This window comes from Uloborus diversus, chromosome 2 (genome assembly GCF_026930045.1).
Source record: "Uloborus diversus isolate 005 chromosome 2, Udiv.v.3.1, whole genome shotgun sequence".
NCBI classification, from domain to species: Eukaryota; Metazoa; Arthropoda; class Arachnida; order Araneae; family Uloboridae; genus Uloborus; species Uloborus diversus.
In genome coordinates, this window is record NC_072732.1 from 148894136 (window position 1) to 149038314 (window position 144179).

The 144179-nt window shown below is 33.2% G+C and overlaps 2 protein-coding genes across 2 annotated transcripts in view; one reads left to right on the forward strand and one right to left on the reverse strand.

Moving 5' to 3' along the window:
- Nucleotides 1–6661, forward strand: part of LOC129217401 (beta-1,4-glucuronyltransferase 1-like) — a 6947-nt gene extending 286 nt beyond the window's left edge. Inside the window, exons 1-2 of the mRNA XM_054851698.1 lie at nt 1–830; nt 5141–6661. The exon at nt 1–830 is cut by the window's left edge and continues 286 nt beyond it. Coding sequence (XP_054707673.1) covers nt 1–830; nt 5141–5335 — 1025 coding nt within the window. The 3' untranslated portion in view covers nt 5336–6661. The remainder of the gene's footprint in view (nt 831–5140) is intronic.
- An 18736-nt stretch (nt 6662–25397) lies between these two features.
- LOC129216070 (cGMP-dependent 3',5'-cyclic phosphodiesterase-like) lies at nt 25398–111994 on the reverse strand. The gene is made up of 26 exons (XM_054850214.1): nt 111726–111994; nt 70582–70646; nt 70446–70498; nt 62063–62137; nt 61936–61977; nt 60176–60241; nt 56029–56150; nt 53409–53520; nt 50781–50820; nt 50633–50696; nt 48150–48228; nt 47976–48036; nt 45226–45307; nt 44585–44619; nt 44384–44496; nt 41746–41820; nt 41372–41485; nt 37937–38007; nt 37729–37854; nt 36506–36593; nt 35463–35510; nt 33000–33074; nt 32787–32886; nt 30699–30811; nt 28978–29123; nt 25398–25788 (listed from the first exon to the last, which is right to left on the reverse strand). The coding sequence occupies exons 1-26, from the start codon at nt 111800–111802 to the stop codon at nt 25614–25616; spliced, it is 2217 nt and encodes a 738-aa protein (XP_054706189.1). The 5' UTR covers nt 111803–111994; the 3' UTR covers nt 25398–25613.
- Nucleotides 111995–144179: the final 32185 nt, after the last annotated feature.

A 144179-nucleotide genomic window follows, 5' to 3' on the forward strand; every position in this document is an offset into this window, starting at 1 on the left:
TGGTGGTCGGCAATGCCTACCACAGTCACGTCGGTCACGTGACCCTCGCGACGCAATGCTCGGTTGATCGACTTCATCTACTTCTTGAAGTTGCCCATGCCTGGAAGGCCCCGATGTCCGTAGCAGTTTTCGTGCCAGGTATAGACTTTTACATTGCGAAAGTGTACATAGCATACTTGAGGCTCTGTTCTCAGGTCATCCGTACCAATGCCACTTTCCATTTCCTGTACCATCGGGACATGCCACCACCGGACATTGAAACCCAAGATCACAACCGTCAAGCAGTTCCAGCTTGCTCGCGGAGTGGAGAAGCTTTGCCGCTGCTTTTGCGCTATCGTACTGGCAGCTTCAGACGGTGGTGGCAACAAGCTCTACATCCTCAAAACCACTTGCGAAACGTGGCCCGACGAGGCGCAAGGACTCCTTATCATTTCTTGACAGACATCGACATCATGCCGGTTCCAGGGCTGCCGCGGCAGTTGGACGTTTTTCTGGCAACTTCCGAGCATGCGCATTCGTGTCCTAAGTGCGTTTATGTGGTGCCAACGTACGAGATGCCCGAAAGACTTCCAGTGCCCAAAAGCAAAACTGAGCTAGTAGAGAGAGTGAGGAGAAAACAGAGTCGGCCTTTCCACGCCAAAGTGTTCATTCACAATCAATATGCTACGAATCATACTCTGTGGGAAAAAATCCCAGATTCACACAGGCTTGAAGCAGCATATAAAATAACCAATTATGAGTTTTTTTATGAACCTTTTTATGTCGCCAAAGCAAATGTACCTCTTCATGATGAAAGGTTCATTGGATATGGATTCACAAGGAATACTCAGGTGAAATGACTTTTTTCTCTAATGTTCAATTTTATGCATTTTTAATAAATGCCTATGTTTCAGAAAGATATTTTTTAGACATTCAATTGGCAGGGACACTAGGTTTTGATAAATCTGCTCAAAACTATTGATGTATCCTTTGAAAAGGTTAATTGACGTATCTGTTTACTGTGAGTTAAATGGTTTATTTATTCTTGAAACTATTGAAAATGTTCACACTGTTAAGTCCAGGATTCTTAGTAAAATGGATGCGATGAAAAAACAACGCCGAACATGTAGCAAGGAATGTTTTTTAATTTTCAGCACTGTTGCTAAGGTGAGACCATCCCCACTAGAGCAAGGGTGCACTATGTCGTGACTGCTAGTAAATAAGTAGCAAGTTTAGTGAGCATTTATGAAAAAACATTGTTGTTGCAAAAGATTTTTCCGAATTTGTTATTGAAAAACAGATTATTAATCATCTGTACTTAAAGAAAACTATCTTTAACAATAAAGCACAGATGATAATAGCAATGCTGCTGGCCACAAATGTTGTAAAATTTGTAATGGAAATGATTATTCTAAGTATAACCAAGAAAACAACAAGTTGCTCAAAATGGATTTTCAAATTCTATTGAACGAACTTTATTATAAGGTAAACACATCAGTAAGGCCAGTGCTTCAGTAGTGGCCACTTCAAGGTTTATATTTAAACAAATAGGATTCCAGGTTTCCCAATGGATTACAACGTGCTAGAGGTAATACCTCCTGCACTTTTGAATTCATTGGGAGACTTGGAATCTTTTTTTTTTATTATTATTATTTATTAATTTTTACTATTAAGCACTGACCACTACTAGTGTGTTTACCTTACTTGTGTGCAATATTTCTTTGATACAGTCAGACCCCGATTTAACGCATTCATGGGGAACGAAACTTTTATGCGTTAAATCGGGGTTATTCGTAATATCGGGGTATTAAAAAAATATTAAAAAAATTGTACTTACATTACCTAAAGGTCGTAAAAATCAACTACTCAAAAATATCCATAATTAGAAAGTTTATTTTACTTTTAAATTTAACTTTGTGAATTACTTTTTATTCAGCATTCCGCGACCACACTAGTTAATATGAAATTTACCGAGCAATAGATGCTTGACAATTTCCTTGATACTTGACTCGAAATATTATCTTTTGACATTATGGAGAACAGAAAATATTGTAATTTACAGCCTGCTGCATGAGATATGTTTTTAGTTTCCAGGCCATGTAAAACATTTGAAAAAGTAAGATTTAATGGGAGTGTCATCGCTTTCTGCATCAGAATTGCTATTGATTGGTTGCCCCTTCGGCATTCAAAAATTGCAGACTCCAAGAAAAGTCTTTTTCTGCTTCGGACACTATGGATAGATCAATTGGAAAACAATCCAAAAAAAAAATCAGCTGTTAAAACAATTCGTTAATTCGAGGTCTATAATTCGGTAAATAGGAGTTTTTGCCTTCATTGTAGTCGGTGAAAAAGAAAAATTCAATAAATCGTGAAATTCGTTAAATAGCGGTTCGTTAAATCGGGCTCTGACTGTATTTTCGGAGATTATATTTGTATTCAATTCTTTCCTATATCGTTGTTTTCAAACTCGATTGAAAAATGTTGAAAACAGTGAAATAGGAAAGAATTGACTACAAATACATTCCTCAAAAATATCAAAGAAATATTGCACAAGTATGAAAAAGTTCGTCTGTTTGAAAAATAACTCCAAAAAGTTTTTAAATTAAAATGAATTCAAAAAATTAATGTTTAAAAACAGCATGTAATATGTATGATGATCAATAAGCTGAATGGATTTCCCGTTCCATCAAAGAGATGCACTAAAGTTCAACATTACTTCCGCAATTACTCCTTTTCGTCATTCAACTATTTCGGTAAATATTTTGTACTTGATGTCAAAAGTTTCTAATAATATTTGCTTAAACTCTCTGCAAAAATAAAGTCATGACGATTTCTCTTTCCTATCGCGTGCTTCCACAAGGGCAGGGGAAAACAATACGTCGGGAGATGGTTTCATTTTACTCTAAAATCAATATTCAATTCCCTCATGCAATGCCACGTGGTGCACATTAAGTCGTGACGTCAGAGATCATTTAAGGGAGAGAACTACGTTTGCACACCAAAAGTTTAGTGAGAGGACGGATAAAAATATCCATTCTTTTATAGCTATTTTCGAGAGCAGTAATCATACATCATTTTTATCGATAATAAGGGTTTCCGCAATGTGTTATCAACGCTATCATTTATAACTTTTAAAGATGTTGCTGAAAAATAAACTCCTTCTTTTAGAAAGGTTGAAAGAGTTACATATATCTAAATAAAAACCCGTATTTGCAAATACAGGCCGGGCCACATTTATGCATGGGGGAAAAAGGGCCCGAGACAAGGAGGGTAAGTTATGGGGGCACTTAATTTGCTGCTAGGAGTTAAAAAAAATAGGATCAATTTCAAATGATCAAAATGTCGATCTCATTTCCAAATACTAAACAAAAACTAACTAATTATGCTAAAATTAAACAAATGTCTTATTTATTTAATCGACAATTTGGTTTGATAAGCATTGATTCCTGTGTCTGCACAAAAAAAAACCTCTATTTTAAAAGCCTTAAATTACTCAGCTTGCAAGAAAAAGTGGAGCATAATTTCTTGAATAAAAAATAAACTATTTCTGTTTCACATTTTAGGTTTTTTTGAACACTGAAAATTTTAAAAAATACGTTAAGATATCTTTTCCAGAAAAAAAAATTAATATCGTCAACAATTAAACTCGTTTTATGGATTTGTCTTAGAAAAAACAGCGATGAGCGTTACTAAGTTTCGAATATCTATGTTAGTTCGAAACTTTTTGGACAAACTGATACGATTTTGAAAAATGATGTACACGAATTAGTATTTCTTCTGAACAGAAACAATTCGAATATGTCACCATACATTTTGTTTGCATGAAAATTAAGAAACATTTACACAAACCCAATTGTTGTTTTACGAAAGATTTTTGCAAACTAAAAAAGACAGTAAAGTTTCAGCACAGATTCAGATGATAGTTGCCATAAATAATTTCATTAGCTTCATTTCTCACAAAGCACCGAAATAGTACACCAAAAGCTAAATTTGTACTTGAGCCAAAAGTTGAACCTTTTCAAAATTCCCAAATCCCTCATGCGTTCTCAATTATAGAAGACAGAATGTTGGACATTATTAGCTTAATAGAAAACGTGTGAATACTCTTAATACAATGCCAGGGATTGAGTTTCATTGATTTCGTTCTGGTCACGGGAGGTAATTATAAAGTAATTTTCTACTTGAAGTATCACACGCGTGAATAAGTACAATAAACAGTAAAATGAATTAAATGAATTAAAATATAACCACAATAATGAATTGTAATTTTAATCGCTTTTGAATCATTCTGATTAAATAATAGTTTAACATGGCTATGGCGTTTGAAATAAAATAAAGAAATAATTTCGCGTGCTTGTAAAATAGAATAGCACAGCTATATCTTTGGAGGAAAGTTCACTTTCAGAACTTAATTTTAAATAGATGGTACATCATCAGGTTGGGTAAACTGTTCCTCCCAACATTCATTAAATCATTCATTTAATATCTCCGCTTATACACCTTGGGAATCTCAGTTCACAGCCAAAACTTGTGTTTTTTTCCTCCCAAAAGATGTCTAAACAAGCAATGAGTTCATAAAAGCGTATCATCCCCCTTCTCTCCCCCTAAATTTTGAGCATAATCAACATATATTTATTTTTCATCAAAAATTTCTGTTACAACACAGTTTGATTCGTTAACAGTTTCTGTTAACAATGTAGTTCGACCTGGAGTTTGTGCTAAAATAATGTACATATATCGACGTGTTGACAATAAAATTCGACCTTTTAATAATTTCTATTGACAATGTTCTTCCTGTTAACAACCTCTGTTAATAATGTTCTTCGACATGTTAACAGTTTCTGTAAACAATGTAATTCGACTTGTTAAAGATTTCAGTTAACAATGTAGTTCGACCATTTAATAATGTATTTCCACCTGTTAACACCTTTTATTGACAATATAATTCGACTTGCTAACAATTTCAGTTAACAATGTAGTTCAAACTGTTAACAAATTCTACAATATAATTCAATCTATTAAAAAAAATCACATAACAATGTAATTCAAGTTGTTAACAATTTCCTGGTAACAATTTCTGATAAGAATGAAAGTCGACACGTTAAAAATATCATTTAACAACTTGTGTCGACTCTTTCTGACCACGCAAGTTTTCTTCCAGGTGTTTGAAATGCATTTGGCTGGCTTTGAATTTTGGGTCCTAAATCCTGCCTTTGCTGTCCACAGAGGAGTCCAAAATAAAAGAGGAAGAGGAGCTTGGAGAGAGCGGCAGAATATCATTAACAGGAAACAATTTATACGTTTCAAACACGAAATGGCTCTGAAATACAGATCGCACGGCAAGAACAGGTCTTGAAAGCTTTAAATAAGTACTTGGGGAAACTGAATGCTTAAACCAATGTTATTTTAATACGTAATTTGATACTTTGCTCGAACCATTGGCAACATATCCAGAATTTAAGAGCGTGAATCATTTTATTTTACTTGTTTGAAAGATGTTTATGTATGTTTTACTTCGAATCAACTCCGCTATCCTCGTATACTTTGATTTTATAAGCACTTCCTTATAAAGAAAATTTGTTTATTCGTAATTACTTCATACTAAGAAAAAAAAATTAAACCAGAGTTTATTAAGCTATTAATGGTAACATGAACTAGTCAATAACATTAAAACAGCATTATGTGCATTTTTCCTTTCAGAACATAATCTTTTTTTAACCAGAAATGTTTATTTAGTTTGCGTCCCAAATTTTAATAATTGATAGTAAGGCCCCTATATATACGAGCCGACTCATCAACTTAAGATCAGCCATTTTGGATCGGAGCGCGCGTTTGAGTGGTTGTCTTTTCTGGCCAGTTATCGCGTTTGGTGATTGTTCACTGTGAGCAATTATTAGCGGCACATGAATTGTTTATAAAATAAAATAATTTTTTCGGCAAATTTGGCGAAATCTGAAACTTTGCTGTGGTAACCTTAGCAGTGCAACAATGAAAAATCCGATCCAAAATGGCTAAACTTAAGCTGATGCGTCAGCCTATCTATATAGCGGCTCTAATTGATAGTGCAAGGTAAACCTTATATCTGCTTAAACGTCTGACTTCTATTGCAAAGGTATCGAAACAAAATTCGAAGTGATCTTATTAATCTAAAATTATGAGTGCTATAAGTATGTAAATAAAATATTTTGCAAATAATATTTTCTAGTCATAAAATGTATTTTCTGATTGAGAGTTTTTTTTTTATAAAAACAGAAACAGCTATTTCATAATTGAAAGTTAAATTCTTTATTTTAATCAATAATTCTAAGGTTCTAACTGATGGCTAAAATTCTCCACTGTTTAAATTTTGTTATAAAGAATAGTAAATCCTATAGTCAGTCAAATAAAGATATAAACTGTCAAGTAAATATTTTCATTTATTATATGTTTTCTGCAATTATATTATAATCGCTGCATGTCATATGCATTGAGTTCCCTATAAATAGTGTACACTGATGAAAAAAATTTGAGATAGTAGGCATATTACCTTATTTGAACATAATTAATCAGTTTTCAATTCACTGTAACCTGTGAGTGAATTTCAAGTTTATTCTTAATCATTTTGGAAAATTGGTGATAAAAACTTTTGTGCCAATAATGCAATTTTTATATAAAAATTTTAATTACTATGGACAGTGGTTAAATTTTGTCTTTCATTCTCAACATCGTTCTAAAATTTAAAAAAATATATATATTTATGAATGTTACATAGATTTTTGTTTGAAATTTCAAATCCATTCCATTCATCTAGAATTTGCTAAAATATATAATTTTATTTTCCGGTGATTTCTTTTTTCATTTGTTTTTGTTTTGCTTTTGCTATTTAAAGCTGGTATTTAAAATTAAAAGTATTATCAGCTTTGAAAATTGGGCTGCAATCCACTTAATGCTACTATTTTAAGCAATTAAAATCATATCATTTTCTAAACAAGTTATTGAAAATTGGTTTTATTCATTTAAAAGTATTCAACTGAGTCTCGAATTACTATTGAAGTACACAATGTACTTTTTACGTATTGCATTGACAAAACAAAACAAAGTTGTCCCATACAATGCTGGAGTGTATTTATCGGACTCTTTTATTTTCTTTTTTATTTATTTATTTATTTATTTTTATTTATTTATTTATTTATATTTTTTTATTCATTTATTTTTATTTTTATTTTTTTTATTTTTTTTTTAATTTATTTATTTTTTTTTTTTTTGTATGCAGTAAAAGGTTTTTCACTTGGAAATTTAAAGCTATGTTAACAATATATGCAACAAGCAAAACCTACGATTGTTTCTAGTCTGACATTGAAAATTGATGTGTTTCTACAAATCTTGTGGCAATAAATAAATTATGAACTAAAATTAGTATTTTTTATTTCACAAAACCCTTCGGCGTGATTATTTAATGTGACCTTTTGCATGATTTTCTAAATAAAGAACGGGGCCCTTTTAGAGCATGCTGCTAAAAAAAGAACATTAAAGTGATTCTGATGAGTTTGTTTAGATCAGAAGTTCTCAGGCACTGGTCTTGCGGACCTGCCCTAGTCCGTGGAAAATGTTACCCGTTCCTTAAAGTTTTTTTATCGATTCGCATAAGAATTTTGCACAAACTAAAAAAACAATAATAATAACATTTTGCACGATATTTTTACGTTAATTTTGCGATTGCTTTTTGCAAGTTTCAGTGGTTTTAATCAGAGGTTAGTAGTTTTTCCCAGAGAGGACATCCTCATATATATATAATAGCCAATGATCGAGCACCCCGCGAGTTTCAACAATGAAACTTGCGCCACGGCATGATAATTTGATAATATGTTTTGGCAAGGTTTAACATACAGGGAAAGGCTTTATTATGACTAGGCTGAACTCGATCCGGTAACTTAACTGTTTTGCTAGTAAGACTGTGACATTTCAGGGGAATGAAGAAACGAAAGAATGGTCAACTTTGAACGCTACCTACTGGAGTTTAGGGTTAATCCACTGGAGTAAGGGTTACAATTTCAAGTATCAAAATATCACCAAACAGGCAATGGCTTCGTTAAAATGTAGAAGCAACTTTACCCGTCATACCTTGACGGGGGATTTTCTAGTGTATAATAATTACAAGTTAACTTTCCTAATGTTAAAATATTACTAAAAGTAAATAAAATAAAAAATCCTACAATTAACATACGTGACGTGACAGCTCATTAATACGTAGTTTTTCTTTTTCTCTTTTCTTATAAAAAAGAAACAAATAACATTAAAAAAAACTCACCGCTCGATGGAATCGAAGTCTAAAATTTTTACCTAGTTCCCGGGTCAAAAAAGGTTGATAAATGATGGTTTAGAATTTATCTGTTACTGACCAATTCCCAAGCAGCACTAGCCTAGTGGAAAACCAGGGTAGATTTTTCTTTCCATTTTGATCTATTTTTCTAAGACAAAACTCTTCGACAGAGAACTCATACTAAACAAGAGAAATGCAGGAGCCCTATTCTTCAGAACTTATTTTTAGACAAAATGGTCTTATTTCCGTGTGTTTAATGCTTAAAAACTCACATAAAATTGAAAAGTACATAAACTGAGTCACCTGAGATATCATATTAATACCTGGCCAAACCAGTTTATTCCAATTTTTGTCAAAAAAAAAAATACATATGTCATAGTTGAGTATTAATGAAATTTTCACAGCTATAAAAGTGCAATTTCTAAGTTCTTCACACCGTGAGAAAAAGTTATTTCCATGAACTAGAAATGCAACATTATTGTTCAACAGAAATTTAAATTTAAAAATAATCTCAGCCATGCCCATAACTAGTCATTTACCCAATCACTGCGCATGAAATCGTAATTGAGCTATCAAGAAGCATAAGAACTATGTATCATATAACTCACAAGAAACTTGGTATAAGCAAAATCTGTCTTAAGTAATTCCACACGCATCTGTCACAGGATCAGAAAACATTGAGAATTTTACCTGGACCATAGATACTGTTTAAGTGGGCCGAGCAAGGAACGGATTTCGTTACGAAGAATGTGGCATGTGATGAAACTTGATGCCACATTTCCAACTAAAGCCCTGAATCGTAAAATAAATAGTGACGCGTTCGCCATCTTGGGGATGAACGATGCTTTCTTCCTACATGTTTGCTATGGTGAAATAGCTTGTTTTGCTTTTTAATAGTAGTTTCTAATTAACTCCAAGTTAAGTCCAAAGTCTAACACAATCAAGAAGCTCCACAATCAAGATGCAAAACACTCTTCTTCTTTATAGCAGACATAGGAAGAAAGAGGCATTTGGCCCAAAATGGTGGACGTGTCGCTGCCTAAACTATGACCTAGGGATATTTACTTCCAACATGCCTACACGCTTTATAAGCATACAATTGGAGCATCCCTTATTCCCTTTTCAAAAGTATCCTTTACCCAGAAAAAGGCCGGAAATGTGATGTTCAATATCTTTTTTGAAAAAGAAAGAACTATTTTTGCTGATTGGACACGACAGAGAGCCAAGGGCTAACGGTGATAAGCAATAGAACATGTTGCTGAAGCTTAAAAGCACAAGCGTGGAGCGAGCTCTTGAATGCAAAATTGCTTCTCCAGGATGACGCTAGGCTGATACAGACTACCATTGCAGGGGGTGGTCATGACACCTATGATCCTCTCCTTGTACGATCTCCTGAAGTCAAAAGAAGCCAAGAAGACCCTAGAGCTGAAAAGACTTGATGGGAGGTAATGCAACCTGTCTCAATATTGGCTTTTTTAAAAACGTTCTGACCGAACAGAAATTTTTCTACTTATTTCTATCGACATAAATTTCTCTATATTAATGAATTCAAGCGAACAAATTTATCTTTTCAAGATTGCTTTTTATTAATTTTTTAACCTCTGTTTTAAAAAAGCTCTTTGTGTCATCTGTGCACAATTTAGAGTAGACAATATTAATGGAATATGTAAAACAACCTATTTGCTGTTTACTACTGCTTATTTGTGAGTCGCTGCTGGATTATTTTTGCTAAGATTTGAAGCACTGATTCTCATTACTGTTTTATGACTTGCTTGTGTAGATGGAAATTTCAATTTTCCGTCTTCATCCTTGTAGCTTTTGCTTCTTCTACATCTTCCAGCATGTCTGTAAACTTCCTCTTTGCGAACTCGTTTTTGTGTGGAAATGTCCGAGCATGTTTTACAGGTATTCTGCTTTAAATCAATGCAGGAAAAAGAATTTTCTTTCACAGTTCCGTTTGAGTTCTCAAGTGCTATTCGAAGTTTTCTGCCTTTTACAAATTTTGGGGGCTTGTTGATTTTTGTACTAGGACGCTGGTTATATTTTTTCTTTTCAAAAGGGTTATAAAATTGATGGAATTCAAATCTCTTAGTAAACTTTTTGTAACTGGACTCTTTTTCGAGAAAATTTATTTCATTACAACTCTTCATGTTAAAATTTTCAAACGATATTTTTGCAGCCAGCTCATTTAAATGTCTTTTTTTGAAATCACTGCTGATAACTTTAACTTTATAATTTGGAATATTTTCGGCCGAGTGAGTTTTATTCATTGTTTTACATCTAAAACCCGCACTAGTTCCATCACTTGCAAGTGACATTTTGTCAATCTTAGCTACACTGCATGCACTTTTTCCCTTTGCTCTATTAACTTTGGTATTGTTTCCGATAGAATACGTAGGGTTCACAACAGCCATTTGATTGGGAGCTTTATTTAGTGAATCTTGCTTTTCGGAACCAACTGCGGCAAAGTTTTTGACGAGACCATTTTGTTTATATGCAACTTCGGTATCGATTTTCTTAACTGAAGAGATTGGTCGTTTTGCTCGATTCTTTTTCGATGTGAACGCTTTAGTTGTATCTTTTCTATGTTCTTGGACAGCCGAAAACTTTTTACCTAATACGGGTTTCTGTTTCGGTGGATTGCAAGATTTTGTCTCGTTCAAAGTAGTAACTGTCTTCCAAATCGGATACTTAACTTTAGGCGGAACGAGGAAACCTGTACGCTCATCTATCGTTGGCATGTATATTTCGAGTATTCTTTGTTTCTTAGTGTGATCTGCAGTTTTTTCTGAAATAGGGTACTTACTCAAGCTGAGATTCGATGGTTTATTTTTATGTTTTTGCTTCTTACTAAAAAACACTGAACTTTGCCTTTCACTTCTTGATGGCGAGGCAGTTGTTATAGGCTTATCATACCCTCTTAAATCACAATTTATTCTACTAACTTTAAGACAGCTATCCATGCCATCAAGCCTTGTGGAAACTTTATCGTTCTGTTCAATTTTCGAATGTGTTTTAAGAGAACCGTTTGAAGAGGAAACTTCTTTATTTGGAAGCAAATTATTTCGCAAAGAAGAGTTTATTTCTGAAAGGGAGGAGATGTATAATCAATGTTTGTGGAGTGTTATACAAAATGAATGTAAGATATATTTCCTATCCCACCAGACACAGAGACTTCTGCCTAAAGACAAACTCTCTTGGATAACACCCGATTATTGGTGTATGGTCCATTCCGTTTTCGTATATGGTATCTCCTCATTGCGTTTAAAGAGCCAGTGGCAAACGCAACGGCAATTCATTCAGTATTTTCCCCATAAATCGTCAAGAACATATCCATCGAAACGGTTTATTTAGCCAAGCTTTACCAAAAGCTCTAAATTATGGATTTCCACAAAATTAACATTTCTGATAATTTACGCGTCGCAAATTAGCGTATCATCTAGCATTATTATCGAACAATGTTTTAGCCTGATCTTCATTCATGGAAGAGGGCCATGAATGGTTAGTAAAATTAGTTGTCCTCGATTAATAAAATCTAGGTATTCTTGATTTTCAATTTTTAAACAAAAGGGTTTAAACCTGGCAAACCGCTTCCTCAGTTCTTTTAGATACAGCACCTACACTATAAACAGCGCTTAATCTTGTTGGCCACTTTGTGCTGCATTTTTGTTTTTCCGTACAGGAACAGCATTCTGCCAAAAAGACACTTTGTTTCTTCCTTATTCATTAAAGGAGTGTATAACAGACAAAAATTAGAGTGTCGTAAAAAGGGCTGCGGAGTCGGGGTCAGGATGATTTTGGGGTAAAAGAGTCGGAGTCGGGATGACTTGGGGCTAAAAGAGTCGGAGACAAGAGGCAAAGGTGTAAAATTTCAAATGTTGAGGTCAACCATTTTCCCTCTACGCCCGCTACTCTCTCTCTCTCTCTGCCAGTGCTTGCGGAGTCAGAGTTAGACTTATTTTGAAGTAAAGCAGTAGAAATCGAATGCTCTAAAATTCTTGGAGTCAGAGCCGGAGTCGGTCATTTTCCCTCCAACTCCGCAGTCCTGGTCGTATTTTTATTTTTTATTTTTTTTTTCAAATATGCCTGAAGCATCAGCATAATATATTACTCAAGATGTTTGCGCTCGACCTTGGACAAGTTCACTTCAAAATCGGTTGAAAACAAGATAAGCATAGGTTGCTTTAATCAAGCGTTGGCGAAAAAAGGTTCTTTTTCGTGAAGTGCCGTTGTTTGCTTACCAGTGGCGGCAATTCGGGGGGGGGGGGGCGACTGCCCCCGCACTTTTTTCATCATCAAAGATTGCCTCATCGCTAAGATTTCAATTTCAAAACATTCTGGGTGAGATTACCCGAACATTAACATCACCAAATATTGTTCAAAATTTCAGTTTTAAAGCCCTAATTTTAAAAAAATTCCGGGAGAAAATCCCCGAGCGCATTCCTATTTCTTTTAAATTCAAAGATTACCTAAATTTGGGTTATAAAGATTCCTGTTTGAGGGGAAAAATTCAGGAAGAGAATCCCCCTAGATAGCGTAAAACTGCGTTTTCAAGACTCCTATTTGAAAAAAAAAATCCGGAGACATTTTTTCTGAAGTCCCCAAAAGAAGTTCAAGATTGAGTTCATAAGATTTCATCAGTTCAAGAGAAAAAAATACTGGGCGAACCTCCAAGCCTTTTCGTTCTTCCTTAAGTCAATAAAAGAGAAGTCTGAAATAAAGTTTTAAAAGACGTTTAAAAAATATTTTAAACCTCTTGCAAAATTTCTGTGAGAGAACCCCAAACCCCTTGCTCTAAGTTTACTAAAGGACACATTAGTTTGCGTCTTTACGACATCATTTAAAGATTTTTTTCCTTTAAGAGCCTTCCTCACCCTTACATTACCAAAGACAGTTCAAACTACTTCATTTTTATTATTATTATTCTTAATTAGACTTTATTTTAAAAAATATTACGGGGACAACCCTGGAAACTCCTCTCTATTCCCCAAACGTTGCCAAAACTCTACTAAAACGGCGTTTTCAAAACTTCAATTATTAAACATTTACGCGAGAACATCAGGAGACCCCCCCCCCCCCCCCCCGCCCGCCAATCACTCAAGATAGGCTAAATAGTCTTCAACTTCCTAAAAAAACATTTGCCCCCGCACTTAGAAGCCCCACTCGTCGCTTCTATTGCTTGCAATAAGAAATTAACTTCAACTGAACTACATGCATAACTGCCAGCAAAGGTGCAGATTGTGGAAGTCCGGATCTCCTTGCTTATGTCGTTTACTGCCTTCCCGATTTCATACGGATTCGAAGTTTATGGTTTTTTTACCAAGCGCCATCAGTGCTGAGCCACACAATATTGTCTTTTATTATATGTATGCATGTCGCTTGTTCACAACCGTCCTAATATTTTCCAATCTCTCTTTACTCCACCTACCGAAAATTAACATAAACTTTCTAGCACACTTCGCAGTTTCCCGTTGGTTTGTCATAATCTACTTATAAAAACAACTGCAGACGGCTCTAAGAGTCTTTAAGCCCACAGACAAGATATCAGAACAGCTCAACAATTACCTGTTTTCAGATTGTGCATAGAAGTTTCGGAAAGAGAGTCAGCAAAACTGTAGACTGAAGACTCATCTTCACGCAAGAAACGTAAGGGAACTTGCATCTTTTTTATTGAAACCTGAATATATGATAGAGATATGACTTTCAAATTGAAGTCGTCACAGTAATATTTCCTATACATTAAATATATATGTGATTATATTTACTACATGGAATTGTACTACACATAAATACATATACAATATACATGTTGTGTATATTTTTACTTCTATATAGTATATATAAATATATAAACATGGATAGCAAGAAATGCATGTGGGATAGCAAGCTCACTTCCGAGTGCTCTAGAATGCATTCTATTGCTCCAAATGAGAAGAAACTTGAACAACAGATAATTCAAAGGATGCGTTTTAAAATTATTGAATAAAACATTTTAGTTTAAAATGTCATCGATATGCTTTGCACATAAAAATATATATGTGCTATAATGTTGTATAATCAAAAAACATCAACAAAACTGCTCAGTATGACTCACCATCCCGTTAAACAATGTACAATGATGGGAGAATTAAACCATCGCAGACCGGAGTGCGTCGGTTTTGGAATTAGCAAAACATGGCTGTCTTCAATTCGTCTTCCAAACGGTTACTAAATCACATGTGTGGAACAGTAAGCCCTCATTAATCTGGACCCCATTAAGCCGGAGTTCGCTTTATCCGAGAAGTCATTTAGATGTACTTACTGTATAAATAAAAGGCAGGACTGCGCAAGAATGTATTATTGTAGGTCCAGTACAAACTAAGTCAACCTCAGGCATATAGCTAAAAGGTGAGGTGGAGAAATGTACATACTACATGTGTGCATACTATACTTTTTTTTTTCTTAATGCAGTTTTATATTTCATTCCCTTGAATTAAAAATAGTTTTTTTTTTTTTTTGGTGTAGCGTAGTTTGTTTATGTATCTTGGCTCAAATTTTAAGCTACAGTCGGACCTCGATTTAAAGATCTTCTATTTTAGCGAATTCCCCCCCCCCCCACACACACACAATAAAGGCAAAATCTCCTATTTATCAAATAATAAACCTCGAACTAACAAATAATTTTAACAGCCGAAGTTTTTTTTTTTTTTTTTTTCGTCAATTTGAGTTAGGAAACATTAAACTGTTTTCCAAATGATACATCCATCTTGTCCGAAGCTGAAAAAGACTTTTCTTGGAATCAGCGATTTTTGACGGGCGGACAGTGACTCTTTCCCAAATGCTCATTCGATTCTATAGGAATTTTCATGGCACGGAATTTTCCGAAATGGCGGGAAATTTTCCCGTTATTGAAATAGCTGTTGCTATTTTTGCTTCAATTTTAAATTCTAATGGATCTTTTCACGTTGTTTAATGATTAGCTTTAATTTTCATAAAACTTTTAACCTAGTTTAACTGCGACTTGTTTCATTTAAAATGTATACATTACTTTTTAAATTTCAGTGACGCTGAGTTTGATAACGTCAGTGCTTTGTTTTAATTACATGAAATACACTGCCAGCTCAGTCATTTCCAGCCGAGGACTACAGTTTCGTGCTTATTAGCACTCATCAGCCCAGCGTAGGAAAGTGACTGAGCTGGAGATGGAAAAACTCTTAAGGAATCCAAGAGTGCCAAACAAACTGGTAGCAAATGTAGAATTAGTGCAGACCAGACGAGTGACCGAAGCAATGGTTCGGTTCAACTCGGGGATTGAAGCAAGGCATGGTATATTCAGTAAATTACCGGGGCCCAATAGCCAGGACTAAAGAAGAAATACATGAAATACACCGCCAGCTCAGTCATTTCCAGCCGAGGATTGCAGTTTCGTGCTTATTAGCACTCATCAGCCCGGCATAGGAAAGTGATTGAGCTGGAGATAGAAAACCTCTTAAGGAAGCCATTATTGTATTTCATGTATTTCTGCTTTAACCCTGGCTATTGGGTTTGGTAATTTACTGAATATACCATGCCTTGCCTTCAATCCTCGAGTTGAACCGAAACATTGCTTCGGTCACTCGTCTGGTCTGCGCTAATTCTACATTATGCTACCAGTTTGTTTGGCGCTCTTGGCTTCCTTAAGAGGTTTTCCATCTCGAGCTCAGTCACTTTCCTATGCCGGGCTGATGAGTGCTAATAAGCACGAAACTGCAGTCCTCGACTGGAAATGACTAAGCTGGCGGTGTATTTCATGTATTTCTGCTTTAACCCTGGCTATTGGGCGGTAATTTACTGAATATTTGTTTTAATTAGTTTGGCAAAAGTTTTTCGGATATTATTATAATTTACATATTTATCGAAATTGCCTGACGCTCCATGGCTTATTCTTCTTCTCTCTTAACTGTTGACTATATATTTAAACTAAAAACACTGCAACTAAACATTTTCACAGCAATGTTTTTCACTTACTTTTCGTTTAATTGTATGGGTATCATTTACTTTCAGGAAAATTTTAATTTTGTAGTATGTTATGTGGAAGAAAATGTCCTATTGCATAGCTAGTTAAGAGAAATATAATGAATGTGAACTTCAAAGCATAATTTAAGCTATCCTACTCTGCATTAGGATTGCCACACGAACTTTTAATTCTGATAAATTCCGGAATAGTCTAGTAAATGAAGGCCAAAAAAAGGTGAAAGGAAGAAAAAAAATATGTACCTATGAAAATGGCCGCGCTTGTACAAAAAGGGCTCCTGATGAAGATACTAAACGTTCCCGTTGGTAGTGCGTTTTTAGCTGCGTTTTTTCAGTTTTTCAGTCTTTTTTTTTTTCACACCTCCAAAACTATTTACCCGAGGACAAAATGATTAACTGGTAAATTGAGGAGCACAAAAATGTTTTAAAATATTGTTGCTTTTTTTTAAATTGTAGCTGAAATACTGTCTAACCATGGATTGTATGGAATGGCCAAACGTCCAGTTAAGACAAGTCTATCTGAATGAGGGCGGAAAGTAAAAGTTTGATGCGCCTGTTCCGCTTATTTAAATGAGACTCCGCTTAATTTAGAGGCTAGCATACATCTGGAAAAGCTGACATCCCTGAAAATTAATAGCTGCGTCTAGAGCCGCTATATAGATAGGCCGACGCGTCAGCTTAAATTTAATTTTGGATCGGATTTTTCATTGTTGCGCTACTAGGGTTACCACGGCAATGATTCTGGTTTCACCAAATTTGCAGAAATAATATTTTATTTAATAAATAATTCACGTGCCGCTAAAAGTCGCTTGCAGTGAACAATCACCAAACGCGATAATTCGCCAGAAAAGACAACCACTCAAACATGTGCTCCGATCCAAAATGCCTAATCTTAAGCTGATGCGTCGGCTCGTACATTTAGGGGCCTTAGCTGCGTCCATTTCGGTCTGTAAACCGCATGTTTGCTTTTCCATACAATTCGCAACTCCAAAAAACTATACGGGGCACTGCGACCACAGTCTAATGGCGGATGAAAAGGTAAAACAAACAAATTCCGTGACTTATTGAAGCTTAGTGAATGACAGTAATTTTTCACCGTGTTTCTGGGAAGCTTTCTTTTTTATTCCTCTGAAATTACATTACACCATAAACTGTCTGAATCCTGTAATTTACCCGAAAGAAAACACGTGGAACGAAATGCTTTACCATTTTCGGTAGCATTGTTAATCACCGCAAGGTAGCGTATCCAAACTCCGGAATTGCGAATACATAGTCAGACAGCAGGCACCAAGACATTTAATTTCGAAATTTGTGAATTTTTGAAAAAGTAAACAACTCTTATCTATTTTTGATGATTCCTCAAAGATTGATTGAATATCATTCTTTCTTCTTTTTCGTCGGAAGCAGAGCAGGTCATTAGAATGGTTTATTAAGTTCTTGAAACTGGAGTGCAGGTGGGGGAGGAAGGAGCAGAAATGAAGATGAAACAAAACAAAAAAAATGTGTAGATGTCTTTTTCTTCTTTTTTCCTCCATCATAGTCCAGCAAACGAGGGTCCAAAATGAGGGTTAAAAAAAAGTTGCGAAAATTAGCACGCAACGCACGTACAAAAAGGGCTTCTATACATAATGAACATACTATAAGAACCACCGGTGGAAGGGGGGGGGGATGCATGTTATCTGATTTTATCCAACAAAATGCATTGAATATGTACCCTTTGCCTTCCGGAAAATTTTGAAATGGCGAGCCTGCCTAAACCTCAAAAACTATCTGCGTGCGAGCGAAATCAAATGTGTTTTTGTTATAGCTGTGATAGGAGCGGAGATATTACATTTCAAGGTTTGTCAATTAAAAAAAAAAAAAAAAAAAAAAACATTTTTTCCCTCTTTTATATTTTTTGGCTCCTCAAAGGCTGCTGTTATGATTCTTTCTTTCGCCCTCTCTCTCTTTTTTTTTTCCGTGTGAAGTAATCCGAGTTATTAGAGTGATTTGATTAGTTGAAAGAAAGAATCTAGGGGAGGGGGCACGGCCCCCTCCGCACTTATAAAGCAAGTAAGAGAGGAATAGCCAACTCTCGATAGCTCGCAGTTCCAAGGGACCGGCTAAAACGTTCGAGTTACGGGAAGTTTCCACAACAGTCTCAAGAGTTTGAGACCCGATAAAAACTTCTAGATAAAGGAATATTCGAGAAATAAACTTCGAGTTATCAAGATTCGACTTATTTGAATTCCCTCTTTTTTCCAAACCAGTGACAATCCATTTTCTTCGCTGCTTGATCCGTGAGTCATTCTATTTTAAACCAACAAATAGACCGTGCCGCACTATTTTAGATTTTGATGAAATTTGGTAGGTAATTTGATACTAATATTCAGTGCTCAAAACCCGCTAGATTTTTCTTGAAAATTTTTATTCCCGAGATATAGCTATTTTTTTACTCTGCAGATGAGTAAAATTTAGGAATCTATATCTTGTTTCTAAGAGCTCTAAGAGATTTATAAAAAATATTAGGAAGATCAAACACGGCTTATGTTAAAGCTAAAAGTATGAACTTTTATTTGTGCATAAAAAGAAACGATTTAAGTTAAGCTTAATTAGAAATTTTCCGGAGTCGAATCGCAGTTCAAAAACTGCCGTTCTCGTCATTTAGAGCATAAAAACGTCGATGAGGGACTTAGGAGGCTACTTACTTTTCCCTGTTGCAGTTAGTTATGCATACTAAAAGCACAATAAAAATAAGCTGATACTGGTAGTCCTTCATTATGAAAACATTGCATAAACTTAAGAAAAAATGGGTTTTTTCAACCTCCAAAAACGGCCTGTTGGTTAGGTGATAAAAATTTAAAAGCATTAGCGTAACAAATCTAAAGAAGTTCTTCTGCCCTTATATAGAAGTTTGGTAAGACCTCATTTGGAGTATGCTGTTCAGTTTTGGTCTCGTTATCTTAAGAAAGATATTGATGTATTGGATAGGGTTCAAAGGCCTTGCTACTAGGCTAATAAATAGACTTTCTCATTTAGACTACGATTCCAGGCTTAGAAGGCTAAAAATGCACAATCTTGAGCAAAGAAGAGACCAAGGGGACATGATTCAGTTGTTTAAATTTATTAAAATGAAAGATGTTATGGGGCTGAAGTTTAGCACTGAAAACAGGACAAGAGGTCATTGTTTTAAGTTATTTAAATCTCAGGCTAACATGGATATTAGGAAGAATTATTATTTTAGCAGGGTAGTGGAACCTTGGAACAGCTTACCGGAAGAGGTGGTAATGAGCAAGGGAGTAGATAGTTTTAAGAGGGCCATTGATTTTCATTGGGGATTGTAAATTGACTAGGACCAGCCTAGATGGGCCCAGAGCCTGTTGCTGGTCGTCACTTTCGTATTTTGTAAGATGCTGTTATGTTGCCCTTTAAAACGAAACAAAAGCTATCTTGTTATTCCAAGGCGTAGAAGAGATATAAGCCACCAAAGTTGTAGAAAAATAACTTGTTTAACCCTCCCCCAGAATGTTTTTGACATTGATGTCGAAAAACAAAATTTTAGACGATCTTTAAATGTGCTGAAAGGTTGCGGGTGCGAAATGAATTTTTTGCCATTTAGAGGAAAATCGAATTTTTTTTCTTCCTAGGTTTAAAAAGAGGCTTTATTTTTTTTTTCAAAAGTATTATTTATTTTTGGACTAACGCTTCGGGGGAGGCGAAGGGGCTTTGCTCCCCCCCCTCCTCCCTTTACCCTAGCTACAACACTGTGAATATATGTTTATTCAATAAAGCTTTAAGGACTTGTGCAGTGCAAAATAGTGAAGGTTGAAATAATTCAAATTCGGATTAATTATTTCACGGCATAAATCAATTATAAAATATCCACTCCATCCCCCACCCAGTAAGGTAACCCCAAAGACTCTTTCATACAAAGTGGTTAGTTGACTCAACTTATCAATCTAGCTGACTTTCAACAAGTTGATCAGTGAGCAACAGCTTAGTTGCTTCCACTACTTGCCTCGTTGGAAAGTTTCTTTTTTTTTTGCAATTATATACAAGGTGTCTAAGATCTTGCAATTATTTTTAAAAAAAAAGAAAAAGAAGAAAAACTATAACATTTACACACCTTTTTAAAAAAAAATCTTATCTCATCAATTTTTCCGACCTATTGGCACAATATGAGCTAAAGGCATGTAGGTGACGCTAACATCTAAAGCTGAAAATGCGTAAGAAAGAAATAACTCCCAGTTGTGACACAAGAGGAGTGTTGAGAGTCAACCCCCTGAATCCTTAGGTTTTAACACATATTCATAATCTCACAATTCATAAACATATAACGACTGTTATGACTGAATCCCCCTCCTCCACACACACAAGAATAGAAGTGTTTTAAGGTTGTGAAAAAACTTTTCTGAGAAAAGGATAAAAATTAAAAAAAAAGAGAATCATGTTTAACTCTGTATTTTTTTTTTTTTTTTCTTTTTCAGTGACTTTATAAACACCCTGTATATTAGTGTTAAATATTCGTATGCAATCTCAATCAGTTCTACGCATTCCTCGAATAAACATATAATGGGAATGAAAATAATTTCCAGTAAGTAAGGATTTTTCAAAACCAATGTTTATTATGGCAAATAATTCATTGATAAAATAACATGAAACTTAACACTATTCCAATTTAGCCTATATCGTTATTGAACTATCACTTCGTTTTGAAAATAAAATACATTAAGCATTTTCTTGCAATGATCAAAACCTACTATTGGAAACAAATGAGAGAAAAAAGCTAAAGCTAAAAAGCTATTGCTATTTTTTTTTACGATACATTAATAGAATAGCTTCAATAGCACCATCACTTATCAATAAAAAAGAGAGCACTTCTGAGTTTTAAAATATGCCAAAATTTGAAACATATGAGGGTTATTGTTCTTATCTTAATAATCAACGTCTTAAAACTCGAAACTTTTCATTTTAATTCATTGCCACAAGATATTTTTTTAGATACGTAGTTGGCTCTCTGTTTAATGATGCTCTATTTAAGGACGGCTTTTCATGGTCCCAGATGGTCCACTGTAGTGTTAAAAGATTCTATTTAAGGACATTTTCTACTTAAGGACGATTTTTTGCGGTCCCTTGAAAGTCGTTAAACAGAGAGCCAACTGGACATGATTGTTTTCAATAATACAAAGCAACAAAAATATAAATGAAAGATTCCAAGAAAGTATTTCTCTCTTTAAACTCCTAAACTTTATTTTGCTGAATTTTTTACAGTTCACAAAAATTAAATTAAATAATGCTTTCACATGAGATACAATAAATAAAAACATTAAGTTTGATTTTTGTTCAGTAGAAAAGGTAATGATAAAGTAGATGAAAATACATAAAATTAACACTAAAAAGGTAGCAGACTGGATGAAGCAAAGTAGAATACAGTAATAAACACAAGCAGAAAGGTTTTTAAGTACGGTATATTGTAACGTATCAATAGTCTACAGTCAATTCGCGATAACTCGAATGATACTATAATTCGAAGTTTTTATCAAGTCCTGATCTCTTTGTCTTTAATTCCATGCTAAATATTCTCAGTATCTCGAAGTTAACTTCCTTTAACTCGAAGTTTTTTCAAAGATGACTCGAAATTTATTTTGGAAGAATAGGAAAAAAAGAAAGAAAGAAGCAAACTATGAGAGAAAAATTCATTCACCTTCACTTGCAATTCCTGCACATTAGATCTCTAAAAGAAGGAGAACACCTGTTGAACCAATGCGCGATAAAGGAGTTACAAGTGTGGAAATGAATATAGTTTGTTTTCTTTTGTACTGTACTGTTTACACTTAGACATGTTGCTGAACTGCGAATCTTCTTTTAAGCTGAAAAGTTGTCAAATCAATTGTTTGCACCTTTATTCAAAGCTGTTGCTTTCCTCTTTATTCTTTAGTTTGATCATTTGCTGATAAGGTCCCAAGAGAGAGGGAGAGAGAAAGAAAGATTTTTCTTTACTATTAAAGGTGCATAAGCAAAAGCTAAAAACTTTAGATTTAGAAAGTGATAGATATGACTGTTAGATATGAATCCATGAATCCGAATTTGAAATGAATGAAGATGTGCACCTTTCCTGAAGTAGAATCTGCTCTACTCAAGTGGTTCCAGCAGTATCGAAATCAAGACCATATGCCATTCGTATAAAAGTGGGTCTTTGCTGCGTGAGAAAGCAACAAATTTTGCCATATTACTGAACAGAGAAAATTTCCACACCAGTGATGGGTGGCTGGAGAGTTTCAAGATCAGACACAACTTTGTCTTTAGAACTCTTCACAAAGAAACTAAACATTGTGCGAAAAAACTTTTCAGTTCTGTAATTTTTTCTGCTATATGTACATATTAATTAAAATATTTGATGGTTTTAATATTAAAATGTCGAGAATCGAAACTAGCAGTAAGTCGAACTTCTAATAAGTCGAAGTTTTTCATCAGTCCCTTTAGATTTGAGTAATCGCAAATTGACTGTAGTAATACATTTAGCAATTAGTGTAAATAAATTTTATCTTTTTTTACATTAAAAAAAAGCTCTTCAACATGTAAGGAAAGAAAGGATAAAATGTTGGCTCAAAAAATTAAGATTGTTTTAAAGAAACAGACTAAGCTGTACCACTTCAACAACAGAAGAATTGAATAAATGGATAACCATAACAAATTAAATAACACAGTAAACAATTTACTGAACAAGCAAACAAATATAAATTCTTTGAAATATACATGAAGCACCTAAAAGTCAACTCCTGAAGCCAAGGGGTGAAAGTGCCAAAATTAAAAATTTGGAGTCAACTAGTACAAATAGTAGGACGAACTCTCATGTTTTATATGGCAAGAATAAATAATGGGCAGATTATACAGCATGATTCAGAAAAAAAATTCAATGAGAGTCTACAGTCTGCACTTGGATTACATAGAATTGGAAAACGTCCAGTTTCGGCGAGTCTACCTGAATGAGGGGGGAAGTAAAAATTTGATGTGCATTTTCCACTCATTTGAATATGACTCTGTTTACTTTTGAGGATAACCTATATCTACAAAAGCAGGCACACTTAAAAATTAGAATCCCCCCTCCCCCCGCCTCATTACATGCGTCCATTTCCGCCTTTAAACAGGATTTTACCTTACCATTTAATTGGTGGTTGCTTCTAACCGCCTCACATGAGATAGAAAACACATTTTACTTTTCATATAACTTATTTTTTACTACTATTTCATTTGCTCATTTTTGAATATTATAATATAATTCAAAAAAGAAACAAGAAGCGTTTGAACACAAAATAAAACTTCATAAAATATTTTAAAACAAAACGTAAAGGTCATTCTTAGATAAATAACAAAAATTTGTTCATTTTTAAAAAGTAACAAACATCACAACCAAAAATGTATACATTTACATATAATGCATATATTTTAGTAAATTTAATGCAAAACAATGTGATATTAACGACACACAATAGTTATTTGACACAGTGATCATCTTAACCTATGTCCATGAAAATGATGATCTCATAATATGACATGTTTCATTGTAACCATAAGACATGATGTAATCAAAGCAAAAGGTATTGCAAGAACTTGAAGACATTTGAAGGAAAAATGGGTTTTTTTTCAATGCAGAAAAGCATGATCTTTGGGATTTACAGTCAGACTTTTCATCACAAAGTTCACACTGTTTTCTGCATTGAAAAACAGACTCCTTGAAACCTTGAAGAATGTATCAGAAACTTTTTACACTGATTATGTCGTTTCTGATAAATACTTTGCTGTGCAAAGGTACTTATTAATTTTTATGATTCATTGTGTCTAAGTGAAGATCAAGATAATAGCTCTTAACATGATTTGATGGTTTAACTGACGGTGAATTTTTGTTTTTACCCATGTAAAACTATGACACTTAAGTATACCATAGGCAGATACAGTAAAAATTCATTTAAAGAATACCATGTATATGGCACTGCACCTAAATTTCTTTTCAGTAATATTCAGTCAGACCTCGATACATTGAAGTAGAAAATTTCTCGCAAAAAATTTGTTTTTTGATATTTCTATATAAAGAGGCGATTTTAGATTTCTCATAAATACTCATAAAACATTAAAATTAAAGCTAATTTTCAGAAAGGAAACTCTATTTTTAATTTATATGTCAATCGCATTACATGAAAGCTAAAAATTAAACAATGAAATAATATGAAACATTTGCTGAGTACTATATATATATATATATATATATATATATATACATATCAAGAGCGCCCATATAGGGGGGCAGGGGGCAAGGGGGTCTCAACCCCCCCCCCTTTGAAATGAGAACTTCCTTGCTTTTAGTGCTTTTTTCTTTGCAATTATGTATAAAAATTTCTTTTCCAGCCATTAATGAATAAGTAATTAAAAATGTCAAATTTTAATATCTCTAATCTGTACTGAAATCGGTTTCCATGGGGAAAATTCTGCTAAACCTTGGGGAAAATTTTTGAGCCCCCCCCCCCCTTAAAATTTTGGGTAGGGCGCCCTTGAAACATAACGTCTATAAAAATCACTGTATCATAATTTTTTAGTTTTGAACTTTTTCTGCAAGGTTCAATACTACCATGACCACAGTCAATATTTTATAATAGTAGACATTATGTTTGATGGAAGACAAAATTAATCAGAAATGTTTTGCAACACTATGTCTTTGAGGTTCTATGTTATTCTCAAACCATAAAAATACCTCAACAACTTTAAAAAAAAGAGTAAAACTAAAAATAACAGAAGTCAGTGGCGTACCCAGCATAAGTGTCACATGAAACATTAATCGTCTCCTCCCCCCCCCCCAAAAAAAAAAACGTTTAGCATTGTTCATACAATTTTCAGAAATAAATCATTTTTACTCATATGTACAACAAAAGTTTAAATTAAAAACAAGAATAAATTATGAAAACATTTTACATAAAATTTGCCTCACACCCGTAATTAACAGTGCCTTCCCAGTAATATCGTGCTCAATTTAAGGTTGAAATTTTATAGTATAAAGAATAAATAATTTAAGACATATAATTTAAGAAAAAATAAGAAAATTTTTCAAAATTGAAGAATTTATGTTTTTTATAAACTTTTAAAACCATTTGGGGGGTATGTCTCCCGGACCGCAGCCCCTCCCTCCCCCACACACACATAGTGACGCTACTGCAAAAGGGTTTAGTTTTTCAGCCCATACTTACAGTTTAAAAAATCATTTTAACAAAATTATCATAGAAATTAATTTTTAAACGTCATAAACTCATTTTTTTCTTAAATATTTGTAAAATGGAAACAATAAATGCAATGTGAAACAGACAAATATGAAAGTTTAAACGCTCAACGCCGCTGCATCAACATTCGCATCATCAAGAAAATCGATTGGAGCTACATTACTGTTACAGCACATATTTGAGAAAATTGTCTCAACTTTTTCCCACTGCTTTTTATGTTTTTCAATTGTGTGTACTATATGCTTCAGCTGAGGGAAGAATCCTGAAAGTAACCTAGAGAAAAAAAAAGTGACAGTACTTCAGTTAAATTCAAAAATAAAAGGAAACAAAAGTATGTTCACGAAATACACCGCTAGTTCAGTCATTTCGAACCAAGGACTGCAGTTTTGTGCTTATTAGCACTCATCAGGCCGGCATGGGAAAGTGACTGAGCTGGAGATGGAAAACCTCTTAAGAAAGCCAAGAGTGCTTTAGCCCTGGCTAATTGGGCGGTAATTTACTGAAAAGTATGTTGTTCGAAAAAGCAAAATGTTTCTCAATTTAAAATGAAATAATGCATTATTTTAGAACAATAGTCAAATTTTAAACTTGAAGAAATGAAGTTTTAAATACTAAGTCTTGTACAAAATTAAAACAAGAAATTTAACAAGGGACAAAATATTAAAGAAGGGTTGACCAGGGCTCGTTTAAACAGATTTTTTTTTAAAATGAATTTTCTAAATTTTATGTTTTAACTTAGGAAATTTTAGACATTGCGGTTTTATTAAGCAGCTAATGGAGTCAAAATTAGTATATTCAGTTACTGCTGTTTGTGCTTTTAACCTCTAAAAAATTTATTTTTGAGTCCAAGTCGGTTGCGTAAACTTGCCCCGGACATGGGGCATGCTTATGCATATTTATTTTGACATCCAACGTGGTTCTGTTGATGTTTTGAACATAATATCTTACCATTGTTAAAATTAAGAAAATTTATTGCAGACTGAATAGTGTATAAAAAAAAGCTGAAGGGCATGAAGTTATGCTATAAGATATGTATGCTAAAAGATACAAATTCGTAACTCAATTAAAAATTAAATGGCGATTTTGAAAACTAAATAGCCTAAAAATACTAAAAAGGTTTTGAAACACTTTGGAGCGAAAAAAGCGTTATTGCACGTTTAGAAGTAAGACACAGCAAGGACGTGCGTAAAAGTACTCAGACATCAACACATAAACTTGCTCCGTCGCCAAGTTTGGATTCATTTCTAACATGCAAAAAAATATAGTAACATTTTAGTTCATACAAGTACAATTCTCAAAAAATAAATAAATTTCTGCTAATTTTTATATATTTATTCTTTTTTAACTAAGTATTATTTATTCACAATAAGCTTCATAACATTCAACTCAAAATAATTTACTCGACGTTGTCGAAAACAGATTATTCTTTCTGCACACTAGACCGAAGCTTGGCTAGTGCTGAAAAACTTGTCAGGATATTTGCTAGGGAGCAGCATCAATATGTTATGACTGTTGGCTCCTCAGTTTTAACTCGTTTTGAAAAAAGCACTGCGTAAATGTGCCCCAGTCTACCCTACTGTTCTTAAAAATTAATTGGGAAAGCAATAATGTTACTCCCCAAATTGCTAAGACAACATTACATACATATGCTTCGAAAAATGCAAAAAAGGGTTGAGGCCCAGATGCTCAACTTTTCTTTAATTGAAAAAGATGCTATTCCTAATCACATGTATACAATATTTTTTGCAATTTGTGTCATGACAACATAGGTTTGTCGTAACATATTAAATCAGAGAAAACTATTATTTCAAACCATATGATATTAAACACAAGCAAGTGCACAATTTATTATAAATTGTTAATATGAAACAGAAAAAAAAAGCAGCTTCAGTATGACTAAAAAGATGTTATACATCAAAAAGAGAAAAAGTAGAACTTGTCTGAGAAGATAAAAACATTATACCATTGGCAGATAAAATGTTGAGCAAAACTTGAAACAGCAGCTAGGTCTGCAATCTCAAAATTTTCCAGGGGGGAGGGGGTCAAAGTGCATAAACTTGGTGCATATTGTATCGCAAAACAACAAAAACCACACCCATATGTATGAATATACATTGATTTCTTAAAAACAGGAGGGGAAGAGCAATTGCCCCCTCCAAACTCCTATAAAAAGATGAACCTTGAAGGAGCTACCTTTCATTAGAAACGTTGTTTAAACTTGTATGCACATTTATTTTCACAGAGCAAAATGCATTCAACATTAGTGGAAAAAATGTTTCCCTACATACTCATAAGAACTAAAGCTATCTCTTGAGCTCATTAATAATTGTTACCTTGATAATCATACATAGATTGCATTAATTATACATAATTTGTGTAAAAAATTGCTGGTTTGATTTTTGTTGATTTACATTCACAAGACTAGATTCAATATAGACTGCTGTAGCCTTTTTAGCTTTTATTTATTTATTAGCAGTACCCCATGGCTTTGCCTGTTTTAGAAAATTAAAAGGTCATTTGGTTTGCCTGCATATAAACAAATAATGGATGATGAATTTCTCGCCAATTTGCTATGTTCATTTGCTTGCCCATGTTACGGTTCCACGTTATGATAATTTGCTCAGTAAAATGTTCTCAAAAAATTGGAATAGAAAAAGAACAAAATCAAATTTTCGAAAAATCGCTTTGAGGTGCACACCCCTATGCTACAAGTTAATTCTGTGCCTAATTTCATGAAAATCGGCCGAACGGTTTAGACGCTATGTGCATCACAGAGAGACATCCCGACTGAGATCCGGACAGATTTCCCAACAAACTTCATTATTTGTAAAGTTTATTTTTACTTTTGTGAGCAATATTTAGTGTTTTTTTAAAGGCTATAAACAGTGAATGTTGGTGGAGCAAGATAAGAATAAAAAAGAAAAAGAAAGAAATGGAAACTGTCGCAAAAGTACATCAAAATGTGAAGTCATGATGGAAATTTCAAGAAGCATTAACTTTTGAAGATATCTGCTCAAAGAAATACCAAGATCGGTTATCTTTACTAATAATAAAGCTACAAGTCTGGATCTCTGTCTGGATGTCCCGATGTCTGTAATGTGCATAGCACTTAGACCGTTCAACTGATTTTCATGAAATTTGGCAAAGAATTAGTTTATAGCATAGGGGGTGCACCTCAAAGCGATTTTTTGAAAATTCGATTTTGTTCTTTTTCTATTCCAATTTTAAGAGAATTTTACCAAGCGAATTATCATAACGTGGACGAGTAAAGTACCAAATTATCGTAACCTGGGACAGTAACATGGACGAGCAAATGAACATAGCCAATTGGTGAGAAATTCATCATCCATTATTTGTTAATATGCTGGCGAACCAAATAACTTTTAATTTTCTACTATGGGCAAAGCCGTGCAGGTACCGTTAGTAACTTTTAATTACATTTTTTCATACATAATTACTCACTGATATACTGGTATAACAACTTGTTCCAAAAAATTAATTTGCAGTCGTGGTATACGAGCTTTTTCTCTATCCATCATTTCAGTTGGATTTACACCCATTGCCTTTTCTAAATCACCTTGAGTGAAAAACTCCTTATAAATCATTTTCTGAAAATAATACAAAGCAAAAACCTTTCAGTCAACTAGTTAAGGAATCTTAAAAGAAAATCGAAATACAATTGTTCTTTATAAATTATAGAGTAAAGTTATTCAATCAGTACAATTTTGTTACACTGGCAGCGTTAAGAGCAATATTGTATTTTGTCAGTAATGATTTTCCTGCACATAAGTTAACAATAAGAGAGCTATCCAAGTTTTTACATAACTCCATGAAGTTTTTCAGTTCATTTGCAACTGAAGTATACATACACAATACACATATGCAACAGATTTCACTTCACAAACAGGCCCATCATTTCAAAAAAAAATTCTGGGGGGGGGGGGGGTAATACTTGATATAAATTTTCCCAAAAAACAACAAAAACCATACCCACTTACATGTGGTTTTGCAAAGCCAAGCGGGCAATTGACTCCAGTCCCCCCCCCCCCCAAATAATGGGCCTGATTAAAAAGAATTCCTTAAACCAAGCACCTAGAAGCAAAGAGGTGTATTGTAAGTTCCAAAATTATAAGCTTGAAAATAGCAGTCCCAGCCAGGGCTGACCAGAGATCATGTCAGCCTAGTCGAAAACTAAGGACCCAGCTTGACATTGAGTCCTATAGGATTCATTAGGAGTGCGAGGCCTGATGACCAAACTGAAAAGGAGCCTGCCTTGGCTCTTGGCGGCCCTAGCCCTAGCAGGTGTTGCTATTCAGCATGACTTAAGCGTAATTCAAAGTGTTCCCTCACATCACGTTCACCACGTAAAGAGGACAGACTTAGTTTTCGGAAAGGGAGAAGCATTTATACATTGCGAATGCCAGAAAAGCACATGTCAATTCTCTCACCCAATAGAGAGCGCGCCCTCATCTTGTGGAGACCAATGAAATGTGACTCCCAACTCGACGGACGTCCGAGACGTAGATATCTGCAGGGCCAGATTTGGAAGTGTGGAGGCCCCTAATCAGGGTTCAAAAAGATCATCACATTTTCGAAAATATCCGATACTTTGATATATATCCGAATATTTTGATATATATATGTATATATCAGATATTTTCGATTTTTCGACCCGTGAAAGTTAGGATATTTTGTAAAAATTTTATTGTGGGGGGCCCCTTTGTTGTGGAAGCCCAGGGGCAGTATCCCCGCCTGCTCTCCCCTAAATCCGGCCCTGGATATCTGGCTTCTTGTCCCGTCGACGGGTCCGGTACAATATAGCTTGCAGTCATGGCAACGCAGGCCGAAAAGTTTTAGGGAGAAAGGAACTGGTTTTAGGGAGGTGACGGGATGTGCGGACGCAGTGTGAATGTTGCAATAGAAAAACTTTTCAATGAAAACCTATCAGAAGTCTGAACATTTGACATGTTTTACTCACACCTCTAAAACATCCACTTGCATCCTTTTGCTTCTCACTGCATATGTGTACATGAGTGAATAATTTCATTCTTTGCCAAATAGTAAAGCTGATAATACACAAGCTAATATAAAGTATACAAAAGAAAAAAAGCAAGATGCTTTGCATCCCATAAATAAATCAATTTTCACACAGTTGAAGGAAAAAAAAGAAAGAAAAAACTTACTGCTATTTCTTTAGTATTTTTCCAGTCTTTGGTTTGATCAGATAAGTCACAAGAAGTTACCATTAGACATAACAGAATTGAATGATGGTCAGGGTTGGATTTATCATATCCAGCTAGAAAATGCAGGGAAATAATTCGATTAAAAAAAATCCATGCGTGTATTTGTCTATCAAAATGAATATTTCACTATCTAAATATTTGTTTGCACATCATTCTCATAACCAAATATTTTTTAAAGTTTTCAAAGAGTGCTCAATCATGTTTTAAGCATTTTCTTTTCAAATTTAATTCTATGTGTAGGATCAGTTAGCATAATTTATTGTTGACTAAAATGAACTGTATTTTTACTTGCATCATCTCAACACGTTTCCATACAGTTCTGCCAGCATTGAGCACTTTATTCATGTCTTTATTCAAAGTCTTGTAAAAAGGGATGTTTTTATAAATGATGTAGACCAATGATTTTCAACTGGTGTGTCGGCGGACCAGCACCGAACTGCAGAAAATTTGACCGGTCCCCAGATATTTTTGCTCGTCCACGTTAAAAAATGTTCCATACTAAAAAAACAATAATAATAATATTCTATACGACACCATTCTTACAGATTTTTTGAACAATTTTACTGCTTTCCTTTATTTTTTAGCAATGTTTGTTATTAGAATAATTACTCTCTTATCTTAATCTTAACAATATAACTTTTTTTTAAAACAGTTCTTTAACACCAAGTAAAGCTTTATTAAAATGTTTACTTATTCATTTATTATTCTTATCATTATAGTTTGTAAAAAAGGAAAAAAATCTGTCATTCACAAAAAAGTTTCCCAAGTATGTCATGGTTCTCAAGTCAGAAAACTTTTTTTTTTTGCAAAGAGAAAAAAGAATTAAGAGCGAGAAGAAAAAAGTGAAAAGACCTCACTGGTCTGAAAACTGAATTCACATGTTTTTAACTACCCGCAAATGCAAGTCCCTCCCCTCCCCCCTTTCACGAAAAAAAAGGAAGAAAAAAAAGAAGAAGTTTAAAAAAAAACACCACTGGCTCACAGTTTTCTTTTTTATTTAAAAAAAGCTCTTGACAGTCTGCAGGTCAAAAAAGGTTGAAAAACATTGATGTAAATTGTATTATAAGCATATAAAACAATTATCATTTGTATTCTGCTGATAGTTTGTAATAAAAGTCACTAAAATACAATTTCATACTACAGAATCAGTTACAAATTTTAGTTCTGATGCTAATACTGCTAGTTAATGCCTTAACTGTTTATTATCGTAAAATTTGGAATAAAAATAACAGTAATAATATCCAAAATATAATTATAATACAGTCAAACCTCGTTATCGCGACACCCGGATTTCACGACACTCCGGATGTCACGTCACTTTTTCAAAGTCCCGAACCTATGCCACATAATTTTAACGTTTAGTAGCACCGGATTTTACGACAGTCTTTTTGGTGCACCTCCGGTTACGACGACACTTCGAACAGCGCCGACTGGATCAAATATTTCTTTGCAATTGTTAAATTTTCTGTAAAATAATGAAAACATCAGGAAATGTTTGTTGTAGGAACTTCGGACTCTGCAAGAGGTTTGACCAGGCATGACACCTCAAGAATGGTGGGGGGCGATTAGATAAGTTCTGAAAGGTACAGGTTTCATACTTTGACAAGAGGGACAATAGAAAGGAATTCAAAGCAGGTGGAGAGTCTTGAATTAGTTTCTTTCTTGCTGATACTTTCGTGGAAAAGAGGAGTGTTAAAAATGCTATTGAAAAGTTATTTAGTTAGAAAAGTTTTTAGTTACACAAAAAATAATAATAATAAGTGAAGATTTTTTTAAGAAAAAAATATTTTTGTTATATCTACCAATAATTCAAATTTACATTAGTTAAATCTGATTTAAAATGTATATATAGATACTACTATTTTCTTCATTAAATCTAATTTTAATGTTAACTAATGTTTAATTGTGAATTTTTAAATATTCCGGTTATGACGTCGCTCCGGCTATGACGACACTTTGTTGACAGTCCCAAAGGTGTCGTGATAACGAGGTTCGACTGTATTAAATAAAATGTATTAAGTTACTTACTGGCTATAAGTTGCTTGATGTCTTTAATTATTCTAAAATGATGAGCTAAATCAGTTGCTAAAATAATGTGTCTTATGTAATCTAAACATTTCTTATACTCCTAAAAAAAATCATGTGAATGAGCTGATAATTAAAATACAGTTAATGATTTTGTAATGAAAAATAACATGTTTATGAAATGAATATTACATCAATGAATTATAGATTACGTACCTGTTCTGTGAGACTTTCAAACATATTGCATCCTTCAGTGTGTAGTATGGCCATTGTTTGAGCAAAATGATGCCTCTAAAATTAAAAAAATATATAATGAAAATAAAAGGTACATATGTAGAGGTTTACAAATACTGATGCTGAAAAGGAGTAAAACAAAAGATGGATTGTTTGTTTTTAAATGCATTTCAAGTACAATAGATCTTCGTATGCGCTTAATCACTGAAATAATTGTAATTTTATAACAGCAGATTAACCAATGAGATTGAAACATTTACCACAGGAATAAGACAGTGGTGCAGCCACGGGAGGGGTTTTGGGGTTAAAACCCCTCCCAGAACACAAGCACATTCATTTCCTCCATTAAGATCAAGGGAAAAAGCAGAGTATTTGAGCTTTTCCAAGCGGAATAGGTTTCAACAAAATATTTTACTGTTTTCAGCAATCAGGAAGCAGTCAGAAATTACTTTTCAATTCTTAAATATAAAAGTTGTATTTCATGATAAGCACCCCACGTCCCCCCTGGTATAAGATAGCTAAAATGGTGTCAATAAAGCTCTACAGGGTACCATGGTCCCTCAGCACTTCCATCTCTGCACAACTCCTTTTTAGGGACATCTAGTGAGAGGAAGCCTACCGCACCCGATTTTCTGAGGCTCTCAATCAATTCTCATCGAAAGATCGAAACCGTTATTAGCTAGCATTTGACATTCAAAAATACATGAATGTATTTTAGGAGGAGCTTTTAAGTGATCTCGCGAAAAACACGCAAAAAATGAATACAAGATTAAAGTAAAACTAATAATAAATATTCTGTGCTTTTCCCACTTTCTTCGTTTCATAGTGACATCAATACGAATTATTAATTGTTTTTAAGAAGTTACTTAGAATGAATAATTACTAATCTGTAGAAATTCTTTGATATTGAATAATCATGCACAAGGGCACCCATATGCAAAATTTTAAGGGGAGGCTCAAAAATTTTCCCCATGGTTTAGCAGAATATTTTTTCCATGGAAACCGATTTTAGTACAGATTAAAGATGTTAAAATTTGACATTTTTTTATAACTTTTTCATTATTGGCTCATATTAGTCATTAATGGCTGGAAAAGAAATTTTTATACATTTTTGCAAAGAAAAAAGCACTAAAAGCAAGGAAGTTCTCATTTCTAAGGGGGGGGGCTTGAGCCCCCCCCCCCCCCCTACTTCCCTATATGGGCGCCCTTGATTACGCATTGTAAATGAATGGGAAAGAAAGCAACAATTTTTGATTTTGAAAACCCCTCCCAGAAAAATTTTCTGGCTGGGCCACTGGAATAAGAATTTTCTGGCTGCGCCACTGGAATAAGATCACACAAATATATAAATTTGTACTACATTACTGAAATAGTAGACTCCTAGACATGAATAATCTTCAAAATCTTTTTTGAACTTAGTATAAAACATGAAAATTCTAACTAAGCTGCAAGAAAAATAAGTTTTTTTTTACAGCATCAAAGAATCCCAAGACATTTGGCAAGTCTATTCTTTTCAAGAACATAAAAATATAATAGGAACAGCACATAGTTGTTGCAGTAGAACCCTAGTAGAGCGAACCTGAGATATTATGCTCCTCCAGGTTGTAGCGAACCTCCTAAATGGTCTGAACTGAAACCCCATGTCATCGATGCCTTTCTAACACTTGTAACCATCCACAAACACTAGATAAACAGCTACAGGGATACAAAAAACCTCGAAAATTTTAAGTTTATCTTAGCATTTGTCCCAGTGAGATTCTTTTATCAATTGTTTCTCTACAACACCATCCACTACAATTCTCACCCCTTTTTCTCCAAAATACCCACAACCTCCTCAAACCACATTCCTTTGTGTTTTTGATAAAGCAGCTGTTCGTACAAAAGAGAAACAGAACTATTTTCAAGCTCCCTCATTCTTCAACTGGTTTTGGTAAAACAATGAAGTCATTCATTTGTTTTCTGGTGATTTTTAATTTTATTCATGATAATTCAGCGAGGATAAACAAAAACCATTTTCGGTAGAGGAAAAAGTTCAAGAAAAAATTCAATTTATTCTGAAATCAGAAAGTGACGAAAGACTGTTCAATTTGCTATGAATTTTTACTTTCTATTGACTTTCTATTGAAAAAACCTTAATTCTATCATCTCTGCATACAAAAGAAACAAATATTTTATAGTTTGCTTACATTTTATAGTTTGCTTATTATTGAGTGCAATGTAGTTAGTACTAATATTTCTCTTTATAGCTTTAACTACTAATCTGTGTTCATTATAGAAATATCTTACAAAAGTTAAACTTTTTTTTTTAAAATCAGATGTAAATGATCTCACAAGTTAGTCTGTTGATGGTTCCTAAAAGCAGTATTAGACTACATTATCAAAATTTGAGTCTTAAAATTTCTTGAGAGTAGAATTAATAGATGAATAAATTCGGACAACACTTACTTCTAAAACTGATCCTTCAGAACTATACAAAGCAGCAAGCACAGATTTCTAAAATATGAAAACAAAAATACATTTTGAATTGCACTAAACAATTTTAAAGCATAAAGAAAGTATTATACATATTTTTCTTTTCTAATTTTATTACAAAACATACAAAAAATCAAAAGCAGTGAATTAAGGCAAATTCATGGAGGTAAGTGATTTATGAGCTCCAGAGTAACAGTATAGTTAAAATGCCAGTTGGATACAAACTATGAAGTAACAATAGAACCATTTAAATTTTCAAACACTTTCCATAACTTACATATTGTTGCACTTACATGGCAGATATCAATAGACACAACAAAGACAACTTTTTTTTTTTTTTTTTTTTTTGAATATAAACCTAATATTTTGGTCAGATCCACTCATGGGTACAGAAAAAAAGTTTCCTTTGCATTTTTTTTCAATGGAGAATGTGCATTTATGAATTATTATAGCATCAGATCTAGAGATTATACACTAAATTTTTCGACTATCCTGCAGTATGGTGAAGCACTGGTATCTTCAGTACTAGTATCTTACAGAAGAGGTTGTGCCACTTGCTCTTTTATGCAACAAAGTTCAGGCACAAAAGCAAAAAGCCATTGTTAATGCACTACTAGTTACAACACTGAATTCTAACAATATTGCTTTTAAATTGAAGGTAGATAAAGCATGTGTTTTGGGATAACCAAACTTTCAAAAACGATTACTATAAATGCAAGTCTTTTTCTTTAATTCAAGCAAATGTTTAGTTTTAGTTTCATTGCTGCAGTTAGACTACGGTTTTAGCAGAAGATGTTTCAGCTTGGCTAAGTTATGTATCATACAAAACATTTACAAGCACTAAATGTTGTCACTGATAGCAGAGTGAGGTCATGCACCAAACAAGATACACCAAAAGAATTGTGTTAAATGTTCTTTTACCACAATTCTTTTTCCTTGAGAAATGGAAGGATTTAACGAAATAGCATCCTTTCACACAAAACTACTGTAACAGTGGAAGTTAAAGTAATACCTACAGAAGTTACTTGAAATGCACTAGTAGTTCCCCTATGGTCTAAATCATGACATAAGCAAGCAACATAAAATGATAAGCCTTCTAAAAAACTGAAAAAAGAAAATAAATCAATATAAATTCAATAATAAAAAAGCTGAAAAAAGAAAACAAATAAAGAAAAAGGAAAATATAAAGAAAACTAGTAAGAATACTAAATATCTGTTAGAACTTAACTTAAACAATAATTGCCAAAAGATTTTTATTTGCGGAAAAATATACTTTCACCGACAGATCGTTTCCCCTTTCAATTTGATGATTCAAAACAGATGTAACTGTACATCCAATATCCTTTATTTTTCAAGCAAATCAATGATTTAAAAAAAACACCAACACAACTTGAATTTCAAAAAGAAATGTTCTACAACAAGAACCACAAAACAACCCAGAGAATTTCATAAACTTCGTTTTATAACTGCCCACTGGACATTTGATAGAAATAACTCACATTTGATCAGGGGTATAGTGGAGCTGAATGCGCCAGTACGCCATTCCAGTACTTTTCTGCTAGGCAGAACCCCATTCCAAAATTTAAATTCAAGTGAAACTTCGCTTCACTTAATTTGAAAATCCTGCTTTCTCTCAAAAACAAACTAATTCAACTTATTTTTCAAATTTGACACAAGAATAAAATGAACAATTTAAAAAAATTTTAAAGCTATATAATAAATTACATAACTTCAAAACAGGGGTCGGAGTGAGTACTTCAAAAAAGTTAAGGCACTGTTTTGATAAAATTTTAGGACATCATAAGGACAACAAATGTCAAGAGCTTATAAAAAAAATATTATTTTGAGCATTTGTTTTGTTTTTGTTAACTTTGCAATGAACAAAACAATTCAGCGCTATTACACTGCTTTTGATTCTAACTGTTCCTTATTTGTGCTTAAATTATTCAATTTATTTTGGAAATAAAATAAAATAAATGTAATTTAACTGACTGTTAAACCATAAATAACATTACTTTTTGAGAACAATGACTTCAACAAATTTTCTTCAAAATTTCTCCATGCATCAAATTTTTATTCCATTATAGAGTCGAAGAAAAAACTTCACTCTTTTTTGCATACTTTTGCATCTGAATACACTTTTTTACACAGAAATCTTAATTTTTTTCAAATAAAGAAATCAAAGTGGAGCTATAATATAATCCTTCAGTTTAAAACAGAGATATGACACAAAATATACCTTATTTCATTGCCCATCAACTTGAGATTTTTTAGTAGCAGATAAGCGAAATGGGCAACCGAAAAGCCATGTTTCCAATTATGGTATGGGGGGTCCCGGTATCCTTGTTTCACATGAACCACAAATCTTTAAAACAATGCCAATTATTAAATAATGATGACAAAGTCTATAAAAACTTCATAAAATGCAAAATAAACATAAAGATTACCGAATTAAGGTATTCTTTTTGAATTTCCATAACTGGTGAAATCCCAAATCCTCAAACATAGCAAGGGTTGCCTGAGATTAAACAAAACAGTTGACATTTCATTGATTTTCAATCCAAATTGCTGCATATAAAATAATTTCAGTTAAAGTTTAGCCACTGAAATTTCAAAATCAACCTATCATGTTCAAAAATTTATTATTTTGGGAGATAATTTTGTTTAACTAGGTTGAAGAAATGTAGCACACTTGCTCGAGTAGCTTGTTTACTTCAGTTTACGACAAACGCAAAAATGAACACTAGTACGATTGGAGAGGAAATTAATGCATGCCTCTATGTATATCTGCACAGGAAAAACTGGGAGTGGGATTTGAAAAATTCCAAGGATGCCATTTCTCTCATTTCAGCTCTGTGAATCGCTAATTAGCGAAGATATTAATTAAAAACTGCAAAAAAAACCTGTTTTGCTATTAAGTTTTATCAATTAAATTATGAATGAAAACTTTCCTAAAGGTAAGCAGAAATTTAAAAAAAAATCATGACAAATTGAATTTATGGAGTCAAATTTTGGAGCTTTTTTTCCTCACACTGATGATACAAGTAGTCTTCTTTTTTTTTTCACTTCAAAATTCGGTATTTTATTATTCTTTCTTTCGTCTCATTGGGTGCGTTTGAGGGCCTCGACTGGTCGACCAGTGACTAACCGCAGCATTCTATGAGAGCTATAGGTTAACTGGTTGCTACCAATGTCTTTTATGAGCCTCACCAGTTGATCTATCGGTCGACCACAAGTTAAGCTGGTTGATTGAACCACTTGTCATTTTTGACCAATTATAAGTATTTTTCACCTGCGTGTTATTCCTCTGCACAAGTAACCGGTGATCAACCGAAAGTGTTCGATGAAGCATTGGTTGGTGAGCAACCGGTTAGTAACCGCTGATGTCATTAGTTGTCATGTGATCAATCGACCGGTAGGCACCGGTCGAGGTTGTCGAACATAAGCTTTCTTTTTCCCTCTTCCCTTTCTGATGACATAATTAGTCACTGGCAGACAGTAAATACAGCCACTTAATTATTTTGACTTTATGTTCATTTAATCATCTTATAATAGGGGATTTTCAAGGATTGTCAATGTTATTTGCTGTTGCCTGAGATGTTTTTAGCACAGTTCACCTCATTTGCCTAATATTCCACTAGACTTATTAAGAGGCTATAGGTGGCATAAATTGCAGCTATGCCACAGAGAATTAGCATTGTGCTTCTATTATTTCTACACCATTAGAAACAGAGAGTACATGGTGTCAATAACTACACAAATGAATTGCAGAAAAACCTGTGTATAACGATACTAAGTATAACGATAAACCTGCCTACAACGATATTTTTTTCTCTCTGTCTCTAGTAAGCTCATTGACGAACCTGATTTTTTTTCTTCTGTCTCAAAAAACGACTCCATAGTGTCTGGAATGTGAGATAAGAAAAGAACGGAGTAGTTCTTATGTTAGTCTACCATTTTGTAGCTCAGGGGTCAAAGGAGGAGGGAAGAAGCTGCGATTGAAATGTGTACTGCTGTTTATATCTTTTGGAAATGGTGCCTAACTAGAAAGGAGGAAGTTTTCTTTCTCCATTTCATTTGCAGAGAATAGATTCCAAGTGTATCATGTATTGAGCAAAATTTGTTTTTGGTGTGATTTACATAAAAAAGTATTTAAAAAAAATTTTTCAACACCTTTTATCGAAAAAAAATCAGTACATTTCTTTCGAAATAAATTGATGTTCATAATATCGTTGATACACAGTTTTATACCTTTTACTTTGCAAAACTTTCATTTTAAATTCTATCTAAGGCTGTAAAACGATATTTTTTTGAATTTGAAGTTTTTTATTCAAACTGTCTACAACAATATTCTGTTTATAACGATATTTTGTTTTGGACAATAGAAAATCGTTTTAGACAGGTTTGACTGTATATGCATTTGCATTAAAGCACTTCCCTGAACAAATATAAATCTACAATTTCATTATATATTTATAGGCGGATTTAGGACTGAGTTTCTTGAGAGGCAGGGGGTTTTTTTTAGCAATCACTATTGCTTATTGCTTTCATTTGACTGTTTTTGGCGTCCTATCATTTTATTTTCCCACCGCCACACTCCGCACCATCACCGTCGACCGGCTCCTCACGATGCTGCTCTATAGCGAAAGCCGTCTCCAGGTTGCATCCATGTCCTACACACATGCGCACACATACACAATTACACACACACACAAACACATACACACACATACACCTACAAACACATACACCTACACACACATACACAAACACATACACACACACAAACACACATGCATACAGAAACCTACACATATACACACACGAAAAAACATACACACACACATACACACAACTACCCACACATTCATGCCTGCACACAGACACAAACACACATGCCTACACACACATACACATACCCCCTACACACACACATTCATACACACAACTACCCACACACTTATGCCAGCACACAGACGCAAACACACACACACACATACCCCCTACACACAACCCAGCCGTAGGTGGGGTCTGGTCTTTGGGGGACCAGGCCCGTCCCTATGCCGGTCCCAAGCCCGGGTAAATGGGGAGGGTTTTACGATGGTGTAGCATCCACGTATGTAAAACGACCACTCTTTACTTGCGTGTGAGCAGATTTGTATCTGCCCAATGGCTATCGAGTGGGACAGTGAGTAGGCAATGGGCACCACCGGAGTCAGGTCCGTACCTGGGTCCACGGTGTCTAGAGTCGTAAGTGGTTTAGATCTCGTTCCCTTACGGGTAAGGGGGCCCCGGCCGAAAGGTCAGTTCTCTGGAAGCCCCAGATGGCATAGCAGAGCGGGGTTCCCTGTTTCGTACCCCCTACACACAAACACACATATCCCCTGTACACAAACAAACACATCTACGTACCCACACTCGTGATTGCGGAAAACATAATTTGAATTCAAGATGTCAAAATTCAAATTTTTTTTTTTTTTTTGAGCAACTTTAATTGTAATCAAAGCTGGATAGAGACTTAACATGGCCCAAAACTATTTCAGGTTTTGAATCTCTTTTGTAGTTTGGACAACTTTTCTGTCGGTGGCGAAAACGACCATTTTATAAAGCCTGGGGGGGGGGGACATTGCCCTCCTTCACACACACCCTTAAATCTGCCCATGTACATATTAGACATAATTACATAGTGGATAATGTTAAATTTTTAACCACTGTAGCATCAAAAAAAAACACACATAAAAGAACATTTTACACATGATAAATTTTAAAATCATTACAGTAAAAGACAGCTTACAATGACAGAATAATTATTTTTTTTAATGTAAATTTATAATTCACAGTTTACAAAAGAAAAGTAAAAAAGGATCAAACACAAATCTTACATGAGCAGCTTCCACATCAGATAACAGTCTAGGTATAAAATTGAAACTCTGAAAATGTTCATCAATAAAGTCTATGCATTTGTTCGATATGCGTAAAATCTCTTCCTCTGATACCTATGAAGAGAAATATAATAATAATAATTTCATTATTAATGTGAGATCTAAGAATCAAAGAATATGCATTGCACAGAACATATTGATTAAATATTTGACAAATTGTACAAATGCAACAACAAAACATTCCTAATGTTTAAAGTAATGTTAAATCTGATAAATGTTTTTCTATAAGGTAACATGTAAGTGAATAAACTATCATGTAAGTGAATAAAAGTAATAATAATGTTTAATAGTAAGTTCTATAAATTTCAACTTACTTTGGATTGCATGATTAAACCATTTGATAATCTACTTCTCGACTGAGCATCACGAACCTTTTTCCACATTAAAGACTGCAAATAACAAAAAATAGTAGTATTTGAAAAAGTTTCTTTAATTTGTAAAATGTCAATGATTAAACTTCAGAACTACAAATGAGAATTTAGAATAACAGCATTTAAAGCCGAATTAATAGATCAACTCTTATTTTATTCTTTAAAGTTCAGCAAAAATTAAATTATGTGAGAAAATCAAAAGATAAAAACTAATGAAGGTTTAAACTTTTCAAGAATATCTAGTTGGTAAGCCATCAGGAATTTTATGAACATCACCTTAAAAATCAGTTAGTATCCAAGAAAATTATTAATATAATTTAGATACCATGACATCAAAATCAATCTGAAAATGTTATTTCTTAATTTATGCACTTATAAAAAGTAATCATCATACTCATAGATAGGAAACCTTTGTAGATCACTGTTAAGAAAAGCAACGCAGATATTTCAAAACATGGGTACAAAATGTATGATATAGTCAAATGTGCTTCTAAAGCTTTTTCCCCTTTTCTTATTCTTTTCTTTATTTTATTTATTTATTAGTTGCATCCCCCAGCTTGTCTACCTTGAGTTATGTCAAGTGACGCATGTTCAACAATCAGACTTCATTATTCACTGTATCACTGTACAATTTCAAGTCGAAATAATCATTCTTAAAGAAAGAAAACAGTAAATTAAAAATTCCCGAATAAATTAAATGTAACCTTAATGATTGTCTTCTGCTCGCAGAACAAAAAAAAAGAAAAAAGATAAATTGCGATTTAAAAATAAATTTTTATGTTAAAAAAAAAAAAAACAAATTTTATTTAGTCATAGCCGAGAAAAAAATGTGGCAACCTTCTGAACGTTAATTAAAAATGAAATCGCACAAACTGAAATCGAACAAACGATAATTTTCCAACATGAAATTATGTTCAATTAGGCTTAAAAAATGCTTTTAAATTATTTCCCTGTTATTTTACAGCCTTGTTTTTTTTTCTTTTTTCTTTTTTTTTTTTTTTTTTTTGAAATTTGAAGCAGTTAACTCAATTTCAGGGGTAGTTTTCGCGGACTTTCGATTGGCGCTAAATTTGAACTGATCAGATAATTATTTTTAAAAAAAAGAAAGAGCCATTTTCGGGCCCTAAAATTAAAATTTGAACAGTTCGGTACTGTTTAAAAACCCCTTACGTTCTTTCTCGGGTGCCCAAGTACATCCCTGTCAAATTTCATGGAGATCTGACGTAAGCTATGGATTTGTATAGGGAACATACACACATATACAGTCAATTCACGATAACTTGAAGTCCGATAACTCAAACATTACTATAACTCAAAGTTTTTATCAAGTCTCGATTCCTTCATCTTTAATTCCATGCTAATTATGCTCAATATCTCGAAGTTAAATTCCTTTAACTCAAAGTTTCTTCAAAGCTGACTCAAAATTTATTTGTAAGGAACAAAAAAAAAAAAGAGAGAGAAAGAAACAAGTGACTATGAGAGAAAAATTTATTCACCTTCACTTGCAATTCCTGCCCAATAGACCTCTAAAGCAAGGAGAACACCTGTTGAGCCAATGTGCAATAAAGGAGTTACACCTGTGGAAATGAGTATAGCTTTTTACTTTTATTGTACTGTACTATTTACACTTTGACATGATGCCGGACTACAAATCTGTTTTTAAGCTGTCAAGTTACTAAGTCGAATTATTGTGCCTTTATGACCAAAGTTAAGATGTGCTCCCCTTCGTTCTTTAGTTCAATCATTTGCTGATAAGTTCCCGAGAGAGAGAGACAGTTTTCTTTAGATGTCTAAGCGAAAGCTAAAAATCCAGGATTTAGAAAGTAAAGTAAATTTTATTCAACAATCAAAAAGAAAAATAATGCATTAAAATATAGCTCCAAATACTCTGTCAACGATATTAAAAGAGAAACTTCAAAAGCAGTGCGAATCCATGAACCTGAATTTGAAACGAATGAATATATGCACCTTTCATGAAGTAGAATTAGTTCTATTCAACTGTTTCCAGCAGTATCGAATTCAAGACCATGCTATTCCTATTAGTAGATGTTTGCTGCGCGAGAAAGCAAACTAATTTTGCTATATTGCTGAACATAGAAAATTTGCACGCCAGTGCTGGATGGCTAGAGAAGTTCAAAACCAGACACAACGTCTTCAGAATTTTTCATGGAGAAACTGTGCGTATTGTGCTTAAAAACTTTTAAGTTCTAAAATTTTGTCTGTTATATGTACATAATTATTAAAATATTTGATGGTTTTTAATATTATAAAGTTGAAAACCAAAACTAGCAGTAAGATAAGTTCCGATAAGTTGAAGTTTTTCGTCAGTCCCTTTAGATTCGAGTTATCGAGAATTAACTGTATATTCTTTGTTTTATTTATATAGATTTATATTTAATTGCTGAAGAAAGACAATAAGAAAACATACATTGAACTGAAGCACAACCTACACCTAAGTAACATAAATGACTATAATGAACAAAGTCACTTTAAGCTTTTGCCCAAATTAAAAAAGTAAGAGAAAATTGCTCGAAAAAAAAAATTTGTCACCGAAAAATTAGCATAATTAACTGGCACTTACATGCATAATACAAATTGCACAGTAAACAGAAAATGTACTGGCAATTTCTTCATCAAACTGGGTAAAATTATTTCCACTGACTTTATTGCACAATTCTGCGACTCCAATGATTCCTGTAAGAAACATTTTTATATTATAGAAATAGTTTGAGTCTCAAAAAAAACTATCTAAAGTGAAATGAAATACAAAAGAATATCATACCATTGTCATCTTTGATCGGAAAGCATAAAATGTTTCTAAAATAAAATAAGAGTATTAGAAAATTTAATTTTTGTACCATAAGCACCTAACATAACTTTTGAAATTATTGACATTTCAAAGCACAAATTTTAAGCTGCTTACTTACTACATTGCTTAAGCAAGACAAACATAGCAAAATTTGGGGTAAAAAATATGACATGGACACTGCATGTTTTCCTTGAGTGACTAATAAATCATATGCTGAAACTCTGTCAGCTTAATCATTAATTTAAAACCAATAATCTTTCAGATAGGAATCTCAAACATTCTTTCAAATAAATTGGATTAGTTAATGCAGTAACAAGATAATATTATGATTGTAAGTAATTGAGTGCAAGATCTAATTGCAACACATTTCAGCAGGCAACACGTTCATTCAAAAGAACTTTTCCAATGAGGTTCAATGCTGTTTTAATTCAAGAAATAAAAACATTGGACCAAATATCTCTAAAAATAAAGTAAAAAAGCTTTCATATGCAAACATTTTGAAATTTCTTGTTTTTCGGAATAATTCAGAGTTTAAAAATATTTAACAGTTTTTTTTCCAAATTTAAGTGTTACCTAAATTAATCAGCAATGAGAAACATAAACAAAGAACTTACCTAGTTCTGAACCCAGTAGTTTCATCTACTTTTCGGTAAAATAATGGATGAGAATAGGCATCACTAATGTTTAATATTTCACCTGTTATTTAAGAAAAGGAGTGACTTAAAAAACACTTGAACATACACAGCAAATACTTGTTAGATTTACTCACATTAAGGTTAAATATTCCATGTAATATTTCTTTTCTTTAAAATAAACTTTTAAAAAAATAAAATAAAAAAAATTAAAGCAAAACCTTAACAATTAAAAACAAAACATAAATAGCAATATTACTGCTAACTTAAAACACTACTTTTAGAAACCAAAGAACAAGTTTTAAGGCACCTTGCCTTAACCCTATCTTAGATTCAGTAAGTCAAAAACTGCACAAAAAGATAGTTCTCTTGAAGTTCTGCATGAGAAGACAATGAAGGCAGTAAAATACCAAAATAAAAAAAGATAGCAGTAAATATTTGAAGATTATCCTAATTTACATGACAGAACTGTCATTACTCTCTGAACACAATAGTATTTAACATCAATTTATGATGCAAAACACTGACCAAGAAAATGAAAAATAACTTTGTCTTTAAGCAATTGGTGGACACTTATAGCTTAAAAGTAGTTTTTTGTACAACAAATATTTGCACAGTAAATGCCATTATCTTAAAATTTTATACTCAAGTTTGTATAAGAAAGCTATATTTTAGTCTAAACAATGGTATTTTTTTCTGTACAAAGGAAGATAGAAATAAATACATACTTTATTGCAACTTAGTTGGAAGGCAAACAAAAGGAAACAAATATTTTTAGTTCTTATGAAAATACAAATATGAATTTTAGTAATAAAAGATAATAAAGTTTTAGGATCTTAAAAAATAATTTGATTGATAAAATTAAATAAATACTGTTGTGCCTAAATTGTAAACTAAGAAATAGCAACGTTTAACTGCACAAAAATGCAGCTTATTGCATAGTAATCTATGATTCTGCAATTTTGTGCAATTAAACATTGTCGTTTCTTACTTCAATTTGACTGATGTTACATTTAAAACCGCAGCATTACTTTTTTGAATAATTAAACAAAATGACAGATTAAAAAACTATTGGTATGTTGAATTTAAAGATTACCTGAATGTATTAAGCAACAGTTATCATAGTATCTTTAGAAAAATCAATTAAAAAAGTGTTTAATGGCCATGGTACAAATAAAAATGAAATACAAAGCTTCAGCAAGAGCATAATTTTATATCTTACAAAAAAATTTTAGAATTATACGTTTTTCTGAAAATTTTGAAAAGAGAACATTTTTTGTATTTTGTATCAAATGAGCTGTTATACCAAATAGAGTAGAATAAAGCTTACAAAATATTTGTATGCATCGTAAAATTTACACATTAAGTTCAAGTTGTGAAAGTAAATGCTTTGAGACTTAAAGGAGACCTTACTTACTCGTTGCTATACAATTGTAGTTATCTTAGTTTAAGAATGTAAATTTGTAGGAAATAGCTCATAACTGAATACCTGAAATTTTTTCAATTGTTTAGCAAATTTAGTAACAAGCAATGAATGATAGCAATCAATACACAAACCAACTTTAAAAAGTCAGTCTGGAAAGAATGAATCAGTTGAATGTATTTGATAAGGAAAATGATAGTCCTTAAATTGATAGGCAAGGCAAATTTAACACACAATAATCATAAAAGGTATGACACAATAAAGTCAAAATAATAAAAGGTTCAACATTTAGGCGATCCAGAGATCAGGAAATAGAATACAGGCCCAATATAGTTTAATTAATATATCTCCCTCAAAAATGCAATTTTTAATTTAATTATTTTTAATGTTATTTTATTTATAAGGCTGTTTTTTTCTGAGCAATCACGATTGCTTATTGTTCTCACTTGACAGTTTTGAAATCCTATGATTTCATTTCCCCCTGCCTCCCTTTGCAGCACCACTGTCGGCCGGCCACCTCATGATGCTGCTCCTCTAGTGAAAACAGTCTCCAGGTTGCGCCACTTACTTGCCTACACTGACATACACCTGCACACACGCATACATACAGACACCTACACATACACACACAAACACATACACACAGCTACCCAGGGCCGGATTTGGAAATGTAGAGGTCTTAGGGCAACGAAGGAGTACAGGCCCCTAATCAAGGTTCGAAAAGATCATCGTATTTTCGAAAATATCCGATATTTTGATATATATGTATATATCCAATATTTTCAACCTGTGAAAGTTAGGATATTTTGTAAAAGTTTTATTGCAGGGGCCCTTTTGTTGAGGAGGCCCCGGGGCTGTAGCCCCGCCTGCCCTCCCTTAAATCCAGCCCTGCAGCTACACAAACATACACATCCCCCCCACACACAAACACACATGCCCACATACACACACATTCGTGATTGCGAAAAACATAATTTGAATTCAAGATGTCAAAGTTCAATTTTTTTTTTCTTATATACACAAGAAGTAAGTTTCCTTTTTTAATTAAAACAACGCAACAACTAGCCAATTATAGAAGTTGTTCAATACTGTGCTCTATTTTCATTGAAATTTGTTAGATAAAACATAATTTAAGACATATTAGCAGAAAATTTCATAATTAAAGCATTTATAATTTTTATACTCGTAGATTCACTTTGGATACTACCCGAGACGAACTGCTTCCGCCCATTCTCATAGTTATGCTACTGGCTATAATGTATCAAGAGAGAATTTTAAAGCAAATTTTGAAATATGAAGCGAAGCATACCAGTTGTTACAACATGTCCAGCTATTCCTTCAGTGACAGGAAAACGAATGACTTTATCAGACTGAAATACAAAAAAATTAAAACCACAACAATTTAAAAAAAATCAATACAATGTCATGCAGCTCATTTTTACTTTTAAAATCCTTAAAAGTTAAAAAGCAAACAGGAACGCACCATTTCATCAGTGTCACTACCATCGAAAACTTTTGCTACCAATTCATTTTCATCTTTGTCCCAGAGAAACAATGAACAGCTAAAATGTTGGGAAATATTTTTAAACACTGGAATATTTCCACACAAAATAGATTAGTAAACTTTATGACTTCAATAGCTATGATCTGCTTAAGATTTTATGATTACATAACGCAAAACTAATTAAAAAGCTTTTAGCCAAACATGAATCAAGAAAAAGAAAATTTTACAATTATAGTATTCAACTTTTATGCATAAAAACAATGTTTGTAGTCAATTGTTAATTTTTAACTGATTATATAATACTAATATTTTTGAAATTTAAAACAAGATTACATCAATTAAAGTTTGTCTGGAAGTGGTATATTGTCACAAAATTAGTGAAAAGAAAATGTTTCTTCTTTTACAAGCATATTAAATTTCATTTTAGTCACTACACACTTCACTAGACATCAAAGTTCATCTTAATGTAATTTAATGTAAAATATTTATCTCAAGAAAAATTAAGCTTTTTTTTTAAAGAGGGGAGGGGGAGAGAGAAAAAAAAGAATTAATGAAATAAGTATGTAAATTTATGTATGTAAGATGAGAAAGTGAGTTTTCCATGCAGAAGAATAAAAATTATGAGGAAAAAGACTGAAAGATTGAATTAACCAAGAACTTTGGTATCCACAGAAGCACATTATTAACAATCTTTAAAAAAAAAAAAAAAGATTGCCCTTTAAAATTTTGAAGATCATCAAGGGGAACAGAAAAAGTTGAAATTTAGAGAGCAAGAAAAGCATTTTAAGCTATTTTCTTTCTTCAAAATCTATTAGAAAGATAATTAAAATTAAATACCATAAAATGTTTTTTTGTGTTCATTTTGGCATGATGCACAAATAGGAATTGCAATACCGGACCAAAAATTAAATACCAGTATTTGGTATTTTTAAAACGCAATACCGGAATACCCGTATTAATTCCGGCATTTGAAATTTCTCAAAAATTGCTTGAAAACATTGTTTTATTGCCACATTTCATAATTTTGGACAAAAATTGCATTATTATGAAAACTTATTGTGAACAAATATAAAATGAATTAACAAATGTCATAATAAAAAATCAATACTATTAAAAAAAATAATGCATCTACTGAATTGTCCCCCAGGAACTCATTTTAGTGCTCAACTTTCCTACAGTTGAAACTACTCTTTCTGTATTCATGCAGGTTGGAGGTACTGTTAACAATGTGTGATCCACCTCTTATTTAATTGCCTAAAAGTATTTTATCTTCAAAAAAATTCGATCTGTTGCATGTCATTTTTGGATAAACCCTTTTGTGTGTGTGAGTGTGTTTCTTTCGTATTGTGTGTATTTATATTATTTTTTTAATTTAAAGACAGTTGAAATTTGTTTCCTGAGAGACAAACTTTTCCAATACTAAAATCATTTTCTCTTGAACAAGAGGGTTTTGTTTACTTTTTCTTAGCCCTTTGGTTTGAAATTTAGGATAAACTTGATTAAATTTTATCTTGTTGGTTTTTCATATTTGTTTTCGCTTTCTTTTCAAAATTCTTCGCAGTTATAATTATGTAAATATCTGAAAATATCTTTGAACTCGTGGAACATATTTATGCTTTTCTTCTATGCAAATTTTCAAGGCAATATATAATTTCTAAATATTACCTTGCCAAGTATGAAGCCAAATAGCGAAACAGCACAACAAACCAATACTGGTGGCAACAAATTGCCATTTGTAATGCTAACAAGAAACAGTTTTTGTCAAAATTTAGTACAGTTGAGACAAATATTTAAGAAAAAAAATCATAAAGCATTCCTTCAATTGATGGTTTGAATAAATTGCTCATCGAACAAAGGGGGGGGGGGGCATTTAAAATTACATTCGAAATTAATTTTCCCAAAAGGAAAAATGAGTGATCAGAGAAATGGAAAAAAAAAATATATGGTGCACAAAACACGTTTGTTTAATTATATTCTATTAGTTCAAATGTTCAAATAATAATCCATAAATTTTTACATCAACAGACTGAATTTGGTTCTCTATCATGGGAAAATAAATGTACATTTAAAATATAAGTAGATATTTAATAAGTTAAGTTGAAAACTCATGAATTAAAACTATTTATTATTTTCAGCTAATACCGAAAATATCGGTATTTTCCTCAACAAATACTGGTATTACGAAATTACAAAATTGCTCAAAATACCGGTTTTCGGTATACTGGTATTGCAATCCCTATGCACAAAATACTTAGTATTTTGGTGATCATTGATTAATACTAACACCTATTTCCTGCACATGCCAACATCATTTTTTTTAATTTTATGCATTTTCTTTTTTTTTTCAGCAAATTTGAACAATTGATGATTTTTAATTTGAAACATTTTAAATTTAAGTTCTTTTGTACAATATCTTAGGCTACAAATTACAGAAATGAATCGCAACAAAAATGTAAGCATACCGTTCAGCACCAGTAAGATTTCTAGCTTCTGTCATTATTTCCTTCAAAAGCAAGGTAACATTGTCTGAAATCCAAGAAAAAAAGGAGTAATTAGTAAATTTGTGATTACTTAATTTCAAAAATATTTATACACATTTTAATTACATACCAATCTGCACCAAAAGAGTTTTTACAACTTGAAGAAGAGACTGCAAAATGAAAAAAAAAAATGTTTAAAATTTATTTGTTAGTCATAATTAAGGATAGATTTGCTTTCGTTAAAATAAAATGTTTTCCATGTACCAGGGGTTTTCAAACTTTTCTAGCTTGCGGCAATCTTTGACAAATTAGAATTTTCTCATAGCACCCCAGTCTATCTCTATTATATCTATGTTTGCAAAAATATTTTGATAGCATAGGCATTTGTCAGCACCCCAGGGTACCGCGGCACCCACTATGAGAACCCCTGCCATATACTATTGTCTATTTCAATATTTGCTGAATTCATATTCTCTCAAACCTAAGTTTCCAAACAAAGCAATAATAATATTTTATTTCTAAATGATCTTTTCAGTTTCCATTACATAAAATAAGTAAATGAAATATATCACTAGTGCAGCAAGAAATAAATTCTGGGGGGGGGGGGGGCTTTTTTGATAAAAACAGCCCTTTCATATCTATAAACTACTGTATTAGAATTTTCATTTATGTTAAAACCAATGCCTCTGGGGGGTTCACCCCCCCCCCCTTTTGCTGCGCCGCTGAAACATAATTTAAATACTATATTTTTGGATAGCAAATGTAGTAGCTGCCACGTATTGTAATTAGGATTTGTGTTACTAATCAACAAATGTTACCAAAACTATCTTACCCCAATTTTCTTCATTCAAGTTAAAATTATTGATTTTATCATCAGTTCAGTAATTAGTCATATTGATTTCAAACTTAATTTTATTGATTTACTTTTTACACAGTGAAAGTTCACCAAGCATTCTTTAAAAAAAAAATGAAAAGTAATAGGAGCACTGAATTCAGATAGCCTACAAAGAAACAATGGGTCTTAAATTGCAGTTCATGGGAATGCGTTCAAGAAAAAACAAAATAAAGGAATCAAAAATTTACAAGATTGTCTTAGAAACAAAAAACATTCAAATCATTGCTGGTGACTCAGAGAGGAATAAGATCTTTAAAACACTTCTTCAAACACTAAAATAATGACTGTCATTCCAGTTTTAAAAGTCGTAACAGCATTGACACATTGCAAGCAAATAATCGAGGCTGCCCCTCCCCCTCGAAAGAAACAGCAATACCGTACCCCTGCCCACAAATACAGTAAACCCTCGTTATATCGCACTTGTCGGGAGACAAAGAAAAAATGGGATATATACGAAAGCTCAATATAAGCGATGTCGTTAAAATAGTTATATCCATACAAGCAAATTAGCATTCTCTCTTTTTGACATGATCTTCAAACGGTTTCAATGCAGTTCGCAAATGTACTATCACGCGTATTAAAATTTAAACAAGAATAAAATTTATGAAAATTTCAGCATCAGAAAGGTACAAACATCAAATAGCAAATGAAGATGATCGTTATTAGCTATCACAAGAGTGAACAATTCCAATACTCAATACCCTCTTATTCCCAATAGACTTTTACTAATCCATTCGATTTGATGTTGGAAGGATGTGAATAGTAAATGTAACCAGATTGTTTCCAGAAAATTCTTTTGCCTATTCTGATCATTCTTCTATTCTTTGATGCAAATCTCTACAATTTGTGCATCCAAGCACACATCTTTTCTGTAATGAAAGGCTTTTTCTACTTGAACTAGTATTTCACCTGCATGCTGTCTCTCACTCATTGTACAGGCAATGGTATCAACACAAAAGAAAATGTCAAGTAGTTTACAAACCAACTTAAACTAAAATATTCTGCGGGTATGTACATTTGGATGACAGGAAGTGCTGCTGCTTTTAAAGCAAATTCAGAAGAATAGAAGCATTTTCATTTTATTCATTGACAAAATAAAGAAGAAATTTGTGAGTGTAATACCAATATGTTTTCAGAATTGGTTTGAAACTGAAAGGTTTTTTTTTTTTGGCTTTATTATTTTGGGGGACAGAAGAAAAGAGCGATATATCTGAATGAGCAACATAAAAAGGCGCGACAAAATGAAGGGCTACTGTACCATAAAGATCTTCCACTAATAAGTAACATAGTAAACTATTTTTTGACGGTTGTATTCAAACTGTACTATGGAAGAAAAAGCTGGTGTTCTACAAAAAAGGTGAAGATTTTTAAAAAAAGGGAGGGGGGGGGTGCATACATGCAAAAGAAATTGAGAATTGTTGCTTTATACTATGATAGGGATTAGAAAATGTTTTTTTATTACTATAAACTACAAAAAAAACTATTACATATGGCAGGTAGGAGAAAAATTGAAAAAACTATTTTCTTTTTCAAAACCCCAAAATCTGACAAAAAAAAATTTACATATAATGCAAAGATTTTTTAGAAGCAACTTCTGAAAAAACTATGCAGTATAATGAAAAATAGAAACCAATGCAACTGTAGTATAAAATTTTAGCTTACATGTATTTTAATGCAAAAATGCCTCATTCCATGCAAAAACAGAGGTTCCTGGTAACGATTACTAGTTTCCAGTATTTTTGAAATTTTGTGCAATAGTTACGATATTGCTCCTGTAGAAAAGCAATTTTTTTTTCCTTTACATACTATGCTCAGACAAACTATAAAAATGCAAAAGTAAAGAATAAGTTTAATGGTACCAACCTGACTTCGTTTTTTTATTTTATGCTCTTCATCATAAGCATGAGCACGGACTAATAAAGGAGATATAAACTTGGCCCAGTTCTTCACACATTCTATATCTTCTGTAGTAAAACTAAAAACATTTGTTTATACGTGAATATAGTAAAAGTTACCCAAAATTCATTCTTAATTTAATAAAAATAATGTACAATTCTTAAAGTATATTACATAACGTACACATAAAACTGAAGAGTAATTAAAAGAAATAAATTAGAAAAATAATACAGTATAACCCTGATTTAACAATTGTCAAGGGACTGGAAAAAGTTATCGTTAAATCAAAGATAACATTAAGTCAAGGAGCATAGACATTAAATGCAGTCAAATCTGGGCCAGTGAAATGTATCATTAAACTGAGGAAATCATTTAATCGGGTATCGTTAAATCGAAGTTATACTGTAGATGCAAAAACTTTTTTGATACAAATACAATAAAAAATACTGATAAATGTAAAATATTTTACTAAAATCTTTTGTCAAATCTTTGAAATTTAGAACAAAATTCATTACATAAAATTGCCATCAGTGGAAGTTACGTAACATGATTATTGGTCAACTGTGGTTCAATTTCGCAAAACTCATCAAGGACTTCCAACATTTATACCAATAAAGTGTACCAGGGCCAGTCCAAGGGGTGTAAAAACTGTGCAATTAAACAAAGAGCCACGCCTCAGAAAAAAATTATAAAGTTAAAATCCTTCCTTTTTTTTTGGTCTTTTTGACCCCCCCCCCCCCTCTTGCTAAAAATGCAAACAGCTCTTGTTGTTTTTACTAAGCAACAAGTATCTGAAAAGAAATAGCAAACTTTGCTAAGAAACCTAAATATTTAGCAATTTTATTGGATTACACTCAAAACACGAACCACAAAGAACTATCAGCACTGTGAGATATTTAAATACAGACATAAATGAACTAAGTATACAATAACGGTTCATTTGTTTTGAAACAAGAAAAGACTTGACAGGAAAAGGACTTTCAGCCAATAATATAAGCATATTAAAAGAAGAAGTAGATCTCCAGAATTGTAGGGGATATGGCTATGATAATGGAACTACAATGAGGGGTTTGTCAAAAGTGAAACAAAAAATATTCTAAGATGTAGGTCATAATTTAAATTTGGTTCTTGGGACATTTCAAAATCATCATTAAAATGGGAGTCATTTTAATTTCAGCTTCAAAACTTGTTTTCATACATAAATATAACCTGAATATAACCAAAAAATCATAAAAAATTGAAAAGCAGTATAGGAGTGAGCTCTCATGCTAATTAAACTGTGTTATATATATATATATATATATATATATATATATATATATATATATATATATATATATATATATATATATACACATTGATAACACCTTTTACTATAAAACAGAACAGGCAGAAACAATTTTCAATACAAAATAAAACTAAAATACAAAATAAATTACGTCTGTACCTCAGAGCCAGACTGAGGTAAGTACAAAAAATTTTGATTTTCCATTTATTATTGCATTGTTTGTAGAAACCTATTCCGCATCAAGCCATGTGTTGTGAATGTATTTCTTTTTTTAAAAAGTTCTTTTTAATTTGTTACCTTGTTGTTTTATTTGTTGTCTTAATTGGGTTTAAAGAGCGTGCGTCCCATCCTTAGCATGTGACAGAAAAAAGTTTTTCCTCTTTCCGGTAAAATTACCATAATGTGACCAACATACTTCTGGCTCTGAGGCACAGGTATAAAATTAAGATTCAATTAAAAAATTAAGATTCTGAGGGGAAAATGATATTTTAAATTAATTAAGTTGAAGATTCTTACCAAGACCGTAACTTTAAAAAAGTTTGTCAAAATTGCAGTTCTTGGAAATAGATAAATAAACGAGCTGATGTGTGCGTCACATGACTTCCTTTTACAACAATTTGAAGCTATTTCCAGATTATTGGCAATTTTAATGTGATTCAATAGTTTCCTCTTTAAATATCACCAACAATTGCCAAATGAAAACCAAATAAAAAAAAAAATCGCCAAATTTGTCGCCAAGTTGGCGACAAAACTTGGCGACCAAAAGCTTGGCAATATGTTTCCAAGTGTTAGCATAAATTATAACACCACTTGAGTTTGCATTGAAATTAACATTGATTTCCCCCCAAAAAGGTGTAAAAGACCCCTTTTGGAACATTCGAATGCAACCAAAAAGGGAGGTGCACAACTAGACCCCACTAGGAGTCTACGTACCAAATTTCAACTTTCTAGGACTTACCATTCTTGAGTTATAAGACATACATATGCACATCCGCACATACATACATGCGTAAATACGGACCTCAAGAGAAAAGTCGTTGTATTTAAGTCGGGGAATGTCAAAATGGATATTTCGGGTGCCTATACATTCGTAGGCACTTATCCGAGTGTGGTCGGGTTGAAAAAAAACTCAACATTCATTCGGGGGTGAGCAAAATAGAAATTAAGGCTGAATTTGAGGGAAGTCTTTTTTCGCGAATACAATACTTCCTTTTTTGTAAAAGGAAGTAAAAAGTGACTAACAGAAAGGTAACTTCAGAGCAACAGGTAATTACACTATACTAAACAGAAATACTTTACCTTTTTTTGTTAATAAGGCATAACAAACTGCAAACATTGTCTTCCAATTTAGAAGTAAATAATGGCACACACAGAAATGAGTGTATTAGGACGTCAGAATTATTATTCCCTAAGGAAAATCCCTGAAAAAATAACATTCATTAAGCAAACTGAATGCAGTTATAGAAATAAGATTTAAGCTTAAGTTTACAAAAACATTTTCAAAAAACACAAATTTTATCTCTTTATGGGATTAAAAAAAAGTTAGAGTGAAATTCTAAATTTGAAAGCAAGTCTGCTGTTTCAAGGAGGAATATGCAACCGGGAGTTGAGTTTGAATTTTACAACCGCACAACCTGTAAACAAACCTAATTTCATTCTAGATAAACATATGTATTTATTTCACACTACGTGCAGAAAATTGTCAGCATCCATGTTGTATGATTATGGGGTATGTGTAAGATCCCTTGGGTATTCATTTGGCTCTGAATGCCCTCATTAAAATTAAATCCCTAGTCCAGTTTTGCATCGAAGAGAGCCCAGGTTCTGGTTGGAAACTGTGCCTTGAAATTGTCTGTGCCATTGACATCCTTGCCTTAATGGTGACACATGAAAGACTGGATGCCATATCAGAAGATTGCACTAGGTCTGTTAAAGCCTAAGACAGCCCCATTAGAAAGGGAAAAAAATGACACTATTATTAAAATTTGTTGTGACAAAGGGCATATTGGAAGACAATCTATTGCAATAAGTCAAGCACCAAAAGAAGTCAGTATGCTGAACCAAATTTCTCTATTGAGTAAGCTTGATATTCAAAATCATATTTAAAAATTCTAATTTTGTTCACTCACTGCAACAAAAAAGTAGAAGTTAAAAACTATATAGTCTAAACATTGATTCTTTCAATTCTGATGCATTTGTGGTGAGTTGTGTAGAATTTTAATGCACTAGAAAAAGTGTCAACAATCAGGTGTGTTCCTAGAGGAAACACAGTGAATACCATGTATGTAGGTAACAAAATTTAAAGGCACTAAATTTTGTCGATATCCTATAACCTGGAAGTACCTGTATAAAATATATAACTCCATGATTTTTTGTTTAGTATAACAAACACAAAAAAAAAGTATTATATTTATAAGAGGGGGATTATACAGAGGTGAAAAAATGGGGGTGCTTGACACTCTAAGAACATGCCTGCTGACACTGAACAAATTGCCAGTTGGAAGAAAAGCAAAATTAAATTTTTCTTGGCAAAAAGAAACAAAGAGAGCCAAAAAAAAGTTTTCCTTGGGAAACAAAAAAAAATGTATATTAATAAAGAAAGAAAAATATGGATGGAAAGCTCCAATACTATTTTGACAGGAACAAAATTTTCTAAGGAGTTATCAGCTATAACTAGAAAACAAGAACTTTCAATAACAGTAATGAAATCTTTTTCAATTGTAATCTCCCATTGCAAAAAAGGTTGGCAATCAGAAATTTTTAAGGCAACTGAAACTAGTAATATACCAAGCGGAATTACTGCTTTACACACAGATGGAAAAACTGATTTTTTGTCTAATACCAATTTACCTTTCTAAGAAAATACAGCTACAGAAAAATACCACTGACAGATGAATTGACAAGTCTTAGAAATGTAATCAAAAATACTAATATCCAATTCTGCTTCTCATTCAGTTACTAAGTTTAAACTTAATATTTAACTAAATTACAAGTAACTTAGCAACCCGTAATTTTGGTATGAGGCTGTAATGAGCCACTCACAAAATCAAATAGATCAAATCCAATTTTTTCATGAAAAAAAACTTATTTAACTCTGAAAGTGATTCATTGATGTGCTATTATGTGAATATATAATAAAGTTCTGATCAGCATAAGTTAACTATGTGACAGTAATAAATATAATGAGTGTTTCATCAATTCCAAAAACAAAATCGTTTTCTTCATCCATTTTCAATTTGTCTTTGGAAAGAATTGTTTTGAAGATTAAATGACTCAGGGATTAAGAAACACATAGTGTACCGTTAGCTTCTGTGGGTAACAAAGACAAAAACTTTTAAGCATAATGTTTTCATGACAGAAAACAGGAAATTAAGACTGAAAAATTTCTTCTACAAAATAATGTTCAAGTTTGCTGTTTTTGTCAGACAGTTTTATGAATTAAAAAGCAAATGATCTATAAAAATCAATAAATAATACAATAAATGCTTTATGTTAAAACTAAAATAAGCTGCAGATAAAATTAAAAGAAATTTTATTCGACATGAAAATACTTTTCTAAAAAAGCAGTAACAAAACTGATCCAGTGCTTTCTTGCATCAAACGACCTCAGACAGTGATGCTCTTTCATAGACAGTATACATATGCATGTATATTACAGTATACATATGCATATATATAACAGTATACATATGCATATATATAACAGTATACATATGCCTACTAAGGTGGTTCAAAAATACATGTAAAAAAAAGTTTCTCCTAGATAACGGGACACCCCTCAATATTTTTAGACTTGTGGATAGCAATATGCTGGTAGAATTTTAGCTTCCTATTTTAACTGAAACAGGGTGCTCAACCCCCTCCCCAAAACTACAATAGTATGGGGAGGGGGGTTAAAAAATAAATCAAACTGAAAAAACAATGCTACATATTATAATATATACTAGAAATATGCATATACAATGCAATAAAATAATTATTTACTAAAAAACAGCTGAGGAAATCAAATATTTCTCAGTTTGTGGCATTGTCTATGATACGGCTAATGTTAAATTAAGGGATCATTGAGCACCCTCTTAAAATTTGAGTAAGAAGCTAAAATTTTTACAGCATAATACTATTGGTAAATGTAAAAAAAAAAAAATAAAGGGTGTCCTGGACTCTAGCTGAAAAAAAGTTTTTTTGAACCACCCTAATGCATCCCTTAATTTTACATGTAATATGGATTTTATAATTTTTATCACCAATCAAAAATTAGATTTTCATAATCTAAACGTATGAATTTATTCTATTAAGTTACATACAATCAGAAAAAGCTACCTTAAAAAGCTTTTCAATGAAAAATACCTTGAAAGAACAAATTGTTATTGATTCAAAACTGCATTTAAAATAATGTTTAAAAGACAAAACAATTTATCTCTTTTTTCAATAAAAATGTGTCTGCGTTTCTTAGCTTCTCAAAAATTAATGCAATATTGATTTTTTAAAAAATAATATTATGTTACAAAGAAGCAATTTGGTTTGAATTATTTTTAAATGTATAAATTGGCTCATTTTTAAATACAAACTAGTGAAGAAAGAAAAGGATTGGATTTTTGAAAATTCTTTCCATGAACAAATCATTGTGTCTTCAAAATTGCCTCAAAATAATTTAGCAGTAAGTGCACCTTTGGCTTGCACTTGTAAGAACTAATGGATATCCAAGTTTTTGCCAATGTACTAGATATTCAGACCAAATGCGTAGTATAATAATGAACAAGCCCTTCTTATGTGCCTAGCTTGCTTAATAACACATGCATTAAAAATGCTTAAAATAAAATATCCTGAGGCTGTTCAGTGTCAGATTTTACACACTTTATCATTTTAGCTTTGATTCAGCACAATCAAAATTTTACAACATGGTCAAATATGCATCACATCTAGCAAGTTATTAAAAAAAGGTATATAAAGAAATGTAATTCAAGTAATTGTTGCACCTTGAGTACAGAAATGAATTTGTAAAAGATTGTGATTTTTTAATAAAATCGCAAAATCATTTACTCATAAAATATTTTTATGGATTATTATGTCAGTAATATTAAATAAGCAGATTTACAACCTTAATAGAACTTGGAATCATACAGTAAATGCTTAGCGTTAATTATTAGTGTAAAATATTATAAAATAATATCATAGTTGAATCATAATTTATGTCATAAACTTTGATTTTATGTTTATTTTTACATGCAAACTTTAAAGGTTTCACAAAAAAAAAAAAAAAAAAAAAATACTAACACAGATTACGAGAAATATAGATTGTTGCATTGTATATAATCAAAGGAAGTGCTACATTATTATTAACTTTAAATGTTAAATCATTCAAAAAATCAAATAATATAAAGAAGGCTAAATTAAAATTTGAATCAGCAACATGAATCAGACAACACATACCTTGCAAAAAACATACCTTCGCGTTATTTACTACAACACTAGCTTTTTTCTCAATAACACTTTGAAAGCTAGAATTTTCAACCTGAAATAATTTAAGCAATTAGTGAAATAAATTATGACAGAATAGGAAATAAAATATCTGAAATTCAACTATTGCAAATTTCAAAAAAAAAAAAAAAAACAAGTAAAGCTGATAAATATGATAAATGACACCTTTTAGAATAGTTATATACATAGGGTGCGTTCATAAAGTCGAAGGCGTATAATGAGTTAAGCGAGTTAACCGAACGAGGCGCTCAAAAAGAGAACGCATTAGCTATCTGGTCGTTCAGAAAGTGTAACTCAGTTAGTTTCGTGAAGCGAAATTCTTAACGAAGCTCACGAAGGAAAGAGGTGGTTTGCTCAGTTAGAAAACATGGCGGCGCTCAGTGCATGCATTGTTTATGTTTTAAATGTGATATATGCGCGGTTTATAATGAGTATATTGGTGAGCATATGGAATCTTGTAGCGATAAAACATCAGGGTTTGCAGGGTTGAGAAAATTTCAGTAAAAGAAATCGAAATAAATACTTCATACTTTAATTATTTATTTGCTCTAGACAACTATGACACAAAATAATAATAATAATGCATTTTGAATTTTACTAGCCTTTACTGATGCATTATACTTTACTTTTAGTCAAATAATTAAAATACACCTTTGAATATCGTTTCCTAATGGGGGGAAAATGTTGTTGGAGATCGGAAATTTTAAATCAAAAACACATTTTGCATTTTCCTATAACTCATCAAGAAATAATTCAAAATACCTTGTGTAAGTCAGGTCATATATCTGATTTTATAAAAGTTAGTAGATTTATAGTGAAATGTTTTCTATCCAAAAAGAGTCGGCGTGACTTTTTCTGCATATACCGGGGATACATCAATTTAAGAGTAAACAAGAGACTGTTTTCTATACATTTTTTTTTAGAAATTAACAATATTTGCAAGCAGTAGGGCAGAAAATAGAATGTGTGGGATTACATTTTTTTTTTCGTTTCTAAAAAGTACTATTTGTTGTTCTGTGCTAAGAAACAATGATGGAATCTAAAAAATTATCTTAATTAAGATGAAATTTAGTTGAAAGGAATCTGAAAATTTATTTTCCTCTTTTTATTTTATTCAAAAGAAGAATCATCTAATCTTTTTCATCACTAACTTCAAAATACATATCCTCCGAAAAAGCAATGATCTGCGTCGTCTGCTAACCTAACGTCCGCCATCTTTAATTTTAACTGATCATTCAAAAAGTGAATGCGGGGGTAACGAAAAACCGAAGAGTTATCGGTCATTAAGCCAATGAGTTTCGTTAGACTTTTTGAACGCACCCAAGTTAGTCGAGTTTCTTCCTCTACAACAACGGCAAATTGAACAAAATTATAAATTCACTTTGTTCAGTTTTTTTTAATATTTTATTCTAATGCATTCTTTTCTTAATGAATAAATTTTTCTTTTGTTTCTTCATTGTCTGCATACATGCATTGTATTCAATGCGTTAACTAATTTATGCTTGCAACGAGCTTTGTTTTGAACTATACATACTTTTTTGATGAAAGACTACCATAAATGAATCCAGTTTTATTTAAAATTTTAATTTGAAAAATAATTGTTTTCAATTTTGGTTCTTTTTAACTTGACGAGTGTAGTGTCTCATTTCATTTGATTATACAAATGTATACATATATAATAACAATTCTATTAAAACAATATTGTAGAGTAAAATAAAATATACTTACACTAAACCGAATTTCTTCAGGAAGAATTCTACTTCCAATAACCTACGGGATTTAAAAGTAAACATTTGAAGTTGTTTAATTAATATATAACATTTACAAAAAATTTTGCCAATGTAAGATTGTTTACCTCACAGAAAAGCTCTCTTTGGTCATCTGATAAGAAGAGCATGAATCCACTTTCAGCCCGGACCTTATTTATAAGCTGTGGAAAAAAATTCAAATATGCATAAAATTAAAGAAAAGTTAAAATAGTTTTTTTCCTGTTGTTTTTACATATTTATTGTTCTATTCTGGAAAAGGACACTAAGATTCTTCTTCTTACCTTATAACATTCAGTGCACAATGAATTTTCAAGCAATATATTAAAAGGGTTGTGTCAGCTTAAAAGTGAAAAATTATTTCTTTGGCAAAAATTAGCACCCCCATGCAATTTATTGAGGCTATATACTAGAAAATTATGCCAGGTTTTTATGAAGTCATACTTGTTTAGTATTAATGTTAACCAGGCCCGGATTTAAGTACCCCCACACACCCCAGTGGAAAAGTGCGACTCCCAGCACTGAGAGGCCCACAACCCAATCCAATGAGCATTAAAGAGTCCTGGTGATTTGGGCCCAAAATTTGTAGATCCAGACCAGATATTAACTATTGTTTACATACAGGGCCGGACTGGACTCCTCGAAGGGGCGCAAACCTTAGAACTTCAGAGGGGCGCAAGATATGTATGCACTTATTTGCCAATTCCAGATTATATACAGGGTTCATTATGAAAGTAATGAGCATTTACTGGCAAAATATATTTATTGATTGTAATTTGTACAAATGTTCAATATTCTTCAAAATACATTCCTCCTGCATCAATACACTTGTGGAGATGTGTTTGCTACGCCTGAAAGGCACCCTGAAACTCTTCCAAGGGAATGTCTCTCAGGAACGTTGTAACATGGTGTTGGATGTTTCCCAAGGTTCCTCAATGTTTTCCTTCCTTCGCTCTCTCTCTCTTGAGTCGCGGAAACAAAAAGAAGTCATATGAAGCTAAGTAGGGACTGTAAGGTGGTGAGGGATCACCGGGGGGGACACATCCATAACGGGGTTCGTCGGCGACCTCCTCCTGGCTCTCTTTGAATGCCTTGTGCCACTTCCCAGACTGTGATCTTGAAATGCAATCATCCTGGAAGGCTTCTTGCACCATCTGGAATGTTTCGGTTGCATTTTTTCCAAACCTCACGCAAAACTTTATGGCGTATCATTGTTCAAGCGAACGCTCCATTGCGTTATGTTACAAAAGTTGAAAACATACTTCAAGCAGAGGCACTTTTCTCCGCTCACACTGCTCGAAAGTAACTGACGAGCATTGAAAGGGCATATCCCGCACCACATTTCTCAGCCGGTTTTACCGTGCTGCCATCTATCGTCGCGTCACAATAACATTATGCTCATTACTTTCATAATGGACCCTGTATAACAAGGTGAGTGCGAGGGAGAAAAGGTTTTCATGATGTGTCATTGCTCATTACTAATTACAAAACTTCTTGCATACGTGTTCACACGAGAGGTGCATTTAAACTTTTATTTGGGTGTTTTGCGGGGTATTTTCTGGGGGAGGGGAGTTGTCGTCCTTGTGTGTGTGTGTGGGATTATAATATTTTGCCTGCTACCTTTTTTTTTTTTTTGATTGACCTGAAGAGAGGGAATGTTGTTAGGAGAGTAGTGCAGGTTTTTCCTTTAAGTGAGATATGTATGCTCTAAAATTTAGTGTTTTCTCCTAACAGGGGCGCAACAAGAATTTTCTTTAGAGGGAACACATGAAAATAAAAAGAAAGATAAGAGGATTCAGAGCTAGTAGGGAAAAGGAAGGAAGGAAAAGGTGGAATCCGGGGGGTGCTCCCCCGGAAAATTTTTGACACTTGTAGTTTTAAAAACGCAATTTTAGACTTTCTTTGCTGATGTTAGGAGAAAAAAGTGCATTGGTTTCAGCCGATATTCTTGATTTTGAAGCCTTAAAAGAACTATTATAGGCCAGATTTACTGAATTAGGGTAAGGAATGGAGCTTCAAGGACTGGCCCCAATCGATTTAAAAATAAAAAAAAGATCGAAATCAATTATTCCTCTTCCTTCAAATTTTCGAAATTAAAACTAAAAACTCATTTGTCGACAAACTTTTAACATTTTACGTTAAAGAGGTTCTGGAGTTTTTCCCTGGAAAAGGTAAGGAGGTAAGTGTAGTTTAAAGAACCTATTTTTTTTTTATGCATCGATTTCCAAAGTGTGTTCCGTGGAACACTATGGTTCCGCATTTTAGTTATTCCAAAGCATATTTTCTACAGTAAATTTAAAAAAAATTAAAGAAAAAATAACATTAAGAATTTAAAATGCCACGACAGATTGTAATTGCAGTCGTCATTGTGTTTCGCATCGCCATTCCACATGACAAAGAAAATTCCATCTGATTTGAAGCAAATTTTTCCTTTAGCTTTAACAGTATTTTTAACAAGTTTCATGCCCTCCATTTAAGACTATTTAGCTATATTTATATTATTCATATTAGAGACATGAGTAGTTAACACAAATAACTACTTTCCGAGACAGAAATATGCTTGCTTTCCGCTGGAAAAGTTTTTATGAGATTGAATGAACTTCCTGACGAACTGAAGCTTTTTTAACTTTAACAAAAAACATCAGTATCTATAAGCTTTCAATGTTTTTCCACGCGGAGCGATAGGGATAACAAATATGTACCGAATTTCGTCAGATTCTATGCTTTACGCTTTGAGTTGGAGTGCCTACAATAAATCGGTCTAATATATGTAGACGCAGACACACGGACAGATTCAAAAAATATTTAAAGTAGGTTGGACACAACTTAAAACTGGCTAATATGTCAAAATATGAAAAACTTCTCGAAATTGAGTTTCTTCTATATAAGTAATTATGATAGCGAATGATTATTACTTTTCATTTGAGTTTCAGATCGTTAGCATTTTGTCTTAGGGGTTTCTTGAAATGTAAGTGAAGTACTAAGGGTTCCGTAGCCGAAAAAGTTTGGGAAACGCTGTATTAGACAGGGTTCATACACTTTTGGTTAAAAAAAGTTCCCTGACTTTTCCAGGTTTTCCAGGTTGTTTTTTTAGAAAATTCCAGGTTACTCGCTTCATTAAAAATTTAAGTTTAAATAGTAATATTTTCAAAATAATTAAAATTGTTTAAAGTAGCAATGCAGAAGAACTGAAACTTCTCCCCTTAGATTAAAAAAAAAAAAAAAAAACTTAGATTTTTTTTCCTTTGTTTTCTCTGTCAAAATTTTAAGTTTTTTTTAAACATTTTGTTCAAAATTGTTTTAATTTGTTTACTATTTGTTGAAAACAGAGTACTTTCAACTTATTTTAGGGTTTTTTTGATGTCACGCGTAATATTATAGCGTTTTGCTGTAGTCCTGCAGCAACCTTTTAGCATCCGCTTTTGGTTTACAATACTTTTTATTTTCTTATAAGTAGGTTACACAAAACATATTGAGCAAAACGCAAAGCTAAATTTTAGTATAAATATGGTTAACTTGTTGCATCAATTGGCATACCATGTAATGCATAGTAACAAAAATCAACATCCGCCGATCATAGGCCAATGCCAATAATCTTTTTTTTTTTTTTCACATATTAAAGGACGCTTACATTAAAATTTCAAATTTTCTTTTCCAGAAAGTATTAGTTAATTTTCAAAAATTCACAACTTTTTGCACATTTTAATGTTATTGTCAATGTTACTCATTGATATAAACATCCAATTCTGTTTCTGGAAGTTTAAGTCTATTTCCATTGTGCAAACGATCAAATATTGCGACAAAGTGAAAAATTTAAAATAATATGTAGATTTTTGGATTTGTAGTATAAAAGTAGTAATAAATAATTAATAATCCTTAAAAGGATACAATAAAAGCAAAATAGTCAGTATTTAGCACATAAGAGTCTAAATCAATTAAAACAAAAAAATGTTATAAAGATTAAATTTTGCATTTTTCCAGAAAATAATTACAAATTATCCGGAAAAAAAAGGCACAATTTGTGTTGTTTTCAATAGTTTGCATTGCAATTAACATCCAATGCCGTTTTCGGGAACTTAGGCACTTAAAAAGTCTTGTGTACTTCCATCTTGGGAATGACCAAATATGGCGGCTATGCCCAAAAATAAGAAATAACTTTTTTAATTTGTCGCATGAAGACAATTAAACAATAATTAATCTTCATGAAACTACAATTCATTGAAAAGTTTTTATCACATTTGCGTCCGAGGCAGTGAGGATAAGATTAAGTTTTAAGAACAAAATTTTTTATTTCTCAAGAAAATTATTTTAAATAACAATAAAAAACAATTTGTAGACCATTTTTTGTTATTTTCATCAGTTTTCAATTAAAGAAAACATCCAATTCTGCTTTGTTTTTAGAAACTTAGGCATTATCCATCTTGTGAATGACCAAAGATGGCGACTGCGTTTCACACGTAGCTGAAATGATTTTCCGATCAAAAAAAAAAACTATTTTCCCCGATCGATCTTCCCATCTACAGGTTGTGCTTCCGAAGCAGTAAATTGTCTTCTCTCCTTTTGAGTTTGTACATAATTGCTGTTCACCTGATTTTTTTCCCCTTGGGAACTACTGAGAGCCAAAAATGGCGGCTGCTGAAGATTTTTTGGGTCGCCACTTTTTTCATTGCTTTAAAATTGTTACAATTTTTTTTAAATACATCGATAAAAATGAAGATTAGATCTCATAAAACCAAATTCCCTGGGAAAAAATTGGGAAAAAGAAAAATTTTGGGGACACATTTGGAAAATTCCCTGACATTTTTGACTATGTCATTTTCCATGATAATTCCAAGTTTTCCCGGAGCGTACGAACCCTGTACCGAATAGAATGTTGTGGCAACCCATCTAAAACTTTAGGCAGTAGAAAGAAATGCGTTCCCCTCACTGACTCCATGCAAGAAAATCTTCGATCTTTTGGCGCATTTTTCGTTGTGAAAAAAAAAAAAAAACGTTCATTTCTCGATTGCAGTTTTTAAGTGCCAGCGTCGGTTTAGATAAAAATTTACAATTTTTTTCGTGAAATCACAATAAAAACGAAGACTAGATCTCATGGTAGTTAATTCCTTGGGAAAAAAAATGGAAAAAAAATTTTTGGAGGACAAAATTTGAAAACTCCCTGACTTTTCCCTGACATTTTTGACAGTGTTATTTTCCCTGACAATTCCCGGTTTTCCCGGAATTCCCGGAGCGTACGAACCCTGATTAGAGGAAGGCGGTTCGGGGACCTTTGCTCGAATATATATCTTAAAAATGTGATTGTAATACAGTGGACACCGGTTAATTGAATCAGTGGGTCATTGAATCAACCGTTTTAAGGAATCAAATTGTCAAAAACAGAATAAAATTCAGCTTTGTTGAATTGGCCACTTTATGGAATCAAAACTGTTTAGAGCAAACGTGATTCATATAAGCGGCGGTCACTGTACTAGAGACAGTAATTTTTCGAAATTAAAGCTCCAAAAACGCAGTTTTTGAACTTGCTGGGTATTTGGGGTCTCTCCTGGAAATTGAAAAATTGAAGATTTGAACATGAAATTTCAGATGCTACATAATGCTTTCGGCGTGGAAGGGAGGGGGGGGGGGGTCCGGAGGAGTAGCATTTTGAAGACTTACTTATTTTCAAACGAACTAGGAAAAAAAAAGAAAAGAAAGGAATTGGGGTTGGGGGGGGGGGGGGGATAATTAACTGAATAAGCTGTAACTATTAAATATTTTTCATTCAAAGATTTCTTCAAAATAAATTAAGATTTTCCCCGTACCGTATAATTATTATTATTATTTTTACATTAAAATCACTTCGTTTTCCCAATACATGTTCTTTGCTTCCCTTCAATATTAAAGAATAGTCTGAAAAACATTCAACTCAGCGTTTTGGGGGAGGGGCACCCTTCAGGTTGCGCCACTGACCTCCAGTCAAAATTTCTTTAATAATTACATAGAAATTTTGCAAAAGGAACCTGTAAAGCTTTTATGACGCTTCTACTTCGATTAAATTTCATTGACTTTCTTGCACTTTTTGAAAGAATTAAAATATTATTGTTTACCAATACTTGATAATATTAAATATTTCATTACAATAAAAGGAAAATATGATTATTTTGGATTTAAAATTATATTTAAAAATTGTGATTATCATATCATAGTGTACAAGAAATTGCTTTTTTGGTCAACATTATTACCACATCCCAAGCTAAAGTAACATGAATAACATATAAAAAAAAACGTAATATAATGTTATCTGAAAATAACGGAGTAAAAATTAAATAATATAAATCTATAAATAATTGTGAATAAATTTTACGAAAAAAGAAAATAAACTGAAGTCAATAATAGCGATTGTGGAATCAGATAAGGGAAGATCTGAATTAACAATATATGTACATAATGATGCCTCTTAAAAAGGAAACATTTTCCTCAAAAAAGTAAAAGGTAATAAATATAAAGTTTAAAGGATTAATTTAATAAATATTTACACAATGATAAAAGTAGTCTCATTTCTTGACTACCTTCCCACAGTTCGTCACTAACTTTTTCATTGCAAATTGCAAGAAGTTTCTGTTGTCTGAAAATGTATTTTTAATAAGTCTTTTCAAAATTCAAGGTGGCAAAAACGGACCCTTCAAGAAACTATTCGCCTACAACAATGTATAAAAAAATATCCTTGAAGACCGGAAAAATGGGGGAAGAGGCAGGCCCGGATTTACGTAACCGCATGCCGCAGTGCGGAGGGCAGGGCACACCACAGAGGGCCTTCTTTACCCTAAAATCAGCCTGACCGGGTTTTTTGCCTCTGACTCCGCGAACCTGGAAAAAAGACATTTTTGTTGCGATAACGTGAAATGAAATAACTGAAGGGGGTATCTAAAAATGCAACAGAGCACTTAGAAACTGACTAACAATTACAAGAACGGGATGTTTGTCTTAATTCTAGATTGAAAGAGCTCTCTTATCTGCAAATGATTTTTTAATGTCTCAAAATATCTGTTTAAGTTTAAGTAATTTTAAAATTAACGATCGCAACAAAGGGGCCCCTCAAAAACAATTCTTTTAAAAACCTGAAAAAAGAAGGAAAGAGAGTGGGGGGGGGGAGTCACAATATGGCTGCAGGGCACTTTAAAAGGACAGAAGGGCACAACTGGGCGTTTCGATTACAGGTAAGAGGTGTTCGTCTGCATAAGGGAAAAAATTCTAGGGCTTTTTAGAAGGCAAAAGGGCGCAACAAGATGTTGCTTTCTGCCAAATAAAAATGAGCCACCTCTAGATGCTCGATAACTGTGTGAATGCAATAGGAGGTACGATAGCAAGATAACTGATGATTAAAATTGCAATGGAAAATATTGCGGTCCTAATACACTCTTACAGAAACAAAACGACCTGTACAATTTTTATTTAGGAAAAAAAGGAAGCAAAATTTATATTACTATTGAAAATGATAGCGTAATATATGCTACTGATAATTGTTTAAGGAATCACCCAAGATAAAAAAAACTGAACTTTCTTTCATCTACGTCTACCTGCTCTCCTCCCTCCATCCAAACTACCAATGTAAAATTTCCCAGGTGATTCTAGGTATGGAGTAAGCTATCAGCGGTTCCTAGTTCCGGGAATTTATGTTACTCGTCAAGACACCTTAGTCCAAGGCAGTGGGGGACTAGGGATTTTGACCATCAAATAACTTTTAAAGTCGCCCAGCACAATGATTGAAAAGAAAGAAACAAGTTTTGAAAAGGAAAGCAAAAGAATTCGAGGCTCCTCAGTGATTAGCTAAAAGACTTTTATTGCTGTAAAACTTTTGCCTGAAGAATTTCGAGGTGTCAGGAATAGAGAGTAGAAAAATTGATAGTTAAAGGGGAAAAAAAAAATTTTTAACCAAAAAAAAAATTTTTTTTTTTTTTTTTGCAAAGAACCTTTTTGAACAAAAAAAAAAAATCCGGCGTAGGGGTGCACCGGCCATGTGGCCAGTTGCCCGGCGGGCCAGTCCCGGCCTGACCTATTTCTTTTCTGTACACTTCAATTAATATTTCTTGGCCATTGTGGCCAAAATGTGAGGAAAACTTTTGGGATTTCATTGCATTGAAAAATTAAGTTATAACTCTATAATAGTTGCAGCAATTTATTGCATGTGATAAAGAATAATACTGATGTGAGAAGGTAAAGCCCAATAAGTGTTTTTCTTTTTTTTTTTTAAATCCATTGTACTTTGGCAATAATGTACAAGTTTGTTTGTTTAGTTTATACTGAAATTAAAGCAAAGAAAAAAATATTTGATTCCAACATTTCCTTATTGTTATGGAATCCAAAACACATTTCTTCAAATATCTCCTACAAATACTGTGCTTTATCTTCGCACCGGCAGAAAAGTAGTTTCTAAGTTTACAGGAGATTAAGTAGAAAATTTGAAAATTCCTTTTGCTAGGATAAAGGACTTACTATTTTATTTGTTTCTTGTTGCAGATTTACTGAAGAACTAGAATACAAGCACTCTGAAAACAAAATTAAACCTTTACTCTCGCTGATAATGCAAATAACCTTTTTGAATAAAAATTGCAAACATTCATGCTTTTACCACAAAGTTTCAAAATTTCAGCAGTTTCGGGAAGATCCATTTTCTTCTTCAGAAACTTTCCTGTGCTGAAAAAAAAAACGAAAAAAAGAAATGACTACCAGACAAAAACATCCCATGGGCGATCTTCGAAAAAAAGTCCTATGCATAACGCTAAGTTTTTTATTTTTTCCAGCATGCCGAAGCCTTCAAAAAATAATGCTGTTGGAGAATAATAAAAAATGCTTTAATATACTATTAAAGCATAATAGTTAATCTCATAGTTAATTAATAGCTACTTAAATAAAATAAAAAGTTTAGCGTTACGCACGAGATATTTTTTCGAGAATTGCCCCTTTTATGATTTATTAAACATTTACTCATCATTGTCAAACATTTTTTTTCCTTTCTTAAACTTTGATGCCTAGAAAATTGTAAACTAAAATATTTTGCTGCTCAACTGCATAGTCCATTGAGCACTATGGTCCTACACCAAGGACCCATAGTTGAATCCTAGAGGGACATACGCATCGTGCTATTGAGCAATCTAGCAATTTTTATAAGCAACTGGAAATTTAAAACATTTCAAAATAAACACATGCATGAAGATTTTTCTCCTGGTATTCCATTTTCTACTTACCCTCTCTTAAAGAAACAAAATGACGGCAACCGCTCGAAGTAACCAAATTAATTTCATAGGAATTTTCTAAAGAACCATCCCGTATAGATTGTGGAGTGGACCAACTAAAAACTTCGATGAACAAACATGTCACAGCATTATTTATAAAATTGCCATAGAAGGTGAGAGCAACAAAATTAAAAAAGCCGCCTGCTTTAGCTGTATCTGTTGCCATTTAGCTCAAAGTTTAAAACATTTAATGCTTCGAAATTCTGCAGGGGCTTGTCTATGGTTGCGTTCAACGAAACTCACCGGTCGACCGATAAGTAACTGGTACTAACCGAAGCGTTCTACGATCAACCGGTTACCACAGCGGTTACCATTAGAGTCCCTACCATTCTGAGCAGTTGATTATTTGATTGGAACACGTGATCATTAGCTGTCACGTGATTAACTAACCGGTCGCTCTCGGTCGAGCTCATCGAACGCAGAGTACTTGGGGGGTAACAAAAAAGTTAAAATTTGGAACTCTACTGAAATCCTTGTGCTTGAAAAGTAAAATGAAATGCAGTTTCCTGCAAGTCAATGAATTGAGAAATTATGCATTTCTTATGGAACATAAGCCTATTTCTCATAATTACACCCTTTACACATAAATTATAAATAAAATATTTTAATTCAAAACTACTAAATTATGCAAACTAAGTGAAATCTCTTAAAACTTATAAATGATGATTAAAAAATTAGGCATTTGTTATTGACATAAAAAGTAGCATTTTATCTTGTCTAAATATTGGAGAGAGAGTGTTCACGTTAGTTATATCTTGGCCAGTATTAGAGCAATTTCGCAATGTTGCGGCAATATTGGTCTTACAATGCATCAGCAATATTGTACTTAGATTAGTTGATAATATTGTTCCGACATTGGCTGAACATTGCATACAATATTTTGTTTAAACTGTTAAACTACATTGGCAAAATTTTGGAAAGCCAATATTGGGCTGAATATGGCTCTCTAATGTCAACTGAATTTGAAAAGTGTCTGAAAAATGGACTCTATGCACTTGACGGCACTGTAGGTATTGAACAGCATTGTGTTTACAGTAGCACATGATAACCAGATTTTTCGATGTCTTTTAACACATACCGTGTTTTATCTCCTTCACATGAATAAATACGCCATCAGATACTTACATATTTTCCGTTTCATTCATTTTATTTCATCAAATATTTAGAATTAAAAACGATCATTTTCTGATTTTTATTTGGTTTATATTTATTCATGTGAAGGCCCATAAATAAATCAGATACTTTATACGTTCTCCATTTCATTCAGTTTATTCAATCAAATATTTGGAATTAAAACGATCGCCCTCTGATTTTTATCTGAGTTATAATTACCCATGAAGGTGTTTCGCTTGTACGTAAAATGTAAAATTGGACTTGCATGTTTTGCATCGCTACTGACTAGCTGACTCGCGAATGGATCAAATTCAAGTGCACAAACTCCGAAATAATTCACCATTTCGACATGAGGCGCTTTTGAGAGTGATCCATACGCGATGTGAGCATTTTTTCTGGACACTGTCCGATTTCCGAGTTAGGTAAGTCCAGTATATAGTGATTCAAAAAAACGAGTTTCTAGAGCTCCTACATCCCAGTAAGCAAAATATCTTGCCTCAGTATTGCATAAAGGTTGACATGCAAGAAAAATCATCTTGCATTAATACTGCCTCAATGTTGTTATGTTACTCCCTTTATGCTGTCAGCAGGCTGCCACAATATTGACTGACAAGGTGTATGCAGCATAATATCAGGAAAATATCAAGGTAGGCTGCTTTTGTAACATTGCATACGTATTGATATGACAGGATAATATCAAGATGTTGTCATGACAGCATGAAATCAAGGTCTAGGCAAGATGATCTTGCTGTTGTAATCTTGCATACGTATTGATATGACAGGATAATATCAAGATGTTGTCATGACAGCATGAAATCAAGGTCTAGGCAAGATGATCTTGCTTTTGTAATATTGCATACGTATTGGTATGACAGGAAAATATCAGGATACATTGACATGACAATATGAAATCAGCACGTTTGCAAGGTGTTTTATCCATTTATTTATTTGTATTATTTTCACTTCAAACTCGAGAATTAAATTTCATTCTTTAATTATTTCTGTTATTCTTCAAGATAGTTTTCTAGTCTGAGAATATTTTCTTAAAGCTGACATCTGATCGGAAATTCATATAAAGATATTAATAGTACTCGCAATTTAATTTAAAAAAATGAAAGTTTCTTCGTTTTGCGTAATACTTGACTTATTTTTTAAATTCTTGCTTCTAATTGTATTATAAAGACATAAAATGCCTATTTAGAAATAACTGCGGAAGTTTTTATAACACATTTAAGAGTAAAGGTAGCAAAATAATAAATAAACACAATAAAGTACATTTTCAAATAGATGTCAGCATTGAAAATATCCCATGGACAAAACATATGAATTTATCTCAAAGAATAACATAAATAACCATTGAATAAAATTAACCTTACTTGTGAGATTGAAGTGATAATACGAAATTCTGGACTTCATGTCCTTTGTTATTTTCGGCCATTTCTAACATTGATCGCACATCGTCTGCGATATGACTTGTTTAGTACTATATTAATAAACAAATGCAAATATCAGTTATTCATAAGTTATTCCTAAAACAATACTATTCCACACTAATAACTAAGCAACCAACTTAACGAAGCCTAAAAAATGCAAAGCCACGTGCAACTCCTCTGAACCGACTGAATCAATGTGCTAGCAATGCGAGGGACGCTGGGTAGAAAGAACTGTGCGCATGCGCAAGTATCAACGAAGGTCCACCTGCTCTATTGTGTACTAATTACCTTGACGGCGACAGCATGAAATCAATATCATCTTGACGGCGTCAACATGTATGCAATGTTGTTATTTTAAGGTAATATCAATATTGATATTTTAAGATGAATGCAATGTTGCATACGTGTTGTTATAGTAATATTGCTTTTTAATCTTTATTCAAGCTTTATGCAGTATGAAACACGTCAATATTGACGCCGTCAGTATAATATCAAGATCTGTCAAGGTTGATGCAAGAAATTTTGCTAGTAGGGATATAGTTGTTAGAGGCTTTAGAAGAGCACTATTAACACTGAATATTAAATCAAAATAACCTCATATACGACGAAAAGTTAAAGGGATCTTTGGCCTGTCACACCGTAAAAAGGGTCCATTTTAACTCACTGTCTGGTCTGATTACCCGAAAGACTCGGGAAGTTCGAGTCTCCTTCCAGAATTTTCAGAAACCCAAAAATGACTGAAAAACTGGTTAAAAATTCCAATTTGTTTTTAAATGCAGTTTATTTTCTTTCATTAAACTTTCATTTTTTCATGAGAAAGAAAAGATTGCTAAGCTACAATTTGCACCCGTACGTAATCAGGGCCCGATTGCGATATAAAAGAGTGGCAGATACTTTTTTAAGCCCCCCCTCCCCAAGGGTTAACTGCAGAGGGGGATGTAGTCAGGGCTCGATTAAGTACAGTAAGCCAAGCGCACCTGTTGGGGCCTCCCTCATCAGGGGTTCATTTACAGTCTGTTCAAGGGGGTGGTGGTTGAAAACTGTAAAAGTCATCCCTCCAGACCTGTCATGTAGGGGGAGGGGGTCAGGGAGTCAATTGCCCCCCCCCCCCCCCACCCTGGCTTTGAAAAATTAATGTTTTTACATGTAAGTGAGCGTGGTTTTTGTCATTTTCGAATAAAATTTGCAATGAAACCACCCCTCCCTTCCCCTTTTGGAAGAATGTTGGTTTGTCTGTATGTAAGAAATTTAACTTTCTGTGATAAAAATATAAATGCACACAAACAGTGTTTCCATTACGGTATTTTCCATGGAAAAACTTCCAATAAACTTTAAACATTGAATTTTTTTCTTTTACGAAACTTAAAATAATATAAATGCACACAAACAGTGTTTCCATCACACGGTATTTTCCATGGAAAAACTTCCAATAAACTTTAAACATTGATTTTTTTTTACGAAACTTAAAATAAGCAAGCAGAAATCACCCTACTGGCAAAATTTCTTGCATCAATCTTGACAGATCTTGATATTATACTGACGGCGTCAATATCCCAAGTAACACTGAAACGTTACGTCATCGTTACATCACGTTGCAATTAGTTGAAACATCGTTACCGTTTCCCACGCAACGTGATATCACGTTGCTTTATCGATTCGTTACAAAAAGCGTAATTTTGAAACGTTACATCACGTTGCAAATTTCTTAAATTTGTAACGTTGACAAACAGTTGCAAAAGAAACGTTACTTATCATTACTTTTCGTTGCACCTTGCCTCTTGCCTCGTCTTCGGCAACCTCCGAATCCCAGTGGCCATTTTCAGTAAACAACTTCTGGCCTGTTATGCTGCCATTGTTCTGCAACTTCGCAATCGCGATCTCTCATCACTTTTAGCAGTAAGTACTTTGCATTATTGTTAGTGTATTATTCTTGATATACTTATTTAATTTAAAAAAAGTGTTATTACATATTTTTATGAAGTTAATGAATCGCCGTTGGTCGGAGTTTGAGTATTTTTCCCACAGTACTTTTATTCATAATATTGTTAGAAAGAGTAATGTTAGATGTTTTTATTTGAGTATTTATTCATTGATTTCTTAAAAAGATGCTGAAGCTTGGGGATATGTTCCATGAACAAGCTATGAAAGCTATAAATGATATCATTTTTTACTCATTTAATCGGCTTTTTGTAGAATGATTTTGCCGAAATAATTGTAGCAATTTTTTGAAAAAAAATTTGTCATATAACTGAAATTATCTTTAGTAATAAAATTGCAAATTTTTGTTAAAGCACTGATGTAAGAGGATTTTTTCAAAACTTTCATACCTTTCGATATGTATTACTGGAGTTCTTTAGTAACAATAATAATTATTTTTTCAAGAATTTATTTATGAAAGAGGTTTTTATTTAATTTGTAGCAATATCGTTAGTTTTAACTATTAATACTCAACTATCAATAAATTTACACTTGATGTAAATTCGGCTATGCTATGTTATGGTCTGTTTATTTTTAAATATCAGGAATGCTCTTACAAAATATTGTAAATGAAGCAACAGTGTAAGAATACTTGAACGCCTTTAAACGGCATACGACATTTTATAAATTGAAAAAAAAAAGAAAAAGAAAAAATGTGAAGATTTTATAAAAGTATATTAGCAGTAATTGAATTAACAAAAAATGCAGAATACTTACTGTATCAAAAATTAAGGGTTCAATGAACCCACCTCTCTTCTCACCAAGAAAAAAAAAACTTTATTCATGCTTTGAAAAAAAAAAAAGCTTAATACAATGTTTAAAAGCAACGTGATGTAACGTGATAAATAAAGGTTGTTGTAACGTTTCAAAAATCGTTGATGTAACGTTACTGAAACCGTTGATATAAAGTTACTGAAACCGTTGATGTAACGTTACTAAAACCGTTGCTTTTGCGTTTTGCAACGAGACATATTTTCGCTCTATCAACGTTACCAGTAACGTGATGTCAACGCTTCAGAGCAACGTGATGTAACGTGATTTATGTTACTTGGGATTGACTAGTTTCATACTGCATAAAGCTTGCATAACGATTAAAAAGCAATATTACAATAACAACACGTATGCAACATATTGCATTCATCTTAAAATATCAATACTGATATTGCCTTACAATAACAACATTGCATACATGTTGACGCCGTCAAGATGTATTGATTTCATGCTGTCGTCGTCAAGGTAATTAGTACACAATAGAACAGGTGGACCTTCGTTGATACTTGCGCATGCGCACAGTTCTTTCTACCCAGCGTCCCTCACATTGCTGGCACATCTTCCTCCTTCGACCTACGATTTAATCGGTTCAGAGGAGCTGCACGTGGCGTTGGCGTTGCGTTCTTTAGACTTCGTTAAGTTGGTTGCTTAGTTATTAGTGTGGAATAGTATTGTTCTAGGAATAACTTATGAATGTCTGATAACTGCATTTGTTTATTGATATAGTACTAAAAACAAGTCATATCGCAGACGATGTGCGATCAATGTTAGAAATGGCCGAAAATAACTTTTTTCGTCCCTAGACTTTGAAATAAAGGACATGAAGCCCAGAATTTCGTATTATCACTTCAATCTCATGAGTAAGATTAATTTTATTCAATGGTTATTTATGTTATTCTTTAAGATAAATTCATGTATTTTGTCCATGGGATATTTTCAATGCTGACATACTTTACTGTATTGTATTTACTTATTCATTATTTTACTTTCTTTACTCTTAAATGTGTTATAAAAACTTCCGCAATTATTCCTAACTAGGCATTTTATGTCTTTATAATACAATTAGAAGCATGAATTTAGAAAATAAGTCAAGTATTACGCAAAGCGAAGAAACTTTCATTTTTAAAATTAAATTGCGAGTGCTATTAATTCCTTTATATGAATTTCCGATCAGATGTCAGCTTTAAGTAAATGTTCTTAGGCTAGAAAACTATCTTGAAGACTAAGAAATAATAAAAGAATGAAATTTAATTCTCCGAGTTTAAAGTCAAAATAATACAAATAAATAAATAGATAAAACACCTTGCAAACTTGCTGATTTCATACTGTTATGTCAATGTATCCTGACATTTTCCTGTCATATCAATACGTATGCAATATTAAAAAAGCAAGATCATCTTGCTTAGACCTTGATTTCATAATGTTATGACAACATCTTGATATTATCCTGTCATATCAATACGTATGCAAGATTACAAAAGCAAGATCATCTTACCTAGACCTTGATTTCATGCTGTCGTGACAACATCTTGATATTATCCTGTCATATCAATACGTATGCAATATTACAAAAGCAGCCTACCTTGATATTTTCCTGATATTATGCTGCATACACCTTGTCAGTCAGTATTGTGGCAGCCTGCTGACCGCATAAATGGAGTAACATGACAACATTGAGGCAGCATTAATGCAAGATGATTTTTCTTGCATGTCAATCTTTATGCAATACTGAGGCAAGATATTTTGCTTACTGGGCAGTAAGTAAAAAATTAGTAATAATAAAGTAAAAGGATCCTTTTTTCCGATTCTTCTTCTTCTTCTTTTTTTTTTCTTTCTTTTCCAAAACGAAACTAATAGGTATATTCGAAGAGGAATAATTCTCTAAGAAAATGAAGTACTTTTCATAAATAGAAATACATTTTTTATGAAGTTATACTCTTTTTATATTGTAATCTGGGGGAATTAGAAACACTAATACTTGAAGTAGGGGGAAAAAAGAAGAAAAATAAACAGTTTAAAAATTCATAAACTTTGCGATGAATAATGAAATAATACCTTAAGGTTCAGCCGAGGTAGGAGGAGGAAGCTCTTAAAAATTACTTCGTTTCTTTTTTACTTGAGGTTCTTTGTCTGCACTCCTTAACAATAAGTTTCGCAAACGTTTTTAATTTCGATATTAGTTGGCTTTTATCATTATTATCTTGTCTTTTAAATACTAATCCCCCCCCATATCGCCCCTCACGTATTTATTGCCTGCTTAAAGTGCCAAATCACACCTTTGGGGTTGATCAACCCCTAGGATTGCGAACCACTGTTCTTAATCATAGCAATGTCTTATCACATCAGTATAGTGTAGTCCTGGAAGGAAAAGATGGAAAGTCACATATACGAATATAAAAATCATCAAAGTTCAAAAAATCGGGGAGGGGCGAGCTTAGGTTCAAATTAAAAAGTGGGTAATGCTGTCCATCCTTGACTACACTGTCTCAATTTAATTTAAGGAAAATTTGTGGAATTAACTTGATTAGAAATAGTAGCGATTGCTAGTAATTTCTTCAATTTTACATTCTTGGTTTCTGAAAATGACAGTCACGGAGGGGGCGGTAGCCCCCACCGTTCCCCTAGTAAATCCGCCACTGGCCTCCCTGAGCAGTACATTCGAGAAAAGTGCTGTAGAGTTGCAACCGAGCATCTTTTATCTAATTGTACATGCTACAGGTTAGGGTACACATAGCAAAATATGGCTGTTTTTATGTTAAAAACCACACTGCTATACACTTGAAAAAAAGCTATTGATGTTTAACACCGTAACAAACAAATTAAAGCAAAATTTAGTAAAAATTTCTGCATAAGTCTGTCCTTTTTGGGGGATCCTGGAGCTATTAGTCTTGCTTCATGGGCTTATAGGTAAATCAGACTCTGGCTGTAGTAAAATCTAAAAGTTTTAGGCGTTGAATGAAACAGCTTTAGCCATTTGGAGGCCCCTAAAAAGCAGGGACCCTAGGGGGCCTATTCAGTAATAATAATGTATTGGAACTTCGATTAGTAAATACATCTTGGATCTTGGCTGCGTGGTATGTAAATGGAACCACTCAAGGCAGGGGGGTGCCCCTCTAAGAGCGACAACGCCAATCAGGGGTGCCCCCACCAAGCTCAATGGCCCAAATTCCTCCCCCCCCAAAAAAAAAGAATTCGCTTTCGAATCGGGTTTTATAAGTTTTTAAAGTGTCTAATTTCCAGTCGAATTTCTGGGAGGGGGGGGGGAGCGCTAACAAATGCCATTTGAACTTAAATATTGTTGGATTGTTCCACCTCGTCTTCCCAAAATTTACAACGTGGACCTTAAGTAAACAAGTTTTGGAGATCCCTGAGTTTTGCTGCACCTTTTTTTTTTTTTTTCAAACGTATGAATAATTACAGGGAGAGTGGATTCAACTTCATGTTTAGTGATGAATGATTACTAGATGAATGCAATAGGAACCTTGAAACGGAAATGTAATAGTCATTTAGCTAGGGGGTCTGGGGGTGTCTCCCGAGGAAAATTATCGAAATTGTAGTTTTAAAACCAGTTTTAGACGATCTCTGGTGATGTTTGGGGGATAAAAGGTTCGATCGCCTCTTTCCGGTAATTTTTCAACATTGAAACTTCGAAAACGCAATTATAGATAGTCTACCGTTGTGTTAGGGAGAGGGGGTGGAAGGGTTTCGGGGGCTCTCCTCCGATAAGTTTTCAAAACTGTAGTTCTAAAAACGCAGTTTTCGACTATCTGTGCTAATGTTAGGGAAAAAAAGAGATTCGGAGGCTCGCCCCCGGAAAATTTTCGAGATAAAAGTCTTAAAAACCCTATTTTAGGCTATCTATGGTTAGAGGACAGGCAGTTTTCTGAAACTGATCCTCTAAAATTACAATTGTAGCTGACCTTTGTGACGTTAAGAAAAAGAGTTTTCGGAAGCTCTCCCGGAATTTTCTCGAAATTGAAGCCCTAATGATCAAATTTAAGACGATCTTTAATAATGCTGACGAGAGTGGGGGAAGGGAGAGGGGCGCTCCACTTAAATTTTCGAACTTGTAGCTTTATGTAAAAACGCAGCTTTGATAGATCTTGATAATGTTAGTGGAAAGTGAGTTTCGGTGCCATTCAACCTGCAGTGTTTCGAAACTGATACTCCAAAAGCGCAATTCTAAGATTGTTTTTGATTGTTTTAAGGAGAGGGGGGGGGATCAGGGGCTCTCTCTTATAAATTTTTTTAAAAGTTCTAGAAACGCAGTTTTAGATTACTCTTGATAATAAAGATGGTGTTATTCGGGCGTTACAGTGAGAGGCGCTCTCCTGAAATTTTTTCAAAGTTGAAGTTACATAGTCAAGAAGGATGGATATCACACAGATACCCTGTGACAGATATTCTTCGGAAATCCTTCAAATGGATTCAAATATTCAGCACACATGGAAAATCAGAACTCGAGAATTTTATCGAATCAAATACCGTTTCAGGCATATCAGATACCTTCTATGCTTCCACCAGCGAAAACCAACATCACTGAAAGTTTTAATAAAAATCATCTAATGATAAATTGAACCAATCAGTTTAAAAATGGTAGAGAAGATGATAGTAAAGTGAAATGAAAAATTCTACATAAACTTCACCTAGTTTATGAAAAAAGTACAGTAAATGTCGATTAGAGAGATTAAAAATTTGTCATTCGCCAACTTCAAAACTAGTTCTTAACGATTGTCAAGGGCAAATGAATCAATGAAAGACCAGTGCATAGTGGTCAGAATTATTACAAACAATAAATTAAGGAGAGGGGAAAACTTTTTATTTCAGTCATTTTTTATTTCTCTTCCTCTCATCACTGTCACACGTATTCATCCTGCAGAATTGTGCTACTTCCGGAAGATATATAATCAATTAAATAGAAAGCAAATCGTCTGATCAAGCTTTGAAACGGGCACCAACTTCATACAGTCTCTGATGTTCCCTTTATTGAAAAGAGACTCGGGTATTAAATTTTGGAAAAAGTACGTGAAAAAAGTATTACTTATGCATCTATTTCTTTTTGAATAAGTTTAAATATTTTTTCCTTCCAAAAATCAAAAATTTCATTTTCTAAAGAAAATCAAAACTTCTGGGAAAAAAAATTCTCCCCAAAAATTTTGATGATGCAACTTGTGCCATAATCCCTAGCTGTGGGCACCCCTGGCGCCCATCCCCCTAAATATTGCAAAGCCCCCCTAAAGCAAAAGCCACCCCAAAAAATTTAAAATTACCCCTTAAAACATCCTTCCCCTAAAATTTCAATGGCGCAGTCTGTGCCATGACCCTAACTGGGTGAACGCCTCTGCCCATACACAAAGGGCAAATTTTCCTCAATTAGGGAAAAATAATAAAAAAATTCTAAGTTGACGTTCTAAAATATTTTAAAGTTTTTATATACGATCTTTCATTTGCGCATACGCCTTTAAATTAGGCTAAAATCTCCTGCCCATACTAGGGCGTATGAGCGAACTAAAGATAGCATGCAAACACCGTAAAACATATTTTTTAGGTTAAAACTACGCTATTTACAGACAATTTATGGCTGTTGCATTATGAAATAATAATAATAATAATTTTATTATTTTCTGAAAATTTCAATTTTTAGTTTATTTCTTAAAATTTTCAGCCTCGTGCGCGAACTGAAGATGTCAACTTAGTTTTTTTTAATTATTTTTCCACAATTGAGGATGACAAACTACAACTTTTGAGAGGTAACGCGATTCCGAAATAAAAAAAATCGATTTTTTTTCGAACCACCCTAGTGTATCTCCTCCTCCTTTATTTTTAACATCGTGTTAGTTATCGTTGAATATTTGCTACTCACAGTTACTTTGAAGTCTTAAGTGTCATAAACATCGGTAGAAACATCATCCATATCGTAACACAGCTGAATTCTGTGCCATGTTCTCGCAGATGTTTTACGGCAAAGAATATTTGTTGTACACAGTTGCTTTGAAGTCTTAGGAGTCATAAACCCCCCTTTCGTAGAGCACCATCCTTGTCTTAATACAGCTGAATTCTGTGCAATGTTCTTGCACATTTTTTGCGTAGTATTGGGGATTCGGAGATATTTTACCGCAAGATATCTGTGAGAACATGGCTCATAATTCAGCTGTGTTACGATGTGGATGGTGGTCTGCTGATGTTAATAACTCTTAAGACTTCTAGGTAATTATGTATAACAAAGATTCAAATGCGACTGACATAATGATATTGAACATAAAGAGAGACCAATTTCGGCCCACTCTGTTCAGAGTGAATCCCTGACTGACTACAATAACCCACTTTTAGTTGTTTTTTCCTCCAGAAAGAATGACTTTTTTTGGGATTAAAAACATCATTCAGCATTTATTTAGTGTTAAGTTTAATTCAAAACTTTTGTGATTGTATTTCTCCCAATCACAAAACTTGTGCCTTACGCTGGTGTTTTTAAATATTCTTACAATACTGATCGTCAACTTTTTTATAGTTCATTGTCAATGTCTCCCACACTTTCTTTTGTGTTCCACCTGTCAGTTCTACTGATCTATTGTAATTACATATTCGTTGGAAAAGTTAAAATTCCCTGTAAGATGTGCAAGTACTCCAACCACCAAAGTGCCATATAAATATTAAACATTACATTCGGTTTCAACAAAGGAAGTTGAGGTGTAAAAAATAGGACGAGAGAAGACATTCCCGCTGCACAGCAAAGAATGTCCGACTGGAATGAATCGAATAAACCTCTCTCTCGTTAACGGCAAGATTTATCGGTAATAACACCGAAGTGTTAGGAATATTTGAAATTTTATTTAGGAGAATACAAATACATTAACTCCAACACTGAATTTTAAGCAGAAAAGTCCCACTTCATCAGAGTACACAAAAAATTTCATTGGTAAGAAGTCATCTACATTCTTTTCATTCTTTTCGACATAGACTAATAAATTGCATTTATGTCTAAAAGGTTGGTCAAACTCGAGCTTGGTTAAGAAAACAAACAATCTTTTTCTGAGAAAATGTCCAAAAAGTTACGCAAATGTTTCAAAATTTGGCATTGAGAATTGTATTATTTTCAGCTTCAAGTGGAAGTGAATAAAAGACTGGAAATTGCAAGATATCGTTGCTTAACATTGTTATTTTCTTTTCCTATTGTTCAGTTATAACGAGCTGTTGACATCAAGATAAATTTTACAAGTGCGCAAGATTCTTTATTGATGTTAATCTTTCGAATTTTTAAAATTGGGGAGGGGGGAGAGTAGAAAAGGGTGAAGAACAAAAATTTGATAGGAAAACAGCAAAAAACACGTCTAATTTTTGTTTAAAAAAAAAAGGTTTTTTCAAAGCCAGGGGGCTATTGAACCCCTAACCAAAGGTCGAACTTGCATACTACCAGTGTTTTTCTACTAGTGTTCCCCGTAGCTGTGTGGGACTTAGTTGCTAAAGACTCTTCCAGAAATATTAAGCGAAAAATAGATGTAATGTAAAAAGTTTCTGAAAAGAATTAAGTTCAGATCAACATCGCTAACAAAGCATGTATGGCAATGAAAAGTTCGTTTTATTTGTCGGAAAGCAGTCGATCCTTGATAACTCGAAGCCTTATAACCCGAATATTCCTTTATCTCGAAGTTTTTTTTTCAGTCCAAAAATAATTTAGTTTTTAATACATAGTTGCCTCTATATCTCGAATGTACACTTTTCAAGTCGAAGTTTTTACGAGAGTTTTCTTTCCGTTTTATGCATAAAAATGCAGCCTAAATAACAAAAAAAGTTTTTTCCCCTTATCACATAGCTTTGCTTATCAAATTAAATGAAGGGGAAAATTTATTAACAATTTAGTGCTTCTTAATCCACACAGAGTTGCAAGAATGAGCAGTAACCGATTGAGCTACATTTCACCGTGACTGACGACCTGAAAATTTATTGTTAGCTAATCTTTGAGAGAATTAGAATTTTGGCAAACATTAAAAGTAGCTTTTATTTTCAGAACTAGAAAGTCGCTTGTCATAGTATGACGGGTGAAAATTGTTTCTACATTTGAACGAAGCAATTGCCTGTTTAATGAAATTTTGATACTTGAAATTTTAACTCTAACACCAGTGGATTAACCTTAAACTCCTGCAGATAGCGCAGGCGCGGATCCAGGATTCGGCTCAGGAGGGGGCACTTTTTTTTCAATTTCGGAGCCCCCACACACCTGGCGTCCCCCCCCCCAACCATCAAATGAATTCTCAAAGATGAAAAATCACATTTTTGATTGTTATCCTCATCTTCTTTACTTTTGAACATTCAGCTATTCTCCCGCTAGGAAAAAAAACTAGTATGTTGTGGCCATCACGAAACTTTCTTCTATATTTTTCTTTTTTTTTTTTTCTGATCCCTCCCCATGCTTGACGAGGAAGCAATATTCCCAACAAAAACAAAATTACACATGCAAAAACTTGACGACTATCCCAATGTCTGAATTATTGCAAAAGCAAAGCAAAGAGCGAAAATTGAAAGTTTTTTTAAAAGCCTTGCTTGAATTAATTACAAATATTTTATTTGTTAACAAACATAAGATGGCAACAGTTAAAAATTTTAAATCATTGAGATAATATTTCCTATCATTTCCATACAATTAAAATCACGAGAAATACGCAGAAGACAATCTATTACGATTTATCTTTCTTATTGTTGCATTAATAAAAATATTTTTATTCGCAAAAAAAAAAAAAAAAAATAAAAAAATCAACACCTCTTGGAGCGATCGGCGTCAAAATTGAACCAAAGCCTGTTTACACATGGATTCACATATATTCCAAATTTCAACCAGAACGTAGCATTACTTCTTGAGATAGGACACTCAAAATGGAAAAAAAGAACGGGTGATTGCGCTACCCCCTTTTTAGCTGTTGACACAAAAATAAAATCAGTTCTTATACCCACTAAGGGCTACTTGCCGATAAATTTTTCTTTCATTCCGTTCATTATTTCTTGAGATACAGCAGTCACAATTGACGACAAAAAACGTTCTATAGCTCAACCCCCGTTTGAGTTATTGACACCAAAATTGAATCAGCACCTGTTCCTGTTAATACCAACATATGGACCAAATTTTGTTTGATTCCGCCAGTTACTTCCTGAGTAATAGCAAGCACGCGTAACTCGAAAAACGTCCCATTGCTCCACCCCCCTTGGAGGAATTCGCGCCAAAAACTAATGGGCACAAGTTCACATAGGGGTACATATGTGTACCAAATTTCGTTCGATTTCATGCGGTAGTTTTTGTTGTAGAGCGGCCACAAAAAACTGGTCACACACAGACGTGACACACATACACACACACATACAGACAGACAGACATTTTCCAAAAATGGTCGAAATGGACTCAGCACACCTCAAAACGTTCGAATCCGTCAAAATTCGAAATTCGAAAATTTGCACGAATCCAATACTTTCTTCTATATATTAGATATAGAAGAAAGTAAAAATTAAGTAAAAATGCATTGCTACTGGAAGCAAAAAATAATTTAAATAAACTAATGTAGGACATAATAGGATTTTATAGTGGAGTTGCCGGAACGGGTTACACCTTGTACGTTAATTTGTGGTGCCCCCCCCCCCCCCTCACTCGCCCCATCAAGGAAAAAAAAAGTGCAAGGTATTCTAATTTATTATTGCAATAAAAGTAATTGATGCGCATAACGTTTTCAGTGTAAACAATTGTTTTAGTATAGCCTTAAATAACAAAATGCAAAAATGTAAGCGCGGAAGCAAGGGAGAGGCGATGGGGGTGATAATTTGAGGGACTGTGCACCTGCCATAAACGCAATTTCAGTCGATCTTCAATTAAGTTAGCGGAAGGAGGATGGGGATTCTTCAAAAATGTTTCAAAATTGTAGTCTTAAAAACGCAATTGCATTCCATCTGAAGTTAAAAGAAGAGCAGGTGCACAACTTGAAAATAGTTTTTTTTTTTCGTTTGAAAGGGGTGGGGGAGGGGGAGCACTTTAAAAAAATTCCCTCAGACATATGGTATATATGTAATATATAACACACATACAAAAACTAACAGGACCGTTGGGAGGTCAAAACTGGGAGATGATCTTTGGTAATGTTAAAGGAAGCAAATGTTCGGGCTCCCCCCCCCCTCAGATTTTTTTTTTTGAAATTTATGTCTTAGAAACGTGATTATAGACTGCATTTGTGGATGTGAAAGAAAGAAGTGGGGTTTAGGAAATGTCATCGATGCAAATAGGCTATTATCAAACGGTAAAAAAGCCCTAGAATGCCAAGAATTTTTGAACTACTAGAATACCGATTTTTTTTAGTCGATTTACTACCCCCAGCCAATGTTTCAAAATTGAAGCTCCAAAAACGAAATTTTTGACAATGAAGATATTGAGGAGAGGGGAGTTCCAGGGGGGACTCTCCTCTGGAAGTTTCTCGAAATTGAAGTCCTTAAAACAAAGGTTTTTAGACTTTCTTCAATGATGTGAGAGAGAAAAATTCAGAGGTTCATCCCCTTAAAACTAGCAAAATTGTAGCTTTAAAAACACAATTTTCGTCATTCTTTATTGATATTAGAGGAACGGATTTCAAAGACCCCTCCCCAGGAATTTTTCGAAACTGAACTCTTAAAAATGTGGTTGTAGGCTATATTTGATAAGGTTAAGGGCCTGGTAATTTTTCGAAATTGAAGATTCAAAATCGCTACTCAGACGATCTTCGGTGTTAGATGGTGGGGTGTTTGGGGGCTCTTCCTCCTGAATAATCTCTACAAAATTAAAGACCAGGAAACAAAACTTGAGACTATCTGTAATAATTTTCGATGGGGGGAAGGGGTGAGCTTCGCGCACAGCATTCTTATTTTCAGAAGGGAGGTGGAACAAATTAGCTGACCAAGAATCTGCAACGGTTAATGGTTTTTAATTTAAACATTTCTTTTTAAAATAATTAAGGTTTTTTCCTAACATTTCTTTCCCTTGTTAAAATAACTTTTCTATCCCTAAGACATGTTTCTTCCTTCCTTTCAGTAAGAAAGAATACTTCTGAAGAAAAAAAACATCAACTCAGCATTCAGGGGTAGGTACGGGTCCTGTGGACCCCTCCTCTCTGGTTGCACCACATAATAAAAATGTAATTAAAGACTGCACTAGCGCAGCCAGAAATACCTTCCGGAGGAGGTTTTGCGATGAAAAATACTATCTGGAGAGACTATTTTTTCTTATCAAAAATGCCCTCAGGAGGAGATTTTTTGATGAAGTGGATTTTTTTTAAATCAAAAATACCTTTTGAAAGTGGTTTTTTTGCTCAAACTATTGTACTAGAATTGGCGTTTATGTTAAAACCAATGACTCTGAGGGGTGTTTTCACCTCCAAACCCCCTACTTCCAGATATTTTTCAAAACTTAAGTCATAAAAACGCTATTGTAACCTATCTTTCGTAATGTTGAAGGAAGGAATGAGGTTTATGTGTATTTTTTTGAAAAAGTTTCATGAACGCAATTTCAGACGATCTTCGATGATGCTTCGCAAAGAGAGGTTAGGAGGTTCTCCCTTGGAAATTTTGTCGAAATTAAAATACTAAAGACGTAAATGTAGTATCTCTTTGATGACGTTAGGCGTTAGTGGAAGGGTTTGGATTTGGAACTTTCTCGCGAACGTTTTTCGAAACCAAAATTTCAAAAACGCAATTTTTGACGATCTTCGGTGATGGCAGAGTGGGGAGAGGTTCGCCCCTTCCCTCGGACATTTTTTAAAACTAAAATCATAAATAAAAAACACAATCGCAAATCAGCTTTAACGATAAACGAAAAAAATGGAATTCTGAAACTCTCTCCCAGAAATTTTTAGAAATTGAAGTCAATAATGGAATTTTTGACGCTCTTCGATGATATTAGGAGGATAAAGGAGGACCTCCCCCGCAGCTTTTTTTATTACTGAATGTTAAAAAACGCAATTTTAGATGATCTTCGATAATAGTAGGTAAAGGAGTGGGGGGTCAGAGTTCTCAAGCGGAAATGTTTCAGAATTGAAGACCTAAACCTGTGTTATTAACATGTGTAACCGGGATACGTAGTAAAGGTTGAATGATTAAAATCAATCGCTCCTCACTTGAAAAATTTCTGTATCCGCTGTATAGAACGGGCAATTCTCATGATATTGCGCCCCTAAGCAGACGCAGACGCGCCCCACTCCTCACTGGTTGAGGAACGGTTAATGAAGTGAAAAAAAAATTAAAGTCTTTCTTTTGCACCCAGTTCCAAAACTTCCCCTAAATTTAGAGGGACACTCATAAAATGCAGATATTGCGCCACCCCGGGTGCGCTGAGAACCGGTGAAAGAACCAAATAAATTTTTAAAATGTCTTTCTTTCTTTTGTACCAAATTCCAAAACTACCCACCCCCCCCCCCCCTAAATTTAGAGTGAAAATTTAAAAGTCGCGAATTGTGCGCCCCCTAGAACTCGCTTCCCACAGGTTGAGAACCGGTGAATGAGACAAATAAATTTTCCAAGTATCTTTCTTTTGTACCTAATTCCAAAACTTCCTCTCTAAATTTCAAAGGAAGACTCATTAGTTACGGATATTGCGCTCCCTAGGGGAACGCGCCCTACTCCCCACAGATTGAGAACTGGTGAATGAACCAAATAACTTTTCTGAATGTCTACTTCTATACCCAATTTCAAAATTTTCCCCCTAAATTTGGAGGGAAATTTTTTAAGTTGCGAATATTGCGCCCCTAAGAGGGGCGTGGAAGCGCCCTACTTAATATTGGTTTAGAATCGTAAATGAGAAAAATAAATTTTCTAAGTACATTTCTTTCTTTTGTCCTTAATTCTAACCCCCCCCCCCGCTATATTTAGAAGGAAAATTCATAAGTTGCGGATATTGCGCCCCTAAGGGACGTGCCCTACTCCCCACACATGGAGAAGTAGTGAATGAACCAAATAAATTTTCCCAATGTCTTTCTTTATTACCCAATTCCAAAACTTTCCTACCAAATTCAGAAAGAAAGCTCATAACTTGCGGATATTGCGCCCACAAGAGGGGCACGGAAGCGCCCCACTTCGCACAGGTTGAGAACTGGTGAATGAGACAAATAAATTCCAACTATCTTTCGTTCTTTCTTTTTGGTATTTAAATATTCGTCCAGGGACGCTTTCGGCGCCACCTTCCTACTGGCGCCCCTGATTTTCCCAGGGAGAGGCAATTGCCCCCATTGCCCCCCCCCCCCCTTTGGATCCGTGCCTGAGATAGCGTCAATTCGCATCTCCAGATCTCGAATACGCTACCTTGCTGATTTGCAATATTACCGAAAAAGGTAAAACATTCCATTCCACGTGTTTTCTTTGGAGTAAATTACAGGCTTCAGACAGTTTATAGTGTAATGTAATTTCAGAATAATAGAAAAGAAAGCTTCCTACAAACACTATGATAAATTAGTGTCATTCACTATAGTCTTCAAAACAAGTTATAAGTTTTTAATTGTTTTACCTTTTTCATCCGCCATTAGACAGGCCCCTTATAGTTTATTGGAGTTACGAATCGTTTTGGTTCCTTCGTTTTCTTAAAATGACAGTCTTACCAGTAAAACTGTTAAGTCGACGGATCGAGTTCAGCTTTGTCACAATAAAGCCTCTCCATGCATGTCAAACATTACCAAAACATATTATCAAATTATTATGCCGTGGCGCGAGTATCATTGTTGAAACACGCTGGTTACTTTATCATGGGCTATTATTTATATGAGGACTAGCTGCGTTGCCCGGCTTTGCCCGGTCTATTTTGAAAACAAAAATTGTGTCAAGTGACGTATATTCAACAATCAGGCATAAATAAAAGAAAAAAAAATCATCATGCAAAATTTCCCCTCCAAGCAATGACGACAGATATTAAAATACTTTTAAGAAATTAAAATAAAATGAGAAAGATGGATTTAAAAAGCGTAACCGTGGAAACACAAAATAAAATAAGTTTCAGAATTGAAAATGAGAAAGATGGAAATAATGGATTCAAAAAGCGTTACCGTGGAAACGCAAAATAAAATGGTTAAAAACTTGAATAGAGAACAGATTTTTGAACTTCATTTATTTCGCTTGTAACTTTTTTTCTAATGGAGATAGAGGGTTAAACTTCCGGCCATAGGTCGAGTTAGATCTGGAGTAAAAAAGGTAGCTCTTTTCAATGGTGTCAAAAAGAAAACTGTAGGACAATTCCTTCACTTTTTATTTATAAATTTAATGAAGAAGGTAGTGCCTAAATTTCAGCTAAGCCTAAACAAATTCGAACTAAAAACGTAAATAACTCCCGCCGCAATTAAGTTAGAGCGTTAGAACAAATTAAGTAGAACGCGGAAAATTCTTCCCCTTCCAACGATATATAATATTACTAATTGCGAGTAATTTTTCACCCCCATATTCGAGAATTTATGTGAAAATTGGGCCTAAATTGGAATAAAAAAAGAACTATTCATCGAATTGTTTTCGAACTGGTCTGCAAACCTTCTCAGGACTTAAAGGAACAAATTGTGAAAATTTCAGCGAAATCGGTCGGGTAGTTCTCGAGTTTTGCGAGTTCAAACAAACAGACGCTTTTTGGAGACTTCATTTTATACTATGTAGAGATGACTCAAAAATCTGTTTTTAAGACGAAAAGACGTTTAAAAACAACACGAACTCTAATCAAGGGAAGCGATATTGGGTACTACATACAAACTTCATGACGTTTTAAGATGCAATAAAAATGCAAGCAGTCAAAAATTACTTCATTTTTAGACTACTTTCCCAGTAAAAGTCAGAAAAAGAAGAAAAAAGCATGAAAGAAGGCTTAATGCATCTTAAAAATGCCGCAAAAAAAAAAAAAAAAAAATAATAATAATAATAATAATAATAATAATGATAATTAAATAAATATCGAAAAATTGGAAAGTAGGGTATTGGGGGGAAAATGTCTGTCGGTCTGTCCCCCCCCCCCCCTAATAACTTTTGAATGAATAGTCCGATTCGAACAAACTTTTTTTGTTAGAAAGAGCTCGGCGAGGACACCTCATTCCCATATTTCACTGTTTGATTTGAACTATTTTTGTTTAATTTTGAACAGTTCAAAAAAACTTAAACTTAGCGCCTACGGGGAAACTGAAAGTCAATGTAGATTCTGTACTTGAAGGCGGATTTATTTCAAACAAATTTTGTTGGAAGAAGCTCTTGACGCCAAACTCCAGACTCCGACTCCTGTGCCCGAAAATTAATCGGACTCCGACTCCCCGACTTGCGACTCTGACTTCGTAGCATTGGCAAAAATTTGTACACGGAGGACAAATGATTGACTCCGATTCTTGGATATTCGTCTCCGACTCCTTTATCCCAAAATGAGATTGACTCCGACTCCGACTCCGCAGCTATGGTTTTCACTGTGAAATAATTATTGTTGATATGATTTGTTTTTATTTTCACGCTAAAGTTTTAATTTAGGTATTCAGTTTCCGGCGAATAAACTCGAAATCATTTATATTTCTACATAACGATATGCGCAGACGATTTTTTTTTTTTTTTTTTGACAATGAAAAGTATTTCTTTAAATTGACATTTTGGTTGCGTTCGACGAAACTCACCGGTCGACCGGTAAGTAACTGGTTACTAACCGAAGCGTTCTATGATCAACCGGTTACCACAGCGGTTACCATTCTAAGCAGTTGATTGGTTGATTGGAGCACGTGATTATTAGCTGTCACGTTTATTAACTAACCGGTCGCGCCCGGTCGAGCTCGTCGAACGCAACCTTTATTGTTTTTATTTATTTTGGTAAGTGCATTAATTCACTTAAAAAATTATTTTTGGCAACAGGGAAAAAAGAAACGATTTTTTTTTTTTTTTTTTTGATATGATGTATTTATTTTAATAGGCTTATTAATTTTAATTATTATTTTTTCGTTTTGAAAGCTGTTAAAGAATTTTTTTGAAGTGAAAAAAGTGTATTAGCTGCTTTGTTTAAAAGGTATTGCTTTTTTTTACGCATATAATTTTCTCAGATGTGTGAGGAATACTTTATTCCTAGAAATTAGCAAAAATATGTTTGAAACAATTTGCGATTTTAACTATTTTTGAGAATATTGATCAGGTACTAGAAAGTAGTATGGGTATACGGAAAAGTAGGCTCGTATAGTTCTAGACGGAACTTCTTGTTCGAAGTAGTCTTTATAAAATTTATTCTTTGCAAAGATGTCTTTACTTATTACAAATAATTAATTTTATCTAAATTATAAGTGTTATGCTCTACCGAATATGCACTATTCCTAAGAAAGAAAATCAAAATCATTCTTCACAAGGCTGGGAAAGGAATTTCCGATAACTCGAACTACCTCTTACTCGAAGGTTTTAGCCAGTCTCTTGGGACTTCGAGTTATCGAGAGTTGAATGTATAAAATACGAGTATATAACTAGCAGTGCAGAGGCCTAGTGGTATAATAAGTGGAACAAAAGGCTTCTATACCATGACTCAGGTTCGAGTCTCTTTTAGGGCATGAATGTTCCTTTTACAAAAAAGGAAGTATTGTATTCGCGAAAAAAATTTCTCTCAAAATTCGCCTTAATTTCCATTTTGCTCACCCCCGAATTAATGTTGAGTTTTTTTTCAACCCGACCACACGCGGATAACTGCCTAAGAACGTATAAAAACCCGAAGTATCCATTTTGACATTCCCCGAGTTAATTACAACGACTTTTCTCGTGACGTCCGTATGTACGTATGTATGTGTGTGCGTATGTGCATATGTATGTCGCATAACTCAAGAACGGTATGTCCTAGAAAGTTGAAATTTGGTACTTGGACTCCTAGTGGGGTCTAGTTGTGCACCTCCTCTTTTGGTTGCATTTCGGTGTTTCTTAAGGGATCTTTTGCCCTTTTTTGGGGGGAAATGATTGTTAATTTCGATGTATATTCAAGTGGTGTTATAATTTGGCGGACATTTGGCGATGTATCGCCAGTCTTTTCGTCACCAAGTTTTGTCGCCAACTTAGCAAGAAATTTGGTGCCTTTTTTATTTTAAATTGGTTTCAATTTGGCCATTGTTGGTGATATTTAGAGAGTAAACTGTAAAATCACATTAAAATTGCCAATAATGGGAAAATGACATTAAAATTGGAGTAAAAGGAAGTCATGTGATGCACACATCATCTCGTTTTTTGCCAAGTCACAACAGACACTTTACCGTGCTCCGCAGTGAGTATTACCGGTATTCACGGCACAGATAGTACAAGTCAAAATGGAAGTTAGACATATGCTATGAAAATTTATAAAGAGATAAAAAGAACACCCAAGGTGATGGGAATCGAACCCTCGATCTTCTTTTACTGCGCGGAGGCAGCCGACAGAGCTACCGTTTTCCACCGCTCTGCCTATGTTGTCTCAGCTGTTTCTGTTAAAAACGCACTTGTTGACTTGTCGACTCGGGCTTGTGATGTGGATTTCATTAAAAGTTGGAAGTACCTCAGAGGTACACAGGACATCGTGCTCTGCCTGTTTAGCCAAAAATGTCTTACCGTTGGATTACATACAACCAAAAAACTAGTAATACATTCTCTTTCGATTAAGCAGCAAATTTTTCAAAGTATTCTTTTTAAAAATGTTTTATTAGACAATGACTTATTAGAAATCGAATTTAATAAAATTGTTTCCTTGAAAAGTTTCCTACTTGAAACAAAGCTTTTCTCACATCCTCTTTCTATAAATAGATAAAATTCTATAATATTTCAAAGAACCACTTTTGAAAATTATAAAAATGAAACTTCATAGCTGAGTTCAATTGATATTCAGTATTTTATTAAATAGCGTCTTTTAATCTTTCGAATTCGGAAATCCTATATGAAAGATGCATTTTTAAATGAAAATGTGGGCAGTCAATTTACTTTATTGGTTTGGCTATCGAATTTCATAAAGGCATTCCGTACATAATATTGTTAAAAGGTTCAGAATAAAATTTCCCTTTTCATTTAGTTCTACTTTCAATACGAAAATACTGCTATTTAAGTTGTAACAACGTTATTTTTTTTTTATAATGATTCATGAAGTTTACTTTTTGAGAATTCAGCATCATGAAGCATTTCTTGTAATAATAATAATACTAATTATAAATAAGAAAACAATTTTTAAAAAAACTAATGTTTATTTTTAAAATAAGGTTCGTGTACTATGTGGATCGAGGGAAAACGTAATAGTAGAACTTTTAATGATAGTTAAACCAACACTTTTAAAAATAACTTATTTTGAAAAATTGGCTTATAGTTAAAAAAAAATTGTCTTTTAAGAAAATAAATTGAACGAAACATTTGATTTCGAAAAGGCATTAAAATGAAAGGTAAAACATATTTTGAAAATGAAGAACGTAATTTAATATCTTATAGCAATGAACCAATTCTTTGCAAGATACATTCATTCAGGATAACTCAGTCATCATGTGCAAGGTCCATAGACTGGTTTATATTAGTTTCACTTTGTTGTTAAAGTTATTGTTGCCAAATGCAAAGAAAAATAGTTGTAGTATACTGTACTGTTTTTGTATATTTAGTCTGTGTCAATCTTCTGTTGATCCTAGATCATTCCTGATATTTTTTTCAAAATAATTATTTTGAATTACTCTTGACGCTCCGTAGAATCTTGTTAAGATTTCCTGCAGTTAAGGGAGAAGAGGACATCTGAGGCAGTGAGAAGCAAAGGGATGTAAGTGGCTTAAAAATTTGGAGATAACCAGTACACATGGTAGGCGAACCTCTCCTCTATCTTGGGGCAAGAGATGGTACTAGTAGCCCTGGTAGTTCTGCTATACAGTATGATTTAGAAAAAAAATTCAATGAAAGCCTATATTACCTAGGATGTTATCTTTAAATGCGTTTTACTCAAAATTTGAAAAAAAAAAAGTCCACTTACATCCCTTTGCTTCTCACTGCCTCATCTGTCTTTTATTGTTTTGATTGTGTTTATATGAGTTCTGGTATTATTAAGGCAAACCAAAACTCAACAGAGTGATACCAGATTTCCTATATGCACAAATATTTTATTTAAAAACAAATTATATCCACGAATATTAACTAGTTGTTCATCATTCCCCCTTAAGGTGTCGATATGTCCCTTAGTTATAATATACGTCTTTTCAATTGTTCGATTAAATTCTAGCAAACAAACTTGAAATATTTAGAGCAGATTAAAGGAAAATGCAATCTGTTATCTCTTTATGCACAAGACATTTACGCTATTTCAAAAGAGAATGCCATGTATTATTTTTTCATAAGCAAACTAATTTACGAAAAAACTTCAAAAAACTATTAATTTTTTTTGAATCTAAAAACTATTTCTACAAGTTTAGTTCGAGATAAAAAGTATGAAATAAAATTAGTACAGTGAAATCTCTCGTTACAGCAAACTTCAAGGGATCACAATTTTTTCCTTTTTTCGTTGTAACAGAATTGAAGCAATGTTAATTAAGTTCTCTCGTATTTAAAACGGGAGCGGAAAATCATTTCGTACTGACAGATATTTCGTTGCATTGGTATTCGCTATAATGAGACTTTACTACGGATGATTTCTTGATTAAAACAACAAAAATTGCAATTGCTCGCTATATCTTCATATTTACTTGTAGGTTAATTCTAAAGTAATTACACCGTAAAAAAATTCCGAAACGTTACTGAGTAGTTCCGTGTAACGTTTCGGGTTTTCTATGGTTTTTATCCACTTCCTGGAAAAATCAAGTATCCTTGTCAAAAAGTTTCCTGAATTGCTATAAGTCGCACGAATGCAGACTTCTCATTGTTGTAAAAAATATGTTTAGCTCCCAGTTTAAAAATTAATCGAGCGTATTTATAAAGTGTATCCGCTTCAGTTCGATTGCGGCCCGTCTTGACTGATAAGATGTCCAAAGGGCGTAAATCAGTCTGTGTACTAACACAGTTTAGCCAGAATTGCAAGCTAGTAAAATTTTTTATACTTACTTGCAATTCTGTCTTAGTTTTGGCCATGTTTGCAATACTGCTTTTGGAACTTTCCCCGATGCGCGGTAAGGTGTCAAACTATTACAGTATACCCACCTAAGTTTAGTATAAGATTCAAGAGACACAACTGGCTTTAAACGGGAAGAGTTCTGAATATTTTTCAGTTACTGAGTTTTAGCGGAAAATGTTCCTGGTTTTTGTAAGATATGTTACTGGAAGAAATTGGGCACATCAGCTGCCCATTATTTTCCAGGAACGTTTCTGAATCTTTTTACAGTGTATTAAATTTGAAATTAAAAATTCGGTTGAAGAGAAATTACAGACATTAAACTAAACGCAATTCGTTTAAAGCCTATTACTGACCTTTTTTTTCTCTTAATTTCTTCAATAAAATGTTATTTGCAAGATTAGCCTAAATATGAAGATATTAAGATAAACTGCAGTTTATGAGTGTTGAAACCAAGAAAAGATTATTTTATTTCATAATTTTTAATGCGAGTAAAACTTAGAAAAATAATCCTTAGATTATTGTTATTTAAATTTTTTTACTTACATTCTCAAGATTTACTAATTATATATCGCTCAAAGACGACAATATCTGCAAATCTCAAAAATTTGAATGAAATATTTTTAAAACTTAAATATAAAAACTAAATAAGCTTGGTTCACTAAAAAGTATGAAATAAAATAAGTATATGATTTTTTGATTGAGTACAACCCCTAAAAAATTGAACGCTATCTTAAATGTCTTCTTATTTCGGGTTAAGTCTAAAGCAGCTAAAAAATTTGAGAGAAAAAAAAGGCGCGATATTTGCTCGTCATAACCGAGTGCTCGTAAAAAACGGGTTCGTGAAAAAAAATTAAAAATTTATGCATCATTGCTTCGTAATTTTTATATTTCTGTACAGTACCAAACAAGTTGGTTATTTGGCTTGAACTGTCCTTCTGTCTCTTTCTTATTATTGTTTAAGAGGAACGTGGGATCCGAAAAACATCGTCATTTGCGTCCGTGGCTTCAAAATAGTTTGAAGTTCTTTTGCACTTTAGAAGCCAAGTATGTCGAGGGCTATTAAACTTCAAATTCTTCACACTTGTCGTCATGGTAGTCGCTTTCTCTCATTTTTTTCCCTCCCTCTTGACTTTCAACTACAATATCCTCGAAAATCTATCTCGGAAATAAACACTTTTCTCCAACATACATCTAATTTTTAACTGCCCCTCCACCGCATGAATTTCAAAAATAAAGGGTCGTGTCATCACTTGTTCTCATGATTTATGTCTCATCTCTAACTTTCGGTTGAATTAAAAGTGTTAATGGAATTTTTCCAAGAATCGAATAATCTTTTCTGAGGAGGAAATCAACAGACATTTTATGAATTACAAAAATATTGCTCGCATTAAGCGGGGTTTGCTCGTTAAAAGCGAGTTTTGGTCCCACAGACTTAACGTTGTACCAACCAAATCTTTTTGATTAAATCGCAAAATCCAAATTCTCGGTAAAACAGTGCTCGCTATAAACGAGTTCAACTGTATCAAGATTAACTGCAAGTTTTGAGTCTTTTAATTAACAAACTGTAAAGGTTCCAGGTTAATTTTTCTTTCATTTAAAGTTTTTTTTTTTTTTTTTTTGAGGTGGAAAAAAAACGGCATTTACATTGCTATGATATATATATGTATTGCACCCAAAAAGAGAACATTTTCTGCTAATCTGCTCTAAATATTGCAAGTTTGTATACTCGAGTTTAAAACAATTTTGAACAAGTATGTATTGAAAAAAAATTATTAAATGCTTTTTTAACGCTTTTAAACTGATGACTTGCCGTTTTTGTTTGTTCCATAGAATTTAAATTTGGGAACATCTCATTTAGGAAAAATAACTTAATTTCTCATATTCTAATGAATACTAGAACTAATATAAGACTCTTAATTTTCAACGAGGAAATTTGAATGAATGGAAGTTTGAGTGTTTCTTTCGGCGCAAAATGTTCTATTCAGTGTGATGTGCCTTATGTCCATCAAGGAGACACCTTTGCTTCAATAACGAATTGATATTCCACGTGGCTATCTTTCAAAGGTAAATGCAATAACATTCTTTTTTCCTCATTTTTCTTTTATAAAATTTTAAACCAAAAGAAATGTTTTTTTCGGCAAATAAGTAAAATAAATTGCCTCAAATAATTATAATAAGTGTCCATCTTTCATATTATGAGCTTGTCTCGTGTTATTTTCCAGTCGACTAACTTTTACAGCGTAGATGATTATGATCAGAACAAAAATCTTTTGATTTCGCTTGATCATGAGCATGATTCAAATTTTATCTCCATTCCAAAGTGGGTTTTAGAACGATTTTAATTACGTCACATCGTAATAAAAGCTCTTCGCTGTTGAAGTACATTCCGGCAATTATAAAGCATAAGTTGGACAGGCAAAATTAATAAGTTTTTTTTTTTTTTGTTGTTGTTGTTTCAGTTATGCGACATAGATGTGGCACTTAAATAAAATCAAGCCAACAGTTTCATTGGCGACCAAACAACAACAAAATCAGAAAAGGATAAATAAAAGAAAAGAAGGAAACATGTTTCATAAAAGATGCCCACATCAGTTTTCATTTGAATTTTCTTCTACTGTCGATGACAATGGGGTCGTTTCCAAAATTTTAAAAGTATTTTTTTCTGAAAGAGCATGCTTAAAAACATAGGATCTGACCATTTTTCAAATAATTTGTTTAAGTTTAATATTTTTTAAAAAAATACTTACATTGGAGCTCTTTTGTTGTTTACGACTTCTGCCGATGACATCACAAATGATGAAATGCCATTTAGTGTGCCATTCACGGTGCAAAATATTTAATTCGGATCTTTGCTCACGTGTATTGGCAACGATATGGTTGATAGCAAACGTAGAGCGCAATATTTAATTTTCTTCTTGATTATCATAACGTGGAAACGTGGTAGAAAGATGCGGCAAAGTGCATCATTTGTGACGTCATCAAGACCACGCCTTGTTTGAAAAATCGCACATTTTAAAAAACTAATTAAAAAAAAACTGTTGGGGAAATGAAAGTATTTTCTGGGTCCATGTTATTTTTTTGCTCATTCTATCCGTTTCAATGACTAAAAGTAGTACTTTTGACTGAAGGAAACCACCCCATTAACGTGAAAAATTTAAGTACAATAAATGCGTAATAGTCTAAATTTCGTCTAACATGTAAATTTTCACATGAAATTGCAAATTAGCGCTGGAGTTGAGCTTCGCGAGTTCCCATGGAAACTAAGCCCTGCTTATTGGTATAAAGATTATAATCTAAGAACATCAAAGTTCATTAAAGTAAAATGATGTCAGGCGATGCGCATCTGTTTTCCAGAGATAGATTAAATCACGATTTGAATTATTTTGAAATGAAGATTGATATAAATTCCTTGTATGCAGCATGCAGCACATTCGAATCTTCTTGATTCATCAACAGCTTGGGTTTTTCCACAAACCAAAAAGCCTTGGGTTTTCTCAGAAGATTGTGGGTTTTCAAAAGAAATCTTGAGTCCTTGTGTTTTTGTCAAAAAATCTTGGGTTTTGGGTTTTTTTGATAAAAAAGATACGTTTATTTTATGTTTTATCGATGAAGCATGATGCTTGCACTAAGATATAATTTTTGGCTAGGCAAGGAGTAGTCTAGTATGGAGCTTTTTTCATGCACATACTGTGATTACAGAAGAATAGAGGGGGGGAGAAGAAAGAAAAACTATTTGTCGCTAACTTGGCAACAAATTTGGCGATTTTTTACTTCCTTTTACAAAAAAGGAAGTATTGTATTCGCGCAAAAATTTTCCACTCAAAAATCGACCTTAATTTCCATTTTACTCACATCCGAATGAATATTGAGTTTTTTTTTTTCGATTCGACCACACAAGGATAAGTGCCTAAGAACGTATAAACACGCGAAATATCCGCAATGACGATTCCCGAGTTAATTACAACGAATTTTCTCATGACGTCTGTATGTACGTATGTATGTGCGTATGTGCGCATGTGCGGATGTACGGATGTGCGTATGTGCGTGTGTATGTCGCATAACTCAAGAACGGTAAGTCCTAGAAAGTTGAAATTTGGTAAGTAGTCTCCTAGTGCGGTCTAGTTGTGCACTTTCTTTTTTGGTTGCATTCGGGTGTTTCTAAAGGGATCTTTTGTCCCATTTTGGGGAAAATCATTGTTAATTTCGATGTAAACTTAAGTGGTGTTATAATGTGGCGGGCACTTGGCGATATATCTCCAATCTTTTGGTCGCCAAGTTGGCGACCAAACATGGCGATTTTTTTTTTTTTTTTTAAATCTTTCAATTTGACCACTGTTGGCGATATTTAGAGAGTATACTTGAATCACATTAAAATTGCCAGTAATGGGGAAATGACATTAAATTGGAGTAAAAGGAAGTCATGTGATGCACACATCAGCTCGTTTCTTTTTACGTCGACGATCTTTCGTGTTCATCTCTTTTTTACTTTTCGTATAACTGTATCAATACATTAATTAAAACATTTTTTTTTTTCACTGCACGCGATTTTTACACCATTTTTTAAAGAAATCGTTCCAAAAAAATTTCTGCAATTTAATGTTTTTGGTTTAACATTTTTAACAAATTTTGTAAAAACGCTATATTTTCGCTTTATTTATCTGAAATACTTAGATAGTTTGTCACATATGATGCATTTTTAGATGCCTTGTGTCTTATAAAAATAACTACTTCTCGCTTACAAATTTTAAAACTTGAATTAAACTGTTAGGAAACTTTGAGCCGGGACTTTTTTCGCTCTACCCATTATCGAGATTTGAAGAAAGGGGTTTTCGGCCCACCCTATTGCACAGTATTAATTTTTCCTGGTTGTCATTTTAATTTGACAGTGTTTAAGCAACTTTTTGACAAATTAATGCAGTTGATCATAGCTCAACGTAATATACTAATGCATATAACGTAATAATATGCATTGAGTATACAGGCTACGGGGTGTTCCGTTTTAACCAGCAAGACCTTTATTTTCGCAACCGTTAGTCCTAGATATATACTTCCAATTGCAAAAATGTTCAAAGTCAGATGCAGAATTAAGATATTGAAAGTTTGAAGTAAAAATAAAAATAAGTCAAAAAATACAAAATTTAACTTTTTATACAGGCTCCAGGTCCTTTAACTTATATTTAGGGAAATAATCTCCATTGAAAAATAATTCCAACACAAAAAGTTCGAAATGAGTACGACCAATATTCACCGAGATATGAAAAGCAGAGTTTAGTCACTAGCACCTCTTTTTACTCGCCGTCAGTAACACCTTTTGGGGGAAAATATAGCGGTTAACAAGTGTTTAAAATTATATGTGTGTATAGAATGTTTTTTCAAATTGTTCGAGGTTTTGCATTGTGTTTTTGCGTATCACAGCATAACATTTGCATTCATTTTTGAATAGAAATGAAAGAAATGAATACCTTGTTTTTCTTACTTTGACGACATGTTATTCTTCTGAAAGGGCGATAAGTTCCTATCTCATCTTCTGTATGGTCTCTTAAAACTTTAAACTGGAATATCTCCTTGAGTTTTGGTCGCACAGATTTCAAGTTTTTTGTGTCAGTAAAAGTTTTTAATGGAGATTATTTCTCTAACTATTAGTTAGGGGACCTAGAGCCCGTATAAAAAGTTAAATTTTGTATTTTTGGACTCATTTTTATAGTTGCTTTAAACTTTCGATATCTTAATTTTGCATCTGATTTTGAACATTTTTGACATTGGAAGTATACATCTAGGACTAACAGTTGCGAAAATAAAGAATGTGAATAAATAAAGAATAAAGAATAAAAGAAATAAAGAATAAATAAATCTTGCGGGTTACAATGGAACACCCTATATATACCTTTTGACCTCCCCCCCCGGAAGTTTTTGAAATGGTGGGCCTGGATATTATCTACATTGACCATTTGAAATGCGTTTCATTTGGTAACTTGGCTGACTGAGAAAAAACAATTTTAGTGGATAGATGTCTCAAGTAGTGATGCACATTCGTTCATTTTCATAGTCATTGTTGTTTATTATGCTTATTAATGAAGTTGCTGAGAATCTTTCAGAGAACACCGGAATTTTTGCTAATGATGTCGAAGTTATGGGTATTGTTGACAATGAGGAACAAAGACATTTTCAAGAAGATTTAAACAAGATGTGTAAGAAGGCAATTAAGTGGCTCTGTCCTTTAACGTAGGGAAATGTCAAGTGCTTCATTTAGGTCGTGCAAATGAAGGCTCATTAGCTCTTGCGAACTACTACTTTTAGGTGTCTATCATTAGCGAAGCAGAGACAGTTATTGATTTGAGTGTGTTAATAAATTAGTTCATTTTCAATACTTTTATTCAACAGTGTGACGTAGTAAGTAACTAAGTGAACAAAAATCTAAGATTTATCAGAGGAAATATTATGGATAATTCTAAGAATAAACTTATGTGTCGTTATACTGATTGTGGTTTCAGGTTTCAAAAGTTTAATACGTATAAGCTCGAGTAGAGAAGAGAGATAGGGGACAAATAGTTTATTTTGAACTTTTGGTTTTGAAGTTGTTGATGGGTTACACTTTTGAATAGAAGTCAGAACTGAAAGTCATTGTGTTAAATTATTTAAACCGAAGACTATAGCGTTAAAACAAAAGCGTGCAAAAGTTTTTCTCTGCAATAGCGCTGCAGGTATTTGGATATTTTGTAGAAAGCATTTGTTACTTGCAATGAGGTAAATAGTTTCAAGGGCAACTAAATATTTACTGGAATTGTTAAATTGCTGAGCTCAAGATTGGAAAAAAAGGTTTCATTCACTTCTAGGTTTTAAGTGATTGTTTTTAATATAAATGTCTCATTCAGCGAACGAAGGGCACTAGTAGACGATTTTTTTCTACAGAAATAAAAATATTTAGAAAAAGGGATAGAAAAAAAACATGACTCTCTCCAATATAAAAAACTTATTAAATTAAATTCTCCCCTTTTATTTTAACTAATTTTTTTTAATTTTGAATGTTTTAACATTTTTAATTCAAACTCATGACGATGAGAACAGTGTTTTAGGAAAGTTTAAGCCAAATTCTTCCTGTTGTTGAAATAGGAAACGAGACGACTTCTTATTTGAGTTTTTTTTTTTTTTTAATGCAATGAAATTATTAATCATAGACCATTCGCCAGGCAAAATGGTACTATCCTTTCTAAAAAAAAAAAAACTCCGAAGGACTTTGCTTGCACTTTGCTTCCCTCCTAAAGATAGGACTTTTGGTTAAGATCATGAAAATCAGAAATAATAGGTATGTGTTTCTATTTTTTTCCCTTCTTTTTTTAAAAAAAAATCTTCTGCTACCACTTACAAGCTCTTTCGCTATATTAAGGACAACCTTTGAAAATAGTGGATATTTTTTATTTATACTATTATATATATATAGTATATTTATATATTTACTATTTATATTTTAAATTTTGTTTTGAAGACTTCTCCCAGAAATGTAATCTTTGTTTCTTTTAATTTATTCAGCTGAAATATAAATATTTCAACTGATTTTTAATATTTTAAAAACTAATTGTGTATCTGAAGGAAAAAAAAATCCTTCGACTACACACTGCAGTTCTGATTGAAATATAAATAACTTGAATGGTTCATAGAAAGAGGATGAACGGAGGAGAAAAGATGGTGAGATTCATGAAAGGCTTTACTGATTAATGCATTTTCGATTAAAATTTAATTAAAATAAAATTTCTGAGCATTTGAAAGCTTAATACTTAAGCATACGATAAAATATTAATTACTTAATGCAAAAATAATTAAGATTAGTTCAAAATCATATTACATTAATGTTAATTACATTTTCTTTTTAATAGGCAAGCAAAATTACCAAGAAAAGTTCATTATAAAAATAAAGCACCTAATTGCTAATCAGAAACGTTTATACAACATAAAAAATGGGACAGATCAATTCGCAACTCCAGAGCTCGAATACGCTACCTTGCGGTGATTAACAATACTAAAGAAAAAGGTAAAACATTCTATTCCACGTGTTTTCTTCGGGGTAAATTACAGGCTGCCGACAGTTTATGATGTAATGTAATTTCAGAAGAATAGAAAAGAAAGCTTAACACAAACACGATGAAAACACGATGAAAAATTACTGTCATTCGTTAAGCATCAAAGCAAGTTATAAGTTACGGCATTTGTTTGTTTTACCTTTTTCATCCGCCATTAGACATTATCTGCAGCGCCCCCTATAGTTTATTGGAGTTGCGAATAGCAATGATTTCATTACGTTCGACTGTCTTCTGGTGACGAAACAAATAAAATTGAAAAACACAGTTTCTCAAAGTATTATTTTTGTTAATCACTCTTCGGTGCCATTCACTCAAAATGCCAAATGCGGACTGTTTATACTGAAGCGGGAGTCAGTTGGCGCAAAAGACAGTGATCAGTTTGGAATACAAATGTTAAAGACTGTAGATCTTAAATTTCCCATGAGTATCGCTTTAGAAACTGCTCCACTTGGAAGCAATTGGACTGTTCCTATATTCATTGATGTGGTTGATGTAACTGAATCAGATGTTCATAACACAAATTACTGCAGGAAAGTAACTAAATCATTTAACTGAATCTTATTCCAGAATTCAAATGCTTAGCAAAAATTTCAAAGAAACTTATATATAAAACCACTAGTTGAAACTTTTTACTAGTTGAAACTTTTTAGCAATCGTGTTGAGATTTGAGAGACTATCTTTTTAGTCCGAAAATTGATTAAAATCAATCAGAAAAATTGCATGAATTAATCAGAAAGTTTTTTTTTTTTTATATTGAAATAAAGTGTTTCTGAAGAAGAAGGTAGTCGTGGCAGTTTCAATTCAAAACAAGAAAAAATACATATACAAGTTAAGCAGGATAAAATTTCAAAAAAAAAAAAAAAATAAAAATAAATAAAAAAAAAAAATAAATAAAGTAAATAAGTAAAAATAGCAGCAAAATAAACGAATGGAATCAATTAAGTACTTCGTCCAATAAATGTTTATAACTGAAATAAAAACATTTGAAATCGTAAAATAATGGGCAATATTTCATAATTAAGTGCTGTAGTGAAAACGAGTGAAAAAAAATCACAGTTGAATGATTTTTTTTAATAAAAAATTTCTACTGACTACAGCTTTTAAAAAACTTATGTCAACTGAAGTAGATAAGTTATAATGAACAAATCGTCATAGAAATTCAAAATGTCTCTAGTAAAAGAAATATTCCTTCGAGAGATTAATTTTATTGCAAGTTTTCATCGTTAAATACTGCATAAAAAAGTTTTAATTGAAAGAAAATAAATTCTGAAATGCACGTATTTGCGATTGTGATTTTTATTTATTTATCTATTTATTTTGTGAAAATTCTGGTTTGAAGTACAAAAAAAAATCCTGAACAAGTTCTAGCAAACAAGACACACATTATAATATATTTGTTAAATGAACAGCCAGGCCCTGATTTCCGCATGAACTTGGGCAACCAAAAAATATATATATATATTTTTAAAGTATTTTTTTGGCCGGTGTTTATTCACTATTCAACAAGTTTGGGTAGACTAGCTTCTAGTGATTCCAATACCGGTATACCGAATACCAGTAATTAGAACAATTTTGGCGATTTCGTAATACCAGTATATGCTGAGCTAAAATACCGGTATTTCGGTACTATCCTAAAATAATGAATCGTTTCCATTGAAGAAATTTCAATTTAACTTATTAAATATCTACTTATATTTTAGATGTACATTTCTTTTTTCATGATACAGAATCAAAATCAATCAATTGATGTAAAAATTTGGCTTCAAAAGCACGAACTAATAGAATATCATGCCTATCAACCTATGCATTTACGTTTTTGACTATTATTGATATTTTATCAAGAAACTTGTTCCTTAATTTTATAATTGTTCTTAATACGTTTTCATAAATAATACGATTTTTGAAAAAATTATGAAACTTGGCAACAAAACAATATGTTCTTAAGCAGTTTTTGAATAATTTCATACACTTGTATTAATACCGTTGCTGCAATCCCTATTAGCTTCCAAATATGAAAATATCCGACACATCTCACATTGCTGTTTATCGATGACGTTCATTTTTTTTTCTTTTTCACTTATGTTAACATATTTATCAAGTTTATCATCACTGTATATTTCAGTAAATACATTTGTGTATTTTACGTTTTGTTTTATTAAACTTATCACAGAATATGAAGGTTTAAGTCAATTACGTATCCAAAATCTTAGCTTAAAAACAGCCTTTTTTGCTAAGCATAGAAATTTAGGAGTATCCGGCAAAATTTCCCATAAAAATGTATTTTAAAATGTCGCACACATACTAGGGCCATTTCCCGGAAAAAGTCAACCCTTTGTCCCGCCCGTGACGGTTCATATATTTCATTAAAAAGTAATAATTTTAAAGGATTATGGCGAAATCTTTTGCGAAAGAAATCACACATAACTTTGTAATTTGTTAAGCAGAAAAAATGTGTTCATTAATATTTGAATGCATTATTTTTAACAAAATATATGAGTCGTCACGTGCGGGACAGAATGGTTGTTTTCCGTGAAATGGCCCAGTAGTGCTGTAATAAGTCTTTTCAGGGTCCAAGCTAGCGAGTTTCTCTCTCGACTTTGCGCACTTGGCTTCAATATCATGGAACTAATTTTATTTATACCTGTAACACGTGAAAATGTCGTTTTTGAATCTGTACCTCAGAGCTAGTAGGACGTAAGTCTAAAAATTGCGATTTTCTGTTTATTAGTTCACTAGTGGTACCCGCACGGCTTTGCCTGTAGAAGAAAATTAAAAGGTCATTTGGTTTGCTTGTATATTTACAAATAATGGATGATAAATTTCTCACCAATTGGCTACGTTCATTCGCTCCCCCATTCCACGTCATGATAATTGCGTAATTTACTCGTCCATCTTATAATAATTTTACTCCGGAAAATATTCTTAAAATTGAAATAGAAAAAGAACAAAATCGAATTTTTGAAAAATCGCTTCGAGGTGCACACCCCCATGCTACAAACTAACTTTGTGACAAATTTCATGAAAATCGGCCGAACGATCTAGGCGCCATGCGCGTCACAGAGATCCAGACATCCAGACATCCTCCAGACATCCAGACAGAGAAACTTTCAGCTTTATTATTAGTAAAGATTGTGTCTAGAAACCTATTCCGCATCGAGCCACATGAACGTAATTCTTTTTTAAAAAAATTCCTTTTATTGTTTTACCAGGGTTAAAAGAGCGCACGTCTCATCCTTTGCATGCTTCAGAAAAAAGTTTTTCCTCTCTCCTGTAAAATTATCATAATGTGACTTACGTTCTTCTGGCTCTGAGGTACAGACATTTCGTGCGGGAAAATGTCGAATTCTGAAGGAGTGATGTACATTGCTTTTTCCCTCCTAAAGTTATGTCTTATGGTTGAAATCATAAAAACCATAAATACTAAGTGTTTCCGATTTTTTCCCTCTCTCTTTTTTAATATAACTGCTACCACTTAAAAGTTCTTTCACCGTATTAAGGATTTCCGTTGAAAACAGAAGGTTTTTTTAAAATTTATTTTCAATTTAAATTTTAAAGTTTGTTTTGAAGACATCTACCAGAAGTGTAATTCCTGTTTCCTTCAATTTGTTTAGCTGAATATGAATATTTCAACGGATTTCTAATATTTAATTACATACACTCATAACTTTGGTGCAATGTAAAATGCCGTGATGGGTGGAGAAGAAAATCACAATGCTACAATCATAAGGCGCCCCAAGGTTTTCCTTTAACCAGGACGTCCTGAAGTCAAAAATCTGAAGCTGTGAAAGGCTCGCTAGTATTAAAATTTCTGAGGGAGCATAAAATTAGTAAAAGTTTTAACGTGATTTCTTCCTCTGGCGAAAAAAAACGATAAAATATTCCTTTGCAAAAATTGAAATAAATTTCATGATCAGTATTTTTTTTACTATCCATATCTTCATAACCTAATGTCATAACAAGCATCCTTTTTTCTGAAAAAAAAAGAAAAGAAAAGAAAAACATCAAATTTAGTATGTATTATTTTTTAATTGTTGCCAGTATTTGTATGATAGTTTCATGGTTTTAGTTGAAAAAACAAAACGGACTTTGTATCTCATATCAATTTATGCCAGATATTATCAGATTTTGCCTTGATTTCTTTTCCCAAAATAAGGCCATTTCTTCACAAAACGTAAAATAAATTTTACTAGGGGGCTATCGCCCCCTGCTCGCTATCGCTCGCCAACCCCCGGAACTGCTTACGCAGTTCCCTGTGGATCGCTTCGCGATCCATGCTCGCTTCGCTCGCTCGCTGTATGCCAATACATTAGCCTAGCTAAAATTTTCCGTAAAAATTAAAGTTGGTAATTGCATTTAGGTCACCATCCATTTAACCAATATGAAAATTACGTTCATAATGTTAATTTGTCTGCTTTAGCCAGATTTTCGACAGTTTAACTTTGCTGTATGTAAGATGACTGCCTTGGCAATGTGCACAACTTTACCATTATAGATACAAAAGTGTCTGTCATTGCTTTGGAGAGATTGCACTTCTACCTGTTGGTCCGCGGAAGGTATTTTATTTCCCTTCTACCACCCATTGGAAAACCAATGAAGGCATTCCCCTATCCGCCACCTGGGGACGCGCCCTCTAGGGGTTACAGGCTCCCCCGAGGGATGTATTTACATTATTTACACTCTTATATATTTACATATTTACACTCTTATATATTCTAATCTGAGAAAACTTCCTCATATACACAATTAAAAATGTCCCGTTTGGGAGCCACAACTGACACTGCTTCAAAAGATCTTGTTCTTGATAATGCCACATAGAGCTGGCCATGACTAAAAACAGGCTCAGAGAGCACCAAACATATTTTCTCAAACGTTTGTCCTTCTTGTTGTTATTCTGAATCCTTGCCACGTCACGAACAAAAAATGGTTTAACTAAAAACGCGAAAACTCGCCAAGGCTACTTTGCTTGCACAATACTAAAACTACTATAACCCTAAACAAATTTGGCGAAACCTTTCAGCTGAGAATAAAAGGAATAAAGTAAATTCTTTCTCGGTTATTCATTTTGAACTGAACTGTCGTACTGAAGCAGAGAATAGACGACGCTCAAAGCGCCTACGCGTTCAAAACAACATTGCCGATGAACATGATTGTGGAGCAATGTGTGAAGAATGCGAATTTTGTGGTGCTCTTTATTGGCAGAAAGAGCGTAATACTGCAAATAAATATACTAAATGTTGCCATGACGGAAAGGTGCGGTTACCGGCATTGTGTGACGCACCTGATCTGTTGAAGGAACTGCTGACTGAAAATTCCCCAGCCGCTAAAAATTATCGGCAGCGAATCAGAGAATACAACTCTGGAAATGGCTCGTCTTAAATTGGATTCAAGAACGGTTTCCTGCCTTCTTTGAGCTTTTCTTTGCTGATTAAGGTTGAAATGGGCCACAGCCCGACTCAAACTCATCTCAAAAAAAAAAAAAAGTTCGTTGAGTATTCTGTGATTCAAGATTTCAAAACAACGTAGAAGTTTGTTTACATGATTTATCGGCGAAGTGTTGCCAACAGAGGTTTAGAAATTCACCCCTTCATTTGCCGGCACGTAAGAGAATTATATCTTCACACATTGCTCCACAATCATGTTCATCGGCAATGTTGTTTTGAACGCGTAGGCGCTTTGAGCGTCGTCTATTCTCTGCTTCAGTACGATTGGCTCGTCTTAAATTGGATTCAAGAACGGTTTCCTGCCTTCTTTGAGCTTTTCTTTGCTGATTAAGGTTGAAATGGGCCACAGCCCGACTCAAACTCATCTCAAAAAAAAAAAAAGTTCGTTGAGTATTCTGTGATTCAAGATTTCAAAACAACGTAGAAGTTTGTTTACATGATTTATCGGCGAAGTGTTGCCAACAGAGGTTTAGAAATTCACCCCTTCATTTGCCGGCACGTAAGAGAATTATATATATAGATGATCATTATTTTCCCCCTTATTAACACCTTTGCATTGGCAGAAACATATTTTTTCTGACAGTTTGTAAGCACACACGCAAATAATAGTAATAAAAATAATAATATTAAAAAATTAAATCGCGCTTAAATTTCTTCGGAAGTGAAATTTTTGTTTCCCAAACAACTTGCAGGTTGCTGGATAATTTCTTTACATTTTAACTGAAAAAGCAAGCATTGAATTTCGAATTCAAACTAATATTTCGAAAACCAGTTTGAAGTCAAAACTATCAGGTTTCTTACGTAAAACTTGAAGCGTGTTTTAGCCTTAAAAATGAAATTTGAATGCAAAAGCTTCTTTCAACATTATATCTGTCGCAAGAATCCTACAAGAAATATAAGTGCAAAATTGGGGAAACCAAGAGGCCTGTCGCAATCACGGATGATCTTGTCGCAATGTCTCTTTGTGGATGTAAGCGCCCGAAGGATGGAGAAGTTCCATGGAGAGCAGTATTTGCTTAACATTTGAAAAATTTGGACGAAGTTTCTCTAAAAGGGGAAAACAATCACATTAGCACGCGTTAAAATTTTTAAAACGTTTACTCTAAAAATGAGTGTTTACTCCAAAAGTCAACTTTTCTTTTTTGGATCTTGCCTGACTCTGAAAAAAACTCTGAAGATTCCCATTGTCGTGGTCTTGTGGGATAAATCGTCTCTCCGTTACTGTCTGAAAGTTGCTTAAAGTTATTAGGGAGGAGGGGGGATTATGGCGTAAGTTGCACCATCAAAATTTTTAAAGAGGATTTTTTAATTTTTTTTTCATTTTAAATTTATACATTGATTTTTTTTGCTTAAACTATTTATTTTATTTTATTCGGTTTATATTTTATTTCGTTTATTTATTTAGCTTGTAAACATGTTTATGTCATTGCGTGTATGTGTGTTTATGTCATTGGCGTAGCACAGCACTTTTCTAACAAAATAATAATCATAATAATTAAAAAATAAATAAATAAAAAATATTTTTAAAACATGAATAAAATGAAAAAGAAAGCTAAAAAAAAAGGGAAAGAGGGTTTAGAAAGACTGGAGCGGGGATTCGCGCCATTGAACTCGGGGGGGGGGCACCCCTGAATTGCAGTACAATTTATTTAAAGATGAAAGAAAATATCCAACCTTGCTTGGTCCGTCTCTTCCAATTCTTCAGAAGATGCAACGGTGTATTTTTTCCGACGTCCAAATAAACACGTCATGAACGAAAAGGTATTCGAATTAAATCTATTTCCAAAAATCTCAAGTTTGCTCACAATACCCGCGGCTGTACAAAACAATCATCGATGCAATTGAATCAGTGTTTGCCTCAGAATTTTTAATTAAAAATTATTAATTTCCCAAAACTTCTCTGATGTCGTTCCTCTGAAAGTATGGCAATTGAGGCGAAGTTGTAGAATAATGCTCCGAAAGTCGTTTGTTCTTCGAGACAGAAAACAGAATGACCTACGCGCGATTACAAAAAACTCTCATTGCCGTAAATCCTTCCTCCAGCTTTTTTTCCCGCGTAGGGTTGCCGGAAACGTTGTGAAATCGAACTTCTACACTACAGAACTCAGAATCTCGCCATTCAACACAAACAATAACAAGTGTATGGGTATTCCACCATCACACACAAACTAAATAAATGAATAAAATAAGACTTATTTTTACACACAATTAACCAACGAGCGAAAAGTTAAAATTAAATTTCAATATGAGCAAAAGAAACCTCTCTCTCTCTATTGCTCTTTTTTTTCCTTTTTGGATATTTGCTCGCTTATTTGAAAATCATTTTAATATTTTGTCTGAAGTTAATTGAATTTTTGGATATTTCTGCAAGCTATTGTGCAAAATGTGATGTTTTCTTTTATACATCAGGAGGATTAAATGAATTATTCACATTTAATTAAACTAACTGTAGATCGTGCACGAATTTTAATTATAAATATTCATAGACTCATCACTCTGATAAAATAGATTTAGTGCTCACTACTAATTAAAATGTCTACCCCGATTTTTTTAGTTTTAGAAGGAAAATTTAAATAAAGTATTTAAATGAGCAACATGTCAATAAAATCACTTTCAACTATGTGCGTTCAAGGGATGCACCTATTAATCGCTAGTACACGGTAATCGGCCATTCTGTCCATTATTTATAATTGGTTAAATTTCACCAATTAATTGATTTAAATATTTTCCAAATTAAAATTGCTTCAAATATGGCCAGAATTAGAAACTTCTGGAATGATTTCACCAACAATAATAAATACTTTTATGAAACAAAAGGTAAGACGTCATCATAAATTAATAATAATGATGATGATGATGATATATTGAATTAAAAAAAATAAAATCGTTTATTTTGAAACGTATTTATTGGATTAATGCACACATTTTTCTTAAAAGTAGAAGGGTACGAGATGGTCACATACAATTTATATGTATCTGTCGGCAATGCTTGGCCACCAAAACGTACGAGGGAATACTGCGATTCAAGTTTTCTTTACTATTCAGCTAGTGTATTCACTGTTTATGCATACAGATGAAACATACACTTAATAATTTTCTTCCAGTATTATACATATTTTGATTTTTTTTTAATTTGGTGCACACTTGAATCAATGTTATTCTTTTTAATTAAATTTTCTATTTTGTAATGATCGGCACATCTATCAGATATACAATTTTGCACACATCTTATGTGTCAACGTTGCTATGTACTTTTCTTCACACCCTACCTTCTACATCGTGTTTAAAATTCCCTTTATGATTTTCATCTTGCATTAAGTGGCTACTGATAGTAAAGAAGAAATAGTAAAAGCGGGAGCTAAACTAAAGGTGTCCATGGACAACTATCTACTACATAAATGTTTGAATTTTCACGTTTATTTAACAAAAAAACGTAATTTTATTAACACTGACAAGAAAATTGGTTTATAGAATTATAATAAAATTTTAAAACATTATTTTAAAGAAAGTTAGGAAAATGGAAAAAAATGCATCATCGTTCATAGAAATAAAAAACATCATCATCATATATATATATATATATAATAGCCAATGATCGAGTAACCCGCGAGTTTCAACAAAGAAACTCGTTCCACAGTATGATAATTTGATAATATATTTTGGTAATGTTTAACATGCAGGGAAAGGTTTTCATTGTGACAAAGCTGAACTCGATCCGGCAACTTAACAGTTTTACTGGTAAGACTGTCATTTCAAGGGAATGAAGAAACGAAAAAATGGTCAACAATGAGCATTACCAACTGGAGTTTAGGGTTAATCCACCGGAGTTAGGGTTAAATTTTCAAATATGAAAATATCACCAAACAGGCAATGGCTTCGTTCAAAAGTAGAAGCAATTTTCACCCGTCATACCTTGACGGGCGATTTTCTAGTACAGTCGGACCACGATTTAACGAATCTCCATTAAACGAATTTCACGATTTAGCAAATTTTTCTTTTTACCCGAGTAAAATGAAGGCAAAACTCCTATTTACCGAATAATAAACCCCGAACTAACGTATTATTTTAACAGCAAAAAAAAAATCTGTTAATTTAAGTTAGGAAATATTGGATTGTTTACCAAATGTTACATCAGTATTGTCCGAAGCAGAAAAAGACTCTTCTTGGAATCAGCAAGCTTTGACGGGCGAGGGTGACGGGGCAATTAACGAATAGTGATTCTGATGCTAAAAGCGATAGTGAAACTCCCATTAAAACTTACTTTTTCAAATGCTTTACATGGCCTCGGATACAGTAAAAACACATCTCATGCAGCAGGCTGTAAAAGACACATTATTTTCTTCTCTGCATTAAGTCGAAAGAGAACTATTTCGAGTCAAGGATGAAGGAAATTGTCCAAATATCTATTACTCTGTAGTTTAAAATTTCAAATTAAATAGCGTGTAATAAGTCGTGGAATGCTGAATAAAAAGTGGAAACTTTCTAATTATGGATATTTTTGCACAGTTGCTCAATTAGAGGATTTAGAAAAGTATGTTTTTATAATTTTTTTCACACCCCGAAATTACGAACAACCCCGATATAACGCATAAAAGTTTCGGTCCCGGTGAATTCGTTAAATCGGGGTCCGACTGTATATTAATAAAAAGCCGACATTGTAATTTAAAAATAAGTTGATGGAAAAATTAAAGCATAAAAATCATTATCATAATAACTGTTCGGCAGCCGATTATACGGCATTCACCGCCTATCTTTTACCGATTAATCGATGATCGGTCTTATTTGCTTATCGGTGCATTCCATTGAGTATGCTCTGAAAACTACATGAAGGAGTTTTATAATATCAAGATCCATCTGCAAAATATCATTAACTTCGTTTTACACAAATATTTTTTACACACACGCTAAAGTCTTTTCATACATATTTTTGATATGTTGCACAACATTTTAGCTAGATTGATCAAATCTGTTTCTATTTCATTTTTCTCAAATCGTGCTCTCGAATGGAGAACAGAAAATAGTTATGTGTAAACCTAAGACTTTGTTTTCCAATTTTACTTGTTCTTTTTTACGTTGTTGTTCAAACTGTCTGTAACTAATTTACTTATAACACTACAACGTGAGAAATAAATAAATACCTTTGTGTTGAGAAATGGGTTTTTAACGGATGTCTTTACATTCAAAAGCTCACAACTTTGAATTGAAAAAAAAAAGAGTTCCTGGAAATCTCGAAACACGTGCATTCGGTAATCTGTTTAGGGGCCATGGCGCAGACTACGCCATTGAAATTTTTAGGGGTATTTTTTCCAATTTAGGGGGGCATGCTTTTGAGGGAGTCTTTGTGTAACTTAGAGGGCGCGCCCTTGCTCTAAGGGGGCACCCCTATATTTGGCGACAGTAAACTAAACTAAATATATCAATTGCACAATTGTAGCAATCATAACTTTAGAGAGATGCCAATGCTGTGGCCAGCCGTAGACTTATCAGCAATAATTTGAAATTTTCTACTCCTGTAATCGCACAATAGCATCGATAATAACCAGGCTACGAAAAAAACATGTAAAGGGCATGAAAATATCAAGTGACGGACTTAGAAGTTACTCAATTCGCTGCCCACACTGCCTAACTTTCAACTGTCTCCTCAGCATATCTTCGGCTGCCCAGCAATCCAGGCCAGGCTTCTCAAGATCGGCCTGGATGACCCGAATGACTTGACTTTTTCAGAAAAATCTGTGGAAGTCGCCAAGGCTGTCTTCGACAACTTCGGAGTAACCTAGTGCTTTTCTTTTGCACATCATGGACAAGACAACAACAACAACAAAACCATGTCTATAAAATTAACATCACAAGTTGTGTTTAATTTAAGTTGATTGCTTTTCATCATTTACTGCTCTTCAATCACGTTTAGCTAAGAGAATTTATTTACTGGGTTTTAAAATTAATTTATTATCGTCTGCGCAATATTTTTTATGTATCTTCCGATACAACTAATATTCATATCATTTACTTCTATTCAGATAATTGTAATAGGTTATTGACTATAACGGGAACCGAAACCACCATTTAGGATGGCCACGGACTATAAGTTAAGTCTAGATAGTAAGTGATCTTTAAACGAAAAAGAAATAATTTGAGAAAAATTCAGTTTTTTGTTTTTCTTGCTTAGGAGTGCAGCATCAAAAAGTAATGATTTAAAATTGAATTTCAACTTCGGTAGGGTATCACATGAAACAAGTGGTCAAAGAAAGCAAAAATCTATAAGATCGTTGCATATTATTTTCTTATTTATTACATACCTTTCGCATCGAAGTAAGATGATATTTGAAAATTTTAAGTAAGCAATCAAACTTAGGAAGAAAGTCTGTTATGCTCATTCTTAAGGTAAACGTTATGACTTCAATTCCTCTGCACAAACGGCGTGTTTTGCAGCTGAAAATTTTGTCTCCCTTATTTTGTCATCTATTTTTCCCCTCTGCCCACTACAAAATCAAATGAAAAGAACTTTTATAAATTTTCATCATTCATAATTTCTTGCATTGAGTAACTACATGTCATCGGAGAATTAATTAAGTTTACAGTTTTTTTTTTACAAATTACATCTAAAATAAAGATTTTAAGAGTGGAGCATATATTATTCATTAAAATTCTTATCAACCATAAAATATTAAATATACATATAAAGATAACTACGCGCCCTTTTGCAGGATTAATAATGTTTATCGGTATTTTCAGTGGATTCATAACTGGGAACTAACTACAGATAATTGAGGAATTGTTGGAGTACGTCGAGATTTTCTGCATATTTCATTGAAGAGGGTTTTTTTTTCCTTTGTTCTCCTTTCTTTTTTTAAAAATTTGAATATATATATATATATTCTTATTTTTCACTATAAAGTCACAGAGTCAGCAGGTCAGTATTTTAGGACGCATAACTAAGATCGCGGATACCCCCTCTTTCCAATAAGTTACAAACCATTTCTTTTTGGGAAGGGAAATACTTTTTCTTCGCTCAGTTGCCGTCTTTCCCTCAATAAGTCAGCCTTTTATTCAGTTCAGAGAACTTTCATTCGACAGAGAATTTTTATAGTCATTTGAGACAGTGAGAAGCAAAAGGATGTAAATGCCAAAATTAAAAATTTGGAGATAAATAAGACAAATGGTAGATGAACTTCTCTGTCTTGGGGCAAGATTTAGTATTAGTAGCCCTGGCAGGTGTTGCTGTACAGCATGATTTAGAAAAACTTTTTAATGGAAACTTACTTATGACAATAACTTTATACGCGTTTTACTTAAAACTTGAAAATGTCCATTTAAATCCCTGTGCTTCTCAATTACTAGTACAGTCGAACTCGCTTATAACAAACACGAATGGACCGCGATATTTACTCGTTATAACTGAGTGCTCGTAAAAACGGTTTTATGAAAAAAATCAAACGATTTTATACATACTTGCTTTGTTATTTTTATATTTCTGTACAGTACATAAGAAGTTGGTTATTTGATTTGAGCTGTCTTATGGTCTCTTTCTTGTTATTGTTTTCTAGGTACATGGTGTCCGAAAAACATCGTCAATTGCATCCGTGGCTTCAAAATAGTTTGAAGTTTTCCTGCACTTTAGAAGCCAAGTATGTCGAGGTTATGAAGCTATTTAACTTCAAATGCTTCATATTTGTCGTTATAGTGGTCGCTTTCATTGTTTTTTCTCTTCCTTGGCTTTCAGCTACAGTACCCTCGGAAGTATAACCCTCGGAAATATACCTCGGAAATGATAACATTTTCTTCAACAAATATATAATTTTTAAATGGTCCTCTACTGCACAAATTTTTTGAAAAAAAAGGCCGTATCATCACTTGTTCTCATGATTTATGTTTCATCTCTAACTTTCGGTTGAATTCAAAATATCAATGGAATTTTTCTAAAAATAGAATAATCGTTTCTGAGGAGGAAATCAACAGACATTTTATGAATTGCAAATATATTGCTCACTTTAAGCGGGGTTTGCTCGTAAAAAGCGAGTTTTGTTCCCATGGACTTACATTGTATCAACCAAATCTTTTTCATTTCCTCACTAAATCAGAGTTCTCTTTGAAACAGGGCTCGCTATAAGCGAGTCCGACTGTACATTATAATAAGTTTATGTTTTTTACTACCCGAGTAATAAATGCAGAAATGCTTATTTCCTATAAATAATGCAAAGGTTCAAAAGAAATTAGGAAAATTTGCTGCAGGCAAAAATCACTTATTGAACTGTTAAAATCAAGACCCAAGCAGAGGGTAGGGAAATCAATCAAAAACAATTTTAACAATATTGAACAAATAAATAAATAAATAAATAAATACACATACATACCGAAAAAGAAGCAAAATGCCGTAAATATCAATACAAAAACGGAGCGTTTTCTGTTACGCATTGATAAGCATCTGCATGTGCAAATAATCCATGATGCTATGCTTATCTGTAATCATCGCATTTTATTGCATTCCTTTGCCCCGAACAATTTGTTTCCCGTTCTTATTTAAATACTCCCAAAATTTATAGCTCATTGTTATCTTAAACAAATATTTACCCTCGTGGGATATATTTTGTGCTTTGTATGAAACTATGAATAACACAACTATTTACGGAACATCAAGGCGTTATTTTTTTTCATGCAAGAGATACATGAACGATTTATTGAGAACTAAGAGAATTTTTATTCGACTGCACATTAGTAATGACCAGCAATGCCAAAGGGGAGTTTATTCTGTTTCCTTTAATAATTAATTGAATTTTGGATGCTTGGTAATTTTTGGTTGAAACCTAAATGACGGCCATGTTGTGTAATGTTTGGCTAGACATTTCCTAGCACGAGAATAGCTGTGGATCGAGAGGACAAAGAGAACTTCCGTTCGACTTCACATTAGTAATGAATTTATTGTGTTTTCTTTGGTAATTTATTGCTTTTTGGGTACTTAGTAGTTTTTGGTTGAAACCTAAAAACAACCGAGAATTTTGTGTAATATTTAGCAAGGCATTCCGCACGAGAGTACCTATGGATCGTTAGATGGGCATCCCAACGGCATAGTATGCCCCTATCGGAATGCTTCACCCGACAGAGCTTTATCAAAGCATAGTGTTAGTTTACAGATCAAAGGGGGCTATGTACCACAAGGTATGATAACAGAATAAACGCTACGTTAATCAAAACCACCCACTCTTTGCTGGGATTCGAAACTGGGTCATCCGCCCTTCCTATTTTTCCACAAGATGTCTAAGCGTTTATTTTATTTTTGACAAGAAAAGGATGTTGTATTCTAAATGTATTGATTGTTAGGATTAAAGCATTAGCATAACTGTAAATATTTTTACACTTTTGGAAATGCTCATCAAAATCGGGATTTTCTGGAGACCAATGCCTGGTTATATGAGTTTCCTGGGTACTAGATTTTTTTATTGCTTTATGCTACAGGTTAGGGAAGAGTAGACTTTGCATAATTTTCTTGCACATTTATGATCAAAGGTATTGTTTTAGATTACGAAAAGTATGTAAACATTGTTTACATTGATTCTTAAAGAGTGTTTGATATACAGTACGGCATGTGACTTTCTTCGTAAACTGACTCACTTCGAAATACGGAGAATGATTTGAGTTAGAAATTATACGGGTGAGTATAAACAGCAGTTGTAATGGGTAATCATTCTGAATTTCGGAGGGGGATTGGTGTTCCATAACGTACAATTTTGAATCATTATTGTTTGTTGCGCTTATTGATCATTATAATGGAAGGCTGTCGAAAAGCACTAATGAGAATTGTTGATAATGAATAACGAGTGAAACTGCTTCAAGAAAGCTGAAATTAGATTTCTAAGTAGGCAGCGAAATTGTGTACGTTGTTCAATATTGCAATGCGTCAAGTATTTCGTTTAGGATTTAAAAATAAATCTGAAATCCATTATTTTTGGAGGTCTGCAGTAATTACATTAGAAGCAGCACTTCTTGTTGCACGTGCATTAATAGGTTAGGACTTATGTTCCATCAGCAAAGCAACACAGCAACGCAAATAGATGCTTCGATTCAAGCCATAGATCCATTACAAATAATTATTAGGACGACCTGTCATCATACAGAAGTTTAGTAAGGTCTCATTTAGAGTATGCTGTTATTTAAATTTCCTAAAGAAAGACAGTATTTTATTGGAAAGGGTTAAAATGCTTCTGAATTCCAATCTTAGACAAAAGAGATTCAGATGAGACAAGATTTAGTAGTTTATATTCGTTGAAATAGAGAATGTCAATGGGCCAAATTTTTGCACGGAAGGCAGAACCAGGGATCATTATTGTAAGATTTTAAAATCTCCAGCTAATTTTGAAATAATTGAAAATTTTTACTTCAATAAGAATAGTTTGCTGGAAACAGCTGTTACTTCTAACGGGATAAATAATTTTCAGCAGCTTTTATTTATTGTATATTAATTAATAATATTGTATACCAATATTATTAATTAATTGACTACAACCAGACTTGCTGGGCTCACCAGAAAAGAGTATGTTATTGGTCGTCCCTTTTGTATTTTCAGTCATTGTTTGTGCTATTACAGTCAGACCCCGGTTTAATGAACCTCTATTAAACAAATTTCGCGATTTAGCGAATTTTTCTTTTTTCCCAACTAAAATGAAGGCAGAAACTTATATTTACGGAATAATTAACCCCGAATTAACGAATTATTTTAACAGTCAAAAGATTTTTTTTTTTTTTCTCAATTTGAGTTAGGAAATATTGGATAGTTTTCTAAATGATACATCCATCTTGTCCGAAAGAGAAAAAGAATTTTCTTGGAATCCGCCATTCTCAAAAGCGAGGGGGCAACCAATGAATAGCGATTCTTATGCAGAAGGGCAATAATGAAACTCCCATTAAAACTGTTACTTTTTCAAATGCTTTTCATGGCATGAAAACTGTAAAAGCATAGCTCATGCAGCAGGCTGTGAATGACACAGAATTTTCTCCTCTCCATAATCTCGAAAGAGAACTATTTCGAGTCAAGTATCAATTAAATTGTGAAACATCTATTACTCAAAACTTTAAAATTTCAAGTTAACTAGTGTGTAAAAAGTTGTGGAATGATTAATAAAAAGTGTACACTTCCTAATCATGGATAGTTTTGTGCAGTTGCTTATTCTGGCTTTTAGAAAAGATAAGTGCATTTTTTTTTCTCACCTCGAGATTACGAAGAGTCCCTCTTTAACATATAAAAGTTTCGTTAAATCGGGGTCCGACTGTATTTGTTCCTGAAGCAAAATATTGTAGAAATTATCCTTATCAACAAGTGCAAAAACTTAAGAACAATAATTGACTGCTTAGTAATCAATAATGGTTTAGTTGAAATTATTTTTTATTTTTATTGTGATGTTTTTTAATTTCTTCTTACACTTTTTTTTCTTTTTAAATTTTTCGGTTCAGAGAAACATACTTCAGAATTTTCAGAAGTAAACTAAACATTTTTTTTCCCTCTCATAAGAAATTCTAACTGCAATGGAAGTTCTTATTTGTTGCAATAGTTAGTCTTAAAATACATCACATCTTTTTCATCTCTAACGTAACTATTTGATGTAACGAACAAAAATATAAATTATATTTCCTGTGAAGTAGCTTAATCGATCCTGTGCTCAGTTTTATATCTTTTCCATCTTAAACTAAAAAACGTTAAATACAGATTTCTGATTTCGAAATTGTTCCGGGCTAGAGTTGATTTTTCAATGAGATTTTCGCGTATTTTTTCTCCAGCGTAGAAAACTTATGATTTTCAAACATCGTTTCCACGCTTTTAACTCAGATAAAGATATGTTACAGATCATGTTCTATAGCTTTTGAAATTCGATAAAAGCTTTTTTTTTTATTATTATTATAGTTACTATTCGATGAAAGATACTGATGATGTTTCGTCAGCGGAAAAATAAGACACTTTTGTATTTCGTTAAAACTAGATTACGGTTTTTGGGATAAAGTAACCAGATAGGGCAAGATATTGTTGTTCCTCATTTTATTTTAACCATTGTGATTCAAAAAAAATATTTTCTGATATCTTACTTTTCTACATTCCCAATAAAGAAAAATAATCTTTATTATTATTATTATTATTTTTAATTTATTATTATTTTTTATTCATTTATTAATTTATTTATTTTGAGGTATGAATTCGAACTTAGATATAAGAGCAAATAATGAACTTTTCTTTTTTTGACGAACACCCATTGCATTAATGTTTTAATGCAGCTATGGTTAGTTGAGCTGTGACCTTGACTATGTTTACCTGTTTTAAGGGAGCTAAGTGAAAAATAGACGCGTTATTGGCTCGGATTTTAGTTGGAATATTTTTGAAAACTACTAAGAAAGTTTCTCAACTCAACTTAGCGCCAATTACCCCTCCCTATTTACCGAAACAGAGTTAAACATTGTCAGGGTCGGAGCTCAACTTCTCAGAGTCTCACAATACTTCACGCGATGCTACTGACAATAAGTTAAACATGTGAAGCAGTGAGAAGCAAAGGGATGTAAGTGAACTGTTTCAAGTTTCGACTTAGCAGTGTTTAAAGATAAGATCGTAGGTAGGTGCTCATTGAAATTTCTTTCTAAATCATGCTGTGTAGCAGCACCAACAAGAGTTACTAGTACTATATCTTGTCCCAAAACAGAGGAGAGGTTCACCATTTGTACTGGTTATCTCAAAATTTTTTATTTTGTCACTTACATACCTTTGCTTTTCACTGCCTCATATTCAAAGAAAAAAGAAGTACTTTATAATATTGCTTGTTCAATTCTCTTTTAATTCAATATTTGCCAACATCCTGAATCATTCATTACAAAAAACTTACAATTGAGGCAGTGAGAAGCAAAGGGATGTAAATGGCGAAATTAAAAAGAGATAACCAGTACAAATAGTAAGTGAATCTCTTCTCTGTCTTAGGGCAAGGGACAGTAAACTTCCTTGACAGTACTAGTAGTCCTGGGTGGTCATTCCAAGCTCGCCAGCTTGCGAGATCGAGATTTTCGTTCACGTGATCGGTTGTGACGTAGAAATGTCGCAAAATAGTATTCTAATCTACTCGAACCTAGCCGAAAGCTAAGTTCGAGTGAATTAGAATACTACTTTGTGACATTTCTACATCACAACCGATCACGTGAGCGAGAATCTCGATCTCGAAAGCTGGCGAGCTTGGAATGACCGCCCTGGTAGGTGCTGTTACACAGCATGATTTAGAAAAACGTTTCAATCAAAGCTTACCTAGGACCTTATTTTTAAAGCGTTTCACTCAAAATTTGAGAATGTCCACTTACATGCCTTTGCTTCTCACTGCCTCAATTGGTTGCTTTCTTATGGTGCGAGTTTTTACTGCAATTCATCTTTTAGTTATGGAAAAACCAACTATAATTCTTTGTCTACTAAGAGTTAGGAAATGCAGAACCGTCCCAAGAATTGAGAGCGTAAAAAATGAAAATTGCATAAAATATTAAGAGTGTTTGTTATAAACTACTTCGCTATTTTCTTTGTTTTTTCAGAGCCTATTTTCTGTTCAGAGCTCAGAACCCCCTATTACTGCAATTTAATTTACCGTTTTCTGTGATTTACGTTCATTATTTATCAGTTCATTATCAGCTGACATTTTTATATTTCTTGGCATTATTTAATAGGGGCAGTAAAAAAAAAAGAATTTAAATTGTATATTTGTAATGTTTTTGATAGAATGTACATGTTGTTAACGGAGAGTATTATTTTATATTTTGCATAAATATGTAATTTTGTCCTTTTTACATAAAAAGTGAAGAATTTTATTTAATTTACCATGGAAATACATTGATTTGAAAATTCCAAAGAAGTAGGATGAAAAACGCAACCCCCCCCCCCCCGTCTTTAGAGGAAAATCTCTCTATTCTTTGTGCTCGTTTCTATACAACTTTGAAAAGCTTTACATCAAATATTTAAAACTTTGCTTTATATACTTTAAGTCTTAACATCTATCCATCAGTCAGAAAAAGAAAACAAGACATTAAGGGCTTGGAGACATTTGAAGTGTTTTAAAGCACTGCCACAAGATTTTTTTTTCTTTTTGCGTAATAACTTTTTATCACCTTCTGTGCCTTTCTTTTACACCATCTTATCTAAAATCTTTCAGTTCCTCAGAAGAAAATGTCAAGGACACAATGTTTGCGAATTTCGGGAATTATTTTCCTCCGGAGCCTTCTTTTCTTAATTACTGCATTGATTTCTTTTGCTCTCACAGCGAATGAAAAGAATGCTAGCTGATTATCCGCAACGCAGTTGGAACCTAAACTAGTTTATTCTTATTCATCTGATGTATTTTACAGAATGTATTTAATTAAGGTAGCTCAGGAGGATTTGTACATATCCTTAAACATCGTATCTAAAACTACTGTATTTTCTTTTCGAGTATTATACTTCCTGAGTTTTTTGATAATGGAGCATTATTTATAGAATACTTTATAGAATTCTTAATTTATTTATTCAAAATTTTTAAATTATTTTTTCTTTTTTTCAATACTTAAATTTCGTTTCAAGTCAGGGGTGCCCCAATGGGAGGTCACAATGTCTTCCCAAAAAATCCTATTTCAGCAACTTTGTTTCTTTTGACGATTCAGCAAATTTGGAAGCACTGTAAATGTTGTTAAACTTTTATAACAATTCCTAACGTCCCTTCTCATAAGGAGTAGGTTAGTGTGTCTGCATCCCCGTAATTTATCGTTTGTTAAATTCGTCTTTTCTTTTGGTAAATTGGGAATTACCCCGCCCCCCAAAAATATTTTTTTTTTTTTTTTGCCCTTGTTTCAAGAGTCATACTGCCAATAATTGTCTCCAATAAAGAATTCCTTGAAAAATTACTATTTATTAGAATTTTTTAAATAATGTTTTATTACATACATCAGGAAGAGTTAGGTTTTTGACTTGACAAGTGTATAATAAAGGTTCAAACTGTCAAAAACACTTAGGGGGTAAATGAGAGCTTACTGAAGAAATATATGGAGTATCAACTAGTAGCAGGTTGTTATACATTATGATAAAACTTAATTATAGTATGGAGTGTTTCTCCGAGGCATTTTTAGGAAAGCAGCACGGACTGCCTCTTTTAAGTAAATCTTTGACGCATTCTCTTCGCCAACCGGAAGTTCTAAAAACTTCATCACATAAGCAAAGTTTTTTCTCGAAACGTAATATTTCATGCAAGTCTGACCTTGAAAAATCACTCCCTCGTTTCCCTCATCCACTAGAATTTCCTTTGAACATAAATTTGAATTTTTTTATGGATTTCCAGCATACTTTTTTTGACTAAACATTTAAAAACTTTTAATTATTTAAAAAATGCATAACTGTCAAAAAATACTTGCGTTTTGCATACATATAGCACACACTTTTTTTAATGCTTTCAATTACAACTTCCACGTCAGAAATTGCCCTTTTTAATCGCATTAAAGTACACTTTCATTTGAAAGGACCTTACCCCCCCCCCCTCCGTTTTTGGGGGGGATTGGGGTGAAGCACTGCATTTGGGGCAAAGCTAGCATGGCAGCATTGTGAAGGCTAATCACAGCATTATGACGCTTCCAAGTTAGGTTTGTCCCAACTGCAATACATGCAATTAGCAAGCCGTTTAATCAATATGAAAGAAGATAAATGATAGGATTCGAATCTCAAAGACATGCACAAAGATTTTGTGAATTTTTCGACTTAATATTTTTATCTCAAGTAAGGTAGCACGCCTCATTTACGTAGTTAAAATTTGATAATACCAGACTCTTTTTGTTACAAAATAATAATGTAACGAGTATATACATTTGTATACTGATTGTTATAGTTAAAAACAATTTTTGCGTCAAAAGTATGTAATAAGAGGAATGAATATTTAGCTGCATGAAAAGAATAAAATATTTTGAAATTTTATATGATGTTCTGATGAGATGCATTTTAATATAAATTGCGGCTCTCGTGTAAAAAAAAAAGGACACCACTGTCCTAGACAAAGACGGATCCAGCTTCTGGTTATGAAAAGGTCATTTCTGGAAAAAGGGACAGAAGTGTCATATTTGGGCATAAAGTGGGGGTGTAGGACGAAGTTTTTCGAAAAATAAGTCCCCAAATTACAGCTTAGGGAATTCTTCAGTCACTTAGGAGAGAAGTTATGATTTCAATGAACCACCCTCTAGACCCGCGCCTGTTCCTAGAAACAGGCAAGTTGCCAATATGTTGTAAATTGGTAGTAAATATTCAAATATTCGTTGCCGGAAATCAAATATAAAGTTATCATTAATAAAAGCCATCAGTAAGTAGTTTTCTGCTGTTTTTCGTGCTTTCTCGTGTTTTCTAGAATAAAAGGTTTTTAACAAATATACTTCTGTTCTAGCCCGTAAGATTCATTTTCATACTTGGTGCGACCCGTGGGTGAAAAAAAGTTGGGCACCACTGTGATAAAACATATGCATAATTCTACGACTTTCTGTGAAGCAAAATCTGAAAATCTGAAGATGCTGAAGCAAAAATTAAGCCAAAGAGAAGCATATTATCGCCAAATGGATATCCCGCTTATTGAAGTCCAGAAATAGGGAAATGTTATCGCTCAAAGTATCTATCCTTCTATGAGGAGAAACTTGTTTAAAAGAAAAGCATAACTCAGGAATTGTTGAAAGCTAAGTGCGACACAAAAGAGCTCTTCAAAGCCTATTTACGTACTGAAATATAAACAGGAAACTGTCGAATATCATAACTCTCGAAATCTTCCCATTTTTCCTTCGAAAAAATAAACTTGGAATCAACGTCGTAGCTACATAACCAGCACAGCATTTCAATTATGTACAGAAGAGTCTCGTTTATCCGAAGCTCTTTTCACCGGATCCTCTTTTAAGGGAAGTCAAGCTCTTTAAATTAAATGAATTAATTTATTTTGATGAAAAAAATTATCGCTTCAAGGCAAGTTCAGACTATGTGTTAGTAGGGGGAGAAGAAACCTAACATTTTTCAACAAATCTTAAGCTTTAGTGAAGATTTGTACCGCATTTTCTGCAATATAATCCTTATGCATTTGTACTAGTATCTATTTTTTTTAAATATATTTCTCGTTTCTTATTTAGATTTTACGATTAATCTAATGTCATTTTAGCTTGTAAACGGTATTTTGATTTTTAATCTACCTCGCAGACTGCTTAATCAAGTTCTGCTATCAGAGTTAATAGCAAGTAGTAATTCATTTGAAGCTTACTCTACGGAAAGTTACTCATATTCTATAATGAAAGGAGTATTCGTGGATTTAAATACCGATTTTGACATCAAATGATGCTTAAATTGAAAAACATGCAATAATAAGGCAAACAAACACACACTTCTTAACTAATGAAAATAATAATTAACGACTTAAATGATCTATTATCCTCAACTGAAATAAAAACAGAAAATGTTGTAAGAAGAACGCGAAATGAGGTTAATTTGACCCATCTTCAAAACAAGTTGATGAAAATTATCATGGGATTTCCATTCCAGTGTTCATTAAAAGCATTGAACCATCAACTGTTTTATAAAAGTAGGGTAATTACTTCTGGTCTGTAATTACCATTGGAACAGAATTAGAAGTAAATTTCTTCAAGTACTTCAATAAAGCATTTTTGTGAAATTTAAATTCTTTGGAAAATTATTTATCAGTAGGGGAACATGGGGCAAAGTGAAATAGCAGGGCAAAGTGATAAGGAGAAATATTTACTCTGCTTTTAGCTCCACCTATATGGTATTATCTTAACTATATAGTACCATATATAGTCTATTCCAGTCAGGAAAAAAAATCGAAGACTAAAACATTTGGTATTACAGGCAATTTTTAAAAATTGATACTCATATTGTAATATTTTGTTGTAAGTCAAAAATTATTTTTGTTACTATAAAATGATAAAGTTCTTGTTATTATCATTTGAAATATTAATTGAGACCTCCTAGCATTCAATGCAGCAAAACTTTAGTTAATATTGAGCTTATTTGTATTTTTAATAAATTGCGCAATTCGTCAAGTACATGCGGGGCAAAGTGGATGGGGCAAAATTAAATAGTTTGTTTCATTTACTCACTCAATCATTTAATGTAAATCATTTACATTTTCATTTATTAATTAATTCCTTTACATTCCTTCACTTAGTAAATCACTTATTCATTCATTCACATATTTTCTTATTCCTTCACTCTTTTACTCGCTCATTTATTTTTCTTCATTTATCAATTGATTTGTTCATTTAATTATTCGTTTTTTGTTTCATTATCTTTTCATTTCTTCGTTCAACCTTTTATTCACTGATTCTTTTGATCAAAAATTATGTTTTATAATAGAATAGAAAATTTTTCATTAGAAAAATATTTTATTTTTCACTTTGCGCCATGGGAAAAAAAAGTGAAAATTTTCCATCTTTTTTTTTGAAGACTCAAATTTACTGCCAAAAATAAAAAATACTGTTTCAACATAAGTTTTATCATAAAATACAATGTTCTTTATTTATGTACTGTTATTTTCAAAGCAAATTTCTGATTTGTTCATTTTGAAAAAACTCAGTCATCTTAACTATTTCAACTTTGCCCCGCATTCCCCTATATGTTTTCCATGAAAGAAAGGGGGAAAAAAAAAACGGAATTCTAATCGTTCATTTAGAAATTTCGCCAGTAAAAAAATTTCAAAATTAAGAACCAGATGCCTGATATCAATCATTATCTCTAAAACTTCGTCAAGAAATTGATCTAATCATTTCAAACTCAAACGATGCAAACGTTATTTTTGAATTTTTAAAAGAATAAAACATTCATTCTTCGTAGAACGAAGCTGATTTCATGTTAATTGAGCTTATTGTTCGACAAATCCCGAGTAACGCACTTCGTTTCATGAACGTTTCAAAATGGTTGTCAACGTTGTGACCAGGGCCGAATTTAGCTCCATGCCGCCCCTAGCCAGATTTGAAATCCGCCGCACCCTCCCCCTAAAAGAAGCAAATTTTCTTTGACTCAAAAACACGCAAAAAAGTGTTCCTGAAATTTAAACTTTCAAGCATATGAAGAAATGATGACATTTCACATTCAGAGGAGCCCCGATGGTAGGTCACAGGTCTTCCAAAAAATTCCTTATTCAGCAAATTTGGAGATAACATTGCAACATAGAGATTCTATTTTTAAATTTCTAAAGTAGTTTTTTAATGATGCTTAACTTTCCTTCTCAATAGAAGGACGTATGTATGATATGCGTGTAAGGTGGTGCTATATCATTCGGTAAAATTATAATTTTCCACCTTCCAAAAATTTTAGTTCAATGCGCCTCTGTTTATGTTACTTAATTTTGTACATCGCTAATGGCTCAAGTGCTGCTCTTGGGCGGGTTATTAAACAATTACATACCGAATTAATTCTGTCACTTTTTTGAGCAATCACGATTGCTAATTGTTTTCATTTGACCTTCCTTGATGTTTTATGACCAGCACCACCGTCCACCGTCCTCTGCAGGCGCGGCTCCTCCGGTCCTGAGCAATCCGCTTCTCCTGGTCGGTGGTAGCCATGTCCTACACACACGCACGCTCATACGTACACGTACACACTCACGCCCTTGCACTCATACACTACACACACGCCAACGTGCATACAAACAGGTCTACGCACACACAAACCTACACATACACAACTATACACAATTAACCGCCCAAGAGGAGGAGCAGGCTTGGAGAGACAAGAGCCGTTTCTAGAAACAAGTGAGTAGGGTAGTAAAAAGTGAGTAGGGTCCTGTCGCAACTCATGATTGCGAAAAACATAATTTGAATTCAAAATTTCAGAATTCAAATTAATTTCTTTTTATCTTTTCTTTCTTTTCTTTTTTTTTTTTTTTTTTTTTTTTGAGCAATCACGATTGCTTAATGCTTTTATTTGACTGTTTTGATGTGCTATCATTTTATTTTCTTGCCAGCACCCACTGCAGCATCACCGTCGTACCTCATGATGCTGCTCCTATAGCGAAAACCATCTCCAGGTTGCGTCCGTATACTACACACACACACACGCATACATACACACACATATATACATACATACACCTACACACATACACAAACACACACACATGCATACATACACACATGCGCTCGTGATTGCGAAAAACATTATTTGAATTCAAGATGCCAAAAACTCAAATGAATATTATATATATATATATATATATATATATATATATATATATATATATATATATATATATATATATATATATATATATATATATATATATATATATATATATATATATATATATATATATATTAAGTTACGTATTGTGCTCTTTTGATCAAAACCTTTTTTCGAAATCGAAACTCTAGCTTAGCTATTTAATATCTATACTGCTGAATCTTTGATGAGCATTGAACTTTAATGTCTTTTGCGTTAAAAGTTATATCTGTTGTCATCGTTATTTAAAGCAGCATCTTTATCCTGTTATTTATTTATTTTTTCATAAAATTAACGATTTGAATAATTTCACTTACTTTTTATCACCCCTCGCTCTTCGATTTTATTTTATTAGTAAATTGTAATTGGACTACATTGCAAAAAGTCCCAAGTTTCCACTTTTGAAAACTGCCCATTTGAAAAATTATCTATCACGTTTAAAAAATTTTTGAAGACTCTTTTTCGTTCTTCGCTGTTTTTAATTTAGCATGTTTCCTTTATTTAAAATCACTCAGCCTTTTTCGCTCGTTACTCATTTTCATTGGCCTCCGAGACTGAATATTAACAAAAAACAATTTTCAAATCTTAATAATGTAAAAAATAAAATAAACGTCAATCACTCAAAAAACCAGTACTGCATAAACTTCAGTATAGCACTCAAAATCTTAGTCAAACTACAATCTTGTTGTGACTTTTGACCTAACGCAGCGACACTTTCTAAAATCGACACCCGCTTTTCGTCTTCATTTACTGTTTTACGCTGATCTGTTAACATGATTGAAACACATTTGATTTTCATAAGATGTGTGAAAAAAGTAATCATTGTTAGGTATCAAGAAAAAATTGTGTGTGTGGAAACTGAAAGAATGCTAATGTTTTACTTTCAAGAATAACATTAATTTTAAAAATATGTGGTTAAAGCAAAATTTGCCGCCCCTGAAAATTTTGCCGCCCTATTCAGTTGCCTACTCTGCCTATTCGGAAATTGGGCCCTGGTTGTGCCAACCAGGGCTGTGGAGTCGGAGTCGGAGTCGAAGAGTCGGAGTCGGACTGATTTTGGGGTAAAGGAGTCGGAGTCGGAGTTGTTAGAAAACTTGCCGACTCCGACTCCGGGTTTCTTTTTTTCTTTCCTTTTCACTGACTCTCCTTGCATTTTTTAAAAACTGACTACCAATTGGTTCAATTACATGTATAAAAAGATACTAATGAGAAAATAACTGCCATTATGGCAATCAGCTAGCCTGAATGCTTACCGAACTTACTGTAGCCGTCCTCTAGTTTGCTTGCTTTTTAACTTAACTAATAGCGACTGTCAGCAAACGGTTTTGTTGCCTAACATTTTCAAGTAATCACTTTCAAATAAAAATAGAAATATAGTGTTTTGTTCGATCTCAGTTATAAAATAGCGAAAGAAACGTAACAAATTAATAAGTCGAGGCCCGTAGCTAAGGTTGAAACGTTTAAGGATGATCGACAAATCCAAAAACGCTCTGGCGCGAAAGCACGAATCCAAAAGATCCGATGAAAAATAATCTAATGTTTTTTCTTTATTAAGACTATTTCTGTAAGCTTGGTGCTCACTAAAAAGTATGGAACAAAATAAGCGTAAATGATTTCTTGATTGCAACACTCAATAATTGCAGTTAATCTTAAAATCTTAATATTAAGGTTAATTCTAAAGCAGACAATAAAATTTAAATTAAAAATTTAGCGAAGAAGAAATATAGGTATAATAAAAGCTATTCGTACAAATTTGTATACCGCCGTATTTTGTGTAAAATTAGCTCCTGATGTATATGTGCCCTATTTTCGTTGAAATTTGATTGATGAAATATAATTTAAAATATATTCGCGAAAAGTTTCAGAATTAAAGTATTTATAAACTCTGAAATTAACTTTGGGTGTCATCTACCAGATGGGTGTCACCCAGGGCAAACCACCCCCTCTCAAGAACTTGGATTTAGAAAAAAAAAGCTTTTTTTCTCTCAAGTTACAGCTTTCAAAAACTGAAAGCACACGATTTGATCAATACCTATTTGTTAAACATTAAAGGGGGGCAAATTACAGATAATCCTTTTCAAATTTTTTAAAAGGGATTTTTAAGTCATCTCACTTCTTAACTCGTAACTGTTGGAAAATTTGATTTTTAAATTGAATTTCTAACATTGTATGCGTCTTGGGTTTACAATAAAAAACAAAATGCGAAATTTTCATGAAAAGGAATCAATATTTCAATCTCTGTTTAGAGGTTTTCCCCCTTCCCCTGAAGGGAGAGAGGGAGTTGAAAAAATACAATTAAAAAAATCAAAAACATCCGGAGTCGGAGTCGGGCGTTTCAAAATCCAGGAGTCGGAGTCGGGGTCGGTCATTTTCCTTCCGACTCCGCAGCCCTGGTGCCAACCACTTTAAAATGCTTATGGCACGTAGAAACATTACGCGTGCTACTTGGGAGAACTCATATTTCAGACATCCTAATTGTTTTCCAATGTTCTTTAAAAAATGCATTAAAATCACTCCTTAAAATGTATTCGAAAAATCACTATTTCTCAGTGGTAAAGCTGTTGTGTGAAATGTAAAGAAATTTAATTTTTTGAAAGCAATTATATAACGTGTAGATAAATTTTATTTCTCTTTTTTTCCACTCTAATTCAACCAGTTTCTTACCAATATAATAAATATAATAATAAAACTGAAAGTTTGTCTGGATATCTGTCCAAATGTCTCTCTGTGAAGCGCATTGCGCGTAAACCGTTCGGCCGATTTTCACGAAATTTGGCACAGAATTATAGCATGTGTGCACCTCGAAGCGATTTTTCGAAAATTCGATTTTGTTCTTTTTCTATTTCAAGAACATTGTACCGAGCAAATTATCATAACGTGGACGAGTAAATTACCAAATCATCATAACGAGCAACCGTAACATGGGCAAGCAAATTAACATAGCAAATTGGCCAGAAATTGATTATTTGTAACATCATCCATTATTTGTAAATATACAGGCAAAGAAAATGACCTTTTAATTTTCTACTACGGGCAAAGCCGTGCGTGTACCACTAGTAATAAATATATCGTTGTAACAAGAAAGAGTTTATTGAAAAAGAACTTAATTCTTATAACTTATCATATAATTACGCGAGTATTTTTTCCCCACTCTTATTCGATTAATTTCTTGGCGTTCTATTAAATATATCATTGTAACAATATACCGTTTTAATGTTAAATAGATAGAAATTTAGTTGTCTTAAATAATCATACAACATGCAAGTAGATTTTTTTTTTGTCATTCGTATCACATTAATTTCTCATAATAATTGCACCGCAGTTACGATATACTGTTTTAATGTAAATTATGCATAGAAAGCTAATTCTTTACACTACATAGTTACTTAGTACGTAAGTAGATATTTTTCTTGCACACTTATTGTTCCATTATTTTTTACCGTCATAATAATTATACCATTGTAACAATATACCGTTTTGATGTAAAACAGATAGAAATTCAATTATTTTAAGTAATCATACAGCCTGAGTAACAATTTTAAGGCCAGTATAATTTTCTTTGAAAAAAGGAAAATGAAATTAAAGGTATTTTAATATTATTGTATTTTTAATTATTAACGTTCATTGGTAAGAAATAACGCAACAGACAGGATTTGTAAAGTATGCAATAACCAGAAAAGTAGTGGTTTATTCAAAGTTAGCATTTCAGCTTGAGTAAAAGCTTTAAGGCTACTAGTATTTTTAAAAAACTGCAAGTACTTATACTGTAATAAATGTCACCTCAGTTAACAAGATTGTGGAAACCCTTCAACTTGCAGTTTTGTAATTAATTTCTTCAAAGTTTTCGTCCTACTTGTGACGATATCGGAAGGTAAAAAGTTAACTGTTCAAGAAAAAGGGCAGGTTGAAGCTTTTTCTTCAACAAGGATAAGTAGGCGTACTATTGCGAAAAAATAGGAAGATCGGAGACTGAAGTCAACATTTTTGTTTGATTTAAATACAAATAGGGTACAAAGAAAACCCCGAGAAAACTTAAAGCTTTGTCCTCACGTCACCGGAAGAAGAGTTTGGAAATTATTTCATTACCTAAAAAGTACTCAACCAGGAAACTTATTCAGACGATATGTTTAAATGTTTGTCAAAAACGATATATAACACAGTTAGAAGGTGTGGAAATTTTATTAATGCTACAAAATTGCTCAAACCTCATTTATTAAAAATGCACAATATATAGAGCGTTTCAACTTTAGCTAGGAAATCATGACTTGGGATAGCCAATGAATACAAATATTTTTTTCTAACGAAAAGAAGTGGAGTTTGGATGGACCAAACGAACGGAAGTACTATTGGCATGATTTACGAAAAGAAAAAGAAATATTCTACAAGCGCCAATTAGATGAAGGCTCTGTCAAAACTTGAGAGTGCTTTGCTTACAATGGTGTGTGCTCAGTTGCGTTTGTTTCAGGTAAAATGAACTCACAAGCGTATCAAAATGTCCCCCCAAGTCATGTTTTACCAAATGCTGAGTTTATTGCTGGAGAAATTTGAAAATATCAGCAAAACAATGCATCTATCCATTCGAGTAACAGGACAAACTAGTATGTTGTGGCCATCACGAAACTTTCTTCTATATCTTTCTTATAATTCTGATCCCTCCCCATGCTTGACGAGGAAGCAATATTCCCAACAAAAAAAAAAAAAATTACACATGCAAAAACTTGACGACTATCCCAATGTCTGAATTATTGCAAAAGCAAAGCAAAGAGCGAAAATTGAAAGTTATTTTAAAAGCCTTGCTTGAATTAATTACAAATATTTTATTTGTTAACAAACATAAGATGGCAACAGTTAAAAATTTTAAATCATTGAGATAATATTTCCTATCATTTCCATACAATTAAAATCACGAGAAATACGCAGACGACAATCTATTACGATTTATCTTTCTTATTGTTGCATTAATAAAAATATTTTTATTCGCAAAAAAAAAAAAAAAAAAAAAAAATCAGCACCTCTTGGAGCGATCGGCGTCAAAATTGAACCAAAGCCTGTTTACATATGGATTCACATATATTCCAAATTTCAACCAGAACGTAGCATTACTTCTTGAGATAGGGCACTCAAAATGGAAAAAAAGAACGGGTGATTGCGCTACCCCCTTTTTAGCTGTTGACACAAAAATAAAATCAGTTCTTATACCCACTAAGGGCTACTTGCCGATAAATTTTTCTTTCATTCCGTTCATTATTTCTTGAGATACAGCAGTCACAATTGACGACAAAAAAGTTCTATAGCTCAACCCCCGTTTGAGTTATTGACACCAAAATTGAATCAGCACCTGTTCCTGTTAATACCAACATATGGACCAAATTTTGTTTGATTCCGCCAGTTACTTCCTGAGGAATAGCAAGCACGCGTAACTCGAAAAACGTCCCATTGCTCCACCCCCCTTGGAGGAATTCGCGCCAAAAACTAATGGGCACAAGTTCACATAGGGGCACATATGTGTACTAAATTTCGTTCGATTTCATGCGGTAGTTTTTGTTGTAGAGCGGCCACAAAAAACTGGTCACACACAGACGTGACACACATACACACACACACACACACACACACACACACATACATACATACACACACACACACATACATACACACACACAGACAGACAGACATTTTCCAACTAGTATGTTGTGGCCATCACGAAACTTTCTTCTATATTTTTCTTTTTTTTTTTTTTCTGATCCCTCCCCATGCTTGACGAGGAAGCAATATTCCCAACAAAAACAAAATGACACATGCAAAAACTTGACGACTATCCCAATGTCTGAATTATTGCAAAAGCAAAGCAAAGAGCGAAAATTGAAAGTTATTTTAAAAGCCTTGCTTGAATGAATTACAAATATTTTATTTGTTAACAAACATAAGATGGCAACAGTTCAAAATTTTAAATCATTGAGATAATGTTTCCTATCATTTCCATACAATTAAAATCACGAGAAATACGCAGACGACAATCTATTACGATTTATCTTTCTTATTGTTGCATTAATAAAAATATTTTTATTCGCAAAAAAAAAAAAAAAATCAACACCTCTTGGAGCGATCGGCGTCAAAATAGAACCAAAGCCTGTTTACATATGGATTCACATATATTCCAAATTTCAACCAGAACGTAGCATTACTTCTTGAGATAGGGCACTCAAAATGGAAAAAAAGAACGGGTGATTGCGCTACCCCCCTTTTAGCTGTTGACACAAAAATAAAATCAGTTCTTATACCCACTAAGGGCTACTTGCCGATAAATTTTTCTTTCATTCCGTTCATTATTTCTTGAGATACAGCAGTCACAATTGACGACAAAAAACGTTCTACAGCTCAACCCCGGTTTGAGTTATTGACACCAAAATTGAATCAGCAGCTGTTCCTGTTAATACCAACATATGGACCAAATTTTGTTTGATTCCGCCAGTAACTTCCTGAGGAATAGCAAGCACGCGTAACTCGAAAAACGTCCCATTGCTCCACCCCCCTTGGAGGAATTCGCGCCAAAAACTAATGGGCACAAGTTCACATAGGGGCACATATGTGTACTAAATTTCGTTCGATTTCATGCGGTAGTTTTTGTTGTAGAGCGGCCACAAAAAACTGGTCACACACAGACGTGACACACGTACATACACACACGCACACATACATACATACACACACACACACACAGACAGACAGACATTTTCCAAAAATGGTCGAAATGGACTCAGCACACCTCAAAACGTTCGAATCCGTCAAAATTCGAAATTCGAAAATTTGCACGAATCCAATACTTTCTTCTATATATTAGATATAGAAGAAAGTAAAAATGGTCGAAATGGGCTCAGCACACCTCAAAACGTTCGAATCCGTCAAAATTCGAAATTCGAAAATTTGCACGAATCCAATACTTTCTTCTATATATTAGATATAGAAGAAAGTAAAAATTTGAGTGAAACAAATAAGAAAGTATGGGAGCTCAGCTCCCATAACAATTAGGCGCTGATCAGCAGAAAAATTTATTCATATAACGAGGCACAAAAAGACGAATTGACTGAGTCATCAGAAGCGGTTTGATTCTGCTATATATTTAAATTCAGTAAAATTTTATTTGCTGCTGATAAAGTGCACCATTATAGTAGCTATTAGGCATTATTATAAACAGATTTTCAGTGACTGAAATTATTAGAAATATTTATTTTACATGCATGCCATGGGCGATAAGGTCACTTTCAAACTAGTATGTTGTGGCCATCACGAAACTTTCTTCTATATTTTTCTTTTTTTTTTTTTCTGATCCCTCCCCATGCTTGACGAGGAAGCAATATTCCCAACAAAAACAAAATGACACATGCAAAAACTTGACGACTATCCCAATGTCTGAATTATTGCAAAAGCAAAGCAAAGAGCGAAAATTGAAAGTTATTTTAAAAGCCTTGCTTGAATGAATTACAAATATTTTATTTGTTAACAAACATAAGATGGCAACAGTTCAAAATTTTAAATCATTGAGATAATATTTCCTATCATTTCCATACAATTAAAATCACGAGAAATACGCAGACGACAATCTATTACGATTTATCTTTCTTATTGTTGCATTAATAAAAATATTTTTATTCGCAAAAAAAAAAAAAAAAATCAACACCTCTTGGAGCGATCGGCGTCAAAATAGAACCAAAGCCTGTTTACATATGGATTCACATATATTCCAAATTTCAACCAGAACGTAGCATTACTTCTTGAGATAGGGCACTCAAAATGGAAAAAAATAACGGGTGATTGCGCTACCCCCCTTTTAGCTGTTGACACAAAAATAAAATCAGTTCTTATACCCACTAAGGGCTACTTGCCGATAAATTTTTCTTTCATTCCGTTCATTATTTCTTGAGATACAGCAGTCACAATTGACGACAAAAAACGTTCTACAGCTCAACCCTCGTTTGAGTTATTGACACCAAAATTGAATCAGCACCTGTTCCTGTTAATACCAACATATGGACCAAATTTTGTTTGATTCCGCCAGTAACTTCCTGAGGAATAGCAAGCACGCGTAACTCGAAAAACGTCCCATTGCTCCACCCCCTTGGAGGAATTCGCGCCAAAAACTAATGGGCACAAGTTCACATAGGGGCACATATGTGTACTAAATTTCGTTCGATTTCATGCGGTAGTTTTTGTTGTAGAGCGGCCACAAAAAACTGGTCACACACAGACGTGACACACATACATACACACACACACATACATACATACATACACACACATACACACGCAGACAGACAGACATTTTCCAAAAATGGTCGAAATGGACTCAGCACACCTCAAAACGTTCGAATCCGTCAAAATTCGAAATTCGAAAATTTGCACGAATCCAATACTTTCTTCTATATATTAGATATAGAAGAAAGTAAAAATAGGCTCCAAGTAAACAATGTTGAAACTTTGAAATGACCAACTAAGTCTCCAGATCTTAACCCAATAGAGAACTTATTGGGTGACTTAGCAAGAAGAGTTTATGCAAAGAAGAGACAATTTACTTCATCAATAGAGCTGAAATCTACCATCGAAGATGAATGGTAAAAAATACATCCCGAATTTTGTCAAAAACTAGTTTCATTCATGAAAACAAAAATATTTGAAATAATTTGAAGGAATAGCTCCCACACAAGCTTATAAATATTTGAATTTTTGTCCTCATTTGCTTTTTTCTATGTTGGCCTTAAGGATTTTACTCAGGCTCAAATATTGATCTGTAATATTTTCTGATAAAGAAACACTTACAATTAATTTTTTTTGTCTCTTTAATTTGTATTTAAGGTTAATAATTATATATATCACTCATATGACTTTTTTATCCTAAGATTAAGGTGTGTCCAGTTTCTCAAAAAAGTGCACTGGACTTAAAGTTTTACTCAGACTGTATAACACGTAAGATTTTTTTTTTTTTTTTTTTGCTTTTCACATTACATCATTTTTTTTAGATATTGTCTCGCTGTTACAATATGCTGTTTTAATGTAAAATAGACAGAAAACTAGTTCTTTTTACTACCATAATTAGATAATACGTAAGTAGATTATTCTTCTTGTATCTCAGTGTACATTCATAATAATTATACAGTGGTAGCAAAACATCATTTCAATGCAAAATAGACAGAAATTAAACTTGTTTAACAATTTGGTACGGAAGTAGGTTTTTTTTTTATTTTTTTTTATGCAGTAAAGGAAGCATTATAATCGCGAAAATAAGTCCTCGCAAATTTCCATTTTGCATATGACTTAAGAGCGCATGAGCAGACAAAATATCCATTTTAAATATTCCCGAGTTAATTACTGCGAAGGTTTTCGTGATGTATGTATGTACGTATGTATATGTATGTATGTATGAGCGTTTAAGCGTGAATATGTGTCTTGCATAATTCAGGATCTAATGGCGCACTTTACTTTTTGGTTGCTTTCGGATGTTCCAAAAGGGATCTTTTACACCTTTTTCTTTTGAGACAAATCGGTGTTGATTTCAATGTTGGCTCAAGTGTTATAATCTGGTGTCTACTTGACGATGTATCGCCAGACTTTTGGTCGCCAAACTTTTGTTGCCAACTTGGCAATATATCTCCATGTTAGCGACAAATTTAGCAAAAAAAAAAAATGCAATTTTCTAATCTGACTTCAATTTGGCGCCATTGGCGGTATTTAGCGAGTAATTCATTGAATCACGTTAATATTGTCAAAATTAAGACAATGAATCTCTGCAAAACACTTTTTTGTATCGGGTTACGACAAACTAGGGGCGTAAATATTTGAAGTGCTTTCGTGCTCACTCTCAGGCTGTGTTTTTCTTTTTTCTTTAGGCGCATTTCTTACAGGTTTATGCAATTTTTAGATCACAGATGCTAACAAAAACATTACGTTTCGTTACATTTGAAGCTCTAGCATAGTTTTATGCGTATAAGAAACTGCCGAAAAAGCTAATAATTTCAGAAGTGTTGCTTCTAACAGCAGTAAACCAGGCTAGTAAAACAGACAAAAATTTAAATACTTTAATTATGTAATCATGGTGCTCATATGCCCTAGATTCAAAATCAGGACAGTGTTTAAAGAAACAGCACTTCTCAAAATGACCGTTGAGTACTCCAGAGAACCTATAAAATATCGTTTTTAAATATATTAGGTAGACAATGTCTTATTCAGCAAATTTTGTCACCCAAAATCTTTTATCCATTTTTTCACACGATAAAGAAAGACTGATTTTTGTTTGAAGCTAGTATTTCATTCTCTTTATGTTAAGCAAATTCAAGCATTGATTTCGATCCATCAATTTAACGTAATACCAACATAGGGAAGCAAACAAATTACATAAAATACAAGTAGCTACTGCCGTAGGCTGGTAACGCGAGGTATCTGCAACTTTTCCAGGAAATACATGTGGCATACGTTTTTCGAAAACATTAATAGTATTTCAACTGATAATAATCATACGTTTGGAAAAGTGCACAAACTACCTTGCGTGCAAACTCCAGCTTTGGCAATTTTAGGAATAGCTTAGAATTTAACATTTTTTTTTTTTAATTTGAAAATGTAAATACTAAAATTTGAAAATACATTAAAATTCATACCTCTTTAAAAAGAAACTCTGGGTCATTCTTAAACCTATCCTTTCCACAATCTGACGTGCAATGAAATATTATACGATTTCTGAAAACAATTGGATCTAAAATTTGCCAAAAGTAAAAAAAATCAAAATTAACAGCTAAAATGACGGGTAGAACGGCTCTTTTTTGGGAATATTATATGAAGACAACGAAGATAAACCGATTTTCATTAATATTCTGCATATCTAAACTGGAAAAGGGCAGAACACTGTTTTTATTCATTGGAATTTTTACTATATAAGAATTAATTTATGGAACTCTGAATAATGATCTGCACAAACAGAGGTGTAAATCAAAGAAATGCATACGTCCACAATGCTTGAGTGTTAAATGACTCATAAATGTTATGCGTTCTTTGCGAAACTTGTGGGACATTTTGAATAGCTCTTCTATTCTGGTGGGATTTTATAGACAATGTATATCTTTCTAAACACAGTACAGACAAAAAAATGTGTTTGTGAGATGAAAGTGCAAAGGTATTGTTTTAACATTCTTGGTTGAATAATCAAGTTATGGTCAACAGAATGGAAGTAATGCAGTAATTTTCTTCAACTTGCCCCACCTTTTAACGTGTAGCTTAGGTTGTACCAAACTAGGGGGTCCGCTAACCGAGCCCTCTTTATGGCTACGATCGGGGGCCAACAGAGGTCTGCGGGCGTGGTACATTGCGCCAGGAAAGGTACCAGCCCCGGCGTTTGCCCAGCTAAGAGTTTACCCCTAAATGTGTGAATCTGGGCCACTCTGCGAACTATATACAGGGCAATTCTTGTACAGATTAAGAAAATTTATTTAAAAAAAACTATTTAAGTTTTATTGATATTACTTTTTTATTTTGATTCTCTCCTCATCAAGTTTTTCCCCATTTGTACAATCTTAAATACAGAAATGTTTGTGGCGTTGACATCGAAAACTAAAATTAACATCTATGAAAGAAAAAAAACTCCCGGGTATGCCGCAAAGGAGGTTTTGAGGGTAAATCTCCCAATACCTTTGGTTTTAGCAAACAATTGCCAATTCAAATATGATAGTTTGTATCCATGAAAGGGCTGTCATGATCATATCCTAACCCCCCCCCCCCTCCAAAAGGCAAATTCTGGCTGCGCTAGTGACAGGCGTGAAGTTGAAAATCATCTAAATATTTACAGAATTACCAAAGGAACACACGTAGAAGTGGATTAACGTTGCGAGAAAAAAAAGTGTGAGTAAAGGATCAAAAGAAAAATAAAAAAAAAGAAATTATGTTTAAATCTCAAAGTTTCTTTTTTTTTTTTAATGAATTTTCTTTGCCAATGCAAGATTTTATAAACACCCTGTCCATTTTAGTTTACTACCAAGAGCTCCAAGCGCTTTTCAGTGTTTTATTTGAAATTTACACGAATTGAAAACACAAAATTAACAAAATTATACACGCATAAAAAAAATAATAATGAAGTAACTACTGACCAGTTTTTAGTTTCTAATACTTAAAATGAGCATTTTGTTGAGTAATTACGCTAAACATTTGAGAAAGACTGTAATAAATGCAGGAACATTAATGTTTTAAACATTAATATTTAAAACAAGTGAATGGGGGGGAAGAGATGTCGATCAAAGTTTCCCTGAATGACTCTCTTTTCTCATGGCAGTAAGTAGACAGGTCAAAAACTAATTTTACTTCTTCGTACCACGACCAAGAGATTTTTTCCCCCTTTCTTTCGCACCTATTACGGGTTTACAGGATCAATATTCGAGTTTTCGTTTTGCCGATTTTCCGTGTGGAACCGAACAATAATTAGCGCCGCTAATTTGAAAATTCAGTGTATTTGAAAAAGACAAAGTGAAAGTAGATCGACCAGGGAAATTCGATTCCTGGTGACATTTTTACAGCGTTTCAGTATTTATTGTTTTACTAGCCGCCTGCGGCGACCAGCTGGTCCGCCTTTTTACGCCATTCGCCTTTTTACGCCAGGGCTAAACGCTTTACGCCAGGGACCTTCGGCGGCTGCTTAAACAATTTAGCGACGACATTAATCAATGTTTTTCTCTATAAATCAGTATTATCATTCGTTTTTTTTTTATGCCAATGTTGCCGCCTTCGGCGGCTGCTTAAATAAATTTCGTGGCGGTGTCAATCAATCTATATCTATCTATATCATTAATAATTTGAGTAAAATATTTTCTAGATCTGTCTCCACTTTCGTCGTTTGGAATATTTTTAAAGGAGGGGGAGGGGAGACACAAACGACGTACTCTTCATGCACATTTTGTCGAAAAATAACAAAAAGCACTTCCACTTCATGTGAAAGCATTGTTTTTTCAAAGTCATGGTGTATGTGGGGGAGGGAGGGGGGCATTGACACCCAATGTGCAAGCACCCACCTACGGCGGCTGTTTGGCTAACTTGTCATTCACCTTTTTACTTCAAGTTTGCCGCCTTCGGCGGTTGTTTAAATAAATTTGGCAGCAGTATTAATCAATCCATCTCTATCTTTTCTACATTTTCTTATCCATCTTTATTTATTTTGACCTCCTCGCCCATTTCCTAATAAAAACAAAGAACACTCAAAAAACCGCTTTTTTTATTTAAGTAGGGCAAAAAAAAAAAAAAAAAGCTCAAATTCCCCGTAGTGTGCAAAGAGTAGCGTTTGCCAAAGATAAAAAAAATCTCGCTGTTTTTATTGAATTAATGCGCACAACTATGAAATGTAACGTAATATAGATACAGTGAAAGGTCCAGCTTGGGAGGGGGGGGGGATGGAAAAAGAAATAAATGCAATCCCTAAATAAAACAAAAAAAGGAAAAAAAAAAAGCAAGCGCTGCCGAAAAAACACGTGGTCATCACGTCAGAAAATGTAGAACTAAGCTATATGGCAAAAAAAAAAAAAAGATTAACATTGCTTGCGATTAAGATTCCATCGTAAATATCGAATCGAAACCCAAGTAGTGACGTCACAGGCATAAAAGATTGAAGAACGCTTTTTTCGACTGATGCGTGAAAGGACATGATGTGTTCAGCATTAAAAAAATTGTAAAAAAAAACTATTGCGTATTTTTAAGAACTTTTTTCTTTTGAAGAGGGCGAAATGTTTTTACTATTACCAACTTATATTTCAGGAATGAGGCTTTGATACTCCTTGCAGGATGATATTAGAAAAAAGTAAAACCCAGGAAAACATGCAAATTAAAGGTTTTTTCAAAAAATCATAAAAAATACAAAAATTGCTCTATCTTCAAAATTTTTTTGTTTA

Coding starts and splice junctions, on each gene's coding strand:
- LOC129216070 (XM_054850214.1), bottom strand. CDS start 111,802: ATGACGTGTTTATTTGGACGTCGGAAAAAATACACCGTTGCATCTTCT. Junction 53,521..56,028: donor TGCCTTATTAACAAAAAAAG/GTAAAGTATTTC, acceptor AAATGTTTTTAG/TTTTACTACAGAAGATATAG. Junction 29,124..30,698: donor AAAATACTAAAGAAATAGCA/GTAAGTTTTTTC, acceptor TATTATTTTCAG/AAAATGATTTATAAGGAGTT.